Consider the following 106,655-nt stretch of genomic DNA (forward strand, 5'->3'; position numbering starts at 1 on the left):
ATAAACGCACTTGATAAATCCAATGCAAATGAGGGTCAGCAGTTCCTCATCAGACTAAACAATAATCACACTTAAACCAGTGGCGGATCCATAAATTGTTATAAGTGGGGGCCTACTGACTGACTAAGAGGGGGCCGGCTCCACTCATGCTTCAGGAATTCCCTAAATAACCAACCAAATTTTTCCCACAAAAGAAGGGGTCCCCCTGCCCCTAGATCCGACTCTGTGCACCTTCCTTAAATGCTCACAATTTTCACAAAATTAAATATATATATTTATCTTACCTCCTATACATTTCTAGGAATGTGATTGGTTAAAAGCGCCCTCGTGGTGACCGTGTATATTTCATATTAGGTTAGTAGGGAGGCGGGGCTTATCTCATACACGGTTAGTAGTGGTGTTACGTCCCTTTATATTCCTTATAAGGTAGTTAGGTTGCGGGGCTTATTTCATACACGGTTAGTAGTGGTGTTACGTCCCTTTATAAAAACAAAACGGTACTGAGAAAAAATCGTAAAGGTTTCAACAGACGAAGAAAGTGATGATTAAGATTGAAATTAATTCATAAAACACATTTAAACCAAACAAGTTGTTATTGTTGGTATCTGTTTTTGTAGGATCAATGGAAGCAGTTTCTTAATGCTAACAGTATTGAAGACTTGCTCATTTTATAGGTCACTAGTCTAAATTTCACACGTTGACCTAATACGGTATATATGGGGTCAGTAAATTCCATATGGGGATTCGAGCTTCGCTCTCACCCCATATGGAATTTACTGACCCATATATACTGTATTAGGTCACTAGCACACTATGTAACTAATAATATTTGCCCAAAATACAAGACATGACAGACTATTGGTTTCTTTGAAGCGTAAAATCTCATTTGGTGTCTTCAATGCTTCCGGTTGATAGATTTGAATTCTAGTTTTTTTCCAATGTTTACAACAAGATCAATCTGCGGTAAACGAATGCTATGCTTCAAGTGAAACTGGGTTTTGTCGATGCCTGTTCAAAATATCCTTTTATATAAAAAAAAAACCATTTGGATAATCTGATTTAAATTTGCATCAAAAGAAAATGATCATCCAATGAGCGAACATCACATCATAATACATCTCTTGTTATTTACAGTTTTTTACTGATTTATGATTCAGGTTTACAGAATTGAAAAAAAAATGGCAAAATAAATAAAAAGAGAAAAAATGGGTGCTAAAATATGAAAAAAAACATAGAGAAATGTGGGAAAACAATATCAAAAAGAGAAAATGCTATAAACAATTAAATAATATGGAGATGAAGACGCAGGGATTTCATGTGTGCGTTGTTTCTTAATTTTAGCGGAAAATCAGAATAAATGAAACTCTTCCATGATTCTTTGCCATGGTGATAATTGTGAAGATGTTAGCATTTATTTTTTCCTTCAGAGAATAGAATAATGATGGTGCGTTTTCTAGTATGTTGAGTATATTTTTAAATGTCATCATAGTAGAGATGACATGGATACTCGTCCTTTTTTATTGATATTTTTAAACCTTATCTTGTTAGATGGAGTACAAATTGAACCACATTGACAAAAACGGCAGAATGAGGTTCGTATTTAACGTTTCAACTTAAAGGTTGTGTTTTTCTTAAAGTTTCTCTTATGATTTAGTCAATATAAACAGTAACATATCAAAACACATGTTAATTCCAATTTACAACCGAAAGTATTCAAAGGAAATATTTTTACATAAACGTGCGCATAATTAAATGTTTTTCGCAAATTGAATAAAAATTTGACATTTTCTTATCTTGCATTGACATAATACTGACGTTAATGCTGTTGAAATCCGAAGTTTAGAACTTTGAAGGATTATAAGTAACTGCATTTTTCGTGCATCAAACATAAATAACTTGAGGCCATTGGAAATAAACAATCCTGTCACGAGGAAGCATGTTATATTTACCACTGGACGTTAAACATAATTCCTTGATTAGGATATTGTCCAACAATCACGACCAGATGGTGTGCGTTTTTGAAATAATACCAATAATTCCTAAGATTCTGAAAGGATAAATTATTAGTACACATTTTCGGAATTTTCGGTTTTAATGCTCTTCAGATTCGTATTTGATTCAGTTTACCAACTGTTTTGAATCTGGCGCCACTGGTGAGTGTTATGGAAACGAAACGCGCATCTGACGTACTTAATTATTGACCTTGTATCTTTATTGCGTTTTTTAAGTGCACTGTACGAACATTTTTATATTTTGCTTCATTTAAAGTAGCACATCATATCATTGGTCTTAAATATTTATAAATGTTATTTGTTCATTGTGTTAGACTTGTAATGATCTTCCCCTTTATACTTAACCGCGGTGCATTTCTGTGCCTGTCTCAAGTCAGGAGCCTCTGGCCTTTGTTAGTCTTGTAATACAAGTTTTTTTAATTTTAGTTCATTTATATGTTTTGGAGTTTAGTGTGAAGTCCATTTTCACTGAACTAATACACATTTATTCTGCTCTTTGGTCGGGTTGTCGTCTCTTTGACACATTACCCATTTCCATTCTAAATTTTATTGCTATCTTATTGTTTTCAAAAGAAAAGGCAAAAACGTACCCATTGGTAAACATCCTCAATTAAGGGCAATAACATCCTATAATTAGTCTTCTCTTTCAATGTTGATACATATGTCGATCGTGTCTTGCTGAGGATTTTTGCTGTATACAGTTTCTACCTATCTATTATAGGTTTCAAAACAATTGGCAAAAATTCAAGAAATTAGTAAAAACTGTGTTTAAGGACAATTACTCATACAAGAGTAGTCTGACGATTTCTGCCATTTGACTTTTTGTAGACCCTGCCTTACTGATCATGTTTATATTTTTTCTCTATCTATTATAGCTCTATAAGAAAATAGGCAAACATGACAAAATGAGTGGGAAAATAAGGGAAATAACTCATATATGACGATTTAGGCAATGTTGACTTTATTGCAGATCTAGTCTTGTTGATATTTTTTTATATTAAAAGTTTCTCTTCATCTATAATAGTTTTCAAGATAAGAAGCAAATTGAAAACAGGACATTAAACTTTGAGATATTTTACTTTGAGGTCTATTAAAATAACTGTATAGCTATGTGATACATAACAATGCAGAACGTTACCGAGTCACATAAAAATGTGTGTGATTAAAAAAAAATTGTTAGTAATTTGGGTCAGATCAATGTGTTTACATCCGTCTTTACGAAATATATATACTTAGTATATATTTTAAGGTTTACCGACCGTGTATGGGAATTGTCAAACCTTTGCACTTGCGTCTTAATATTTGGTGAGGGGAGGGATTGCCTGTTATTAGAATTTCATTATCACATGATTAGAGTTAATAACTTATGAATTTTACGGTATTATAGTGAGTAAATGACAACAAATTAACGTTATTTCTAATGTCTATTGAGTCTTTTCAAATGTATTATCAGCCCTCAGTCGATATAAGCCCTCGAGGATTCTGCTCGTAGGCTGATATCATAACCGAAGACTAAAGGTACATCTGATTTGAAAAATATCATGTAATAATCCAATTAACTATATGTACGCTAGGAAAATTATCCAAATTCTTTGTAACAAAAATATAGAAGTCAGCCATTTATTACATCTGAAACTTTAAATTCAGGAGATTGAAACATACATGTGTGAAGTATTTATGATTATATGAACGAAGGAGATAGGAATTGTAAGTCACCCCCACTAAATCCATTGATGTATAATGTCTAGATTCCTGATTTAAAACATGTACATTATAAGGTGAATGGGTTAAACAGGGATTATTACTTCTTATTCGGGACACGGGTTTCAACTTTACAAGACTCACTAATAGCGCTCGAATAAAACTAATTAAGAAGGCATAATCAACCTCTACAGTGAGAAGCATAACAAATCCTGCAAATATGTGCCAAATCTGGCCATCTCTGTCTGGGCAGAGAAAAACTTTTAAACCACTCCTGCAAATATGTGCCAAATCTGGCCATCTATCTCTGGGCAGAGAAAAACTTTTAAACAAATCCTGCAAATATGTGCCAAATCTGGCCATCTATGTCTGGGCAGAGAAAAACTTTTAAACAAATCCTGCAAATATGTGCCAAATCTGGCCATCTATGTCTGGGCAGAGAAAACCCTTTAAACAAATCCTGCAAATATGTGCCAAATCTGGCCATCTATGTCTGGGCAGAGAAAAACTTTTAGACAAATCCTGCAAATATGTGCCAAATCTGGCCATCTATGTCTGGGCAGAGAAAAACTTTTAAACAAATTGTGCCAAATCTGGCCATCTATGTCTGGGCAGAGAAAAACTTTTAAACAAATCCTGCAAATATGTGCCAAATCTGGCCATCTATGTCTGGGCAGAGAAAACCCTTTAAACAAATCCTGCAAATATGTGCCAAATCTGGCCATCTATGTCTGGGCAGAGATACTAAAATAGTTCTAAAAAGATTATGTATCCATTTGACACACTGTACTGATTGCTCGAACAATCAAAATTTCCATGTTCTGAGAAACCACTGATATACATATACTGAAACATGTGGTATAATATATTTTTTAAAGTAGAAACACAATGTTCTTTTCAGTGCATCGGTAAACCAAGAAGATCTTTGACATTATATATTATATTATATGTCCTAACTGAAAGTTCTATAATTTGAAATATAATCTCCATTGTAAACGCATCTAGACTTTCATTGTACCATTGGAACGCTGTTGTATAATTCAAATTCAGTTGTTTGACAATGACAAAACATGTATGAAAATAGTCCAATTATACGTCCCATTTATTCCTATAAGATAAATATCGTTTATAGTTACTGAAGGGCCCATGGAGTGCAAAGAACTTTAACACAAAGATTTGTACAATGATTTCATTATGTATTATGTAATATCTGACAAGCTACAATAGTATAGACTAGGTCAACAAAGTCAGTGATATATTTTCAGTTTTATAACATAGCAAAGTTCTCTAGACAAAAGGAATTGATGTATTTGATGTGTCTTAATTGCTATGAATGAATATAATCCATGTTCTTTGTACGGGATTATCCTATTGTGGGCGACATTTTTTTGCGCCAAAAAATAAACTCGATCATTTGCGCCACAACTTATTTGCGACAATGCTACTTTTTCGCCACTCTTATTAAAAAAACATAGGCATCATTTGCGCCAAAAAAAAAAAAAAACCCATCTAATTGCGCCAATTTTATGAATTTATTCATCTTTACACTGCCGTATATATATCAACTAAATAATTGACTTCCCTCCTCCTTCACGGATGTCATTCGGTATGTCGAGAAAAAAGATCGTGAAAGATTACCTAACGGTGGTCAAGTATTGCGATTTGGATCGTGAAAGCTCTGGTATAGGATCGTGAATTAAATCTTACCGAGAAGACATATGCAAGGTCAATTACTAATCTAATTTAATGAATTATATGGACAAATTTACAGAAAATTAAAACTGTCTGTCAAAATGGTTCAACATTATGATCAGTATCTGAATCAATGTTTAAAAGTAAACAGTTTTACAAAACTACAAAAGGCAGATTGCTCCTCGACATTTCAATGACATAAAATATGTAAACAAACAAGATATGTTTCATAATTCGAATAACCAAACAACTTTTCTTTGAAAAATTGCATTCCATTTTAAAGATTCAAATGGTTCTTAAAGTTATCTTGTGTTAGCATAATGAGAAAGTTTGCAAAAAATGAAATATTTACAAAAAAGTGATTTTTTGGATCGTGAAAGATCGCATATACCGCTTTTTGAAGATCGTGAAAAGGATGGTGAAAGATCTGATGCTACGAAAACGTTCAAATCATTATTTAATTATATGATCATTTATATTTTTAATTGGTATAGAAAATATTGGATTTGCATGACTCATTCCGGTTCTCTTTTGGTGTAATACCACCATTGATTTTCCCCTATTAGTCTTTGTTAAATTTGCACTTTTCATCCTGTCCAGTACTATAGAAGAAATTTCACATAACATTTCATTGCATTTAAGAAAACAACCATCACTGTAAGTTAACCAATCGAATTTTCCCCTCTTTTTTTTACCTGTGTACAAGCTTTAGTCACCATCATGGCATGTAACCTCAAGTTTCCAAAATATTCTATAGAAACACCAAATAATAAAGTAATGGTGCTTTGAAACACCCAAGATTATGGCATGGTATTGGTTGCAAAAATTAAATATTTTTCATTTATACGCAATATTTTTAATTTAATTGGCATATTTCTTCATTTAAATGCAATATTTTTTTATTTGAATGGTATATTTTTTCATTTAAATGCAATATTTTTTATTCAAATGGTATAATTTGTCATTCAAATGCAATATTTTTTATTTGAATGGTATATTTTTTTCATTTCAATTCAATATTTCTTATACAAAGATACATATAACAAACAAAATGTTGGTTATCGTTCAATCTCAAATACTTCATGAAAGATGCTGTTTTTGCTATAAGTTTTTGGTTGATGGTTAACTTTTTGGTTTAAACGTTGCATACCAATATTATTGGCTAGATAATGGCGGTCTGCCTGATTTGTGCTAGTCCGATTCTCAGAGCTGAATTTTTTACACTGATTTAGACACGTTTTAAGTTAAATTTTTTTAACATTAGAGGTAAAGTGTTGAATTTAAAAAACAAATGATAGCTTTCATATTCGTTCTTATCAAAAAAGTTACAGGCTTCAACCAGTTGCAGGTATATCAAATGGTAAAAGAAATATTGATTTCTGATTATTAAGTCTGGTCACGCATTATCTTTCACGATCAAAATAATGCGTTGCCTGATCTATCACGATCAAGTTTGATGAAAAAATCAACAAAATTCAAGGTTTTCATAAACAAATGAACGATTTTAAGGGAAGAGCATACTTTTATTTTACTGTACTTTCGGACACAACAAAGATTAAATTTCAAATATATCATGATATATTGAAATATGACCATTATAGGTACAAAAAACGTGTTTTTTAAATTAATCCCATAGACATGCATTGTGCCTTTTGTGTTTTTTCATAAAGTACTGCATATTTTCTTTATCTTATTGCACAGTAATGTTGAGGAAGTTGAATCATTTTGACAGACACATATTTTTTTGTTCGGATTTGTTCCGCATTTTGAAAATTCAGCGATTTTTTCACACATTCTGAAGTAGAATTTACATTTAATTACATTCACGATCCGGTACCAGAGCTTTCACGATCGTCTCGCAATACTTGACCACCGTAAGATATTCTTTCACTATCATTTCTCTCGATAAACCGAATGACACCCGTGGCTAAGAAACAGGAGAAAACCTCTTCGTTCTGTTTCTAAATCTTGTACCAAAATGTTTTATTCTTACAGGTAAATGTAATTACATGTGACAAGATTGTCAAAGCTTTACCTGTTATATTGCTAATATATAACAACTGCCCCCAATAAATGTTCACATAACAGGAAAAAAGTAATAAAAGTTTGTTTAAGACTGTTCAAAACAATATTTTAATTCATGCACGAAAAAGAAATTTTGAAAGATTTATATTCTTATGGTTTCTGTTCAATCTTTTTCCCTTACATTTTATTCTAATAATATCTTTTGACTCGAAAACTAGCATATTTTAACACAAGACATAAAAGCACAATCCAGTGATAAAAAAACTGTCTCTTTGATTATAATTAAGGAAGGATCTTTTTAGACAATCAGTTGGATTTTTGTCGAGCCTGCGACTTTTGTCGCAGAAAGCTCGACATAGGGGGGCGTTAGCTAACTTCTTAAAAGCTTAATATTTTAGAGGGTGGAAGACTTGGATGCTTCAAACTTTGTATATAGATGCCTCATGTTACGAAGTTTCCGTCTGTCACATGTCCATTGTCCTTTACCTCATTTTTATGTTTCAGTGACTACTTGAAAAAAAAGTTAAGATTTTTTGTAATGATAATTTCTCTCTTATTATGAGTAACATGATAACTATGTTTTGTATTTGCGTACCTTGCAAGGTCCTCATGTCCGTCGGACAGTTTTCACTTGACCTCGACCTCATTTCATGGATCAGTGAACAAGATTAAGTTTTGGTGGTAAAGTCTATATCTCAGATACTATAAGCAATAGGTCAAGTATATTCGGTATATGGAAGGACTGTAAGGTGTACATGTCCAACTGGTAGGTGTCATGTGACCTTGGCCTCATTTTCATTGTTCAGTGGTTATAGATAAGTTTTTGTGTTTTGGTCTGTTTTTCTTATACTGTATGCAATATGTCTACTATATTTGGTGTATGGAATGATTGTAAGGTGTACATGTCTAGCTTGCAGGTGTCATCTAACCTTGGCCTCATTTTCATGGTTCAGTTGTCAAAATTAAGTTTCTGAGTTTTGGTCTTTTTTTCTCATACTTTATCTTTATTCTCAATAAACTTTATACATGGGTATAGAGAAGACATTTATGTACAATATTTACAATAAGACAGAACAAACAGAACTATTGCTCAGACAATATATGAAGTACATTTTAGCCAGGAGCACATATACCTGTGTTGATAATCTTTATAAATTTACAAAGTTTAATCAGTTCTGATTTGTGTTTTGAAGACATAATCTGCTTGTATTTAACAGTATTTGCATTTTTAAAATAATAATGTGACATACAATGTCTCCTGTTTTCTTCAAAGTATTTGCATTCTAATATGTAATGAAATTCATCACCAATGTTATTTTTATTACATAGAAGACACAATATATTATTTCTAACTATATTATTCCATCTACCCTGTTCAATAGGGAGCTTGTGATTTGTGGTCCTAAATCTACAAAAATCAATAGACAGTTTGTTCCCAAGAATTTCAAAATAATCTTCTTTTCCAAAAAAATCTTTAAAAAGTTTATAATTAAGTGCTTTTGGTGAGTTTTCAAGCAAAGAATGCCAGACTTGTACAAACTGATCTTTAAGTCTGAGCTTGATGAATGAAACTAACCATTTACAATTCATAAAAGATTGCGTTTCCCACACATTGGGGATACCACATTCATTTAAAATAGCCTTTACTCTGTTTAACCATGAAAAATGCACATTGTCATTAATAGACATGTGATAACACAATTCATATAAAGTATATGATAGTTTTGTCTCTTTACCAGAATTTAATTTCCTCCAAAATGAGATCAATCTAGTTTTTATGTCCAAGTCTATAGGATATCTTCCAAGCTCCCCATAAATCATGTAAGAGGGTGTTGATGTTTTCAGACCTAATAATAATTTACAAAATTTTAGTTGTACCCTTTCAATTAACTCATTATTTCCAATACCCCATAATTCACAACCGTACAGTAATATTGATTTCACCATTTTATCAAATAAGTCCAACTGACTACATGTAGAAAGATTATGTAGACGACCTAGTCTTAACACTTCGTAAAAAGCCTTAGTAGCCTTTTCTACATTTAATTGCTTCGTTTTATTAAAATTACCTGTTCTTGTTAGAATTATGCCCAAATAGTTAAATTCATCAACGATATCCAGTTTTTGTTCATTAAAGAAAAATTGAAAATTACATGATGGTCGTCTCCTTGAAAAAACCACGACCTTTGTTTTATCAACATTTACTTTTAGCCTCCATACATCTGTGTATTAGTAATCTAGAAAACAATCTAATAGTTTTTGGAGTTCAGTTGCGGATTCGGCCATCAACACAGTATCATCAGCATACAGAATAATAAAAAGTTTTAAAAATATGTCAAGTTTTTCTTCAAGCTCTGTTGAGACTGATTTTAGGCCCTCTATATTACAGGTTTGGAAAAATGAATCAAGATCATTCAAAAATAGAGAAAAAAGAAAAGGCGATAAATTTTCGCCTTGTCTAACCCCGTTATTACATTGGAAAAAATCAGACACGGAATTGTTATATGAAATACATACATGACTAAGTACCTTGATACATATTTACAATAACATTATACATACAAAAGCATTGCGTCTCGCCAAATCGTGTCAAACGCTTTTTCAAAGTCGACGAATGCACAAAATAATGTTTTCTTTTTTAATTTTACTAATACTATATGCAATAAGTCTGTTTTTTAGAATTTATCAGCAATAGGTCAACTATATTTAGTGTATTGAATGATAGTATTTGAAACATGACATTTTTAAAATTTCGGTGTAAAAAAATACAGTCTTTAAAAACATATAAACTTTATCAAATACAATAATATTTATTTAATAAACATTTACACAAGCGACGACCAAAGACATCGTTCATCGTTTGTTGATGTAAAAAAGGGAGAAATAGAAACCATTTTGTCAAATTTTTATTAGAAGGTATAAAGTTCAGAGAGTTTTTCATAAATATATTCTTCACGGCCATATATTTCACGGAATGATGATATACTTTTATTACAATTACATATCGAGGTTATCTAGACAGGTATATTATCTGTTTCATCAAACAGCCCAACGAAACATATACCCAAAAGACAGCTGTACAGTCCTTTTTTTATTGCACCTTTTTCTTTATTGCATTTTTTTTTTTTTTATTGCACCATGTGCACTTTTTGTTCCTCACAGCAAATTAAGATTCATAAAGTAAGAACATTTCTGTAGATTCTTTGTTTTTGTCCAAAATAAAATTTGATGAAGCAAAGCATATATTGACATTTCTGAAATACAGATTTAAAAAAATACTATTTCCTTACAAAACAGTGATTATAAGGTCCTTTGTGCTCTTATAAACTCCTTTGTGGTCCTTTCTGCTACATTGTGTTTTTTTGTGCTCAAAGTAGGTCCTTTGTGGTGTTTACGAGACAAAAACAAACATGCTGTCATAGTGTATTGGAATGTCGAAAAATAAGTCTCAGAAAAAATCACTGTGTGGGATTCTTTCATGAATTTGGTTTATAATTTTTAAATATATAAATGATTTGGTCCATTTTAGAGGTCAATGCCTAACTCTATCTCTACCTCTATTATCATGGCCGACAGCCGGTAATAGTTCAGGTGGTCGTTGTGACAAACCAGACACCTTCTACCTTAATGCTTCAAAACGTTTACTGGTCTAGTGCTATGGGTAATTTTAGATACCATGCATACCTCTACTTCTGGTAAACATAACCCACACGGGAAATCAATAGGACATTCATCGAGTACCATCTATGGTTATAGGACATTCAACAAGTACCTGCTATAGCTTTGGGACATTCACCAAGGAACTGCTATAAGTATAGGACATTCAACAAGCTCCTAGTATAACAATAGGAATTCAACACGTACCTGTTATATACTACTATATAGAACATTCAACAAGTACCTACTTTACCAATAGGATATTGAACAAGTACCTGCTTTAGATATATGACATTCAACATGTATTTGCCATCACTATAAGACATTCAACAAGTTCCTAATATAACTATTACTACTCTGTATATCTATCACCACTCTGTATATCTATTTCCACTATATCTATCTCTCGTTTGTATATCTATCAATACTCTGTATATATATCGTCACTCTGTTAATCTACCACCACTCTGTATATCTATCACCACTCTGTATATCTATCACCACTCTGTATATCTATCCTCACTTTGTATATATACCACCACTCTGTATATCTGTCCCCACCCTGTATATCTACCAACATTCTGTATATCTATCACCACTCTGTATATCTATCAACACTTTGCATATCTATCACCACTCTGTATATCTATCACCACTCTGTATATCTATCACCACTCTGCATATCTATCTTCACTCTGTATATCTATCACCACTTTGTATATCTATCACCACTCTGTATATCTACCACCACTCTGTATATCTATCAACACTCTGTATATCTACTACCACTCTGTATATCTATCACCATTCTGTATATCTATCTCCACTTCGTTTATATATCACCATTCTGTATATCCATCACCACTTTGTATATCTATCACCACTCTGTACCTTTATCACCACTCTGTATATCTACCACCACTCTGCATTTCTATCTCCACTCTGTATATCTATCACCACTTTGTATATTTATCACCACTCTGTATATCTACCATCCCTCTTTATATCTACCACCACTCTGTATATCTACCACCACTCTGTATATCTCTCACCACGTTATATATCTCCACTCTGTATATCTATCACCACTCTGTATATCTGTCACTATTCTGTATATATATCACCCCTCTGTATATCTACCACCACTCTGCATATCTATCACCACGTTATATATCTCCACTCTGTATATCTATCACCACTTTGTTTTTCTATCACCACTCTGTATATCTACCACCACTCTGTATATCTATCACCACTCTGTATATCTACCACTACTCTGCATATCTATCACCACTCTGTATATCTATCACTACTCTGTATATATATCACCACTCTGTATATCTTTCAACACTCTGTATATCTACCACCACTCTGTATATCTACCACCACTCTGCATATCTATCACCAATTTATATATCTATCACCATTTTGTATATCTATCACCACTCTGTATATCTACCACCACTCTGTATATCTACCCCCACTCTGTATTTCTATCACCACTCTGTATATGTATCACCACTCTGCATATCTATCACTACTCTGTATATATATCTCCACTCTGTATATCTATCACCACTGTGTATATATATCACAACTCTGTATATCTATCCCCATCCTGTATATCTACCACCACCCTGTATATATATCACCACTCTGTATATCTATCACCATTCTTTATATCTATCACCACTTCGTTTATATATCACCATTTTGTATATCTATCACCACTTTGTATAGATATCACCACTCTGTATATCTATCACCACTCTGTATATCTATCACCATTCTTTATATCTATCACCACTTCGTTTATATATCACCATTTTGTATATCTATCACCACTTTGTATAGATATCACCACTCTGTATATCTATCACCACTCTGTATATCTACCACCTTTCTACACATCTATCTCCACTATGTACATCTACCACCACTCTGCATATCTATCACCACTCTGTATGATCTATCAAAGTTTACTGACTTTGAACATGTTGAACTATGTTATAAAATGCTAGTACTATCAGATCGTTCTTTTGTGTCCTATTTATTGGTATATTTTTTTTTGTCTGAATTGTGTTGATCTGGTCACCGTTTCACAAAGCCTTCTTAACTTACGATCACCGTATCATTTCACGATCCGTTTACGTGTGGTTCTACGTTCCCGTTACGTGTGTTTCACAAAGGCATCGTAAAGGACTACTAAGTTGATCGCAAGTTACGCACTATGTATCATCGTAAGTGTATCGTAAAACGGAACTCTAGCTGTAAACAGGAGGTGTGAATCGTAGTTTATTTACATCGGAATATGGCACACTCTTCTTTCAAAGATCGATGAGTCGAGCATGCCGATGAGAGCGGACGTGAAAATGTTTGCAGAGAGAATCCTTCAACATCATTGAAATTGTCTTGCCAAATTGGTTTCATGGATAAATATTGTTATCCTTACATCTTATATTTTATGTTTTGGATTATATTTTTTTGTTGAGGAAAGTTTCTGCAGATATTTTCAGGTTTGTTTGAGACATGTGGTCAGATGGAATCCATTAGTAGTTTCCATGTGGGAAACTATCAGACCAATCTATTTGATGTCTGAGGGTTTTAGCTGTTGTTCCCCTAATGGATCGGTAGTTTCTTTCCGAGATGCTTTATTGTAGGATTTTCGGCTTTCCTCTACCAGGAATACAGCTGGGCATTTAGCGGTATCGGTTTGGAATCCAAGTATGTCCTTTCCGGTTTCTCGTTCGTTGCCTTGACATTTGTGCGGCATCCGGGGTGACCTTATCCTTTATTTTGTATATAATTGTTTTTATATTTTGAATTTTTATATTTGTGAGGACGAGCGAATCAGGTGAGTGGGTGTGTTCGTATGTTTTTCATTTGTAGACGAAACACAAGCCTTGTATCTTTGATGGGTTACTTCCTTTGATATTCAATAATACTTTTTTTCTTTGTATTGGAAATTTGAAATAATAGGAGAGTGGCGAGACGTGTTTATATCTGATCAAAGAATTAAACGAATTTTTTAACAATTATTTGATAATGTCTAAAGTTATTATAGTACTGCAATTTTAGAGGAGATATGATTGATTGATTGCTGTTTTCTGAACGTACAGTGGCAAATATTTCATGCAGATTTATGACCAAGAGAAGAATTTTCAAACAAGAAATAAGAAGTTACATGCGTTGTCGTTGAAAAAGAATTAAAAGAAAGTCCAATAAAAATAAACAAAACAAGTGTATATAATGTGCGAATCCTGAAATACCATTTTCACTGTATCCGTTATGAATTTCTAATGTAAAATGATAAATAAACAGACGACAAATTCATGATTTTTTAATAGAATAAGAAATAAGATATAATGTGTACCGTTTTTATAAATTCATGATATAGGTATGAGATGCGGACGGGTTTTCATCACGCCTACAGCCATCCAGGTGTAAAACTGGTACACAAATAGATAAATATTAAGAATAGTTCACGAACAGAGCGTGCAAGAGATTTAAAAGCAGCAGTTAAGTTTCATTTGCAGAAAAATGTACCTTTTAACATAATTATTAATGTTGTATAACTTAAAACAGGTTTTGTTATTCAGCTTGTTGATATTGAATTAAATTCCACTATGCTGTTTTCGTTATGCGATTCATGTTTACTGTCGAATAATGATACTAGACTTTAATTTTCACTGTAGGGGCGATTCATTTCTATTGTACATGCGATGCATTTTCACGGAAGGAAATTAATTAATTTTCATCATATAACGTCTTAATTCAGCCGACTCTCTAACAAAATTTATGAAGTCAGAAGGATTGATTATATGTGACCCGCCACGACATTTCCAGGCTTATGGAGGTAGAACATCATTGTGAGAAAAACGCTGTTAACTATATGTGACTAGCCACTTCCAGGCTAATGAGGGTACATTATCTAAACTTTGCTTTTTGTATATTTATCTAGAACATTCTGAAGCAAAAAAAAAAACTCTGTCATGTTATTATGACCTATTATTTGTAATAACAATGAAACGAGTCATTTCGAATACCGACATGATAATGAGACTGATCGATGACGAATTTTTCATTATCGAAGACACTAATTTATAAAATACAAAATTATTGTATTCTATTGGCGCTTAGTAATCTTCAACAGCGTATTTGAATAAAAATTTCAAACGAATTATATTTACAACATTACAAACAGTTCTTAGCTCTATTTTAGAAAATGTAATTTAAACTTGTTAAAATGAAGTTAGTATAAAATTTGTCAAAGAAAGCTTTTAGAATTCCTTTTTTTTTTAATTTGTCTTTTAACTTAGATTTATGATGCACGTCTCTATACATAGTATGCGACGCGTAGCAGTTTATAAGTAGTTGTTCTCATGTATGCATGTGATACAGTGCATTTATTATGGATATATTTTAGACTCCATTTATGAAAATCTATAGATCAGAGAATTTTGATTTTTTGTATCAATTTAAAATGTAGATTCAAATATTTATATGTCGTTGATACAGACAAAAAGATCTTATCATGTCAAAATCATGATACAACAGGAAATTTTCATATGCACGGTCTGAACACAAGAATTTACAGAATAAAAGAGAAAAATGGCCAAAAGAAATACAGAATACAGAAATGTAAAACCCACCCCCCTTTCCCCCCCTAATCCAGACCCTCATATATCATTGTGACGGATAGTTTTGTTTGTTCTATTTAACTGTTTTTATTTTCAAAAAGAATATTTGTACAAGGTGTTGTTAATAAATGTAACGGACAATATATACCATGCCTCTCAGCCGACGTCATAATTTCATTTTTAATGAAAGAAAGTATTTAAAAGCTTCTCCCTGTGCAATATGATTTATTAAACTCATTAGGCAGAGCAATTTTTATGACTACTTGCATAATTGTTTAATCGTATTAAATTCTGTATCAAATTTATACTAATAATAAAAGTTTCAGATCTTTAATATTGAAAACGGGTTTAAATTATTTACTTGCATTAATATTGATATAAAAACATCCAGTTCGGTTTTTTTTGTGTTTTTTTATAGATCTAAGAAAAAAAGCAACTCTGTTACACTAAAACAATTGACTAATTAAAATTGTCACATGGTGTCTTCTTATGTCGTCTAAATTACAATGTAAGTTATTGATATGTAATTATATATTCGCCATCCGTAATTATTATCTAAAATGTTTATTTGGCATGCCATACTCGATAGAAGTGCGGACGTGAAAGAGTGCTTGCACTCTTCACAAAAACGGAGATTACATTTCGATGATTTCGTCATTTATAAAACATAATACGCGAATCTGAAGATCTGTATTAAAATTGAATGTTGACACCGATATCGATCTGTTGGATGTAGAATTTACAGGAGGTGTCATGGAATCCCGAGGTCCCGAATTTAAAAAAATTTAAATCCCGACATCCCGAAATTCGGAAAAAGACTTCCCGGATCCCGAAAGGAACAATCCCGAAATCCCGAGCTTAAAAACACCCGATCCCGGAGTCCCGATAAAGGTCCTACCCCCCCCCCCCCCCCTTACAAATCAGCGTCATAAAATGGGCGCTTTGCCGGAGAACCAGTGAGTAGCGCAAAGCTAACAAAACCTGCGTTTCAGGAGTAAGTGCATGGGACCTATTTGTATCATGTTTTATATCTGGTTCTATTGCCAATGTTATTTCATTGATACTGTGTCTTTCCAGTCTGTATCTGGATATAATATCCATTTCATTTTCAAAATGATCAAACGAAGAAAGTGTGGTTCTAATATTGAAGATTCTTCTTCGTCTTCTAACATTTGCGGCATCTTGATCGAGAATAAAGCCATCTTAGATATGGTTTAATTCATATTCGCGGAAAAACTACGATCGAGATACGACTGGGTATAGCTGTAGTAAGTTAAGCCAGGATTTACGTATTATTTACGCTCATCTTAACTTACGACGGCTTTGTGAAACGGCTGTAAAACCTACGATTTATTTACGATGAACGTACGATGACACGTAGACTTACGAAGGCTTTGTGAAACGGTACCCAGGGCCGTAACTACATTGAGGCAAATGATGCAAATGCCTCATGTTTGAAATTTCTAAAAAAAAAACAAAAAAAACTATAAGTTGAAACAAAAGCTTGTCTTCATATCAAATTATTTTCACGGTGATTGTCTTGCAAGAAGCAAGTTCTGTTCACCCTCTGACACTCATTTATTTTTAGTTTTCAGTGTTGATTGTCTATTGTTTGTCGTTTATATGTCTGTGTCTTACCGGTATCTGTTCCCGGGTTTGTCTATTGTTCATTGATTACCCTTCTTTATGACTATTGTCTTAGCGTTGAATTTCATTTGTAAATCTAATTTTGTTTTAAACTTGAGTTTCATTATATTTAAGGCCCTTAAATAGGAAATAAAGGGATATGGAGTACATGTGCAAGGGACAAAATCGCACACAATACATAGAAAAAAATACAAATTATCAATGAACAGGGCTTTTATTCCTGTTCTTCATCATGACAGTCGCTTTAGGGTTTTCAACAATGAACGAATCATTCATACCCTACAAAGAGGTCAAGACGGCCCCTAGCGTCGATTTTAGCGGTACTTAAAGTATTAATTTTTGTACTGTTATTAAATTTCAAAGTCACAAAAAAATTACACAAAAGTCTAAACAATACAAGACCAGAACAGACAGATCCGACATTAATCAGCCGGTATACATATCAAAATAGCACATAATGTAGCAATGAGGTCTAAGAACAGTTTTCCCGAGTCAACCTTTTTATCCCAGTAAGGAACTACATCAAGTTGTAATTGAAATGTTTTTTTTTTTAAACTGAATTAACGTAGTTCTATCAATGATAATCACCTCCTCTTAACTTAATTTGAAAAACAAATAATTGACAGGTTAAATACGTTTTCCTGCAAGCCGGAACTCACTAACAGCAACCACACACTTAACTATTTGAACTACAATTTATGTGTTATCCTACATATCGGTCTTTTGATGTTATCCCTAATAACTAACAGTCTTACACTGAATCTATATGTTTTGCTTCGAGACCAGTATATTGTCGAAAAAATAATTAAAATAAAACTTGTGTTTCAGATTAAGAAAGGGTCCGGGAAACGCTCAGAATTCACGATTTTGCGTCATTTTTTCCAGAGCTTCTGGGGGTCTTGCGCGGCTCCCAGACCCTTCTCCGAAATTTTTTGATCGATACAATTTATGGGGAAAATTAACTGCTTTGTATTTTCTTAACACGATAAAATCATCAGAAAACAGAAAACTTTCCCCTCAAATTGCACGGATTATGTGTTTGATTTTTCTTCTATTGGTTGCTCTTACTTGACCGAATACTAGGATGTCTAACCACAGAAAAGGTAACCTGTCGAAAAATTATATAATCCGGAGTCAAAAGTTGGTAATATGAAAATAGTCTATTGCAGAGGGTTTTTGAGATGCTTATTCTTATTTTTTGGTCATTTGCTATATTCCTTTATTTGCCAATTACTATCTTTTCTTTATATTATAGCTAATAATCTTTATCATTTTTGTTTACATTTTTCTCTATTGCTATCGGTCGTGTTAAAATTGTAAGCATACCGAGCAAACCCGTGGTAAAATTAATATGAATTCAAGTTCCCTTTAATTATTTCTTTAATGCCCATATCGAATTGAGCTAAACACGTTTTAGCTCTGTTTACTATACATATCAACACATAGAGGGAAAAAGTAAAATAACAAAAATACCGAACTCCGAGGAAAGCTTGTTACAGTTTAGATTGGGGAATATTAAAGTTTCATTACATCTGCCAACGAGAGAGCGATTTAGAGCAAATTTTATGGAATATTAGAAAATTTTGTAAAAAATCTCCCCTTTAGTAAATTTAAATTAGTTTTGGCAAATTATATAGAATATAAGAAGATGTGGTATGAGTGCCAATGAGACAACTCTCTATCCAAGTCACAATTTGTAAAAGTAAACCATTATAGGTCAAAGTACGGCCTTCAACACAGAGCCTTGGCTCACACCGAACAGCAAGCTATAAAGGGCCCCAAAAATGTAAAACCTATCAAACAGGTAAACCAACGGTCGAATCTATATAAAAAATGAGAAACACGTATGAACCACATCAACAAACGATGCTAGCTAAACCGTATTTTGATGTTTATAGTTATGTACGAACATGGACATTATCTGCTACTGATAACTGATCATTATCCTCTCTAGTCCCTCCGAAAAAAAAAATCTGCAACAAATATAAAAAAGATGAGTGCAACGTAAGTGTTTCTGGAATATTTTTGCAACTGGTCCGCTCGAAACCAAACGTTTGAAAAAAATATAAACCATCGGAAAGTACAAGTATACGGTCTAGATATTAGATATATTAAAGTCAAGGACAACTGTAATTTCAGCATGCACTTTCTTCAAATCTTATTAAAAGTAATTTGAAGTAAAATTGTAATGCTTAGACTGTTTGCTGTAATATTAATCAACCAAACTCAACAAGTAGGCAATTGATTAAAAAGTAAAGAATTTATATGATTTGCAACTATAACGCATACTCTTGTAATATTAACCAAACGCCTGTTATTATTTATTTTTTTCAGTCATATTTCACAGAGTCGCATGGTCCTAGTTTCAACCTTTCTGATCTGTTCACTGATAATAGCCCTTGGTGTTGTACTGGGACTTAAGATATATAAAGATGACAATCAAAATAAGAACCCTATATGTGGTGAGGCAGGATCTGAAGGTAGTGAATCTGTGACAACAACACCGACGCCGACGATCAGACCTCCTTCAACTACCGGAACACCTCAGTTTGTATCCGACTCTATAGAAGGACATTATAGATACGCTGCTGTGGCATCAGATGCAGGCCCTCCCTGTGCATCAATCGGAACGTAAGTGTTGGAATGTTAAGATTGTTATTAAATGTAAGTAGTATACTGCTACTACTAGTTTAAACATCTGTGATGAGTTCCTGTAGAGCAGTCGTAAGACCTATCAATGTAACGTTAACATATATCTCTCGTGAATATAATTTTATTAAACAAAATAACACAGACATCAGTACAGAGATTATTTTACCACAAAAAGGACAAAGTTGACCCAACGTAACAACAGAGAATTTAAATTCCTTCCACTGGAATTGCTCGAAAATTTTACTACTAGTACGTTAAAAGCTCACTAAATGTATATTTTTTTAATATTCCGCCATAATATAGCACCCTCCTGGAAAACTGTAGCATATTCGAGTTGGATAAGACTGCTTGTTAATGATGTATGCGGTATCCATACTACAACCATATGTGTTAAATTATCAGGTCTTTTACCTCGTTTTCTTATAAATCAAGGGGAAAGGCCTGGTAGTGTTTTGAAGGGATTTTACAACTTGACCCCTGCTGGTAATCAAGGAAGTGGCTGCTGCCCGTATGCATTGTAAATGAATACTTCACTGTTTTTACCAATGGTGTTGTATGTGTGAGCTTTAGTAATATTGAACATTTGAATATGAACAATGAAGCAACGTAATGTATCGATCGCATATCCGTGGTGAATCATACCAAAAAATACTTTATGTGTAACATATAAGCAACGTAGAGCTAATGTTTATCAAAATCTTTGAAAAGCCCAAAAAATATATATCAATTAATCGACACTTTTTTACAGAGACATGATGGCGAGACGTGGTGCCTCTGTTGTAGATGCGTCTATTGCCACCCTTCTCTGTCAATGTATTCACAATTTTCATAGCTGTGGTATTGGAGGTGGTTTCTTTATGACAGTTTACGAAAGGTTTGTACTTTATTCCCGATTTTCTTGCTGCAAACTACTTTTGTAATATGTTGTCAGATTTTTCTCTCTCTCATTGACGTATTAGGTATACGAAAAAGGGTCGAAAAAAAATATTACCTTGAATTTGACAGTTGTGGGAAATTAATCGTACATTTCATTGCAATAAACAATTTCCGAGTCATAAACACATATCTTGGGTGTTTCAAAGCACCATTATTTTGTTATTTGGTGTTTCTTTAGAATATTTTGGAAACTTGAGGTTACATGGTTACTAAAGCTTGTATACAGGATTAAAAAGTGTGATAATTTGATTGGTTAACTTCCAGTGATGGTTATTTTCATATATGCAATGAAATGTTATGTGAAATTTTGTCCATAGTACTGGACAGAATAAAACTTTACTCATGCCAAGTATTTCTTTATTTGAAACAAATATAAATTCTGCACAATTTTTGAAAAGTGCAAATTTAACAAAGACTAATAGGGGAAAATCTATTATAGATCTTAAAATATCTGGTTAAAATATTAGTCAGCAAAATGAAACTAAAATTATTAACTTATTTTTGGTCAAAAGTTCTCATTTGTAACATATTGTTTGCTACACAACATTATTTGTTTCTTATTGTAGGTCTAAAAAAGCGGCATATACTATTTTAGCGCGTGAGATGGCTCCCGGCGAAGCTAATGAAACAATGTATGTTGGTAGATCATCCACAGAAGGTTGGTTTGCACAATGTACTTTATCGGCGACTTATCATTTCATTGAACTTATAAATAAGAAATAAAAAGATATTTGCTCCGATTTTTCAGTGAGAAAAGTCTCATAGTATTCTGATTTGTAGCTAGAAATTCATCAAATTTCTTGACTTATAATTCATTTCGGCCAGAGAAAGAATGGCCAACGAAACAATGACCAACGTAGACACAAGTATCTTGTCATAGGGAGGGATAAATCGTACTTTGTAAACATTCATTCTGATTCAAACAAAAAATTCTCTAAACTGCCATCAGATGCTTGAATTCTCCGTCTGACAACATATTTGTAACGTTTGGAGGACATGTTTTCAACAAACTATTGACATTCCTATGGGAACTTACTGTGCTCCTCTTCTAGTCGATTTATTCCTTTATTCATATGAGGCTGAATTCATAAATATAGGAAGAATGAAAAGAAGCTATCATTATCGTATAACTTCACGTTCCGCTATAAAGATGATGTCCTCTCAGTGTATAATTCTAGGTTTGGTTACTATGTTGACCGCATCTATCCCAACGAACTTGACATAAAAGATACAACATATACATTTAAGTCTGCCTCATATCTTGAATTACATCATGAAATTGACCATAAGGGTCGGTGGGAAAGACAAAAGTGATGATTTCACTTCCCACTTTTTTGAAATTTCCATTTCTATGTAGCTAAATTCCAGCAGCGTCTTTATATGAAGTAAATGTCTCCCAGTTGAAACAATTTTCCAGGGCTTGCGTTTCCTATCATGATTTCCATGATAGAGGGTTGCTACTCACAAGCACGCTTTTCAACCAAGAGTTCATCATCATTTCGGAAACTTCATGGAGGCCATCACGAGTTGGTTGATCGTTATGGAATATCTGTTCAAATCGTCGTAACCATAATCATATCCTCCTTTGTCCCTGAGGTGACCTACCAAATTAGACTTGTTACTGGGTTTGTACTTACATTAGGAACACAACGGATGCCACATGTGGAGAAGGACCTTCTGTAAGCACATGAGATAACTACCTGTTCTTGGTGGGATTCGTGTTGCTCAGTCTTAGTTTTCTATGTTGTGTTTTATATACTGTTGTTTTCTATTTGGTCATTTTCTTTTTTAGCCATGGCGTTGTTTGTTTATTTTCGACTATATGAGTTTGAATGTTCCTTCGATATTTTTCGCATCTCTTTGACTTATAATTCAGCTTGCAAATTCATAGGCGGATCCAGGGGGGGGAGGGGGGTCTGGGGGCCCGGCCTCCCTTATGTGAGAAAAATTTGGTTGATTATATAGGGAATCACTGAAGCATGACTGGAGCGGGCCCCCCTTAGGTCAGTCAGTGGGCCCCCCTTATGAAAAGTTCTGGATCCGCCACTGAAATTGAATGTTTCGTTCACGTTAGACGTAGAAACAGTGCTCAAATTTAAGTTGTTATAAATGGTAAGCCCTATTTTTTCATTTCCTCGTTTTTGGCCAATCGAAATATGGACAAATGAAAAAAAAAAACCATGACACGAATGTTGATGGTAGCTGTACATTTTTCTTTATAGCAATCGTATCTTCCATGTTGAAAGAGATATATCATAATTATCTTTCTCTCAGGTGGGTTAGCCGTAGGTATACCTGGAGAAATTCGTGGTCTTTGGGAAGCTCATCAGATCGGCGGTAAACTTCCATGGAAAGACTTGCTGCAGCCGACAATCAAACTTTTGAAAGAAGGATATACTGTAGGCATACCAGTTGCAATAGCTATGGCAGGCCAAACTGAAGTTATAAAAAGACAACAGGGATTAAAGTAAGTAAATCATCATAGATTTAACCAGAAAAAAATGCAGAAATTGACTGCATTAAAGCAATGCCTCATTCAAAATATTATTAAACATGGATTTATTATAAATGAGCTAAGATTAGACTAACACAGTTGATTGTAGATTGATTGATTGTTGGTGTTTTAACGCCACTTTTAAGCGCCACTTTTGGGCTATTTCGTGGCAGCCAGTTTGTATTGGTGGAGGAAGCCGGTGTGCCCGGAGAAACCTACAGACCTTCGATAGGAAAACTGACAATCCTAGTCAATTAAGATTGGAGTCGAGTGCACCCGAACGGGTGGGATTCGAACTCACAACCTCAGTGTTGACTGGCTAGTGATTACAGTAGTAGAACTACTTAGACCACTTGGCCACCGAGGCCCCTAGTTGATTGTAGAGGGTTTTGCTTGTAAACTCATCATATATACCAGGATTAAAACTGTGTACGCCAGACGCGCGTTTCGTCTTCAAAAGACTCATCAGTGATACTAGAATAAAAAAAAAGTTATAAAGACCAAATGAAACACGGAGTTGAAGAGCATTGATGACCCAAAGTTCCGTAACGTTTTGCCAAATAAGCATACCATCAGGAATTAACCCTCCACCAGCAGTATCATCTTCCCAATGGTTGTTGATAAACTCATGATAGATACCAGGATTAAAATTTTCTACGCCAGACGCAATTTGAATATGCCACATTTGATTTTATTAAGTAAAATGTTTTATATACTTGTCTAGTATTTAGATTTTCAAAATTTCTGTCTTAAATGGAAAAAAAAACCGTTATTATTATTTTTATTTGTGTGGAAGCACTTTTCAGAATTTACTTTTATGCTAGAACCCAACAATTTGAAAGACAAGGATGTATAAAACATAAACATATGCAGAGCTGTAGGAGCAAAAGGGATATAAAACATACAACAACTTTACCTAAAAGAGTTGGAACCGTAAGTCTCTCAAACGTTGACTGTGTCTTGTTAACTGAGATATGTTTAATACTCTTACAGAGATTTAATTACTAATCCACAAACCGGAAGTTTTTATGAAGCTGGGGACATTATCAAAATGCCAAAATTAGCCAGAACACTGGAAATCATAGCAGATGAAGGTGTTGATGCTTTTTATAATGGGACCTTAACAAAAGACATTGTGGCGGATATTCGCGATGCTGGTAAGTAACAAATGCTAGAAGGTATTTACATTTCGGTATTTAAAGACAAATTTACCGTTTTTACGAATGAAGAAAAAAATGAATTATAATAGAATGCCTTTTAAAGTACATGTTTTCGCCTTTCAAAGTTCAAATAAGACAAGAAGTCAGATATCCAAAATGTAAACAAAGAAAGATAGATCGAGTGATTGTTGGTTGCCTATCTGTCGACGAAAAATACTTCAGCCTCAGATTTATGTGTAAACAAATAACATGTACACAAATACGAAAATTCTGCATAATGGTCAACCGTAGTGAAGAACAGGAATTTTGATCTGATGCAATTAAAAGAGGGTATGCTTTGAAAAAGCATACATTTTGTTTTGCAATAGGAAACAGTTGTATATGAATGTGGGTTCAAGCGTACAGAGTGTATTACAGTCTTCAAATAAGAGGCAAAGACAAATACTGATGCTGAATGAAGATCAATGATCAAGCAAACAAGAAGTGGGTGAACAAGTTAAAATTCTTAAGCTTGTTGAACACTTCTGAATTTAATTATTTTGTTATCTTATTGATCTCACTTTGACATTACATGTTTTATTGTTTCTACATGAAAAAAGTAAAATCACAAAAATACTGAACTCCGAGGAAAATTCAAAACGAAAAGTCCCTAATCAAATGGCATAATCAGAAGCTAAAACATATCAAACGAATGGATAACAACTGTCATATTCCTGACTTGGTACAGGCATTTTCTTATGTAGAAAATGGGGGATTAAATCTGGTTTTATTGCTAGCTAACTGTATTCATTGTTACAGATCGCATGTTTCATTAAACATGAAGACAACTCAGTTCAATTTAACCTTTTTTAGTTGAATCTTACAGGTGGAATAATTACCGATGAAGATCTTTCAGGATACACAGCACTAAAGAAAGATCCTTTAGTGATAAAACTGAACCAAAACGAAACTATTTACTCATCAGTACTACCCTCTAGTGGTGTAGTGTACCAGTTTATATTAAATATATTAGACGGTGAGTAACACTGTTGTAATATAAGAGACCAAGTGTTATTATATGGCTAAATGCCTTATGTAAACGCCGAAACTATTTAAGGTATTGGTATATATTTCCTCAGAAAGAACTTTCTTATACTTAGTTAAAATGAAGATTTTACTACACTTTTTTCAAAAATATAATGAAAAGTATGGGTCACCCTGCTATTTTTCAAGTTACAAATCAAGCAAAATTGCCCAAATTGGCATAGATAGTTCATGAAAAAAAACTCATATTTGTGAATAAAAATAAATCTGTAAGTTAGAATTTTGAAATGAAATATGAGAAGATAGGTTTTATAATATGCTTTAAGAAAATAAAAAGAAAAAATGATGTCCCCGAACTTGTTTTCTTGCTACAAGTAAAAAAATGAAAATTTCATTATCATTCCAGTATAAAAAAAAATCACTATAAGAGTTATCTCCCCTTAAAAGCTTAGTTGAAAAATTGATTCTAAAAACACTAGTATTTTGTATTTGTTTAAACATTTTTGATAATGCAATCAATCACTTATTTTTCTTTATATAAATGAACGGTTTTACACATAAATTGCGAATCTGTCTCAAAGTTTGCAGATTTAGGCAAAGAACTAGTATGATTGTGTACTGCTGCTATTGAACAATCCAAGATGGCGGTATCCAGTGAATCTACCTTAACGCATGTTTTGGAAAGGCCTATTATTATTAAGTTGATACGGAATATCAGCAAGGTCTTGGTATCTTTCGATGAACTTTTTTAGAAAAAGGACGAGACGTTCTTTGACATAACCTTGGTTCATCAACTTTCTGCTCAGACACTGGTGACGTTTATAAAGTCTGAATAACGAATGTGTTGGGAAATGTATATCCCTTATGCAGGAGAAGTTGGTATATTGCTCTAAGGTGCGGGAAATTGATAATTTCAAAATTAAAATCGTCTCGTTTTGTCATAGATTCTGGTACTGAGATGACCGCTTATGTCAATTTCGAGGTATAAGTAAAAAAATGAGGCAGAGGAAGCCGTACCTGTTAATTCTTTAATTTATAGTTCTAGAGGATATATTAATGGAACCCAATCAGAAAAGTTTAGATTGATAATGGAAAGAATACATCAATATATCTGAATGTGAAGTTAAATGCTATGGCTTCTTTGATCTTCTTTTTTATGACAAGTGCTCGAAGGAACTCCGACTCATATGAAAATAAGAAGAGTTCGGCAAGGAGAGGTGCACAGTTCGTTCTCAGCACCAATATTATTTGTTTGTCACACGCTTTACAGCGTTCCAAACGTTATATACAGCCTTGTTTTTTTTCATTGAGAAGTTGCAACAGGGAATTATCTTTCATTGATGATTAAAGGGATATTTTATTTACATTTGGGCATACTTTAAAAAACTTTCATGCATTTGACTTAGTAAATGCTCTTACATAAATAGTCTATTGTTGGTGACCTTCTGCTGTTGTCTGTTCTATGGTCGGGTTGTTGTCTCTTTGACACATTCCCCATTTCCATTCTCAATTTTATGAAAGGGAAAGTCATATCCAATTAAATTTGGACGCTACCATTATGCCAAAAGTAAAGTTATCAGAAAAGAATAACTATCAATATTCTCACAAAATGTTCTTCAAACGACGGATTTTTTTTCAGGATATAAACTAAGTAAAGACAGTCTGTCCTCGAAAGAAAAAGAAATATTAACATGGCACAGAATTATTGAAGCATTCAAGTTTGCCTATGCTAAACGAACGAGCCTTGGTGATGGAGACGCCGAAGATGATGCTTTTAGACAAGAATTGAATGAAGTTAGTATACAAGTATATAATCAAACATAAGAACTCATACTTACTTAGATTCCGGGTCGAATCCGATACCGATACCAATAGTATATGTCATATGTAATTTTCGGATGTAGAAAAACCAAAACGGTTTCAAATAAAAGCGATTTTAAAACAGAGAAATCTGTGCACCTTATAAACACCTTATGAGCAGCATGACTTCATCAGATGATAATATGAATACTAAAATTCCAGGCTTAAAAAAAGGCGTAGGTACTTTAATTCACTCACGGACCCACAATGTTGTTCTAGTTAAAATTTTAAAAATACGGTGCAAAAAATGAGAAAATTAGCGTGGAAAATGTTTTCGGTGTTTTTAACAACAACTAAGTTAAATACTTTAATGTAATTATTTCATTGTGCTTAAGTCGGTAATATACTACTAGTAACTTAAATTGACAATTCTGTTTATTCTATTTTTGGTGATATTCATTTGACGTGGCTCTGTACTTATACACCCCGTCATTGTTATGGTACATTTATGTGCTTCGTCTATATGCCTTTTTGTGTTTCTTTGTTACATATTTGTTTGTTTTTATAGCGATTAAGATTATAACACAATGTTGAGTGTTGTACCCCTATTTTGACATTTTTACCTCTTATGTCTGTTTGTTTTGTTCACACATTGTTGTCAATATAATGGAACTTTATGCGACTATCATACAAGTGAGAGGTTTAGCTAGCTATAAAACCAGGTTTAATCCACCATTTTCTACACAAGAAAATGCCTGTACCAAGGCAGGAATATGACAGTTGTTATCCATTTGCTTGATGCGTTTGAGCTTTTCATTTTGTCATTTGATTAGGAACTATCAGTTTGAAATTTCCTCGGAGTTCGGTATTTTTGTGATTTTACTTTCTATCACTAAAATGAAGAAGAAAAAAATAGCAACAATACCGGGTATTGAAAGTCCTATTCCTCGGCTCATAGAATTTTATCATTCAAATATTTGTCTGACGTCTGACGACTCAAGTAGATGAACCGTAATAAAAAAAGCCTGTTGAAAACCAACATTATACTTTGGTTTGACTAAAATGGCAATGAACATTGGGAGCCGATATCATAACTTTATCTTATACAGCACCCAAAGTCCGCTTTTTACAAAAAAAGTTCTGAACGCCATGATCAGATGTCAACATGATACGTACGCGAAATTTTGATTGATAATTCTCCTAGTCTGTTTTAAAGAAAAAACTACAGTGTAATGTTTCAAATCCTCGAAATAAAGAAAACAATTTATAACTCGTCAATCGTGACATTTATTTTAGCTTGTGCACAATATGACGTCAGAGACCTATGCTGAAAATATACGTTCACAGATCTCTGATAGTCAGACGTTTGGAACAAATTATTATGGTCCGACATTTTACGACGACGTAACAACAGGGACGGCACATCTGTCAGTATTGGCACCAAACGGAGATGCGGTATCTGTGACAAGCACAATCAATCTTTAGTAAGTATTTTTAGGGGAATTTAGAGACACATACGTCTGATTAGTAATGATGATGTGCTCTTGGTTTGGTCAAGTTTTATAAAACCTGTCCAAGACCCAATAAAACAAATTGAAGGACAGTATTCTTATATATGATAAAGCATAACAATTTGTAAGTTTATTTCACTTTAGAATAAATCCTTGATACTAAATATATATATATTTATATATAAATTGCCTAACAATGTAATTTCAACACACAATTGGGTATGTAAATATTATAATGTTTAAAATATTTACAACGCGATAAAAAATAAACGCAATATTTCGCTAGACAAACTAGCTTCATCAAGCGCGCATCTATTCAGGTGAAATCGGATGTAGATAAGAAACTTTTGCAGCTCATTTTACATAAATTTAGCTGTCTTGTAAAGAATTCAAAATTTCGATGAAGTTCAAGATTATTAACAAAATTGGTGGTTGAAGTTTGCAACGTCCGTTGGCCAATATCACAGGATAAAAAGGACGATGCTGTGTACTAAATTATTCTTTATCTTTCTTGTATCTTTTCTCGTCTTTTTCATTAAGACCATCAGGTTCTAAAGTGTGAAGCTGGTGGTTCCAAAAGTTTTCTCTTCTCCTTCTTGCCGTGGTGTCCCACTCGGTGTTGACTTCTATGATTTGGAAAGTAACTTTATCAAAAGGATGTTTCTTTGAGCGAAGATGTCTTGTGAGAGGACAGTTTTTGTTGGTTTTATACCATGAACGATGGTTATTAAGCCGAATATTAAATTTATCCATTGTTTCTCCCACATACTGAATGCCACAAGTGTTACATGTAAGTACATAAATTGAGTTCTCCGTTTTACAGTTGGAATTTGAGTAGATGGCATAACTTTGTTTTGTAAGGGAGCTGATGAAAGAACTGCTTGTATTGGCAGCTTTACAACATAAGCAATTCCTTCTGCCACATTGTTTGTAGCAACCTGGAGTTGGAGAAGGTTGCTTTGTTAATACAGCTCTCACTAATTTATCACGGATGTTTTTGGGTCTTCTGAAGGTCATGACTGGTGGTGAGGAAAATACTTTTTTTAAATTGGGGTTATTTTCTACAATTTTCCAATGCTTTTGAACAATGGATGACACATTTTTAAAATCAGGATGGTAAGTGAGTACAAGAGGTGTTCTGTTGACTACTTTATTTTTATCCTTGTACTCCAGAAGTTCATGGCGACTAGAGTTTTTGCTCTTTCGAAAGCTGTATCAATGATGTTTTTATTGTATTCTCGAACAACTAGATGTTTACGTAGTTGTCCAAGTTTATCATTTTGCTTATTTTCGGTTGAGCATATTCTCTTGATTCGCAATGCCTGGCTGAATGGGATACCCCGGGAGCAGATGTTGCAAACTTCAACCACCAATTTTGTTAATAATCTTGAACTTCATCGAAATTTTGAATTCTTTACAAGACAGCTAAATTTATGTAAAATGAGCTGCAAAAGTTTCTTATCTACATCCGATTTCACCTGGATAGATGCACGCTTGATGAAGCTAGTTTGTCTAGCGAAATATTGCGTTTATTTTTAATCGCGTTGTAAATATTTTAAACATTGTAATATTTACATACGCAATAGTGTGTTAAAATTGTTAGGCAATTTATAATTTCATTTGTGTAATTAAATTAAACTTTGTACTGATTAATCCACACTCAAATAGATTTGTATGTTATGTGTTGTTATTTATAGGCACTTATATATATATATATATATATATATATATACAAGTGTAAATTGAAAACAACGTTCAAACCTATGATTGCGTTGGATAAAAACCGCAATTTTTTATACGTGTTCATGCAAAACAAATTTCTTGGTAGAGGGGTCTAAATACAGCACAAACAACATTTTCCAAAAGACCAAAAAAGTGAAAAGTTTATCTTAACAAATCGCATTTGACTAACAGGTCGAACAACTGATGTTCTTAAACCCTGCTGACTGCCATTGACGATTGCCAAATAAATTGATCACGAGATGTAACATGGATCTTAATTATTAATTTAATACCAAACAGAAAACAATAAACTCGCGGAGAAGATGGTATACCGCAAACATTAGGTGCAAAAATTTGGACACCATATCCGGATTTCGACAATTAATGTCTCTTCAGTGATGTTAGGGATCGAAACGGTATTTGGAAGGCCATATAATATACCTCAATTTAGGATAGACTCTTTAATTTTAAAGAGTCGATAAACTCATCAGAGATACCAGGTTTTAAATTTTGTACGACAAACACGCGTTTCGTCTACTAAATAATCATCAGTGACGCTCGAATCAGAAAATTAAAAAGGTCAAATAAAGTACGATGTTCAATAGCATTGCTAACCCAGATTACCGAAGGATTTTGCCAAATACAGCTAAGGTAACCTATTCCCGGGGTAGGAAATCCTAAGTAGCATTTCGAAAAATTTTATAAACAGCTACATGTAATTTATACCTATGATCATATCAATGATAACGCATTTCATATTTAAATGGATTGCTCTGTTTGATATCCCTATAGAAATAAGAAGATGTGGTATGAGTGCCAATGAGACAACTCTCCATCCAAGTCACACTTTGTAAAAGTAAACCATTATAGGTCAAAGTACGGTCTTCAACACGGAGCTTTGTCTCATACAGAACAGCAAGTTATAAAGGGCCCTAAACTGATTAGTGTAAAACAATTAAAACAGGAAAACCAACGGTCTAATTTATATAGAAAACGAGAAACGAAAAACACTTATGAATTACACTATCAAACAAAAACCACTGAACAACAGGCTCCCGACTTAGGATTGGTGCATTGATTTGCTTAGCGCCACCTGCTATAAAGCCATAACTCGCCACTGAACACATTTTTTTTTAATAAAGCTTGCAATTCCATTTTACCGTTTGACGCTTAATAACGTCACAAAAGCAATGCTTAATTCGCACCGTACGTTAAATCGTAACAAAAATACATGTCTTCAAATAGAACTTTTTAATGATAGAATAGTAACACAAGTTGATATAACTACTTGTGTTGCATTTCCCAAGGCAGTCGACATTTCTATAATTAGAGCCCCGCCGAATGGCGGAAGCCCTATAGTGATTAGTCTGTCCGTCCGTTCGTAACAAATTGTGTCCGCTCTATAACTAGAGATCCGTTATAATTGCAAACTTTATACTTGGAAAGTATATTAACCAACACCAGAGGGTGTGTCGTAATGTTTGTACAATTTCCTAAGTTGAAGGTCAAGGTCAAAAACTTTGGTTTCAATTGTCAACCCCATGTCCTATTGTAAAGATCGTGTCCGCTCTATATCTTGAGAACCGTTATGATTTCAAAGTTTATATTTGACATGTATATTAACCGACACCAGAGGGTGTGTCATAATGTATGTACAACTTCCTAGGTCTAGGTCAAGGTAAAAAACTTTGGTTTCAGTTCACAGCCCCATGTCCTATGGTAAAGATCGTGTCCGCTCTATATATTGAGAACCGTTATAATTTCAAAGTTTATACTTGTCATGTATATAAACCAACACCAGAGGGTGTGTCATAATGTTTGTACAACTTCCTAGGTCGAAGGTCATTGTCAAAAACTGTGGTTTCAGTTGAACACCCCATGTCCTGTGGTAAAGATCGTGTCCGCTCTATATCTTGAAAACCGTTATGATTTCAAAGTTTATACTTGACCTGTATATTAACAAACACCAGAGGGTGTGTCATAATATATGTACAGGTCGAAGGTCAAAGTAAACAACTTTGGTTTCAGTTGAGAACCCCTATGGTAAAGATACAATTTTTTTACCACACGTTATTCACAGCGGGGCCCACAGAGATGGCTCCCATCTCAATGATGTCTAGTTAACTTAACTACTCTTCTTGTGAACTTTTCCCGCCGTATCCGTATCAGAGGATTTGCATTTCTCAGGATAACATTTCCAGTGCTACAATGTACCGAGTGTACCCTGTGGTTTTCCGAGAAGTGGTTATCAATATTTTCTTTTTCTTTGTCATGTTTTGCGGACTGTTTTTTTTTTTCTTTTCCTCTTTATTTTCTTGCTCTGTGATGTTATTTTATTTTCCTTCCTCGTATATTTCCTGACAGCCCTTATAGTTTACCACTCTTTTAGATGTTGATTAAATCATTTCGATGTACTGTGAGTCTTTAATCCAGCTTTTGTTTTGCTTAGAAGTAGACATACCTTAGTTTTTCGAATGTGTTTTACAGTTTATGAACATAAAAGTTAGGAAAAAAATTACATATCAAAGATAGTTCATGTCAGCTACTAGACTGGTAGATACTCCATTTGGAAATAACTGAATATTTGCCGGATCCCAAATATTGCAAACACTTTATACTAGGATGTGTCTATGTAGTGAACAGTTAGATACATTATATTTAAAAATTGAAATTCCCTTATAACTGGTTACTGCAGGTATTTTCAATAACTATATTCAATAGTTCTCATGTAAAAGTGACCATAGATTTCTTTTTTTATCATATAGCTCGTAAAGTATTCAAGTCATTTTGCATTGTTCGATTCAAAATGAATTGGTGTGAGGGTTCTAATAAAGTTAAATTCGGACGCATCAAATTTATAAAGTGTTATGCATTGTCATCAATAAGGTTATATTAGACTATGGTTATAGTTTGATATACAGACAAATTAAGTCCTAGTAAGCACCGCAGGGAAATGATGTGCATTTTAAAAACTGCACATGGAGTGTTGTTTTTGTAATAGATATTTCAAATATAAACGCGCATCCAATGGTGTTCTATTTTGCTTTTCAGTCGAACATGAAGTATTTAAAAACTTTTACGTCGACTTTATGACTGTGCAAAAATACCATATTTTGATTGAATCAGCTCACAGGGTATCCAACTACTACTACTAGTAACTATATCAAATCTAATAATTGTTTCATAAAAATCATCAGAAAAAGAAGAGTGTGTCAGCCAAATGAAGTGGATTGAATTCTAATATTAGGTGAAATCAAAGTACTTTATACCAGATTTTGCATTTGAATACCATGTCCTAAGCTTTTCTTGAATGTCAAAGTCATCGCTCGTGACGTGCACTATCCATGCTTGCATAATTAATGAGCGTTGGTCTTACTGACAGTTGTGTTTCTGCTTAAATTACGGTGATTAGAGAGCTTGAAATGACAAGAAACACATTTTTCATTCATATCTATATCATTACCGCCTTTAATAACGTTGCATTTTACTTGTTGATATATAATATTTTTCTAAATATAATGTTCAATTGAAGACAGAACGCCCGTCTTGTGTAACAATCTATAAGCCTGGTATCGTTGTTGATTGTTTGCACCTCATAAAACGATGTTTGACGATACTGCCTCACAAAAGTCCAATTTGAACCAGTTGTAATTTTATTTCAAAAGAATAATAAAATACAAGAAAATAAGTTTAGAGGCATGTGTATTACATTTCAGTTATACTAGTAGAGAGGCGAAAGATACCAGAGGGACATTCAAACTCATAGATCGAAAATAAACTGACAACGCCATGGCTAAAAAAGAAAAAGACAAACAGACAAATAATAGTACACAAGACACAACATAGAAAACTAAAGACTAAGCAACACGAACCCCACCAAAAACTGATATCTTTCACAACCTTACATAATCTTTAACGAATAATTTCGATTTTTTTCCCACGAAGATTCCATGATTTTCACTTGAAAGACTGGAGTTTTATTGTGTTCTTTTATGCTAGCCTTGATTGCTTTACCTGAAAGTTTAAACTATTTGATGTTTGTCTATTTCATACACATGTGTAATACTATACTTTTCAATTTTGCAGTTTTGGGTCTAAAGTAGTTGGAAGTCGTACCGGTATTATATTCAACAATGAAATGGATGATTTTTCTACACCTAATACAGTTAATTCTTTTGGCATACCTGCGTCTCCAGCAAATTTTATAAAGCCTGGTAAACGTCCGCTGTCCTCAATGTGTCCAAGTATAGTTGTTAATTCTGATGGAATGGTTAATATAGTAGTTGGAGCTTCAGGTGGTTCAAAGATTACAACATCTACTGCTTTGGTGAGTTGTACAATTAAAATGTCGTCTGTGTTGAAGAGGAATATACAATTACAAAGTCTTCAGTGTTGATGAGTATACACATTAAATGTGTATTGCTGTTGAGTAGTACACTTTTGACTTCTTGTTTGAATTTGGTTCGCAGTACAATTACGCAAGCTTTAGTGTGGGTCAGCTGTAAAATTAACCGCTGTGTTTAGGTGAATTAAAGTTAAAAAGCCGTCCTTTGTGATTCGAACTAGTACACCATTGTATCATTGCCAGATTTTATAATGACCAGTTGAGTAGCACGAAATATATCATATGATAGATCAGAAACATATTATGATGGATCAGAAACATATTATTTTGCCTTAATTTCCGTACAATTGCAATGCAACTATTAAAAACAGCACTATTCAATTGTCTGCAAGAGTCTTATCTAATTTATATTGATAATAATAATACTTTATCTTGGTTTACCTCTTTTTTTCCGATTTGCTGCTCCGTTGATGTCATTTGATTGTAAATATAAAAAAGAAGATGTGGTATGGTTGCAAATGAGACAACTTTCCACAAGAGACCAAATAACACATAAAATTAACAGCTATAGGTCACCGTACGGCCCTCAATCAGCAAAGCCCATATCGCATAGTCAGCTATAAAAGGCCCCGAAATCACAAATGTAACACAATTCAAACGAGAAAAAGCCCTTTTGTTTGCAAGCGTTAATTCACTCAAGTAATAAATTTCATGCTCTACGAATTTTCGAGGGAAAATCGACATTTGATTGGAAAACGGGGTGCTGGTATGTCATATGTTATTTTGTCACTATTTGAAGAACGTATATCACATAATACTTGAACAAAACATTAGCATTTAGTATTTGTCAGTTACAAGAACTGTTTACCCTTTATCATCAGGTGACAGCTTTAACACAATGGCTAGGCATGGATATTAAAGAAGCTATTGATCACAGAAGATTACACCATCAGTTACTTCCAGCACAAATAGACGTAGAAAAAGGATTTCCGCAAGTATGCGCTATTAATATTGTTTAAAAAAAAAGTAAAATAGCAAAAAAATGTAACTCAAAGGAAAATTCAAACGAAAAGACCCTTATCAAATGGCAAAATTAAAAGCTCAAACACATCAAACAAATAGAAAAATAATGCAATGACAGTCTAAGGATAAATTTAGGACCAAAACACTAACTAGTACATGTATAATATTAAAGTGAGACTGCTGAAAAAAAATCGTCTAATTGTTGTATTTCATTGTCTTTTCAACTCTTAGAATTATAAGTTGACACTTTTTGTCTATAAACAAAACATCTTTGAAAAATATGCCCGAAATCTAAGCATAACAAGACTGCTTATTTACAGATATCTTTTTAATGAAATGTTTTTCTTCAAATGCCAGTTCTTAATTTTGTAGAAGCTTGTGTCTTAGTTTTATAATATTCGATGTAGGTTTTATAAAATCAATGACGTCTAAAAATGTCGTAGACTGAATGTAAATGTAACTTTTGTTTATAAAATACTGAAAACAAATCACGTTTTCAGACATTGAGATTTGGATACGTTCGTTCGATAATAAAACAAGTTCTTCTGTCAAGGTATCGTCAATTTCTTTGAAGGTGTGACAAAGTTATCGATGTCCAAAAGCGTTAACCATATACTGAACTTAAACGTTGACAACACTAAACCACGCCGAAGGAATGTAGGGTCAATATGTCTTGCTTCCGCGACAAAATGTCATAAACTCTACAAAGTCAAAAAAAGCACTTCGGACGCACAAATATAAAAATTAAACCTTAAATTATCACATGTATACCCTATCCTACACCCAAACATGCGTCAACCAACGCTCATATTTTCTAATGTGATAAGTTTCTGCTTTTCGTATTATAGTACATTTTGGATGGATTGATTAGACTAGGGCATAATATCACATTGAAAGACAGTGCCGGATGTGTTGTTCAAGGCATTCTTCAACAACAAGAAGGTGAAGTAACAGCTAACTCTGACTTCAGGAAACATGGCCACCCTGATGGATATTAAATACGACTAATAACCCAGGATGGAGACTATTTAATAAATAACAGGTTTCTCCCTCATCCAGAATCATAGCTGTAATATTTTATATTAATCAAACCCGATGGGTATAAGTTATGTCATAATTATGCCTTGCATTTCTGAGGGTAGCATCTTCACTACTTGATTTGATTTAACTTCGGCGTAGCGCTTTATAATATCTCCACATTTTTTTCCGATGTTCCGTTACCTATATGTAATCCTGAATCAGATAAAGGGATACTAAAGGTAGTTTTAAAAAGCAATAATGTAATTTGAGTTGGAGCTATTTCCCATTAGCTGCCATGTTGCAGGTATTAGTTGATATCTTATTTGACTTCCCAAATTAAGTAACATGTTAACAGCAAGTATGAGAAGAGATCCTTACTAATGTTTTTGTTCTAAAATCTAGAGGTCAGTATAACAAGCTGAATTAGGTTCATTAATGAAGGGATTTGTGCTCGAAGACCTTTTACCGGGCGGCAAATGGAAATAACTCTCAGGGAATCATCAGCCTAGTAGTAGCCTTGTAGCAAGTACTTCAGTACTGGGTTAAAAAAACTGCAATAGTTCTATTGAAATTTACTGTTACAACAGTTTTGAAACTATTTCAAATTTAGGAATACACCTCCCTCGTGCAAAGATCTGATTCGTTGTCCCGATTTGGCTACTAGCATACTTTTTGTGTCGCTTGGTTTTGTGGCCTCGAGAATAACTGAAGAGACAATTGTGTTAAAAAACACATCTGGTGCAGTAAAAATGGTACTGTTATAAATATTATTACTCAATTTACGTGCACCGATTACTATCTATTTTCTTTCAAAAACTATAATTTTCATTTAAATTTCTGAAGACCAGTTTGGTTTTTGATACAGGACTTTTGTTAGTCAAATTGATAACTTCTTTTTTTATGTTTATTCATGAAATATAATGGATGACAGTATTAAAAGGATTTTTATATTATTAACATATTTTGAATGTATTAAAGTCATAAACTGTCATACTGGTTATAATAGATTACACTAAATATACATAATATAGTTTTGTTTATAAATTTATACATTTACAAATATAAAATAAAAATTGCCAAAATAAAGTTCTACTTAATGATGTAGGATATGATATTTCTGGATAAAAGAATTGGTGTCAGTTTCTTGTGATTGAACTGAAATAATTAATAGTGTTGGTATTTTTTCAAGTTTATTCATATCTTTTCATAGGAACTGATTCGAACCATTTTTTTGCACAGCAGGCCATCAGGAATAGTGCTCACACATTCAAAACATGTTTATAGCTGGTCAATACATTCAATTCAAATACTTTAAAATATTCACTGCACAGGTGTAGAAATAAACATACATTACAAAGATTTTCATGCAAACATGATGTATTATTGAAAAAAAAAATTCATTAGGTTATGAAACGTTTGCACTTAATCAATTAAGAGCACAGCACCAAAAAAGGCACGAAAATAAGAGCAAATGATCACCAACCTTCAGATTTCTTGAGGGAGTTGCAACCGCAGTAAATTTACTAAATTATAATATTCATATAAGGTTACCAAAAACACTTTTCCAAATGCATTTGATAACTTCAGTTTAAAATCTAATAAAGGAATGTGTCCATGTCGCATAGATGCCCCCACGTGTGAATATACGGCAAATTCAGCAATTTCCCACCCATTTTAAAAATAAATAACCTGGCCTGTGAAAAGTTTATCATAAATTACCTTGCATAAGACTGGATGAAAATGAACATGCAACTCAAAATGCAGGAATCGATCGTGCTCAAAAGCTAAAAAATGCATGCGTTGCAACGAATGAAAATGAATAGTCAATCCGAAAAAAAAATCCTACTGATTCCCTCTCAGAATACCAAATGGTCGTCCCGTAATACGCAGTGTGTTCAAGTTTTATAACATTTGGTTGAGGCAAACTAAAGTTAGAGAACGAAGTGGACTACCGACGTACAAGGGTAAACCTTAATGTCCCTTTCTTCTAGCTGCTGTGGGGAGGGGGAAGGATTACAAAAATCCATGAAAAGGTATCGCTATCACTGGTCTTCCATCATCTATTGTCGTAAAGGTTTAAGGTAATTGGTCAAAGTACACAAAAAATGAGTGAAAACTTTTTATAAAAGATCCATATCTCCTAAAGGAGTCATCCAATGATTATTTTGCTGATTAAAGTTTCTATCTATCTATTTGCGTGTAAGACTACAAGTCAAAAACAAGAAAAGTGGTCAATAATCGTCTTATAAGCACAATAACTCCAATAAGAATTTTATTGGTCATTTCGCATTTTGTTAAGTAGATCTTGAAATGCTGATCCTTTTTACTTTTAACAGTTTCTACCTGTCTATTAAAGTTTGTTGTATTATTACTATATTAGCCACACACATGAAAATTAGAGAATAAAGAACATCATTTAAGGGCAATAACTCCTGCAGGAGTTATCAAATGGCTTCGGTCATGATTTTTCCATTTTTGTAGATCTTGTATTTTCTGCATATTATGCAAAAACACGAACATTGTTCTAAAATCGTCATTTATGGGCAATAACTCCTTACAGACTTATCCAATATTTGGTCGAGACGTAGATACTCTTTCCGAATGGATTAAGTCTGTGAGGTCGTTAATCACTGTATTGGATACATACGCTACATAAGTGTCCTTACAAACAACGGTATAAAGCTTGGTCTTCCAAGTGCTCTACGAAACCTTTTTCCGCAATTTTATCAACAATCAAAGCCAGGCTTCAAAGTTATTTATTAAACTACCTATTCTAGAGGTGCCGTGATTCATGTGTGGATACTAAAACAAATAAAAAGATCTTTTAGAGTACATACAATATAAGACTCTTTCATCTTGCTATAGTATTAAAACATTTGACTTCTCTACACTTTACGCAAGTATTCCCCATTCCAAACTTAAAGACAAATTGATAGAGTTGGTCTTGCTTTGTTTCGTAAAAAAGATGGCACTGGCTACGGTTACATTGAAATGTAACATAATAAAAAAGTTATTGTTACATTGGAGACTAATTGCCGGAATGTAGGGTTGGGTAAGGAACTGATAAATTAAGAATGTAACAATAATATTCGTGTCTACGGTTAAGTTGTGTTATTGTTACGTTAGATTTATTAAACTTTAATCTTCTATAGTTTTGTTGGTTAATTCTTCGATATGTACTTGATAATAATAACAAATAGTATTTAAATAGTTTTGAGTATTAATTGTTTTAATGTTCTTCAAGATACTACTACAGTTTAGCAGTGCCAAAGGTGAAAAATAAAGTTCAAGGGGATGGTTCTATGTAAAGAAGAAAAGTGTACCCTTATTACTGTCATTATACTTTGAACAATGGATGAAGTGATACCTATTACCAAAACTGTCATTGTTAATAAAAATTTAAATAAACAGCTGCGCCATGAGCGCATGATACGCCCGTGGTCTTGTGTGTGAATTTTTATGCAATAATCATAGATAATTTCTGACATACTGCGCAACATGTGAAAAAAAACTTTTTTTTTACAAAAAACTCAATATCTCAAAAATAAAATTTTGAATCAAAACCAGAAAGTATACAGATCTTTAGATTAATATAACTAAGAAGTGTGTAAAATTTTAAGCAATAATCATAAATCATTTTTGAGATACGGCGCGATATATGAAAACCCCCCTTTTTTTTACAAAAAACTCAATATCTCTAAAATAAAATTTTGAATCAAAACCAAAAAGTATACAGATCTTTAGATTAATATAACTAAGAAGTGTGTAAAATTTTAAGCAATAATCATAAATCGTTTTTGAGATACGGCGCGACATGTGAAAAACCCCTCCCCCTTTTTTTACAAATACTCAATAACTCAAAAATAAAATTTTGGTTCATCACCAAAAAGTATACAGATCTTAAGATTAATATAACTAAGAAGTGTGTAAAGTTTTAAGCAATAATCATAAATTGTTTTTGAGATACGGCGCGACATGTGAAAAAAACATACACCGGTTTTAGTTACTAAGTCCCGTAACTCAAAAAGTTTTAATCTTATTTTCACCAAAAAGTATACAGATCGTTTGACCATCATAAGAAACACCTATGTTAAGTTTCATGAAATTTGGATAAGTCGTTCTCAAGTTACGGTGCGACATGTTTACGCCGGACAGACAGACGGACAGACGGACAGACGGACGGACGGACAGACGGACAGACGGACAGACGACATTTGTATACCATAATACGTCCCGTCAAAATTTTGACGGGCGTATAAAAATTGCATGTAATACTGTAAAATTCAAATAAAAGTTTTCAAGTTTTATTTTAATATATATATTACTAGTCACAGCCTACATTGAAGTGCATTAATGTGACAATAACACAAAGTAACCGTAGACACAAATATTATTGTTACATTAGTTATTAAACGGTTCCTTACCCGACCCTGCATTCTGGTAATTAGTCTCCAATGTAACAATAACTTTTTTTTATTATTGTTACATTTCAATGTAACCGTAGCCAGTGTCGTCAAGCTTGTGATAAAGGATACAACAGATAGAGTTAATACATTTTTTAAGTTTGCCTCATATCTTGACTTACATCTAGAAATTGACAATGAGGGTCGGTTGAAAACCAAACTTTACCACAAAAGAGATGATTTCAGTTTCAGAATTGTGAACTTTCCATTTCTATGTAGCAACATTCCAGCAGCGCCTGCATACGGAGTATATATTTCCCAGTTGATACGATATTCAAGGGCTTGTATTTCCTATCATGATTTCCTTGATACAAGGTTGCTGCTCACAAGGAAGCTATTAAACCAAGAAGTGGTGAAGTTGAAATCACCCCTTCGCAAGTTTTACGGACGCCATCACGAGTTGGTTGACCATTATGGAATATCCGTTTCACAGACGATATGTTACTAATGTCTAACTACAATCCCGTCCCCTTTTCTTCAATGTTACCTACCGAATTAGACGTATTACCGGGTTTGTACTAACATGAGCAACACGACGGGTGCCACATGTGGAGAAGGATCTGCTTACACTTCCGTAGCACCGGAGATCACTCTCAGTTTTTGGTGGGGTTCGTGTTGCTAAGTCTTTACTGTTTTATGTTGTGTGTTGTGTACTATTTTTTGTTGGTCTTTTTATTTTTCTCCATGGCGTTGTCAGTTTAACTTCGACTTATGAGTTTGAATGTCCCTCTGGTATCTTTCGCTTCTAGTTAAGCATTTTTGTAGATCTTGTATTATTCATTTTTTTTATGTTTATATATTCACCTACCCATTATAGTGTTTGAGATACTAGGCAAAAAAAAAAAGGATTTTGTTTTGGAAGTTGTCAACAAGGATATGTTTGAGTATTTTTTATGTTTGTTTTTAGCAATAACCTTTAGCACGTACTAGCTGTATAGATATATAGAAAGTAGGAACTATAAATAAAACAAGACCATGTGTTCATATAACACCAAGCCCAGCTCCTACATCTAGTGATCTACACAATTTGGATCAAAACCCTAATAAAGCATAAATTGTTAAAAAGTATAATTGTAAGATCATAATGAACATGTGTACTTAGCTTTAATTTGATGAGACAACTTCACAAACTACCTTTAACCAAATGTTTTACATTGCCGAACAAACTATCTAAGGACACAAAGAACATAAAACATAATGCTCCCCTCTTTCGAAGCAGGACATAACAAGAGCATCTCTCACCTGCAAAATATATTGCATTTGAAATCTTTTTGTATATTTCACAACAAAAAAAGTTTTTTTTTTAAACAATAACTTATTTTTAAGTATACAGCCTTTTTATAATGTTTTTGAATATTTTGTATGCCTGGTCATTTTTGCTTTTTATAGTTCCTATCTATCGATTATGGCTTTCGAGACAATAGGCAAAAACACAAAAATTAACCAAAAATAGTCATGTAAGAGTTTGTTGGAAATGGAAACTAAAGGCTCTACAGAGCCTGTGTCGCTCACCTTGATCTATATGCATATTCAACAATGGACACTCTCCAACATTGTAGACGAGAATAGAATTAATGACAAAAATCTCTTGTTTTTTTTTTATCTTATATTGCTGATCATTTTGACTGTTTAGTTTCTCTTTATCTTATTTATTTTTTGCTCAAAACACAAAAGAGGGTAAAAATATCCTAACTTAAGGGCAATCACTCCTATAGGTTGCACTTTGTAAATACAGCTGTTTCTCAAACCACGCCTCTTTTGGGGAGATATAGAATATTCATAGATAATTAATTTTGTTTACATACTTCTTCTTCTTTCCTCTATATCTTCCTCCAATAGTTGGAGTACTCCAACCTTACTGAATTAAGGTTGGTTAATCCTTATAAAAATTATTAAGTGAATACCTAACTATTTAAAAATAACATTATGTACAGTTAAATCCCTGCAAAGATAATAATAATAACTTCTATGAACATTAAAAATGGGTCACAGTTTAAAAGTTATAAATAAAATTTAAAAAAAAGTTTTGAATATTATTTACAGGGCATGCATTATAGTAAACAATCTTTACATTCACTAAACAATGTTACTTAAAGGTAAAAAATAACGAGTTTTCAGCTTCCTGCCTGCTACATGCTGGAGCTACTACATCTGTCTATGAGCACTACTAGGCGATATAAAATCAATAAAATCATGCATATAAGCTTATATGTCCTAAGCGATCTAATTATGCATAGCCATTATCTATCTGTTATATATATATGTGTGAAGCTACTGGGTATTAAAGCTAACGGTAAACATGTACATTTATTCCAACTATAGGTATAGCGCGGCACAACCACACTGACCAGCTATTCTAATATTTCATGGATTTTCTCAGCATTTAATTTTACGTAAAGGATTGATAGGTTTAGCGCGGAACACCCACACTGACCTAGTTGTTCTGTCCAAAAACCTTTATGATGACTTTAGATTAAAGATAAACGTTGTTTCAGTTGTTTCATTTTACGGAGTTAAAGAAATTGAAGGTATAGCGCGGAACAGCCGTATTAACCTTCTGAAGATTTAAACATTTAGATTTTCGCAGCATTTAATTCTGTGTAAAAGATTGATGTTAGGTTTAGCGCGGAACACCCACACTGACCTAGTTGTACTGTCGAAAAAGCATTAATGATTATTCCTTAGATTGGAGAAAAAAAGCCATATTTTATTTTATGAAATTGAAGATAGTTGTTTAAGGTATAGCGCGGTACAACCACACTGACTTTATGAAAACTAGACATTAAGAGAAGACACTCTTTTTAGATGGAGTCTATAACATAAGTTCCTGCTTAATTCTTCTATTGAATTAAGAAAAAGGTCATCATGAGGGAGAATATTGTTTAGAGCCAGTTACTGACAATCCAAAATTAGTTGGGCAATACAAGTTCTCTCGTGAAAGTTGGAATTCCAGTTTCCTAGCCCAATTTTACTAATGGTAATTCTTTTGATAACACTTAGAGATTCTCTGCGTATGCCTTCCAGAACGGGACAGCGAGTGAGAAAATGGATGATATCTTCTTCTTCCAGTTGACAAATTGGGCAAGTTGCATCAAGGTTAATATTTGAGAAACGAGCTTTCTGTGATTGAAATATATATGTCCCTGTGCATAGCCTTGCTTTTATTGTTGCTTTCCTGAGTTCGCCAATATTTGGTGGTAGCCTATTCCAGATAGTATGAGGTTTTCCAATGTCTAAATAAGGGATACAGAGAATTTCTAGTGTTGTTTTGCTATTGGCGTCCCTTTGAAGATTCACTTTCCAGTAGTTGTTTATTGCTTCTCTTGCCTTGCATTTCCATGATAACTTTGATGGCAATTGATCTTTCAGATAAGTCCATGGAGGAAGATTTTACATGTATAAAAGATCTGCTACTCTGTTAAGGAAAGTTAGTTCATGTGTTTGCAGGACATATTGCCTCTCTAGAGCCTTTTCTAGATTCTCTGCTGAAAATGCTGTCCGTGAGGGAAGAGCTTGTATTTATCTCAAAAAATTCACGTGGAAATCTCTTAGCAACTTAATGTCCCCATTATTTAGTGGCAGAACTTCCAGGCTGTAAAGTAGCCTTGGTAGAACGTATACTCTGTATATCATATAAGAAGTTTTAGGGTTTAATCCGTTTGTACCATGTACTCCAACGTTCATAAGAGAATAGGCTGTCCTTTTGGCTAAGCTAATTCTGTCCTGGATGTTTGTTTTATTTTGGTCCTTAATTGCTCTTATGATACCCAGATGTGTACCTTGATTAGCTGATGGCATGTTTTTATCATCGAGTTTGAATTGAACTTCACTCTTCGTTGTTTTTGAGTTACTATATTTATTAATGTAACGCTTTTGGTTGGATGGATATTGTATCTATGTTTGTCTGAGTATCTTTTAGATGTATCTAGCATAGATTGCATTTCTTCTTCAGTTGATGACAATAGTATAATATCATCTGCACAGGTTGGACATCCCGTAAAATTTGTGCCGATGTACTGGCCCATACCATTCTCTTCAAGTTCTGTAAGTAGATCGTAAATGTTTCATCTCATAGAGACATAACTTGGAAATGTTACCAGTAAATATACATATGCATATTGTTTATATTTAAATCTGTGGTAATCCTACAGTTAAGGTAGGGGTAGTTAAGAAATTTAGTGTTAGTTTGAACTCTTAGAAGTTCGGGGCATATACACGTTGAAAATATGCCGCACAGCCCTATATTTTGACCTTTAAAAAAAATAGTAGCGCATATGAACTTTCCTTTCTAGGATATGATTTTTTTCAAAACTTCATAGTAAAAGTGGTACAGTTTTAGCCGTAAAAGGAGTTCCTATGGGAACTCGCATTGTGACGTCAATATTTACAGAAATGCAACCTATATTGGGTGAAAAAAGACAACATACAGATATTTTGAAAATAGTGGAATTAATTACTTTTGAAGTGTCAAAACTCGTTGGAAGTACTTGATAAATTGCATGCATATATTGGTGATTTTGAATCTGTTCAAAGTTTTGATTTTTCTACCCTATATACCACTTTGCCTCATATTCTTATTAAGAAAAAATTCACACACCTAATTAAATGGGCATTTAAAAAGTCGGAATGCGAATACATATGTTCAAACTCTTTAAGGTCATTTTTTAGTAGCAACAAACAAAAGAACTATGTCAATTGGACATGCTTTGATACTATATCTGCCCTTGAATTTTTACTTCATAACATTTTTGTTCGCTTTGGAGATTCCGTATATCGTCAAGTTATCGGAATTCCAACGGGGACTAACTGTGCACCACTTATTGCGGACCTGTTTTGTATTGTTATGAGTTACAATTTATGACTAAAATCAGCAAAGACCCATCGAAACAACATCTGATACAAAAATTTAACAATGCTTTTAGATATTTGGATGATATATTGGCTCTCAATAATGACGACTTCAGTATGTATACTAAAGAAATTTATCCTGTTGAACTTACTTTAAATAAAGCTAATACTAACAATGACCACTGTCCTTTCCTCGATCTTGATATCTATATCATTAACGGGTGCCTTAATACAAAAATTTATGATAAAAGAGATGATTTTTCATTTCCTATCGTTAATTATCCATTTTTAGATGGTGACGTTCCTTTGTCACCATCTTATGGTGTTTATATATCTCAACTTGTACGATTCGCTCGTGTATGTAAAAACGTATTAGATTTTAGCGAGAGAAATTTATGTATTACTGAAAAATTATTACACCAGGGTTTTCGATATCATAAACTAGTCAAAACATTTACTAAATTTTATCATCGGTATAAGGACATCATTCGTAAATATAACTCAACATGCAGACATCTTATACGTTCTGGTATTTCACATCCAATCTTTTATGGTAATATTCTTTACAAAGCACAAAAATGTCAGTATTCACCTCAAAAGCTAACAAAACCTTTAAACAGACTTATTAAGAAGGGATATAGTTACGATACTGTTGTCAGGTCATTAAAGATTACATATTTTGGCTTTAATATTGATTCACTTTATTGTCTTTGCATCGGAATTAAACACATTTATTCTAAAACCAGTTGTTCGCATGACACGGGTTATGTTCTTCTCATAATTATATTTTATGACGGTATAATACTAAACCCCTAACAGGAGGGATTGTGCCTGATATTCATATGATGAAGACATACTCTTTCAATCAGTTTAATTGAGGTCTGGAGCTGGCATGTCAGTAACTGCTAGTAGTCTGTTGTTATTTATGTATTATTGTCATTTTGTTTATTTTCTTTTGTTTCCTATTCTGACATCAGACTCGGACTTCTCTTATACTGAGTTTTACTGTGCGTACTGTTGTGCGTTTGTTTTTTCTACATTGGCTAGAGGTATAAGGGAGGGTTGAGATCTCAAAAAACATGTTTAACCCCGCCGCATTTTTGCGCCTGTCCCAAGTCAGGAGCCTCTGGCCTTTGTTAGTCTTGTATCATTTTTAATTTTAGTTTCCTGTGTATAATTTGGAGTTATGTATGACGTCCATTATCACTGAACTGGTGTACATGTTTGTTTGGGGGCCAGCTGAAGGACGCCTCCGGGTGCGGGAGTTTCTGGCTGCATTGAAGACCCATTGGTGGCCTTCGGTTGTTGTCTGCTCTGTGGTCGGGTTGTTGTCTCTTTGACACATTCCCCATTTCCATTCTCAATTTTAGAATTTAACCAAATTTGGTTTATCTCACAGATTTTAATGAAATCAACTCAAATATGAAGTTTAATAAATATTTAATGAAGATTGAGAAAATCCTGGGCCTTAACTATGATGATTCAGCATAAATTCACAGTTTACAGTATGCATAGTTTACTTAAAGCCCTGAATGCAAAATAAATTCATAATATATGCATATTTGTAAATTAAATTGTTTAGAAGTTTTTATATTTACTCTTTGCAGTCATTGAAACTCATAGATCCTTCCTGAATATTATTGGTGGGATGTTTTTGTCCTGTTGATAACCAAAAAATAAGCCATAACACCTAAATCTGCTTTTTTGTTACCGCACAATAAAAAATACAAGCTAGAAATACAAAAATATCTCAACAAAACTTACAATAGTGTGTGCAATCCTGAATATGTACTAAATATTCCATATTGCTAGAAACAGCAGAATAATTTAGGAAATTTGAGGCCCCAGGGGCAAAAAACAGAGAAAATTGCCTACCCCCTGGTTCATAAAACAAATAATATAACTAGTAAATGCTATGATTTTATGATTTTAAAGGTCTTTATATAGAAAACAATAACTGTGCTTGGAAGTTATGCAAAAATCAGATGTTAGCAGTTATTTCTATAAAATTTTAAGTGAATTTGTACATCAGACTGGTATCTGCATACATACAACTATTGCAAATATGGCTTTGTTTTAACACTTCTAGTTCATATATTAGCTAAATTATGTCAGATATATGGTTGGAGATGATACTGTTGTGATAAAAATTCTAAACTGACCATTTGAGCAAGAAATTGTGAACTTTCATTGACAAATAGGCATACAGTAAGATGTGGACTGGAGACAGAGGCAGGATTGGATACTTTATATAATCTTGAATGTTGGAATGATTGACTGCTAAACATTACATTTACAGTATTCTGAAATGCTTTCAGTTTGTTATCAGAACAGTTTTAAACAGGTTCTAGGCATTTCATGTCAGAAAACATGCAAATAGGGTAAGCTGGCAATAAATAAAGTATTGTTTTCAAATTCTTTAAAAAACTGAAACAGGGGAGGGGGTATAAAATGAACAGTAAAAGAAAACTGAGAGTATATGCAGTGATTTCTTTAAGGCTATAATTCTGATAAATAAGTATTAATGTGAGAAAAAGTGTTTTTAGAGAGTTTTCTATTTGAATAAATGTCTGTATACGTTGCACTTTGTAAATACATCTGTTTCTCAAACCACGCCTCTTTTGGGGAGATATAGAATATTCATAGATAATTAATTTGTTTACATACTGGTTCCCAGTTATGATCTCTATGTTTCATCTCATAGAGACATAACTTGGGAATGTTACCAGTAAATATACATATGCATATTATTTATATTGAAATCTGTGGTAATCCTACAATTAAGGTAGGGGTAGTTAAGAAATTTAGTGTTAGTTTAAACTCTTAGAAGTTCGGGGCATATAAACGTTGAAAATATGCCACACAGCCCTATATTTTGACCTTTAAAAAAAACAGTAGTGCATATGAACTTTCCATTTTAGGATATGATTTTTTTCAAAACTTCAAAGTAAAAGTGGTACAGTTTTAGCCGTAAAAGGAGTTCCTATGGGAAATTGCATTGTCAATATTTACAGAAATGCAACCTATAAAGAGTGACAGTCTTCTAACTATATCGTCAAAATTTGACTTGTTTGTAGATCTTGTTTTGTTTATCATTTTTTTTTATTTTAGTTTCTATCTATCTATTATAATTTTTATCCTATAAGGAAAAATGCAAAAACATGGTAAAAATGGTCATTAAAGGGCTATAACTCCAATAAGGAGAAGTCAGACAATTCCACATATTGTCTTAACAGTAGATCTTGTCTTGCTGATCATTTTTGCTTATTTAAGTTTCTTTCTATCTATTATAATTTTTAAGATATAAGGCAAAAACGCAAAAAATTGTACAAATCGTCATCAAAGGGCAATAACTCTAATAAGGAGTCAAGTGACGATTTCGACCATTAGACTTATATGTAGAACTTGATAATAGGCAAAAATGAAAAAAAATGGTAAAATTTGTCATTTAGTGGCAATAACTCCTATAGGAAATCGTCTGAGAGTTTGACGTATAAGGACAATTAATTGGTAGAGCTTGACATTCTGAACATTTTTACGCCAGTCAGATTTCCTCCATTAATAACGGTTTTCAGAATAATAGACAAAACTTGCATTTTATCCCTATGTTCTATTTTTAGCCACGTCAGCCATCTTATTTGGCAAGGGGGGGAGGGGGGCGGGTCATCGGACACATTTTTAAAACTAGATACCCCAATGATGATTGTGGCCAAGTTTGGTTAAATTTGGCCCATTAGTTTCAGAGGAGAAGATTTTTGTAAAAGTTAACAGATGACGACGGACGGAGACGACAATGATGGAAGACAGACCCCAAGTGATGAGAAAAGCTCACTTGACCCTTTGGACCAGGTGAGCTAAAAAGGTAGATCTTGATACTGGACATTTTTGACCCTGTCCAATTTTCTATATTTATCATAGTTTTCAAGAAATTAGACAACTAACAAAAATTTTATCATAGATTCTATTTTTAGTCATGGCCGCAATGGTGGATGATTAGCAGGAATAAAAATCACAAACTTTATACAAGGTATGCTAAAGATCAATAAGGCAAAGTTTGGTTGAAATTGCTACAGTGGTTTCAGAGAAGATTTTCAAAACAGTTAATGGCAATGGACGCAAAGGACAGACAACTAACAACGGTGGCCAAGAGATGGCAAAAGATCACATGGTCAACAGGGATCAAGAAGACAAAGATATTTAACCTAATCAGTGAGCTATAAAATTAAGGTCAAAATCTCAATTTGGCATATGTTTTAATTAAAGTTCACATCATAACGAACATGTGTACAATGTTTAAATTTGTATTATTACATTATCAGCTTAAACTACCGTAAACCAAAACTTAAACCTGCTACAGGATAGACTGATAAACTGACAGACTCTGGGAAGAAAGATGGGTGGCATCATCCATAATTCTTAAACAGATTATAAATGTATTTTTTTAATATAAAGGTTTTGTTATTTACTTTTATAATCAGTGGATTTAATTGACATGTTCAGCAGTCATCGGTTTAAAAATACTGAAACAAAACAAACTAAGATCATAATTATCTTGTAACATTGAAAACTGGCCTAGTAGTTATGAAAGAGAAAACACTGAGAAGAATTACTGAATGGACACAGGATTAACAATGGGTGGTAGTGATAGCAGTCAGATAGGCTCTTTGCACCAGAGAAACTGAGATCTCATAGTATGTAAAGTAGGTAATGCCAAAACACATGATTAATAGTGCCTGGTGAAAAATCATAGCTCAACCAGTTTTGGTCCACTGTTGAGCTTCTTCAGAGGCAGAATAATGACTAAATAGTGGCACACTATCTATATAGTTCATGGAAGTTATCCTCTTTATGTCAGTTTTCTCTCTTTTTTACTCATAAAATCATTGATACTTTAGTATATATGTTTGTAATTTTGTTCTGTTGTATCATTTTTTTTTCAAACCTATTGTAAAAGAGGGACGAAAGACACCAGAGGGACAGTCAAACTCACAGATCGAAAACAAACTGACATCGCCATGGCCAAAACAAAAAGACAAACAGACAAACAACAGCACAGACGACACAACACAGAAAACTAAAGACTTAGCAACACGAACCCCACTAAAAACTGGGGGTGATCTCAGGTGCTCCGGAAGGGTAAGCAGATCCTGCTCCACATGTGGCACCCGACATGTTGCTTATGTTATTACAAATCCGGTAAATAGTCTAATTCGGTAGGTCACATTCGTGAAAAGGGAAAGGTATTGTAGTTACGACATATGGAACATATCCGATATCATCTGTCAAACAGTTATTCCAACTCGTGATGGCATCCATAAAATTTACGAAGGGATGAATATTTTTTTAAATTTCTCTGAAAACAGTTTTTGAAACAAATTATTATGTGTCAAATAAAAGTAGCTTGATTCTCTTGATCACAGTACAATGTTTAAAACAAAGTTTTCACAAGAAACTGTGATAGTTTAACAATAATTTGCATTTTGTTAGAAATAGTTTTTGAAAGCATTTTTTCATGCATAGCAGATAGTTTAGAGAAGAAAGATTTCACATGTGGTGTTTTGTTTTCATCATAAAAAAAAAACTCATTAAAGAAACCAGGCATACAATTTAGTATGTAAGTTACGTGATTTGTCTACATAAGACTTGTCAGTGTCAAAACAGTTGGGAGGCCAAATCCAATACTAAGCTGATGAGCATTGACATGATTTGGTCTTTACATAAATATATATAAAAATCTAATCAACTCATGCCTGAGTACAGTAATTCTAAAAAAATATCTACAACAATGAACAATAGGCTAGATCATAAATAGATAGAAAAGGTATTTGAGAAACTAAGCATTTATTTTGTGTTGTCATGACATTTCAGATATACATATATTCATTTCACCTGTATTTAATAATTGCATTTCAATATTTGCCGACATTAATTGGATTCAACAAGGTACAATAAACAACTTTTTGGCAACATAATACCCAGACATTTAAAATTAAGATATTTAAAATCATCAATAAATATCCTTACCAAACCTAAACTTTGACCATTATTTAGAAGGTTTGACCTTAACATACTTTTTATAACTAGCATTTTGCCAGAAAATCCTAAATTTTGACACTTACTTTCCACAAACAAACAGAAAATCGTCAAATTAATTTCTATATTAATGCGCCAATGATTTTTAATACCAGAATATTCATTAGTATATATTTCCAAAGTCTTTGACTAAAGAAATTTGATGTAAATTATAAATTTCCTTTTCCAAATTGTTTACATTTTATTTAACTAGTCGTGAAAATGTATTAAAGTCCATTTTCAATTTCACAGAATTTACAAGGTATTTTCAAATAGCACCATGGGATTAGGAACAACACTTTTTCCCTTAAATTAAAGCATAACAATTATAATGCTTTTCTTAATCAAATCTATTTTGACACCATCATTTACACATACATGTAATATCAACATAAGTTCACTATCTACAGATATTAAAATATGAAACAAATGAGTTGCCTTGCTTATAGAAGTGCTTCCTTTTTACTGCTGATGTGGATGATATGCTGGAAATCAGACATTTCTTTAAGCATTTATTATTGCAATTGGTAAACAGGGGAAAAAACATGAGATAATCAATAATAATTTCAGGTAATGTTGCAAAACAAATAATGCTTTCAAAATTTAAAATGTGACCTTTTTTTTTAGCGAAATCTACCCCAACTATTATTGCAATAATTAAAACATGTAAGAATTTCTGAATTTACAATTATAATACATATAAATATGATATACATGTTATATAAATATAAAATGTCAGTTCTTAAATTCATTATTTAAATTCATTCAATTCATTCAGACATAAAATTCATGAAAATTTTTGATTCCTTTAGAAGGATATGATTTCTTTTACCGGTACAACAACCATATTTAATTTTAATACACTCTATAGATATTTGATACATATATTTGACAATGACCGTTCTATTGTAAATGTTGTTATTTAAAATCATACCAAGAGATTATTTCATTCCATACAAAAAATATACATTTCAATTAGCAAAACAGTATTCGTGTGCTTGAATAAAATTGAGAATGGAAATGGGGAATGTGTCAAAGAGACAACAACCCGACCATAGAGCAGACAACAGCCGAAGGCCACCAATGGGTCTTCAATGCAGAGAGAAACTCCCGCACCCGGAGGCGTCCTTCAGCTGGCCCCTAAACAAATATGTATACTAGTTCAGTGATAATGGACGAATGTATTTAACTGAAATAGTGAAGATAATTTAAATAGTCAACCAAGAAAGTCCATGGTTGCATGCATGTCAATGGAACCCCAAATATCTGTTTTGGTAGTATTAAAACCATTATTTTTTTTCGTGAAAGAGAATATATTCAAATTTTTTTGAAATTGTTTTGGTATCAGTAATTGCTTACTTAGTAAACATGAATATGTGTCCATATGACATGGTGCCCTGCTAACAGTTATACATTTCAATGTTCATTGAAGCAGGAAATCTAGGTCAAAACTAATTTGGCATATATTTAGAAAAGTTCTCGTCATAATGAACATGTGCATCTTTTTCCAGTAGATGTAGCCATGACTTCATGGTAAACAACCTTATACTAAACTTGATCCTGATACATGACGGATGCACAGACAATAAAACAATATTTGGCTGAAACATTTGATCCTTCATTGTTTTAAAAATTATATTTAGGTCAACTTGACTATAATTTTAACATACATTCCTTCAAGCACATTTTAAGAATCAAAGCTTTTGACATGTTACAGCTTCATAAAATATTACAAATCTGAAGATTTCTTGCATTCATATATCGAACTTAATAAGATCTTTATTTCCTTTCATAAACAAAGTCACTTACAAAAGTATAATTTGCTTTTAACCATTTTAATACTGAAAATTCAGAAATTATTGCATACATTTGTTATTGTGATTTTTGAAGAATGGACAAAATGAAAGATTAATTATTGCGATTTTGGAAATATCTGCATACAGATATATATATATCAGATATCAGAATGCACTTCCTTATTACTGCAATACTCCCCAATTCACATTATTTTCTGAATTTACAGTAACAAAATGGTATTCAGGGGAGTGGTATTTTGACCAAGTTTAATATCCTGATTATAGGAAATCTTATATTGAAATATTATATGAAACTAAAGCCAGAAACTGCTTGTTTAAATTAATGTACATAAAAATGTCTGGTGTTACGAAGATATAACTAATGCCCGTAATAATCCAAAGAACAATGTACAGGCAAGTAACAATAATAAATACTGTCCTGGTCCAACACCTAACCACACATTTAAAAACACAAACAATATAGCTAAATATAACATTGTTGAATAACTTGCTAAAAATCTTAATCTGAGTTTTGGTCTTTGTAATTCTTCTAAATTTTTGCCAGATATTGGAGAACTTGGTTTTTTATCTCTTGGTAAGGCAGGTGCAAAATACACTTGAGCTAATCTGCCAATCAAATCTCTTCTTTCATACACTGTTTGGATCTCATTTGAAAACTGGAAAAAAAAAAGATTATACTTTCATTTTCTTTAAATCGAGATAATAAATTATAATAACTTAATTGAAAGCTAACATTTAGAAATGATGTTTGTCAAAATAAACAAAACATGCAATAAAACCTACAAATCACTATAATTTGTATCTAAGTAGTAAATTTCAAGGCTGCAGAAGTTATTATAAAACAATTGAATCTAGTTGGAAATGCTCTAGTTACTGTCTTTTTTATGTTTTGTTTTTGTTTACACAGAAATTTAACAGTATGTCAGAAATTTGGTTGCCTATTTTGAATTCATTCACAATGTGACTTGACAAGCTCTTTTTTAGCTGGCCCTTGTCTAAGACTCTTCTTCTGTTTAGAGCTTGTCCTATAGTTTGGGCATTTGTCTAATGTTGAAGACTATGAGGTGAACACCTGGTGTCTATTTTTTATAATCTTGTATTTGTGAATTCTGTCTCAATGAGATTTCTCCAAGCTTTTATTTTCATTCAAAGTAATCAGCTTTTCATCAAGTTGAACTTAAAATTATGACAATTGGATAAATGCAATAAGTTTCTTTTTAAAACTCAACCTTATGAAAATTCTTAAAAACAACATACCATATTCATTGTTGTATAAGTCTCCTTAAGAATTGATTATAAGTAACAGGGCTTTTTTTTAAAGAGAAACAACATATTTTGTGGACTTGTTGTCTTTTTTGCCTTGGCATTGTCAGTTTCTTTTCAACTTATGTGTTTTGAATGTCCCCTTAGCATCATACGCCATTTTTAAAAAAACCTGAGTATTATAATATGTGAAGCATTATTACCTGTGTATTTATATAAGAACAAAACTGATGAAGCAGTCTAACTGTAGTAGCATTTTCAAAGCTTCTGATTGGCTGAAGATCAGGGTCACCAGAGTACATCACTTCAAATCTTTTCATTTTGTTTATAACCTATAGATAAAATGATAACATATACATTATAGTTAAATTTTTCTCCATTGCGATCCCTGTGTATATATATAACAAAATTCAAAAATTATTGCACACAATTATTGTTGCTATTTTTGAAAAACAAACAAAACCCGCGATTAATTTTCATACAGATATATAATAATGCGATACTCCCCCAGTCTCATTATTTGCATTACCAAAAACTTTGCAATAATATCTAAATTTACATGTACAGTACACTGAAATATGCATCAAAGCAATTAAAACAAGAGTGCACATGCTGAAATGTCTCGCTGTTTTACTTATCATAGAATTCATGTTGAAAGTCTGTAATATGAAAGTTTTACTACAAGTATCAAATAAACTTAACATTATCAATGACCTATGAAAATGAGGTCAAGGTCATATCAACCCTGCTAGACAGACATGTGCACCTTGCAATCATCCATACACTAAATATAATTTACCTAACACTTATAATTTCTGAGAAATAGACCAAGATCACAAAAACTTAACTCTTAATACGAAAATGAGGTCAAGGCTCAGATGACACCTGCCTGTTGGACATGTGCACCTTACAATCATTTCATTTACCAAATATAGTAGAGCTATTGCTTATAGTATCTGAGATATGGACTTGACCACAAAAACTTAACCTTGTTCACTGATCCATGAAATGTGGTTGAGGTCAAGTGAAAACTCTCTGACAGGCATGAGGACCTTGCAAGGTACACACATACCAAATATATTTATCATTTTACTCATAATAACAGAGAAATTGACATTACCAAAAATCTTAACTTTTCAAGTAGTCACTGAACCATGAAAATGAGTTCAAGGGCAATGGACATATGACAGACAGAAACTTCATAGCACAAGGCTTCTATATATATACAAAGTATGAAGCGTCCAGGTCTTCTACCATTTGAAATATTATGCTTTTAAGTAATTAGATAATGCTGCCGCCACTGCCAGATCATATCTTAATTTTATTTTGGTTATTTGGTGTTGAAGGCAGATTTCTTTTTTTGACGCGTGAAAAACATTGACTACCTAATTGCAAGTGGACATATCATTGGAAACATTGATTACTTGGTTACTCAACATGCGCTGACAGACTAGCAACTCCAGAAATAGATTCTGTGTTTGAAAACTAAAAAAAAAAAAAATTTTATTACTTGTTATATTTGTTACTCGCTTTTAAATTCTGTCAAAACCCCTACGACAAAATGAAACTTTCCATATATTTACATGTACTAAAATTGAATCATTGTATACCAGACAACAGTAATATTCACTTGTTATTGCTGTCAGTGTAAAAGTTTAATGTTTGACTGCCAAAAACTAAGTCCATTTTATCAGCAAAATATGGAAATTTAAAAAGAAAATCAAACTTTTTTCTTCTGATACTATTTCCGTTTTTCAAAAAACTTCTGTCCAAGTTTTAAAAGAACATACACACATTACAACTCAAAACTGTTGAGCTGCTGATCAAATATGAAGTCTTTCTGTTCAATAGTATTGGAGAAATGAGTGACGAAATTTTAAATTCATTCAAAATATTGAAATGGTCAAAGTATCAGCAAACAGGAAGCACATATTTGACAGATCAGAAAAGTGCTCATACCTTACAACTCATCACTCGCAAGCTACTGACCAAATAAGAAGTCATTCTTTTTGGTAGTTTCTGAGAGAAAAGTGTGACAAAGTTAATTGTTGGACTGATGGATGGACAGACTAACAAGGTGTGATAGTCCATGTGAAATTCACAAAATGTTCATACTTAATTCAAATGAACAAAAGTTATCTGTGTAAAAGCTGCAGCTTTGCCAGTGTAGATCAAAGTAACAAACTGTTAATACAGTGATATGTCTCGCCTGTGTGACATAATAAAAAAATGTTGACTTTGTGATTGCGTAAAATAACGCACCAACCTTATTAACACTCGAAACAGCACACCCACCTAATTACAAACTTAAAAGAATTGTTGACATCATTAAGACCTAAGTGTGTGGCAGGGGAGACAAATATGAACAATAATTACCTGATATCTTCCAATATCTGTTAAGGATACTCCATTACATGTTTCTGTCATATCTGGACATGTGTTATCTAAATCTGTATTGTATGATATGTTTCCATAGTAACTACTATCTTGTACAGTGTTTGTGGTTATATATTTTGTCTCTGGTAACTAAAATTGCAGAAGTAGTATAAATATATAGAAAATAATGACTTTCATTTGGTTTCTACCATCATGACCATGTCTGTTCAATAAACTGTCTAATTCTCAACTTCTGTCTGAGATTTCTGATCATAGAATTCAACTGTTATATACAATGAAATACTTCAAAATGACTCTATGCAGATGCACACAAATTTGCTTATAGCCAATAATAACTTCTGAAAAAAGCATATTGAACATAATTCAATATTTTATTTATTTTCTTTGCTATTTTCAGATTGTGCACGTAAATTTACTTAGATTATCTTAAGGATGTATTCTTCTGACGTTTCAGTCTTGTTGAAATCTCATTTGGGAATTATTTTCAAAACATGTGATACAAGTGGAAAATATCAATGAATTTAAAAAATATTACAGTCAAACTAAACTTGGTAAAAAAATTGTGTACTTACATTAAGTAGTTTTTGAGTATTAAAATTTTCGAATTTTATAACCAATCAGGTCAGTCTCATCAGTCAAATTGTTGAGAAAATGGATGAGAGTACAAAGAAATAATTTTACCAAAAATATGTACATCCCATATCAATTTTTCTTTTCAAAATTCTTAGATTTGTATTTTTTCAATCAATTATAACAAAGAAGTTGAAATAATATGCTTTTTGTTCTAAAAAAAAGGAAAAATCCCAAATTTCCAAAATTGACAGCATGGTCAATTTGACACCAAAAAGCAACAAAATTTTATAAAACTTTCTAATATTAATAATATTAATATGTGATAAGGTTAAAATGTCAACCATGAAAAAATTAGACACACATGAAATTTCCCAATAACTATATATAAAAGTGTATTTACGTCATAAATAAAGCAAAGATTCTTAATACAGTCATCCAGGAATTTATGTAGTTTCTTGACATCATTTGGAGTGAGATCGCCAACGGCGACAGAATTATCATCAAACAAACCAGAAAAAAATCCTGCAAGACCAGATCTGACTGGTTTACTGCCCTGCTGATACTGGATCTGTGTTTTAACTTGTTGTAACTGTTGTAATACTTGTTTTACCTAAAAAAAAAAAAAACAGGTATATAGTGACTTAGACAATAATACCCCTCCCCATGCATGTTCAGATTAAACTTGACTAATGTCTTCATCTAATGCAATATCTGTTGATTTTAAAAATGACAATGTATAATGTATAATGGTGCAAGAATATAACATTCGTTTCCTTTTCCTGTTCTGGTATTTCAAGATATGATTTGGCTGAAATGTACTAAAAATTAACAATTGAGGTTAGCTTACTCCATAATTTAAAATCATCTAACCATAAGTTATCAAGAGATTTCTCGAATTACCAGACACGCAGAAATGAAAGACCTACCATTTCTAACTCAGGATGAGGGTACTTCAAAATAGGATGGTTATGTCGGTGGTTTTTTTTCAGTCATAATTAGAAATTCGAATTAATTGCATGATTCTTACAAAAATCACAAAACTAACAATCAACGAAGTTAGTCAGCACTTCTTCATTGACATCAATTATCATAAATATGCTCATATAATTATATATCAAATGTTTACAGAACTTAGATTTTTTAGAAATACTAAGGCTTTTCTACCCCAGGAATAGATTACCGGTACCTTAGCTGTATTTTGGTCCTGGATGCTCTTCACCTTTATACTTTATTTGACCTTTTTAACTTTTTTTATTCAACTGTCACTGATGAGACTTGTGTAGATGAAACACACGTCTGGCATATAACATTTTAATCCTGGTATCAAAGATGAGTTTATCCACATATACAGTCATAAAAAAAACCTTGACCTCAGATTAATACAGAATATGATCTAAGTTTGAAAATGATGACAAGTAAGCTCTACATTAGTCTAAAATATTAAAGTTAGCGTTCTATATAATACATACTGAATAAAGAGTCTTCTCTCCAAACATGAGAGTATACTGAAATCCTGGCTTTTCTAAGTCTGATATCTGTGAATGGAACATCAGACTGGACTCAGGTGACAGATAACTCCCTCCCAAGTCACGTGTCATGTGACCAGATGATCTGTATATAGATGTACACATTTCCTGTTCAGCTGTAAATTAGAACAATAATATATGTGTTGTCGTGCCAATCATTACCTAAAGCGTAATTTTTAAGTATCAGGAAACATGAAATAGGTGTCTGACAGATCGCTACAGCGCATAGGTAAACAAGAATGTGTCCATAGTACACTGATGCCCACTCACACTATCATTTTCTATGTTTAGTGGACCGTGAAATTGGGGTCAAAACTCTAATTTGGCATTACAATTAGAAACATGTGTACTAAGTTCCAAGTTGATTGGACTTCAAATTCATCAAAAACTACCTTGACCAAAAAATTTAACCTGAAGCGGGACAGACGGACGAACGAACGAACGGACGCACAGACCTTAAAACATAATGCCCCTCTACTATCGTAGGTGGGGCATAAAAATATTTCTGTCAAGCTACTGACCAAATAAGGAGTCTTTTACAAATATTTTGTCAGCACTGGCTATCCAACTGCTTTATTGATCTTGGAAATACAAATGTATGTAAATGGCAGGCCAGTCTTGGACATTTCAATGTCTTTTTTTTACTATCAAATAATTCACAACAGACAGGCACTGTTTGAATTGTCAACTAAAATTTTGATTTCTTTCTGTGCATATCTTACCTTGTCTTAACATGCTGTCTAAATTTTCTAACCTGAAAACCTAAAAAAAAAAAATTCTCTTTAATTTATAAGTCATTTATAGCATAAAACTACCGTAAATGCCACAAAGTTATAGTAATGTGCAGGATGTAGTATAAAAATAAATAACATAAAGCAATTGAAGAATATGAATATGATTATAAATTTCAAATTCAGATTTTTTTGGATTATCTTACTATTGTTATTGTTGAACACTAGACAAACATGTAAAAACTCATTGTGATTTCAGGAAAAGTGGCATACAAATAATGCTTTCAAAATCTAAAATGGGAGTTTTAATTTTTGAAAAACATTTTGTATCACAATTTTTCGCATCAATAAATCATCGCAAAAATCTCAGATAAAATAAAAATGTATCTGATATTTCAGGTTATCCTTAATATACATAAAACATTTACTCCCTAATCTAACTATCATCATCCCTCCTCCTCCTCGTCTATTGGTGTCACTGTTGTCCTCAGATTTAATACTAAACTTTAGGATCACTTTGCTGTTAAAAAAAATGTGTTGCTTAGAATCTTAGATATGAAAGGATTGATTAATTAATTGTAGGTGTTTGATGCCACTTTCAGCACTCTTTGCTCTTTACCAGTTAATGTTGGAGGAAACCAGAATGAAAGGAGAGAATCATTAACCTTTGGCAGAAAATCTGGCAATCCTAGACAATTAAGAGTTAAACGCAAACACACACTAGTGATCACTGTACCACTTATCCACCTAGGCCCCCATCATAAAAGAAAACACTATACTTACTTTGGCCACTCTATACAACATGTGACTGTTTGCTAGGTTCATCAGATCCATTCTCTTTACTCTGTTGAAGAATTCTTGTAGGAGAACAGAATAAAACAAAAGGTTGTCTTCTATGAATGTAAACCTGGAATTACAGTAAATATTATCTATACCTTTCTAGTGCGTTCAAAATACAACTACTTTGTGTCCCGAAGTCCTTCATAGTCTATTTCATCTTACTATCTTGAAGTTTTTTTTATATTTACATAAAATATATGTATTAATAAACAAATGATGTAAGAACAATCATAAATTATGTTACAGCACATTTGGAAGCTGTTACTCAAACAATTTCAATGTGTGCTCCTCTTTTTAATTGCAAATACAATTTTCAAACTTAAAATGCAGCCGCACTTAATGCCTTTTAATTAAAAAACTGGTAAATATTTGTACACTAAGGTATGACTTTTAAATATTTTTTAAATCATACCATTTTTCTTCCACCAGTTTGGTATCTCCTTCGCTGTCTCTACGTGTTGATGGTAATTTACTTGTGTATCTCCATGGCTGTATGTAGGTTAGCCAGGTCTCTAGAACCTATTGAATGATATGGTACACATGGATGAAGTGGATAACATTCCAGAAACTAATGTAATGGTTTCTTTTTGTCTATGTTTAACACATTTGCTTGTATTTTAGTTTGTGTTGGGAAACCAAATTAACTATTTCCTAGCAATAATGCATATTTTAAGTACCGTTGACTAGTTGATACATTTTACTTTGTTTTATTACAACATTTACAAAACAATCCCCAAAAACAAATATCTGCAGGCTGGAATAAGGAACTTGTAACAATCAATGCTGGCTTTCTGAGTATGTGTTAAATCTTACCATTCTAAATGAATTGTCTAAGGGCCATCTGTCAAAACTGTGTCTGAGGAAGGCATACATACTCTTCTGTAACATATTTGGTATAATTGACCTGGGAAAATAATACACACAACAAGTTCAAACAAAAATAATATTAAAAAAATTCTGTTAAATTTGAAATTATCTTATGTGAAACAAGAATATATGTCCATATGACACCATGTCCTTAAGGATGTACTTAGGTGACGTTTAGGAATTTTTGTCAAATGTTCTGACTCCTTGGTTTTTTTTGTACAATACAGGGTAAAATATTTTGCCCCATAACACCCATTTTTCTTCCCATATAAGACTTCAATAGCTCATAAAAGGTCAAAATTTAAGCAGATTCTAGATTTCCTTTATTTCGATTTGAGACCCAAATAATACTAATGCAAATACAAGGTAAAAGTCCGAGTCAGCCTTTTCCCACCATTTTTTAAAATTAAATATCTCGAAAAGGAACTCCATAACCTATCAATATTTTTAGTTTATTTTGTGCCTTAACTAATGCTCTTCTGACTTATAGTATCAATTTTAAATTCTAGATTTTTTTAATGTCACCTAAGTACATCCTTAAGAGCCTAAAATAGAATCATCAAAATGGTACAAGGTTAACTTTGCCTGGTGGAATATCAACCGAATGTTTTAAGACAATTATAACAGACCATACTTAAATTTTATGGACAGTACAATTTCTGTTATGTGCCATTCATACATATTTGTAAGTGAACATTTTTCACTGTTTATTATACAAATTAATAATTTATGCTTTATAAAAGTAAATGGAAATACAAAAATTGTGCTCAAGTTATTTAAGATCAAGGTTTTAATATCACAATTTTTATAAGAAAGATTTTAATTTGACTAAAAATCAGTTTAAAACAAAGCTTGTTGAACATTTCCATAATGTTCAATATATCAGCTTTCAAATTTGTTTTGGGCACTAGTACTGTAATATTTAGTACCTTTTGAACTCATCCAGTGGAGACATGGGGTGTGTCTGGTACGGTGAAGGGATGATATCCTGTGATGCTGTGTTCACAAAATGGTGTACATGTTTTATCATCATCCTAACAAGTCTGACATGCTCCAAACTTGGCATGAAGTGTTCCTGAAATTTTAAGTATACAGTCACATAACCAGTTTCACAAAACTTCCCCCCCCCCCATCTGACATCCTTAGTAAGTACTAGCTGGGGACAGCCTCATCTAGTCCTAACAAAGGCCAACAGAGCAATCTTGGACTATGCATCAATCTGACATTATAAAACATGCCATTTGTTTTAAATTCATACATAGCACAAATTGCAGGTAAGAATATTATTATCATGTACACCACTCGCATATGTTATGAATTTGACAGAAATGACATACTCCTAAAATCGAGAAGCATTCTGTTAGCTTATTGTTTATAAATAATCTGTAACAGGCATTGAGGCTAAGTGAATACTGAAAGGAAAATCTTTTAAAAACATTTTGTATATATTTACTTCATTACATTTTTTATTTTCAAAAAAATATGATTTATATAATTGTTTGTACATGCACAAGATACTTTCTTCATAAATTGATTTTAAAGAAATTAGTATGTATATAATATCATCACTTTATTTTAAAAAACAATAAAAATCATTGAATATAAAAGCATTTCATTAATTTACAAAGCATGACATTATCCTAAGTAAATAATCTTAAATCAGGAATCACATATTTATTCATGAAAGCATCCTCATGGGAGAGTTCTGTTTATTGGGGGACACTGCATTCCTATTGTGGAAGGGGTGAGCAGCTGAGACATGCAGTACCCCACCCTTTTCATAGACATTTTGAATATTAAAAAATTTCACAATCTGATCATATATTATGTGTATTACAAAGCTTGAAAAGAGTACAATTCAAGCAAGTCATTCCTACCAATCGTTACATAGTAAGTGGCCTCCAATTTTGAAATGATTGGACAAAACTTTCACAGAGGATACCAGGAGCATGCTTGAGGTTTGCTATCATGAATGGATATGTATGATCTCAAAATCAAAATAAAATATTTTGTATATTACCACTATTTATGTGCATATCTTCTAATTACCTTAATCACCAAATATATTTGATTTAAACATGCAAAGTGCAATAATTGCTTATAAAAATATATAAAGTGTGTTATAAGCTATCAGTTGGTGATCCCCACTACAACACGGTATGGGAAATTTCAGTTTTTTTTTGTGGAGGGGTATCCTATTTTCCCTGAAATTATTTTAAGTACAGAAAAAATCTGTTTAAAGTAATGAAAGTAGCTGAAATTTGGAGTTTCTTGAGTCCAATATATTCAAAAATAATTAGCAAATGTCATGGATCTTAATGTTTGTCAAAAAAGGAAGAAAGATAAGTGGAAAATAATGAGCAGATGACAAACATAATTATAAAATATGAAAACAAGCTTTCTTTATAACTATCCCCCCCCCCCCAAAAAAAAAAAATGTAAGACATTTATCAATTAAAAATTTAAAATTCAATTTAAATTCAACCTTAGAACTAAATTTCCACCTTAAAAAAAACCAACAACAATCTATAAAACATAAATATCTCACATATATATTCAAGCATTTCACATCTAACAATCTTCTTGATCAACATAATCAATAATAATAAATAAGCAACGACAATGGTAAATAACTGTGCTAAGAAAAGCTGTATATATACATGCTTTACTTACAGTTAAATGACTAAATATATACTGATGGCTCATATACTGAAATACATGTACCTGATTAAATACATAATGAACAAGTGGACGAAGTTTCAAGATTATGTGACCATGGGAAACTAATGTAAAACATAATTTTAACCCAATAAAGGAAGGCTCACAGACTGATGGACTGACAACAGACAAAATTATAGATGGACAGATACTTAGATCAGGAAACATGATACCTTCTGGCTATCATAGGTGAGGCATAAAAAAACATCACAAGTTAATTTGTTAAACATATTTTGTATTCAATTTTTACTGCAGTAGACCTAAAAATCTCTAAAAAAAAAAAGTAAAATAACAAAAAAATTGAACTCCAGGGAAAGTCCTTTATCAAATGGCAAAATCAAAAGCTCATACACATCAAACGAATGGAAAACAACTGTCATATTCCTGACTTGGTACAGTCATTTCCTTATGCAGAAAATGGTGGATTTAACCTGACATACCTTAAAAGTAAAAATAGATACTCAAATTAACTATTCCTACACATTCTTAAAGGAGGGGAAATTCTTCGTAATGGGAGGACCCAGCCTCTAACAGAAAATTTCTACTGTTTGATGAAATTTACAGGTCAATCATGGTTAACCATGACTAGACAATAACTAGGATTGATTTTCACCAAAAACAATAAAAATTTGTAAGGGGTTCTGTAGAACCTTGTGTCTCGTATACGATAGCTTTTGTCAGTGTAAAAGTGTAATGATGACTTAAAAAGTGAGTCCATTTGTCAATAAAATACAGAATTTAAAAAAAAAATCAAACTTTTTCTTTAGATGCCATTTCTCAGTCTTGAAGATTAGCTTCTGTCCAAGTTTCATAACAATCCATGAAGGTTTACAAACTTATCATGTCAAAAAAATTTAATCCCAGACTGTCTGTAAATGTAAACTGAAAAACTATGTCCATCTATCAGAAAAATACGGAAAATAAAAATACATTTTCAAAACATTACATCAGACATTATCTCTTATTCATAAATAAATGGGGAATGTGTCCATGGGACACAGATGATGCCCCCGCTTGCATACCATATAAAGTTATAAAGGGACATAACCGAAGAATGGTAAAAGTGACATTACCCAAATTTGTTATTGATCTGAGTTTTGTAGTAATAAGTGTTGTGTATATGTTTCATAACATTTGGTTGAGGCAAACTGGTTAGAGAACGGAAATGAAAAATTCAGCAATTCTTCCTTTTGCAAAGGGCATAACTCTAGAATGGTTAAAGTGACACCACCAAAATTCAAACTTGATCTGTATTTTGTGGTAATAAGCATTGTGTATTAGTTTCACAACATTTGGTTGAGGCTAACTTAAGTTAGAGAATGGAAACAAAAAATTCAGCAATTTTTCCTTTTGTAATGGGGCATAACTCTAGAACAGTTGAAGTGAGACCACCAAAATTCAAACTTGATCTGTGTTTTGTAGTAATAAGCATTGTGTATAAGTTTCATAACATTTGGTTGAGACAAACTAAAGTAAGAGAACGGAAACAAAAAATTCAGCAACTTTTCCATTTGTAAAGGGGCATAACTCTAGAATGGTTAAAGTGAAGCCACCAAAATTCAATCTTGATCTGTGTTTTGTGGTAATAAGCATTGTGTTAAAGTTTCATAACATTTGGTTGAGGCAAACTAAAGTGAAAGAACAGAAACGAAAAATTCAGCAATTTTTCCATTTGTAAAGGGGCATAACTCTAGAACAGTTAAAGTGACGCCACCAAAATTCAATCTTGATCTGTGTTTTGATCTGTGTTTGGTAGTAATAAGCATTTTGTATAAGTTTCATAACATTTGGTTGAGGCAAACTAAAGTTAAAAATGGTAACCAACTTGCAGACGTACGGACGGACGTACAGACGGACAAGGGTAAAACTTAATGTCCCCTCCGCTACGGCGGGGGCATTAAAAGCTTCTGCCAAAGTTTCATAAAATTCTATGAAGGTTTGACAAAGTCTTTGATGTGTAACAAACTTTAACCCCAGACTGCATCTACTTAGTAACTGTAAAAAAAAACTAAGTCCATTTATCATTAAATTATGGAAAAATAAAAATAAATATTTTCAGAATTTTGCTCTGGATACTGTATTTTAGTCATTAACAAGCTTCTGTCCAAATTTCATAAAATTCCATGAAGGTTTGACAAAGTTATTGAAGACAGAAAAACTTTAACCTCAGACTGAATCTGAATGATAACTGTAAAAAAAAACTAAAAATTAAGTCCATTTATCAGTAAAATACGGAAAAATGAAAATAAATATTTTTCAAAATTTTGCTCTGGATATTGTATTTTGGTCATAAACAAGCTTCTGTCCAAATTTCATAATATCCATGAAGGTTTGACAAAGTTATTGATCTCAAAAAAAACTTTAACCACAGACTGAACCTAAATGTTGATGCTACCGACAGAATCTAGGATCGCTATGTCTCACTTTCGCAAAATTTATTTCGCAGGATTGACAATAAAAGCAGAAATTTTCTGATATATTAATGATTAATTTCAACCGAGGTATATCAGCTCAATATAATAGCTAGTAGTAAACATATTTTAGGTGTTAGCTGCTATAAATCTTGAGAGATTGTTAAGGGAAAAGTTTTATTAACTTACACCTTTCTTCTTATAAACCTTGGAAGAAAAATCAATATAACAACCTAGCCCTTGAACTTGACATTAAACAAATTAAAGCTAGAAATCTTTGATAAAATGTATTATTCTTACAATCATGTGGTCTCTAGAATACATCTTAAAAAACTAGTTTTCCCACTTGATATCTTTCATCTTGTAGGTAGGTAGCTGTCTCATTGAGGTATACCCTATCTTTATTCCTCTTCATTTTCAAAGCAATCAAAAAGGGTCAATTAAAAAGTGCCTTTTGACTCAACAAACATTTCCCTCTGAAACAGCCCTCATATATTTTGAACAACCAAAATAAAAAGAAAAAAAAAACATTCATCCCACTTTTTTACAATCAACATGATCAAAGGTAGATAACTTTCCAATACCAAAATATGAAATAACAAGAATGTGTCCATAGTACATGGATGCCCCACTCGCACTATCATGTTCAGTGGACTATGAAAGTGGGGGTCAAAACTCTGATTTGGCATTAAAATTAGAAAGATCATATCATAGGGAAGATGTGTACTAAGTTTCAAGTTGATTGGACTTCAACTTCATCAAAAACTACCTTGACGAAAAACTTTAACCTGAAGAGGGACAGACGGACGAACGAACGGACGTACAGACCGAAAAATATAATGCCCCTCTACTATCGTAAGTGGGGCATAAAAATTATAAGGTAGATAATTCCTTCTATCAGAATATCAAAAGTATACAAATTATCATATAAAACTATTAAAGGTAGATAACTCTTCCTTCCATCCTACCTACCATGTGTGTAGGACTAATCATACTTCTGTCACTGTCTATGGCATTCTGATTCAACCAAAATTCTATAAATATCTGAAATATTTAACACAAACATGCTCATTACTAAAGTTAGAAATAACAATAAAATAATTGTATTAAAAGAGGAAAATTTCTACAACCTTGTTTAAATAAATCATTATAGATTTTTTCATCATCATTCTAACTAGCTCATAGTCAATCAAGTCCCATAAATTGTTGCATAATGTAAATTCATACATTAAATGCATGCACTCAGGATCCTGTAATTCAGTAGTACACAATAGCTGATGTCATCATATGTCTTGCTTTTTGTTTTTAGCATGCCATCAGTTTTCTGTTTTGATTTGTTTCACATTGTGTCAACCAGCTGGGGCTATTTTATAGTTTATTGTATGGTATGAATTTGCTCATTGTTAAAGTAGTTGTCTAATTGGTATTGTCTGTTACTGGTACATGTGGTACTAGTAATTAGAATAACAAGTTTACTGGAAATACTGACAGACATGTAATTTGAATACGTTCATTTTTGTAAAATCAAAGCTGATCATTTTGTGCTTTGAATATGTTGAAGGGAAGAAGGATGAAAATTATTACATTTAAGATTGATTGATTGTTGGTTGCTTAACGTCCAGTGGCAAATATTTCATGCATATTCAGGACGAGATTACATTTAAGAGTAGACCAGAACTCTATTTAAAGCAAACAGAGACATAGCATTTTATAAACCGGTACTACTTTTTTCACAGATGCTATGGCAGTGGATTTGATTAAACATAAAGCTCATGAATATTGTATTCTTTAAGTAAAATGACTTCTATGACTCTTTGTTTCTATATAGCTTGTAATATAGCTTTTACAATTACCTTCTGAACATTTTATAAATTTACCTGTAGCAATGTTTCTGACCTCCATACTTCAGCCTCACTCTGACCTAAAACTGATGAATTCTGGGAATGCTGTTTCTGTGATGCAATAAAACTAGCTTTTAATAATCCAAATGTTCTTGGACTTGTATTGGTTTTTCCTCCAGGACTGAAATATAACATACAGCATAAACATCTAAATATCATTTGATTGATTGATTGATGGCTGTTTAGCACCCAGCAGCATCTTATGTTTAATGCAGCACATTTACTATTTATGTTCTTTTCTGTCTTCAAATAAACAGTACATGTAGCTTTGCATGTGTAACCAAGGTGTCTTTAGCAAAATAAAAATACAATATGTTAATATGAAATAAAACAGGGAATTAAAGTAAAATGACCCTACTTAAATTTGTATTTGATCTGAGTTTTGTGGTAATAAGCATTGTGTATAAGTTTCATAACAATTGGTAGTGGCAAACTAAAGTAAGAGAACTGAAACGAAAAATTCAGCAATTTTTCCATTTGTAGAGGGGCATAACTCTAGAACAGCATAAGTGACGCCACCAAAATTCGAACTTGATCTGTGTTTTGTGGTTATAAGAATTGTGTACAAGTTTCATAACATTTGGTTGAGGCAAACTAAAGTTAGAGAATGGAAATGAAAAATTCAGCAATTTTTCCATTTGTAGAGGGGCATAACTCTAGAACGGTAAAAGTGACACCACCAAAATTAAAATTTTGATCTGTGTCTTGTGGTAATAAGCATTGTGTGTAAGTTTCATAACATTTGTTTGAGTCAAACTAAAGTTAGAGAACGGAAACCAATTTTGGGACGTTCTGAGGTACGTACGGACAAGGGTCAAACTTAATGCCCCCTCCACTACGGCGGGGGCATAAAAAAGAATTGTATTCTATGTGAAAGTTAAATTGAGTTCTTTTTGAAATACAAAGTACATTCTTTGAGAAATTATACACACCTGAGTGTGTATGGTTTTCTTTGTGACTGTGTGGGTAGAATGGGGTGGAGGACACATCAGTGGCAATGGGGGAAAGAAGGTGGTCAAGAATGGCAGTGTGGCTTTTGCTTTATTGCATGTATTTCAGTTTCAGGCTAAATAAGCATTGACAGAAGTTTGCACCTGTAATCAACATACTTTCTGTGATCCTGTTGATAATGTAACCTTTTTGAGGGGTCAGTGATGTAATACCATGATAAAAGTGAAAATGTGCCTTTTCTCAAAGTCCGCTCACTGTGGAAATAATAACATTGTGGCTTAAATGATGAATCAGTAATGGCTTATTTTGTCAATGTGCCTTATAGATAAGTCAGTGGTGTCTTACAATGGTAAAATGCTAATGAATCTTTATCAATGTTGAAGCAGTCTTGCAGTTGTAAAAGTAGCACTATGATATTTTAGAGGTCAGTGGCTATTACATGTGGAAAAAAGGGTCTTAGAGGTAAACTGTGCATAGATCTTCAGATGTTTTATTTACTTGTGCTGTTGGATTTCTGTAGGATTGATATCCACACAATCTTTTTATCTATATTTACGTCAGTTTAAGATTATCATAGCAGTATAGTGGTGTCAATGTGACTTAAGTGATGAGCCAATAGTAACATCTCTTACCTGTACATCTTTGAATGTATCACAGGGCTTCTGATTGGTGACTGTTGATGTGGAACAGGTGGTAGCGTGGATTTATTGAGTGGCAAGAAGTAATTGAGATAATCATCTAGTAAACATGGAAACAAGTTGTCTGTCAGGTTGTTCCAGGCTAAATTCTGCCAGTTTAACAAACAATGGGCAAAATGGAACATGTAATATTCAAATGCTGCTGTTAATATGTTAAGGCATACCTATGTACATGTTCGTTCAAATATTCCTTTCTTAAGGACTGTAAAAACATTTGTTTAAATCTCTTAACCATATGCAATGACAATAAGACCTGCAAAACTCCAATTGTGTTTTAACATTTTCAAAGGAAATTTACCTGAATAGAGCCAGTAGATTTTTTTTCAAAGTTGGCCTTTTAGAGAAGGGGCGGAAAAAAAAAGAGGAGATTATATATTAAACAATCGTAGTTTATTCCCAGTAGCCAGTAACCATCAGAAATTCACAGATGAGATCTTTCTTAAATATTTATTAACAGACACAGGGTTATTATAAAGACCAAGACTTCCAACACTCATTTTAACCATGTTTGTAAACTAATGAAAAGATGGCACTTGTCAACTCACTATTGCCATATTATTTGAAGATAGAAAAGATCTGTTACAATCAAACCTTTTCCCCATACTACATTCTATGGATTCATTTATTTTCGTGGATACCAATTTTTGTGGATTAAAGAAAATATTGTAGTTTCGTGTATATTTAATTTCATGGTTTTTGCCAAAGTCTGCATACAAAGCTAGTAAATTAGTAATTCGTTCAACATTTTAATTTCGTAGATCACCTTTACCCACAAAATCCACGAAAATTGGTATCTAACGTATAATATTAGTTACATAGTGTGCTAGTGACCTAATACGATATATATGGGGTGAAACCATATATATCGTATTAGGTCACTAGCACATTATGTAACTAATTTATCTTACCAACTATCTTAACTATTAACTATTAACTAGTATTTAGACTAGTGGCCTATCAAAGTGATCAAGTCTTCATTGCCATTATTATCAAGAACCTACTTCCATTGGTCTATACAAAAACAAATGCCAACAATAACAACTGTGTTTTATGAATTTATTTCAATCGTTCATCATCAATTTCTTCGTCTGTTGAAACCTTTAAGATTTTTCCTCAACACCATGTTATTTTTATAAAGGGACGTAACCCAGTCTACTAACCTAATATGGAATACACACGGTCTCCACATGGTTGCTTTTAACCAATCATATTCCTAGAAATGTATAGGAGGTAAGATAATAATGAATCCACAGTATCTGTATGTTATGAAATAATTAGTTAAAAGTAAAGGACATACACTACACAGAAAACAAGCATTCTGAGAGTATTGCATGGCAATACATAGTCCCCTACCGGGTAAAAATTCATTTTACTGGAACAAAATGCTAACTTGTTCTATAACTTGTCATGGTGTAAACACAAGAGTGCACACGCTGAAATGTCTCGCCTTCTTTACTAATCATTGATATTATGTTGATAGTCCTAAATATAAAGCTTTATTACAACTGTCACATAAACTTAACATTAACCAAGTAAACTAAACATTGACCAATGAACCATGAAAATGAGGTCAAGGTCAGATGAACCATGCTAGGCAGGCATGTACAGCTAACAATTCTTCCATACAACAAATATAGTTGACCTATTGCTTATAGTTTAAGAAAAACAGACGAAAACACAAAAACTTAACACTGAGCAAGGAACCTTGAAAATGAGGTCAAGGTCAAATAAAACCTGCGTAACTGACATATAGATCATAAAATATTTCCATACACCAAATATAGTTGAACTATTGCATATAGTATTAGAAAAAAAGACCAAAACTCAAAAACTTAACTTTGACCACTGAACCATGAAAATGAGGTCAAGGTAAGATGACACCTGCCAGCTAGACATGTACACCTTACAATCATTCCATACACCAAATATAGCTGACCTATTGCATGCAGTATTAGAAAGAAAGACCAAAGCTCAAAAACTTAACTTTGACCACTGAACCATGAAAATGAGGTCAAGGTCAGATGACACCTGCCAGCTAGACATGTACACCTTACAATCATTCCATACACCAAATATAGTAGACCTATTGCATACAGTATAAGAAAAACAGACCAAAACACAAAAACTTAACTATAACCACTGAACCATGAAAATGAGGTCAAGGTCAGATGATACCTGCCAGTTGGACATGTACACCTTACAGTCCTTCCATACACCGAATATACTAGACCTATTGCTTATAGTATCTGAGATATGGACTTGACCACGAAAACTTAACCTTGTTCACTGATCCATGAAATGAGGTCGAGGTCAAGTGAAAACTGTCTGACGGGCATGAGGACCTCGCAAGGTACGCACATACCAAATATAGTTATCCTATTACTTATAACAAGAGAGAATTTAACATTACAAAAAATCTGAACTTTTTTTTCAAGTAGTCACTGAACCATGAAAATGAGGTCAAGGACATTGGACATGTGACTGACGGAAACTTCGTAACATGAGGCATCCATATACAAAGTATGAAGCATCCAGGTCTTCCATCTTCTAAAATATAAAGCTTTTAAGAAGTTAGCTAACGCCGCCGCCGCCGTAGCCGCCGCCGGATCGCTATCCCTATGTCGAGCTTTCTGCGACAAAAGTCGCAGGCTCGACAAAAAAGTAAATATCATGTCAATATCTTCAAGCATGACTAAAAACAGTGTGGAAAACTGATTATATGAGTAAAAAAAACATTAGATATGATTAATAGTTCTCTAAAATTAGATATATGATGTAATACAGTGTATATCTATTTTCAAATTATAATCAAATATAATTAATAGTTACAAATATTTTTTCTTTCATTTGTCACAAACTAATATAGATTTGTAACTTATCTATAAAATGTCAACAACTTTCATCTACACAATGTAATGTATTGAAATATATATACATTAATAAAAATAGATTATTATCTAATTAAAGGATTTCTCTTCATAATTTTTTTTTTATATCTATAGCATTCAGAAAATTAGTTTATACTAAATAACAAACAAACCTGCCAAAAAATTCTTCAAATAATTTAACAAAGAATGTCTTTTAAAAAATGAGTTATATCCCTTTGTACAGAAATATGGTTTAACATAGTACTCTAACATTAGATATGGTTCAGAGTTATGATGGTCCATAACTCTGGACTAAATCATCAGACTGGAACAAAATTCGAACTTGATCTATAACTTGTCATGATAAAACTATATACCAAATATCAAATCAATATCTTCAAGAACGACGAAAGCTGATTTGCCGGACTGACGGATGGACAGACGGACGGAGTGCAAACCTAAAGTCCCCTTCGACTTCGTCGGTAGGGGACTAAAAAAAGATAAGACAAGAATGTATGATAAGAATTAGATTTGCACAGAAAGGTCAAGTACAGAAGAAGGGTTAAGTATAGAATGAATTGTATACATGTATATTTGTAGATTAAAATTCCAAATTCTTAGCTTAAGTTTGCAGTTAAATTACAGAACTTAAACAAAGAAAGAATAAAATTAGAATATCCACATCTAAATTATATAAAATGCATTTTTTAGTTCATCAACTTTACACTAGCTCTTATTTCTTTTTTGAATAAACAGCTAAAGGCATGCGACAAATAAAAAAATCCTATCAAATTACTGTAAGATGAAACATAATCTCTACTCCAAAGCATTTTAGACACAATACTGCTGATTAAGGATATTCGCTCCTCTTCTTTTTGAATTTTTGCCAGATATTCGGAATGCTCTAGTTTTATCCATGTAGTGCCATTAAAAAATTTTGCCCACTAACCCCTACTTTTTTCCCATAATTTGATTACATATAGTTTAAAATGCCATCTTTGAAAATCTTATAAAATCCTTGTTACTTTTTCATCGTTTTTGAAAGAAATCAGGTGCTAATGTGTAAATGTATGAAAAATCTAGAGAGAATTATTTCCCGCCAAATTTTCAGTGGCTTATATCTGGAAAACAAGCACACGGACCCTTAATTTTTTTCTGCTTTTTTAGTTCCTTTATTTATATACTACCATTTTATAAAAGTCTTTTAAAAAGCTTGTTATTTTGAAACAGAGAAGTGAACATCCTTAAAACAGTGCCTTTACTACATGTACTACCAATATACAGATCACTTTATATAAAGGATACACAGGAGTATAAGATGTGACCCATATCCCTGTGTCTGTAATTTATTTATGTAGAAATATGGTATGTTTCCTTCTTCTATAATCTGTCTTGATGGTCCCTGAAATCAGGAAATATTGAAATGAGATAGAACATAAACTGTTTATTTGCAATTTCAGTTCAATATTAAATTCACAGGAGATTCTCTTAGTAAAAACAAGTTGCAAGATTCCAAGAGGCAATCAATATCAAGAAGGGAAAAAAAGCAGATGACACAGTAATCAAATCAAAATAGACGAAAAAACAAACAACAGTACATAAAAGATTCAGCAACACCTACACTACCAAGAAATGCTGGTGAACTTGAAAACATAATGTTTCAACAAACCCATTTTACTACATGATGTTTATTAAATGCAGTGGTATCAACCCAGCATTAGTAAGTCAAATTCAAACTTTGTCATTTTGATGAATTTTAAGAGCTTTCTGGCTTTTCTGGATTAATGTTAATATGAGTGTCAATAACCAATGCAAGGTAACAGTCTCTTGTGATAAATAAACCTTCTGCCCTACTATAAAACTAACTGGTATATACGTAGAACGGTGAAAATTCATGCACACATCTGCCCTACTTACCGGTATATGATGAAGAGGAAATTCATACAACAGACTGACATCTGTCTGAAGATTATATACGAGAGTCAGCAATGGACCTTCTGAACCAAGGAATCTTCTGGCACATTCAAATTCTTGTAGGTTGTATCCCCGACTAATTGAGTGAAGCTGCCATCCCACTTCTGATCCATAACCAAATATATTGGATAATATTGATGGCAAGGCATTCTTTAATTCCTGAAATCAAAACCAAATCATAAAAAATCCAATGATCATGAAATCAACAACAAGGACAATACTGTAAACCAACTAATTTTTTTGAGCAATTTTCTTTTGCCACTTTTGTCAATAGATTTAAATTTTGAATATAAATCGTCACAAATATTTCAAACAAGTGAATTCTCTTATAAGAATACATTGATCAACAAAAGGTTTAAATTGCGAAAAATAAATTAAATTTTCTTGTCCTGAATATGCATGATATACATTTGATATATTGGCAACTAGATTTTTTATGTTTTTTATCAATTTTGTACTTACATTGTGTCATAGATCAAATTTATTCATTCAGTGTATGTTTACTTGTTTTTGTTAATATGTCTTTTGATTGAGTTAAGCCATTTCAATTGATATTTTATAGTGTGTCTTCCTATGTTGTGATGTTACACTATTATTTCAGGTTAGGGTGAAGGTTGGCACCTGTTAAAACGTTTAAACCCGCTGCATTTGTTTGCACCTGTCCTAAGTCAGGAACCTGTTGTTCAGTGGTTGATGTGGTTCATAAGTGTTTCTCATTTTCTATATAGATTAGACTGTTGGTTTTCCTGTTTGAATGGTTTTACACGTCATTTTTGGGGAACTTTATAGCTTGCTGTTTGGTGTGAGCCAAGGTTCCGTGTTGAAGGCTGTACTTTCACCTATAATAGTTTACTTTTACAAATTGTGACTTGGATGGAGAGTTGTCTCATTGGCACTCACACCACATCTTCTTATATCTATTGATGTTTTAAGCAAATAATAATCAATCAGTTCTTTTTACATAAATATATGTATACATATGTATATCAATGTATATATATATATCTAAAATGTGTGTACATCTTTTAGAGGCAAGGTTCTAACTATGAATTTTTGAAGGTGAGTCCAGGGACTCATTATTTTTGGCAATGGCACGTTCGAAAGTGAGAATTTTTTTTTATTGCTATACAATTTATTATCTAACTCTCCATTAGAAAACAGAGCAAGGAAATGGCTTCAAATCTAGATTATATTTTAATTTTTGCTATATAATGATAAAAGGTGTGCTCAGTCGATCAAATATTTAACGCATATTTGGTATGTTTGGTAGCCCAGCCAATATTTTTGATGGCCAGTGTTCATGGTGTAATATGATCAAGCAAAAAATGGGTAGAAATCGGTAGCCCAGTTCATGGGCTACTGTGCCCCAGAGAATTTCCATTCTGCATTAAAACATATAGCATATATAGTATACATGTACATTTTGCTTATCTTTTGACACAAATTAATACCTGTGTTCCTGCTGAATGTATAATGTTCTCTATCTCATTGCATCTCTGGAGTAAGGGTCTGGAATAGGCTAACTGTAGTCTAGACTATAACAGAAAATAATTTAGATTACACATTTATATGTGGATCAGTAATTAGCTAAAAGATTTGGAATACTGGGTAAGTGTTTTCTTGTACTTTGAGATCTGTTGTTATATCTATGTTTTTAAAATTTGTTCACTAGTCTAGTACATGTACATGTATGTAGACTTTGTGGGAATTTGAGTTTTATAACTTTGACTATGACATAATTTGTCTATTCTTTAGTGTTCTTCCCATGGCTTATAGTACCATTGACAGATCCATTGTACATGTTACCATAGTCATGATAGTGCTATATCTTTTTCATTGTTTTTACTGGCATGCTATATATCCTAGAAGATTTCATAATACAATGTAATATAATGCCATGAAGGTATTATAAATGTGGAAATCCAGCTATTTCAAATCCATGGTGCTGTTTGAAAATACCGGGAATAATACTGTTGTCGTGGTTGTTGAAGGTCATATCTTGAGCTTCAGATGTGAATTGTGGTACACATGGTACATGTAGATGTATTTTATTTTTGGGTTTCTTTCTTCATTTTCTTATTGATGACTTTTTTTCAGATTTTCAGATAAAAATTCAAATCAAAGATTCATCATGTTCTTGCTTTGCATTTAAAAAAACTTACATGTATGTGTAAATTTCCAATATTGTTTTATAAAAAACGATGGTTTACCTATTTCAACAATAACAATTTACCATGTTTACTGTATTAATTTATCGGCTGTCCCTTTAAAAAAAAAAAGGGGTCTATTTTATTCTTATAAAGGCACAGACACCTGCATTTCTATCAATAAATTAATTGAAAATAAGCAAAAAATTAATGCACTACATTGTACATTGTAGACGACTTTCGAATTTATGTACAATGATGTATGTTCCTGAACATTTCCTATTTCATAATGCTTATGTTATTATGTCACAGTAAGAACTGATTTTCAATGATGTCATGAGGTCAATTGGTGTCACACAGTCATAAAAAACAAATTATAATTGGTCTTTATACAATATTTATGTTGCTGGAAATTCAGGTGACTCAGTCAGTCAGGGGTGCTACTTAAACAAGTGATTTCATCATTACTTATTTCAGTGATTTGATAAATTCAGTTATCACTTATTTAAGTGATTTAAGTGTTTTCTTTGATCTTCAAATGCTAATTTCATTGATTTTCCATATTTTCACAATCTTTTCTATAATTTTCCTACATAAATCAATTATCCCTTTTTCTTTGTATATTAATATCACCAGTGCGCTTGGGCAGTAAGTTAGTGCGCTAAAGCTTTTAAAAGTACCCTTGGGAATTTTTCTGTAATCAAAAATTCATTAACTACTCTTACTATCAGACAAAGATCAACAATATTAGGTAACCTGGTTGGTTTTCTTTAGAGTTAGAATGATCTACTTCAAGGTTATGACCTGATCTACAAACTATTCCAGTTTTTGCATATTTTAAAAAAAACTGTAAAAGTGTCGGGCTTATCAAGCAAAAGACAATTTCTGCATATACATAGTTGTTTTTTCAATGGAATTGTTGTCTTTTTACCAATAAAAAAATCAAGCTTGTGGGAAAAATATCAAGAAAATGTTATAAACACTTATTAAAGTGATTACATTTTAACTTCTAAAATTACTTGTTTCAATGATTTTAAAAAGTCTGTGTGAAAATTTTTAATATTTCAAAGCCAAAATCACTCGATGGAGTGATTCTGAAATCACTTGTTTAAGTAGTACCCCTGACTGTCAGTGGTCACGAAAGGGGGGATTAAAAATTCTAAAGACATTTTATACAGGGATTCATTATTTTATAAAGACTGCATTTTCTAAATGGCCAACCCCCTCCTCATGTTTAAAATGATGTGAGTGGTCTGACTCATAGTCATATTAATTTAAATAAAGAGAACCCTATGTAAAATATCATCAAAACACAGAAAATAGAGATATGCAGGCCGAACAAAACAGACTGGGTCTCCTTTCAAAATTTCCCTTTAAAACTAACCAAGACAGAGTTGCCAGTAGTTGTCATTTCCATCAATTTTCAATTTTATGTTTTCTGTCTAGGTCAAGGGAGGTAATCAAAGGAAAATGCTAATTTAAGGACATTAATAATTTTCTCTGGTTTATTCTAATGCTGATTGGATTAGTTAAAAGCCTTTAATTTTTGTATATTATTTCTTACGTGAGAATGTGAAAAAAAGGATATAGTATCCGAAATAAACCTTGAAAAGTTCACATGATAATTAAACAAAATATTTTCGTCCGGGACATGACTCTTGGGTTTTAGCACATACTTAATTCAATGGCTAACAGAGACGAACAGTTGCCAAATTTAAAAATTTGTATTGACAACACAGAGTCAGATAAAGAACAAGAAGATGTGGTTTCCATTCACGGTGCAGACGAACTTCAAAGTAGCCCTAACGAATCTGAGGAAGACAATGAGAGGAACGTAGAATTCAACGTGCGAATAGGGAAGATTGACCGAACAAGAAGCGAAAATAGGACTTTTAGACAGGTTCATAATTTCACTTTCGAGACGTTTCGGCCACACAACCAGTTCGGCCACAGGTTGTTTCGACCCAGTACCGGTTCGGCCACAGTAGTTTCGGTCGTTGTCGGCCACACTTATGTATTTATCATTTTGACAGAAGTTTTGTTTTGAAAATATTACTTAAAAAAGTCGTTTTGTCATGAAGTGTGCATCTGTCTGAAAGAAGAGGTCACAAGACTTTCTTATGTCACACATTTAAGGCATCAACTTAACGTTTCCATTTGACACTGGTGCTTGAATGATTATTTTAATAACAGAGAATAGAAAATAATATGTCATTTATGAATGTAAGAAATAATACTAATTCCAGTGAAATATTGAATCAATTATCAAGAAACATAGACACCAACTAAAATAAAAAAAAAACATCACTAGTGCGAGCTTACTCTTTGGATATGATAAAAATTTTTTTTATTGAATCAAGCATTTTGGGTTCCATTTATGCCGCATTAGGTCGAAACTTCAAAGGGCTTCTCAAGCATCATGTATTGTTAACAGAATATTTATTCACCAATAGTAAGTTTGTATCAGCTTGAAGCTACATTTGTAGCTTGGAAAAAATACTTGGGGCTTGGTTTTTGTCGAGCCTTCGACGTCGTCGGCGTCGTCGTCGTCGGCGGCGTCCACAAATATTCACTCTGTGGTTAAAGTTTTTGAAATTTTAATAACTTTCTTAAACTATCCTGGATTTCTACCAAACTTGGACAGAAGCTTGTTTATGATCATAAGATAGTATCCAGAAGTAAATTTTGTAAAAATAAAATTCCATTTTTTCTGTATTTTACTTATAAATGGACTTAGTTTTTCTGCCGGGAAATATTACATTCACTCTGTGGTTAAAGTTTTTTAAATTTTAACAACTTTCTTAAACTATCCTGGGTTTGTACCAAACTTTGACAGAAGCTTGTTTATGATCATAAGATAGTATCCAGAAGTAAATTTGGTAAAAAATAAATCTATTTTTTCCTTATTTTACTTTTAAATGGACTTAGATTTTCTGCCAGGAAACAACACATTCACTCTGTGGTTAAAGTTTTTAAAATTTTAATAACTTTCTTATACTATTTTGGATTTGTACCAACCTTGGACAGAAGCTTGTTTATGATCAAAAGCTAGTATCTAGAAGGAAATTTTGTAAAAAAATAAATCCATTTTTTCCGTATTTTACTTTTAAATGAACTTAGATTTTCCACCAGGAAACAACACATTCACTCTGTGGTTAAAGTTTTAAAATTTTAATAACTTTCTTATACTATTTTGGATTTTTACCAAACTTGGACAGAAGCTTCTTACAATCAAAAGATAGTATCAAGAGGAATATTTATATTGATTTACTTCCTCATTTTTGTTGAGCCTGCGATTAACAGAAAAAGTAGGCGAGACACTGGGTTCCGCGGAACCCTTACAAATTTTTTTTTTATTGTTATCTTGTTTGGTATTTTCTAAACAATTACTTGACAAACCCATAAATAATACTGTAGATATGGCCAATTAAAATTAGTTGATAGATTTTAATCCCTGTCCGCCCCTCTGAAATCGTCCTGCCCCGATTTTTTGTTTGTAAAATTTACGATTTCCAGATTTTGTTCATTTCTGTTACCGGTAAGTACAGATAATTTCGTTTTATTCAAAACTTCCTGTTGCAAATTTATGTTTTTTTCGTTTTTCTCAAGTAATTTAACCAAACTAATTAAGTATACATTATTATGTAACATATTCTGATGCTCTTTGATGACAACATTATCTTCCGAGAATAGAGATTGATTATGGGACAGGTATCAAATAGTAGGTAAGGAGTAATAAGCGGTGTCCAAGAACACAAATCTCGGTATGCCACAAATTTCAGTGAAACATGGATTTTTTTATTTTATACAATGACTTTAACTTGTGTCAGGAAATTTGGACTGTGAATGATATTCAAAGTGCCAGAATCGTGGAACACAGTAGTTTGAAAAAACATGACTGGAATAAAGAAATTGACACGAAATGTATTATAGAAAGCCCTTAGATTTACCCCAAGGCTTCCGTTTTTTGTTGACAAACAGCAAACACCCTCTGTCCCCAGCCTTCAATAAAGTCATTAAACAATTTCTTCTGTTTGGTTAAGTTCATGTTTTACATTGTAATTATATTTGGGGTACAAGTCAAATCAGGATATTGTCAAATCAGCACCTATTTAAAGACATTTCGGCACCTAATATTATGTTTACTGTTCCATATCTTTTTTTGCAAAACGTACAATTTCAGAGGTTATTGAATTAGGTACATTTTCTATAACGTTAAAATTTCAGCACATGTAATTAAGCAGTTAGAATACACAAAGAATAATAAATTTGTTTGTTGTTTTAAGTTTTCTCAATATTCTATAAATAATGTTTTGATTGGTTTATATTTTAAAAAGTTAAGTATATACTTAGGTCAGGTTTAGGAATTTTTGTCAGATGTTCGGACTCCTTGGTTTTTTACACACGATACAGGGTAAAATATTTTGCCCCATAAACATGATAAACACCCATCTTTCTGTTCATATAAGATTTTAATAGCCCATAAAAGATCATTTACCAAAATTTAAGCAGATTTGAGACCCAAATGATACCAATGCAAATATAAGATAATAGTCAGTCAGCCTTTTCCCGCCATTTTAAAAGAAATAAATACCTTGTCCTTTTTTGGCAGTGAAATATATCAGCTATGCCTTTGCACCTACACTTAAACATGTTAAATGCATTATTATCTTTTGTGGTCATCAGAAATTCAAATTGTAAAAAATCTATTATTTATTGACAATTTTGTCGGTCTCTAGCAGTGATCGGGAAGGACATGCGCCTTGCGCCAATTGCGCTTATCGACCAGAAATGGCGCATAGAGTGACAAATGTAAGCGCCCGCGTGGCGCATGATATTTTTCACTTCGTTTTGAAACGTTGAGATATCGTCAAATGGATTTCCGATTGTATTTCGTGCCGCCATGTGTGAGTACACAACTGTGTAGTGTTTACTCCAATGATAGGAGCACCTATATATTTTTGGGACGTCTCTGGTGTTTTCCTATGGTAATAATAGCAACATGCGATATGACTGATTACCCAAAAAACGTAATTAACCATCATTCATAATATATTTTTTTATAAACAACTTTAAATTTGTGAAAATTGGCTAGTACTGGCGAGAATTCTTCTCTAATTATAATCTTTTAAGTAAGCTTGCTATTATTTCGATTGAAAAACCCAAAAGCCTTTTTATGAATAGCATAGTATTTGTCTCCATAAAAGGGCTTAACTGTCCTTGTCAATTTTTTTGGTCTTTGGCTCGTTTTGACATTTTGTAAACATGCCTTCAGCGAATTGTTGTTGTGTCTTATTAATTAACGTTGCTCTCTACTGTTATTCTTGTTATCGTGATGAAGTAATAATAATACAAGTGCAGAGGAAATGCCAGAAACGCCCTCTTATACGGAACATTTGGAATAAGTATGGTATCGACGAAGACCCAAATTTAATGTAAAAAACCATGAACATGAACAAGGGAACAGTACCAGTTTTAACATTGTAAATAAAGGTTATCGTAAATATTGCCCGGTTTGGAAGAAATTATTGTATAGTCATTGAAATTGAAATTACAAAATCACAGGAACAATATCCATGATATTAATTAGAATCATACTTGTAAGCTAAGTACAGTGAAATATACACTTTTTTTATATTTATTTTTATTGTAAACGAATGGCCCACTCATTTGACAACATGGCCCATTAATTCTAAAAATGGCCCATTGAATTTATTTTTGGGGGGCCCTGGGCCCATAGAGAAAAAATCCTTCCAGATCACTGTCTAGTGCCATGGTTCTTATCCTTTTGATTTTAAGTGCTAGTTTGTGTAAATAGAATAAGAAGATATGGTTGCATGTGCGACAACTATCATCATGATCTTTATGTCTGAGAGACCAAATGACTTAGATGTAAGCAACTATAGGTCAACATGTATACTGCCTTCAACAATGAGGAAATCCCATACTGTATAGTTAGCTATAAAAGGCCCATATCAATAATAATAATTTGGGGAAAAAAACAAATATGACAATCAGCAACCAACAACAACTGCTGAATAACAAGCCATGAATGCTGTAACAAATATATTTAGCTACATTTTTTAAAATCTCAGAAATTTCTATATATTTGAAACTGAGTTTGTTTGGCCACAATCAACATTACCTTTATTCTTGTTTGCGATTATACACCAGTTCATGTGTCAATATTGACCTTTATTTATTCTTTTTATTTTCAGCCTTCAAAAGTATATGAGAACAGATCAGGAGAGTTCGTAACAGGAATAGACATTACAGAAAAGGTATGATTAATCCTAAAATGAAGGACCTTTTTATTTATGTATATACTGTAAATTCAGAAATTATTGTGTGCTTTTATCGTGATAATTATTGAGATTTTTGGAGGATGGACAAAAATGCGAGATTAATGATTGTGATTTCAAGAAAATCTGCATACACATGGCATACAGATATATATATATATCAGATATCAGAATGCTAGTTCTTATTATTGCGACACTCACTCAGTCCCATTATTTGCAATAATAAAAACCTCACAATAATTTATTTACAGTAGTGATGTGATTTAGAGCTCTTTGTGCTCTCATGTATAAGCATTATTGTGGAAGTTTGTCAGATATATGATCTCTGTTAACTGTTTTATTTTGGCAAATTTTCTTTATCTATATAATTATTTACTAACTATGTCTGACAAAATTGCTTGATTTATATACGTGAAACATGTGAAAGGCAAAAAACCGAACATACATGTACATTAATTTTCAAATTAAATGATATGAGAAAGACAGTATACATAACCAAGGGGAAAAATTTGTCAAAAAAATGGTAATGGAACTCATCTAAAAGATATTGATAATAGTACTAACAGAAACTTCTATGAATAATGTTCACTTTTAGGATGAGATAAAAAAGAAATCAGAAAGAGCAAAAAGATTTGGGATAGAATCCAAGAAAACAAAGCATTCTGTTGACCTAGATGGACTTTATAAAAGGTAAACCAAATACCTCGCATCAAGGATCCGGAAATTTTCCCAAGTCATTTCGGTCATTTTTTTTTTGTGATGTAATAATATCGTGATGCACAATAATGCATTTTTCTAAGGGTGACAAGTCTTGCACATGGACAAGTAAAGTCCTTTTTTGTGAAGTATTGGGTCAAACAAGTGTAACTGTACCTTGATCTAACAGTAACAGTGATGTCTCCGAGTTAGAAACTACACGAGGAGACGTTTTGTTGTTTTGTATTGCATCACTGAGGTCGTATGCATAACCCTTTAAATTTGCATGAATTAAAAGAGGAATAAAATACGGCATGTTTCATCATTTTGAAATAAAGTTATGTAAACCAATTAATAAACTGTGTTGAGCTTCTTATTGCATGTACAAGATATCGTTTGTATTGTTCAAATTGCTGCTGTTTGGATGAGTGTAAGTGATTACCTAATACACAACAAGATAATGTGTATTCACCTGGTTTACGATATGAGGATCAAAAAGGGGAAACCATGAATTCTGTTGGTCTTTACAGAGAGAATGTATGGCTTCACTTGGGTAAAAATCAGAAGTTTAGCCAGGAAAACAAAAGAAAGGATAACGCCCATTACATTCTGTGAGTAAGATGGTTTCAAAAAATCGGAAGTGCAAAAAAAACAAAAAAAAATCGAGATTGTTCATTCGCTGAGTATATTTCTTAAATAGGCTGTATGGCTTCAAATCTAAATTACTTTATTTAGTTTTAATTCCTTTTTTAAACATTTTTTTTTAATTCTGCATTCCTATAAATTATACGCTTTACCACTTTTGCAAATCTATTAATATCTTTATCTGCCATTTCCTACCGAAAAGTTAACAGTAAAATCAATCTTTCAAATAAGATTATCAATTAACCCATGTTGATCCCAATTTTCCATGCGCAAACTCAGTAAACATAAATCTATATTTAACAAACGTTGACAAAATCAGCTGATCGATTATAAATGGATTATATGTTTTATTTGGATAAAAATAGACAGATTCTCGGGTCAACAGTGTTATTTGTCTTCTTTAATGAATAAAATAATATCTGTTTGGGAAAATCTAGGTCAGAATGGTTAAAACGTTAAATTTGATGCACAGCAAATCGCCATATTGTTTTTATTGCTTAACAGGTGTTTACAGGTGAGATTTGTGTACATGGCCTTTATGGCTTTAATCAAGACAATAACGACACCCAAGCCGAATTCAAACTTCCTGGTCCAATCCTGGAAATTGATTACTATCCTCAAGTGGTGATAATTACTATGTAAACAAACCTAGTGGCTTGAACCCAGACTTACCCCACGCTGTGACTCGACAGAGTCCTGTACATTGTTTTTACTTACATTATAGAATAAACAACAGACTAATGATAAATATTATTAAATCACTAACACAAATCAATAAAATTTTTATTTTGTCTCAAACAAATCTATTTTTCTTGATGACCTGAAAACAAAAATAAGTTCAAAATGGCGACCGATAAAACCCTGATCTCAATGAAATGACCGAAATTATTTCTGTAAAAAAAAAAAAAGACCTAAATCCCAATAAATCATTTCGGTCTTTTCAGTTTCCAAATCGGTCATGTCTGGCATATATGACCGTTTCCGGACCCTTGCCTCGCATACACTTTCTCCTTTGTCTATATCTAGACCATAAACACGATATATTCAAAGTAAAACAACCCCAAAAACATGCAAAGATCAGCTACCATTAGGATAACTACTAACCTGAACCAGAAATAAAAGATGACACACAGTACTGTGGATTCATTTAATTTCATAGGTATCAATTATTGTGGATGAGGAAAACTTGCATTTCGTGGATATTTGATATGGTGGTTTTGCCAATCTCTGCATTCAAAGCCTATAGAAAATTTGTAATTCCTTGACGTTTGAATTCGTGGTTCACCTGTACCCACGAAAATTGGTATCAACGAATAAAAATTCGTAAGGGTTCCGCGGAACCTAGTGTCTCGCCTACTTTTGCTGTTAATCGAAGGCTAAAAATAAATGAGGAAAAAAATTAATAAAAATATTCATCTCTATACTATCTTTTGATTGTAAGTAGCTTCTGTCTAAGTTTGGTAAAAATCCAGGATAATTTATGAATCTAATAAATGTTTTAAAATCTTAAACTGCAGACTGTATGTAATGTTGACTGGAAGAAAAACTAAGTCCATTTATAAGTAAAATACGGAAAAAATGGAACAAAATTTTATCAAAATTTCCTTTTAGATACTAGCTTTTGATCATAAACAAGCTTCTGTCCAAGTGTGGTACAAATTCAGGATAGTTTAAGAAAGTTGTTAAAATTTTAAAAACTTTAACCACAGAGTGAATGTAATGTTAACTGGCAGAAAAACTAAGTCCATTTAAGTAAAATACAGAAAAAATGGATTTTTTTTTTTACAAAATTTACTTCTGGAAACTATCTTATGATCATAAACAAGCTTCTGTCCTAGTTTGGTAGAAATCCAGGATAGTTTAAGAAAGTTATTAAAATTTCAAAAACTTTAACCACTGAGTGAATATTTGTGGACGCCGACGCCGACGGAATGTAGGATCGCTATGTCTCGCTTTTTCGACAAAAGTCGAAGGCTCGACAAAAATGAATCCACAGTATATACAGCAGATAGACTCAACCAAAATTTCCAATGACAAAACTCATCAAAGATGCCAGACTTTATATTTGGTACACCAGACGTGTGTGTTTTCTACATTAGACTCATCAGTGGCACTCCAATCAAAATAGTTGGAAAGCAAAATCAATTACAAATCAATTACAAAGTTGAATATCAAATAATTCATGGATTTCTCGGCTCTCTTTTAATATAAAATGTAATTTTCAATAATTCTGAATCTAAATATAAAACCTTAGGAAAACTTCCTATAACTGATAAGGTGTAACAATTATTGAAGCTGTTTTTTCTCTCTCTCTTTTTAATTAAGATGTTTTAACTGAGATCAGTTTTCTCCCCACAAACTTCATATAGCATCCTGGTAATCAGGGAATTTAAAAATACCATCTTATATCTAGAAATGATAGCATCACATCCATAATACAATCTATAACATAATAATCTCAGAAAGCATCACATTCAAGCAATATAGCATCACGTTACCATGATGGTAAAAGGCCCTGGAGAGAACACTGGAGACTTATAAATTTAGCTATTGGTCCCTGGTTTAAATGAGTTGGAAACAGGGCCTCCAAAATTATTTTTAGCCAGCCGGACATTTTATATATTATCCCAATTTTAATCCCTTAAGACTAAATAAACAAAAGGCAATTATGGTAATCAGTTGCGAAGTTGGCCATCCCAATGATTGACATTAAAAAAAAAAACGATATTAAACTTTCTTTGATTCAAATTCGAAGTTCTGACGTAAACTGTTAAATTGGCAGTGCATCATTCGAAGTGTGCAACATCAGTGTACTTATATCTGCCTTAGAATCTTTATTTGTGCAAGATAACGTTGTCAAAAACTTTACTTTCGTTTTTAAATCTAATACCGGATGTTGTCTTGACAATGGTAAAACATGGACCAGAGACGGATACGTAAATTCCGTGTACGTTTGCAAAGCATGAATGAGTGTAAGTAGCTCTTTCTACGTTATTTCTTCAAGAAAATATTCGAAATAAACGTGAGATAAAGGTATCAATGACAATTTAAGCATTTTTTGAAGAAATTATCATGCATAATTAAATTTCACACCTGCGCACATGCGCACACATGTACTAGTTCAAACAGAGACATGTCTCTGGTTCAAACAACGTGGTTATGACGATTTTTCATTTTCACCTTTTTAATTTTTTTATCAAAAATATTTGTAAACGTATTTCTGATAATTTAAATCTTTTTGACTAAATTAATTAGATGTAAACCGTTGAAATGTAAGAAAATAACTTTGAATAGACAGATCAATGTCCGGGTCAAAACAGTTAACCTGTCACCTGAACAGGTAAATTTCAGCTGTTTGACAACTAATTAGCCTTGATTAAAATGAGAAGGTATTAAAGTAGGGGTTGTATTGATAGTACTTAATGATCATGTCACTTCTATGACCGGAAATGTGTGGTTGTTAAAGGCAAACGGTTGGGTCAAAAAGATCGCGAATTATGTTAAAATGACCGTCTCTTAAGAAAGCCTTGAAAAACTAAAAAGTAGATGACCGTTACATGCTTTGCCCAGCCAGACTTTTACCGGACATTATACAAATGTCCGAAATATATGACCATTTTGGAAGCCTTGGTTTGAAATTGTGTATTACTAAGATTGTTGATGTGATATGTTGGATAAATGTACAAAAGGATGTATATTAATTTTGTAACTTCAAGTACAAAAATGGCAACTAACAAGTGTAGAATATTTTATGTCAGTTTAGATTCTATTGAGATGAAAATTAGCATATAAAAAGTACAGGTCTTTCTGACTTATAGCTATTCCTGCTTTTGCAATTAAAAACATTATTCAAAAAGGAAAAGGTAAAAAAAAAAACACTTTTTAGATTTACAATTAATTAAAAAGTAAAATATTTTATAAAGGTATGTGTGGACAAAAATAAGGAATTATAGAACTTTACAAGTGCTTTCTTATTTAATATGTGGTCACAAAAAGCTTGTTTTTACCTTTACAAAAGAGTGTTGATCATGTAATAGAATTGTATGTACTGTAAATTTTTTCTATTGATAGCTTTGGTTTCCGAGCAGAAGATATCAGCCGTGACCACCGTGGAATCAGACTAGAAGCTGTACATTTTCGTGGGGTAAACGACCTTCACACAAAGGATATATTTAAATATTTCGGAGAGTTTGGACCAGGTGGAGTAGAATGGATAGATGATGCCTCATGTAAGTTAGTTATTTATCAGGATTTCAAATTTGTATAGAATGCATGATCCTTCTGAAAAAATACCACAAATCAGGTTATTTCAGAAATACACATTTTCTAAAGGCTTGTGTACAGACTTTGGGAAAACCATGAAATCAAATATACACGAAAATACAAGTTTTTCTCATTCCACGAAAAAATTGGTATCCACGAAAATAAATGAATACACAGTTTTTATGGATGACCAGTTAATATGTGAAGTGATTATTTTACCCCACTCTAGGAGTAAGGGCTATATTGCATTCACTTTGTCCATCTGTCTGTTTGTCCAACAAATATTTCCATCACACTTTTCTCAGGTACTGCTGAACAGAATGACTTCATATTTGGTCATTTACAGTAATGCAAATAAATTTTGACCTACTGACCTACTGATGAATGGATCAAATTCCAGTTAGTAGTGAATGACTGCTCTCACAATACCTATTGTACTATTTAAATGGACAAATTGTATTGACAATTTATCAACTGGTCAGACAATAGGTGTTACAATAGGTCAGAGGTTACTGGATAAGGACAGTAAGTACAAGAACTTTTTTGCTAGATTTACTAGAACCTGTAGAATGGTTGCCAAAAAAGTGGGTGACAATAAAACATTTGTAACTAGATCATTATTACGTGAGGCTAAGTTTAGTAAATTAAAATATACATGATTTTACTGGCAATTAAATATTTTTTGAAGTGGCGGTTCATAATTCATAATCATAATTAAGGTTACACATTGCAGGTAATGTTATATGGATGGATGCTTTAACAGCAGCCAGAGCCTTGCTGAAACTAACTAAAAGTTATGATGAAGTCATGAGACCATATGAAGCTGATGAGAGTGATGATATGGAAGATCAAGTGAAAGGTCAGTTAAGGTCATATGAAACATTTGAATTTTTCAAGAAAAACATCTGTTCTGCAGTTAATCTTATAATTTGGATGTCATTACAGCTTTTCTATAAAAGCATGCAAAGCAAACCTTTGATCGACTTGCTTGCTCTGTTTGCTGGGATTTTTGTAAACAAAAGGGTAGGTGGAGTTTCGGTCTGTTTAATATATACTGGTATTTGATTGGACAATAAAAATTGACATACAATGTGAAACTTTTTGGCTAAATGATTTTTTTTTTGCTTCAAACAACAATGGCCACATATGAGGACCACCATGATTTTTTGTTAAGATGTGTTTCTGATCTATGTATAACAAATTTATTTTGGTCAATTGATTTGACCAATGTTTTTTCAGAAGGAAATATACATTGCAAACACATAAAAACAGATAATCTAGCTAAAATCAGAAAAATCCTGTAAAATATCATACATTTGAAGCTCTCAAAAGTTATAAAAGGAACATCTGACTGAAAAAGGGTCTAGTTTATCTGAATTTGCATACATTTAAAATCATAATTTAATAGGTTTATCAACATGATATATAACAAAGTTAATATTTTAGGGCTAAATTAAGGCCTTTGTGGCCCTGCTCCATAACATGCAAGGTCAGAAGTGATTCACTTGTCTTTTATATGCAGAAGGTCAACTAAAGAAGGAAATCTTGTAGGCACACAGATACACTAATAATATTTAGTGTATTCATTACTGTCAAGGAAAAGTTTATAACATGAATTTTATATATATCAATATTCAAATTGGATTCAGAAAAAGTAGTGTTCTGATATTAGTTACCCTCCACCTTTCAGACAGATATTCATGCAACACATTAAAATATTACCAACAATATCAAATTACAAACTTTAAATAGCTTTTAGTTAACTGTGGTACAGTTTATTTTAATGACTATCTGCATGAGACTTACTCAGTGGAGAATACTTAAGGAATGACTGTAATATTTTTGTTTCTACATATGTTTGTGTCAAACATGTGGTGCACACAGAGTAACTTGCGTAGTGGGTTTTAATTAGTGTGTACCACATTTTTGAGGTTATTTTGAATAGAAAAAATATTACAGTCATTCCTTATAATTTAATTCTAAATTCCATTTTTAAGGAGTAAATCATGAAAAAACGTTGATGACGTCATGGTCACATAACAAAATTATGTCTGTGAGCTGATAGACAAAAAACTTTCAGCCAATCAGAAGACGTGTTACATCCAAAATTAAATTATAAGTAAATATCATAAATACTATACTTGTAATGATAATCATGATAATATTAAAAATTGTAAAACATGTAAAATCTGTTTTAGAAGTTAAGAAAGACAAGGAAAAAAGAAACAAAGTAAAGAAAAAAAAGAGAAAGAAGTCTTCATCCTCATCTTTATCATCCTCCTCATCAGATGAGGATGATGATAGTCAGAAGATCAAAGACCATGAAAATCAGAAGAATAAAGAAAATGAAAAACGGAAGAATAATGACCATGAAAATCAGAAGAATAATGATGATGATGATATTTTAGATCTTTTAGATGATACAGATACAATCAAGCTTACAGGTCAAGTCAACGGTAAGACTCACAGGTCAAGTCAATGGTAAAACTTAAGGTCAAGTCAACGGTAAGACTTACAGGTCAAGTCAATGGTAAGACTTACAGGTCAAGTCAATGGTAAGAGTGGTCTTATTGTATTCTTAGGATGATTTCCAAACCAAAATTAGCTGAAAAATAGATAAAAACTTTTCTACAATATTTTTTTAAATGTAGATAGTTGTCTCATTATATATACAAGTTCAAAGAGAAAAATTGGAGTCCAGGACTCTTTTTCTTGATACAAAACAAAATAGGTAAATTTACAACACATTCCATTATAAAAGTTAGATTATCAGAGTTATTTCCCCTTATATGGATCAGTTGAAAAAATTTGAATCAAACAACAAATATTCTGCATTTTTTAAATTAGTCAAAATAATATAAAAACACGACATAATTCTTTATTTAGATTGAAAGTCTTGCAAATGAATTACATTCAATTACATTCTACTCTCATGATTTGCATATTTGATTAAAAATTGTTTTCTGCTATTTTACAATTCAAGATGGTAGAAGACATCCGATCTTCCTTGAAGAATTAGTGATTTTACTGGTACAGTAAATAACCTCTGATTAAATTGAAAGTAGAAATTCACTTGTTTACATGGTCTAGATATATATAACAAGACCGTATTTGTTTTATTTTCTTAAGCCAGTCAAGGTATTCCATAAAAGCTACATACCGTAATCGGGCTTGTATAGTTCGCACTGGTACATAGTCCGCACCCCTTTCTCGCCACGAAATTTCAGGTAAAAAAACTTTTTGTAACTGTTAGAAAATGTCATATGAAACTCAGGTAATTTCAAATCGTGTGCGGTTGTTTGCTGTATTTTCATGGAAAAAGCCGTTTTCCATCATCAAAAAGAAGTTGAAACTGCTTGTAAATGATTCTAGAACACTTCACGATTGTTAAGATAAGTAAAAATCACACAAAAAACAGTTTAGAAACTTGTGTATGTTCAAACCGGAAGTTTGAGTAGCACGTGTAAAAGAAAATAAAAACGGTGAGAGTATACGGAAAATCCGTACTTAATAGATATCATTAGAATACAACTTTGAAAGTAAAACAGTTCCATCCTAGTGTTAAACTATGTTTAATATATCTATCCCATTAATGTTTGAAGGGTCTTGAGCTAATACAAAACACAAGCGTAGGTATGAAACACCAAAACGGAACAAATAACCGATTACGTTTTGTAGTTTAAACATTGTCAACTGGTTTACGGTCGACTTTTATACTTTTTTCATTGCATTGGATTCAAGCAGATTCCAGTTTATTTTAAGCAATGCAGTGAAAAGTAACGAGAAATTTGTAATGAAGCATTTAATTTCTAAATTTATCAGTATTAATTTGGTATTGAATAAAAATAACATATTAATATGGATTAGGTAAAATTATTAGTTTTGAAAATGATAAGAGCGCCCTCTACAATATCAATAACAAACATGGCAGAACGTAAACAAACCACCTCGCGAAATCGAGTTTTTTCTCTTATTTCTTACTTATTGTACTCTATAGTCCGCACCCCTGTCTGGCAGGTCCAATTTTTGAGAATAAGACCGCGGACTATACAAGCCTTTATTTGGTATACAAATTTGTACTGCTAGTTTGTTTCTTTAATTACATATATTTCAAATACATAAAGATTGCCATTTGGCTTATGCGCCCATGGTGCCTCTGGAATTTTCAATAGTCATTTCCCCAAAACAGGGAATAAGAATCTTGAACAGTTCTAGCTTGTACTGAAATGTTTTTCCATTGTGATTATTAGGTGATACCAGTGATAAAACCAAGGATGAGCAATCTGATAAAAAGAAGGATGAAATACCCAAACCACCGGCACGTAAATCATCTAAACAGAAATCACAAGTAAAAAAAAAGACAAAGTCAAAGTCACAATCTTCTAGTTCGTCATCTTCATCCAGCTCATCGTCTTCATCAGGGTCGTCGTCATCTTCAGGGTCATCATCATCATCTGATGGATCTTCATCGTCATCCTCTTCGTCATCTGGAAGTTCATCCAGTTCTTCATCTGAAGAGGTAAGATATATCAGATCTATAGGTGAACCTCAGATTTACCTCAGATCTATAGGTGAACCTCAGATTTACCTCAGATCTATATGTGAACCTCAGATTTACCTTGGTCTATAGGTGAACCTCAGATTTACCTCAGATAGTTTTTCCCTTTCAGTGACCAAAATTTATGTCTTGAGCATAAGTGATGAAGGTTATTCAACAAAAGCATCCCCATTTGATATATTGTCACACATAATGAGAGGAAGATCCCTTTTGATTTTGAGCTCAATTCTGCAAAGATCAAGGTCAAAGTTACTAAAAACTAAAACACGATTTGCTCAGGAAAGTGGTCTCTGGATGCTTAATCAAAGACTTGTACAGGAATGGAAACTTAGATATATGGTCTCGCTTAATGAATAGGCGATCTGATTGACTTAAAGGTCAAGGCGGTAGTTACAAAAAATGAAGCAAAAAAGAGGTTTATAGAAAACATGCTAAATCAAATACAATGTATGGGATTGAAACCTTACTACGATGTATGGTTAAAAAAATTGTGAGCTTTCTTACTATAGGTTCTTTATTTGTCCAAGTAGAAAATAAACCTTTGCAATAGATTTATAAAATGACTGTAACCTTTTTGATTTGAACAGGAAATGGATACATCATCTAAAGACAAAACAGAAAGCAAAAAAGAAACAACAAAGTCAAAGAAAGCAGCGAAAAAAACAGAACGGAGTAAAACAGATTCCACAAATAAGGAAGAAAAAATGGAAGTGGACAAAAAAGAGACAAAGTCCAAAAAAGTTAGAAAACCTCTGACTGGTCACAAACCGCCAGATATACCATGGCCCCCTGGGAAATGGAGATTAGGGGAGCCGTACAAGCAAAATAAATTTCTATTTTTACGATACGCTACAAAAGGTATAAAAAATGTATTTTTGGTAGTTTGAGTAGAAAAAATACTGTTTCAAGGGTATTAAATTTGTGCTTAAAACAATTGCTCCCTTTTATAAAATGGTTTAAAAATATGTATAAATTTCATTGTGTACTTATTTTCTAGTATTCATAAGAAATGAACTTTCTTGGTAGAAAGTTTATTAAAGGTTTAATATTTGGTTTTATATTAAATTTTGCTTTTTAAGTTGGTGATTTGTGTCAGACAACTTTGTAATGATATTATTATTTTAAAATTGGGAAAATGTCACATTGTGTACAAAGCAATATCAAATACTTCTGTTTAATTTTTCCTACTAGTACTCTACTGTAAAATATGAAGAAATTGACTAATCTCTCTCTGTTGTTGGTTGTCAAAGATTCACAATGATAAACACACACATTACTGACTATTTTTCCTTTTGCGATTCATGCAGTTTTTGTATTTCTTTAATGAAAGAGTTGCTTTAAAAATGATAAAATCTGTGACAAAAGGTCATCCAGATTCTAAGTACTGTAAATTCAGAAATTATTGCGTCTATATATTATCGCTAATTTTGAAGAATAAACAAAAAAGTTAGATTAATTATTGCAATCTGAGAATAAGCTGCATACAGATATATGTATCAGATATCAGAAGGGGAGTTCTTCTTATTGCGGTACTCATCCAGTTGCATTATTTGTATTGATAAAAACCTCGAAATAATTTCTGAATTTACTGTATCAAGGCATTAAGAAGATTTATAAAATGTTGAACAAATGTTATAGAATGAGAACAGTGACAATAATGGGAAGTAACTCTTATTAAACTGACTGAATGGTTCTAGGGAATAAAAGTAGGAAAAGATGTACAGTTGTTAAATGTTTTTCTTTTCTCAGCTGATAAAAAACTTCCTGGTGCAGAGAAGAGGAGTAAATATTATGTGAAATATGGGAATCCTAATTATAGTGGTAAGTGGTACATTACAAGGTTTAAAATACTGATTTTATTTTCATGTCTTGTCTCTTCACCCTGGAGTTTGTAATTATCTATTTGAAGAAAAAAAATTATGAGTGGACTTGGTTGCTTAAAAATAAAATCAGTGATTGACTTTTATCCACAGATTAATCCATTTCATTTTTAAAATGAAAACAACAAGTTAAATAATTTCATTCGTCCTTAGCACTTTTCTGGATTTACCTTCATCAGGAACGCTCAAAACCAAATATTTAAAAGAGAGGATGTATAAGTACCGAAACAGTTTAAGAGTTATATGACAAAAAATACCCCAAAAAATAGCAAAATCCATCTAAGGTCAACTTTGCCTTTAAATTGGTTAAGTTTTTATCAACTTAGTAATGATGTGTTTGTACTTGGATGTTTTATCATCTACACTTACAATATAAAAAAAAATCTTGTGTCCCTTTTTAGCTCACCGGCTTCGGGCCCCATGTGAGCTTATGCCTTCACTTGGCGTCCTTCGTCTGTCGTCGTAAACTATTTCAAAAATCTTCTCCTCTGAAACTACTGGGCCAAATACCTTCAAACTTTGACTAAATGTTCCTTAGGGTATCTAGTTTATAAATTGTATCTGAAGTTTTGATCCATCGACAAACATGGCCACATGGCTAAAAATAGAACATAGGGGTCAAATGCAGTTTTTGGCTTATATCTTAAAAACTAAAGCATTTAGAGCAAATCTGACATGGGGTAAAATTGTTCAATTGGTCAAGATCTATCAGCCCTGAAATTCAGACGAATCGAACAACCCATTGTTGGGTTGCTGCCACTAAATTGGAAGTTTTAAGGAAATTTTGCAGTTTTTTGTTATCTTGAATATTATTATAGATAGATATAAACTGTAAACAGCAATAATGTTCAGCAAAGTAAGATCTACAAAAAAGTTAATAAGACCAAAATTGTCAATTGACCCCTTAAGGAGTTATTGCCCTTTAAAGACAATTTTACACAATTTGTTCATCAAGTTTGCTAACATTTAAAAATCTTCTCATCTAAAATACAGGTGAGCGATTCAGGCTCTTGAGAGCCTCTTGTTCTTTAAATATCTACCCTGATAATAACACAATGTCTTGTTTCCTTTTAACATAATGAATTATTTTCCACTACAGACCAGTAGGGAAAATGTAAAACTGCATTTGCTACCTTCAATTCCCCAACTGATGATCCCAATTGTGCAAACACAAAACTGGTATTTCTTTTCTACTGTAACACTTGAAAGAATGTTCAAAATAAACATTTTAATATAAACCTAGAAACTATGACTGACTTTCAACTCAGGGATTAAAATTTATTTCAAACTCTTATTGTTTACCTTAACATTAATTGAAATGTCTGTAAATAATGGTGTTAATATAAAAATAAGGAGATGTGGTATGATTGACAATGAGACAACTATCCACCTGAGTTCAAATGAAGTGGATGTAAGTAATTATAGGTAACTGTATAAAAAGTCTTGTTAAGCTTTTTTCAAACATTACATTTTTGTCTCACTTACATATTGCTCAGTCTTTAATGATCATCTCAGATCAAAATAGGTATTTGAGTTTTACATCAATTTATACATGTTAAATAGACAAAAAAAAATGTACTGAATTAAGGTAAAACTGACAAATTGATAATAATCTGTATACATTATTTCCTAACAGGTATGAAAGGAATCATTAGTAGTTCAAAGTAAGTTACTATTTTCTTACCATTAATATTTACAAGTTATAGAGCTGCAGGGCTTTCGTTTGACTATATTTAAATTATACACACTGTGCATTAAAGTAATTTTTTCTTCAATGTAAAATACTGTAAATTCAGAAATTTTTGCAATATCTCTATTAATGCGAAATGCAGAATCTGAGTGTATCATTTGTTTGCAGTATTCCCTGAAATTGCAATAATTAATCTCCTGTTTGTGTCCATTGCTCAATAACAGCAGTTTTGAATATAATGTATGCAAACATTTCTGAATTTACATTTACCATTTGAGGTATACTTCGAATGACATTGTGTACAACGTCTAATTCTTTTTGCTATAACATTTATTATGCAATTGAGCAACACAAGCCCCATCAAATCCCAATGTGATCATGAGCCTCCACTAGAGACACCCTTCATGTTTTTGTGTAAAGTAAAGATCTTTGATAATTCATGAACATTTAAGTCAAGATAACAAAACAGAATACGAACTGAACATGAAGACAACAACAACCACTGGACAACAGGCATCCTTTCTTTGTGAACGGCCTTGGTGATATCATAGCTTAGTCCCCTCTGTGAAAGTCATGGGTCTATACTATCACTATGTCAAACCAAAGACTGGAAAATGGTATAAGCTACTTCTCTGCTCAGCATGAAGTATTTATGCAGCATTTAGAAATGCAATTTCTTGTCAGCTTGGAGTCAAAATATTGTGTCAGGTTGGTTTACATGTCTTCCTGTGGACTGTTACCTTGTGAACTACCACATTATAAATTTGGCACAGCTTGTCGGTCTAGTATAAAGCATATCAAATAAACACCTTCCGGAACAGACATGAAATATTCGCCATTGGATTTCAAACAACAAACCATTCATCCTTTGTGTATTATTATATATGGCAGCTGTTTCTAATAATGAAAAGTACATGTATATTATATTTACAGAAAACGTAGGTTAAAGGCCACACAGTATAAAGAGGAAATCAAAGAGGCCAGAGAAGCTGTGAGGGCCAAGAGAGATGCAATCACTTATGATGATGTTGATATATTTGGAGATGATCTGAAACTAGACACTGCAGAAACTGATTTTGGTAATTATGGGAAATTTTTTAGTAAACTAGGTTTTAAGATATTTGGTCTAAATACACACGGGTTGTTATCTGATATGTAAATTTGCTAATCCTATAAATTTGATTTGAATTTTCGGGAATATTAGTGAACATGTGGTTAAACTATTTGAAGTTCTCTTGCTGTGATAAAACCTTTTTGCACTGATGCTGTGTAAATCAAACACTATTCAATCAAAGTCCTCCTTTGACTAAAAAGATATGAAATTAACTTGTCTTGCTCTAGTTAAGCAATCATCATTGCATCTGACAGAAAAGTTACTTTGCCAAATTATGTCTTAAAGAAAGAACACAAGTGGTTGAAGTAGTTCATTTACAGTATTACTAGCCTGTCAACACTGAGGTTGTGAGGTTGTGAGGTTGTGGATTAGGCAGATAAGTTCCATCCTCATCTAATTGACTAGGATTGGAAGTTTTCCTGTTGAAGTTCAGTAGTTATCTCCTCCAGCAGTAAAAACTTGCTGCCACGATATAGCCAAGTGTGCTAAAAGTAGTGTTAAACAATATCAATCCATCTGTAAACAGTGGGAGTTAGAACAAATGAGCAATACTTGCTGCCACGATATAACCAAGAGTGCAAAAAGTAGTGTTAAACAATATCAATCCATCTGGAAACAGTGGGAGTAAGAACAAAGGAGCAAAACTTGCTGCCATGATATAGCCAAGTGTGCTAAAAGTAGTGTTAAACAATATCAATCCATCTGTAAACAGTGGGAGTTAGAACAAAGGAGCAAAACTTGAATAGAGTCCACTATGGCAACCTTTAAAAGTACAAATACCATTTCTTTTCTTTAATGATCAACATGGTTAAATTGGTTGTACTAGTAATTGAGATTTCTTTTAAATTGGCTGTACTGTACACACCCCCACTCCTGTTGCATCTGGATGTTTGGCCTATCACACTTTTATCAACACAGTCAAACAGACTAAGTACTCTTACATCATACACATAAAAAAAATGCAATAAAAAAGACAAATAACATCATTGGACAGGCATTGCAAGAATCTTTCATTATAATTTATCTTTTCCTTCCTTGGACCTTCAAAAATATTTTTTTAGCTCCCATGTTTGAATATTAAGTTAAAAATGAGGCATGGTAGCAACCTTTTTTAATACTAATACAATTGTATTTTATGATGCATATCGAGAAAAGGAATAAGTTGTTGATATTCTTGTGGAAAACTTATATATATATCATGTATTATAAGTGCTATTTTTGCATTTTTGCATTTTATAAATATTCCTGACTAACAACAGGTATATCTGTGACTGATCAGAAGACAGTGGAGGAAAGGCTAGGGAATATCAAACCACTACAGGACATGGAGGAAGGAGAATTAGGTGCAAGTTCTGAGGAGGATGTTGATGATAATGATTATCATGATTCCATGAGATCTGATAAACGATTATTTGAGGACAAACCTGTTGATCAGGAAGCAATAGAAATGGAGAAAGAATTAGAAGTTTTATTGAAATCTCCTCCTAAAAAGAGACCAGCGATGAAAATGTATGCTGATGAATTAGAGGAAGAAATTCAAGCTAAAAAGTAAGTTTGTAAAGGGTTGTTTAGGCTACATTGATGGTTTAGGCTACATGGGTTGTTTAGGCTACATTGATGGTTTAGGCTACATGGGTTGTTTAGGCTACATTGATGGTTTAGGCTACATGGGTTGTTAAGCCTACATTGATGGTTTGGGCTACATGGGTTGTTTAGGCTACATGGATTATTAATGCTACATGGGTTGTTTAGGCTACATTGATGGTTTAGGCTACATGGGTTGTTTAGGCTACATGGGTTGTTAAGGTTACATTGATGGTTTAGGCTACACGGGTTGTTTAGGAATTAGGGACCAAAAAAGGGCAAAAAACAAGCATTTTTCAAGTTTCAGGACAATAACTTGTGTGTAAGTGTATGGATCTTTCTGAAATTGTACTACAAGGTTCCATTTCACAAAGGGAAAGCTGGGTTTGAGTTTGGGGGTAATTGCCCTAAACGTTTAGGAATTTGGGGCCAAAAAGGGGCCCAAAAACAAGCATTTTTCAAGTTTCCAGACAATAGCTTTTGTTCAAGTGTATGGATCTCTCTGAAATTGTACTGCTAGGTACCATACCACAAAGGGAAGGCTGGGATTGAGTTTGGGGGTGATGAATCATAAGGGGGTTCAAAAAATTTGAGGGAGGGATTTTTTTTTTCCTTTTTTTTTCTTTCAAATTTTCCTTTTTAAATTGGTTATTTCTGATTTATATATAAAAGCAAATAATAATGATATGGTTTGAAAAAGGTAAATCGAAAATTTTTAAGTTCTTAGACCACATTCATTCTGTGTCAGAAACTTATGCTGTGTCAAATATTTAATCACAATCCAAATTCAGTGCTATATCAAGCTTGAATGTTGTGTCCATACTTGCCCCAACTGTTCAGGGTTCGACCTCTGCGGTCGTATCAAGCTGCACCCAGCGGAGCTTTTTATTTAGGCTACATTGATGGTTTAGGCTACATGGGTTTTTTAGGCTACGTTGATGGTTTAGGCTACATGGGTTGTTTAGGTTACATTGATGATTTAGGCTACTTGGGTTTTTTAGGCAACATTGGTGGTTTAGGCTACATGGGTTGTTTAGGCTACATTGATGGTTTAGGCTACATGGGTTGTTTAGGCTACATGGATTATTAAGGCTACATGGGTTGTTTAGCATGTTTAGGCTACATTGATGGTTTAGGCTACATGGGTTGTTTAGGCTACATTGATGGTTTAGGCTACATTGATGGTTTGGGCTACATGGGTTGTTTAGGCTACATTGATGGTTTAGGATACATTGATGGTTTAGGCTACATTGATGGTTCAGGCTACATGGGTTGTTTAGGCTACATTGATGGTTTAGGCTACATTGATGGTTTAGGCTACATGGTTTGTTTAGACTACATGGGTTGTTTAGGCTACATTGATGGTTTAGGCTACATTGATGGTTTAGGCTACATGGGTTGTTTAGGCTACATTGATGGTTTAGGCTACATGGGTTGTTTAGGCTACATTGATGGTTTAGGCTACATTGATGGTTTAGGCTACATGGGTTGTTTAGGCTACATTGATGGTTTAGGCTACATGGGTTGTTTAGGCTACATGGGTTGTTTAGGCTACATTGATGGTTAAGATTGAAGTAATCCTTTGACATTGCATGTTGATTGCTTTTAAAACAAAAAAAGAAATTTTAGAAACTATGCTATGAGATCTTGGCTTGATCAAAAGGAGTGTTATTGAAAACTGTTCCAAATAAAAAAAAAAAGATTTGAAGAAAATGTGCACTGATGGACTAGAAGGAAAAATTCACACTTAAAATATGTACATCAGGGGTTGGTTGGAAAGCTAAGAAAAATTATGGTTGAAAAATATTTACATTCACACAAAGAAACTATTAAAACTTTTTAAAGTTAAGGATCATTTGAACATTCATTAGAGTTTTCCCAGACTTCCTAAGAAATGGATCCTACAGGATTTGTCATTAACACATGAATAGCTAGAGGGACTGCTCTTTCAAATCATATTAATGTGTATTAAAATGCTTACGGTCTGTTCCATAATTCAATGTGTCGTGTCAAGTAGCATTTTTTTTTTAGAAACTCCTGAACAGTGACAGTATATATTTTTCAAATCCTATGAAAACATACATGGTACCCAGGGAGGGCAATTAAAAAATCTCAAATTTGTCATTGTATGTTAAACAAAACAATCAAAATCTAAGCTATGGATGAGTGTTTTTGTTCAGTTAAAGTGTAAAGATAGATTCAAAAATTGCCTGTATAGATGGTAACTACATTTTCAAAGTACCTTTCCTGGGTACCATGATTATTTTAATGGGACAGCCCTAAAGATTTCTTCACAACCATCTAACCTTCCATATCCCCTATTAATTTCTGGAGCACCAGTAATGCTTCTAATAATAAGAACCAAAAAAACTCTGTTTAAATAGTTTCTATAGATTTAATAATCATATTAGAATGCATACTGTGTGTTTAGATGTTTATTTGGAACAGTCCTAAAATATAAACAGTGTATTTGATCTAAAGTATGTATATATTCAAGGTTAAAAAGACATGGTGGCCTAACTATAGTAGCAGACAACAGATCTCAAGAGGATGCAAGAAGTTTAATAATTGGAAAAGCACCCTCTTCTGGGTTAGACCTACGTAGTAAACTAAAGAGACGTAGGACACCATCTTGGGATATTTGATGAACAATTATTGTTTTAAATTAATAAATGCTATACTAATGAATTTTAAGAGTGATTTCAGTAATGAGTGATCAGTAATTTGACTACAAATTATTTAAGGGAACACAGTAAGTGTTATAAAATACAATATGTACAAAGGAAAAGGTCCGGTAAGGGCTAATTTCAGCCTAAAATTCGAAGTACATATGATAAAAGATTTGTGACATTTTTTAACACTCAAGTGTCTACTCCAGTCGATTCAATTAGTTAATGTTCATGATTTTAACTGATTTGGTCATTACAGACGCTCAAATTCAAGCTTAAATATGAAAAATCTATCAAATATGCCAAAGAACGTCACTTTTCAGATGGGTTTGTCCAAAATGGAAGAGGCCACATTCGTATTCAGTGTCAACATTTATATATGTTGTGTATTATCACTAAATTAATACAACATATATTTAAATATTAAGACTGAACACAAGTGCTGCCACTTCCATTTAAGACAAAAACCATCTTAAGATTAGCACAAATGCTGAAATCGTGAAGATTTCAGTATTTTTGCATGAAAAATGATATTACCTGATCCATGTGCATTGCATTGTCACAAATGGCCTATATTCGTGTAACAAAAGTATTCTACTTTCCTATAAATAGCTAAAAGCGACATTTTTAACTACTTTGTATAACGCTATATTTTGGGGCCAAAAATGGGTCTTACCAGGCTTACTCCTTTAGTGTCGTCTTTAGACAAATTAGTATACCAGGTTCAGAAGTTACCATGTGACAACTATATCTAAGATGAATATTGCCTATCACAGTGGCCAAGTTCGAATGGAACTCTAGAGTAGATAGGATTGACATGGTCATATATAACACCTGTTATGATTGGATATAACTTTCCCGCCATTAGAACCCGAGGAGTCCTGGGTGTGGGCAGGCTTCTTCGAGGTCGACTCCATATCCCGGATGTTATGACGTCAATCCAATCAAATTTGAATGTCAACATATCCAGAGTAGGGGCCTTGCACTTCCGGTAATCTAGAGACCTTACTCTTCAAAATTATTTACCATTCATGTTGAACTCTAGTCAGAACTTGGGTTCCATTCGAACTTGGCCAGTGTGACTAAAGATACTTTGGAGGGGGAACACAATTTTTTTGACAAGCTGGAAAATTTGAAAAATTATTCCTGCTGTTTCATTGTGATATGCCCCACATCTCTTTCTATTCATACCAACTCTTCTTTTCAGCAAACAAAGGAAGAGATGGAGACAGGCCTTTCACACAAATCTTTGCCACACACAATATGTTTTTTTTTTAATGGATTGTACCTTTTTTGCATGGTTTTCATACTCATTTCACATCAACTTGTATACATGTGCATGTAGGAAATCATGGTTGCATTTTTCTCATGAACTGTGTATAAATTCTTCCCGAAATTTAGTTTCAAGCTACACATTAGCATTCTATGCTATGTGATGCATTTTTACATTCATTGCTATCAACTTCCTGTTATCGAATAATTATAGCTTATAATGGACTAACTATGTTCACTATTTAAATAAAGCTATTGAGCCTATCCCAAGTCAAGAGCCTGTAATTCAGGGGTTGTCTTTAGATGTTATCTATCATATTTGTTTTTTTTTGTTTATTGTTTTTAAACGCCCGTTTACGGGATGTATTATGGTATACCGTTGTCCGTCTGTCCGTCCGTTCGTCTGTCCGTCCGTCGTCAACATGTCGGACATTAACTCAGAAATGCTTTAACCAATTTCCATAAAACTTTGGTGAATTGTTTATATCTATTGACGTGAGCTCCCTTTCGTTTTTTATAAGTTATAGATATTACATTTCCGAGTTATGGGGTTTTATTCATTAAAAAAAGGGGGATTTTCCAGTTTTCGGACAATAACTCAAGAACGCTTTCACTAACTTGCAAGAAATTGTGGTGAATTGTTTATATCTATTGACATGAGCTCCCTTTCGATTTTTATATATTTTAGATTTTACGTTTCCGAGTTGTAGTGTTTTATTCATAAAAAAAGGGGGATTTTCCAGTTTTCTGACAAAAAATCAAAAATGCTTCCAGCAGTTCTTATGAAACTTTGGTGAATTGTTTATATCTATTGATGTAAGCTCCGTTTAGAATTTTATAACCTTTACATTTTACATTTCTGAGTTATGGGGTTTTATTCATTAAAAAAGGGGGGATTTTCCAGTTTTCGGACAATAACTCAAAATTGCTGTCACCATTCTCATGAAACTTGGGTGAATTGTTTATATCTATTGACGTAAGCTTCATTTACAATTTCATAAATTTCTAATATGACATTGAGAATTAATTGAACTTTAATTGTTTATAGTCTGACAACAGATTTACTAAGTATTGCGCAACAGCACAGTGTATTGCACAACAGCAAGAAATCTTTAATTGAATATAAATTCAATTCATATAACCAATTTCAAGTTCTTTGACTACATTTATTCAGAAACCTATAATATGTCAAATATTTGATACAATCCAAATTCAGGACTGTATCAAGCTTGAATATTGTGTCCATTTTTGCCCCAACTGTTCAGGGTTGGACCTAAACGGGCGTATCCAGCTGCGCTCAGCGAAGCAGTTTATTTAACTTGTGCAGGACTTTGGTTTTTCTCCTGAATCTAGTCTTTCTTGGGACTCTTATAGCATTCTTTATATGTGTTTTTCTCATTGTAGAAGGTTGTATGATAACCTATAGTTCTTAACATCCTCTTCATTTAATCTCTGGTGGATAATTGTCTAATTGATAACCATACCATATAACCAAACTTTCATATTTTCTGCATTTATAAGAAAAGGGTAAAAAATCCAGGCTAATTGTAGAATTTGATTGGTTATTGATCAGGGATACGAGACAATATACCCTGTGAACAAAAACAGAGATCAATATGGCCATTTATGTAGAAATTAGGGTACTTCAGTATAATAAAAATGGTTCTTTTTACATTTGTATGCTCATACCCAGAATATTTGTTTATAGCTACCTAAACATATGAAGAGCTATAAAAAAAACAAATCAATTTAAAATCAAATTAGTCTGATGGAGTTGGAACCTTAGTTTTTGTTTTGCCTTTGACAAGAGTCGCAGAATGCAAGACATAGGGATGACAATCCGGCGGCGGTTGCTGTG

At 32.7% G+C, this 106,655-nt stretch overlaps 3 protein-coding genes across 5 annotated transcripts; 2 read left to right on the top strand and 1 right to left on the bottom strand.

The window, feature by feature from the left end:
- The first annotated feature begins 1,484 nt into the window (after positions 1-1,484).
- On the top strand, positions 1,485-38,160 carry LOC127710635 (glutathione hydrolase 1 proenzyme-like). The gene is made up of 12 exons (XM_052216575.1): positions 1,485-1,592; positions 19,709-20,005; positions 20,775-20,900; positions 21,529-21,620; positions 23,237-23,429; positions 24,450-24,613; positions 25,482-25,631; positions 27,279-27,433; positions 28,736-28,923; positions 34,759-34,999; positions 35,899-36,012; positions 36,889-38,160. Exons 1-12 carry the CDS (start codon positions 1,549-1,551, stop codon positions 37,036-37,038), a joined length of 1,914 nt encoding a protein of 637 aa, XP_052072535.1. The 5' UTR covers positions 1,485-1,548; the 3' UTR covers positions 37,039-38,160.
- A 14,035-nt stretch (positions 38,161-52,195) lies between these two features.
- On the bottom strand, positions 52,196-79,579 carry LOC127712119 (sphingomyelin phosphodiesterase 4-like). Of its 2 annotated transcripts, XM_052218378.1 has the most exons (18): positions 79,509-79,579; positions 77,429-77,512; positions 75,921-76,136; positions 75,309-75,405; positions 71,071-71,278; positions 69,464-69,608; positions 68,559-68,630; positions 65,131-65,166; positions 63,387-63,532; positions 62,404-62,494; positions 62,003-62,109; positions 61,534-61,657; positions 60,742-60,781; positions 59,963-60,135; positions 58,894-59,103; positions 57,900-58,049; positions 55,727-55,855; positions 52,196-54,916 (listed from the first exon to the last, which is right to left on the bottom strand). In XM_052218378.1, the coding sequence occupies exons 1-18, from the start codon at positions 79,539-79,541 to the stop codon at positions 54,605-54,607; spliced, it is 2,373 nt and encodes a 790-aa protein (XP_052074338.1). In that variant the 5' UTR covers positions 79,542-79,579; the 3' UTR covers positions 52,196-54,604. The 2 variants fall into 2 exon arrangements, with proteins under 2 accessions (XP_052074338.1, XP_052074339.1); XM_052218379.1 differs by lacking the exon at positions 65,131-65,166.
- A 218-nt stretch (positions 79,580-79,797) lies between these two features.
- LOC127712120 (nuclear cap-binding protein subunit 3-like) lies at positions 79,798-103,544 on the top strand. 2 transcript variants are annotated; one of them, XM_052218380.1, is made up of 13 exons: positions 79,798-80,024; positions 84,343-84,405; positions 85,022-85,116; positions 89,839-89,996; positions 90,764-90,889; positions 92,229-92,486; positions 94,281-94,549; positions 95,176-95,446; positions 96,338-96,409; positions 98,105-98,132; positions 99,092-99,237; positions 100,532-100,820; positions 103,354-103,544. In XM_052218380.1, the coding sequence occupies exons 1-13, from the start codon at positions 79,809-79,811 to the stop codon at positions 103,499-103,501; spliced, it is 2,139 nt and encodes a 712-aa protein (XP_052074340.1). In that variant the 5' UTR covers positions 79,798-79,808; the 3' UTR covers positions 103,502-103,544. The 2 variants fall into 2 exon arrangements, with proteins under 2 accessions (XP_052074340.1, XP_052074341.1); XM_052218381.1 differs by having other exon boundaries at positions 92,232-92,486.
- The last annotated feature ends 3,111 nt before the right edge of the window (positions 103,545-106,655 follow it).

The sequence above is a fragment of the Mytilus californianus genome, unplaced genomic scaffold (genome assembly GCF_021869535.1).
Source record: "Mytilus californianus isolate M0D057914Y unplaced genomic scaffold, xbMytCali1.0.p SCAF_8, whole genome shotgun sequence".
NCBI classification, from domain to species: domain Eukaryota; kingdom Metazoa; phylum Mollusca; class Bivalvia; order Mytilida; family Mytilidae; genus Mytilus; species Mytilus californianus.

Excerpts from the sequence above, each read along its gene's own strand:
- LOC127710635 (XM_052216575.1), top strand. The coding sequence starts at position 1,549 with ATGGAGTACAAATTGAACCACATTGACAAAAACGGCAGAATGAG. Across the intron at positions 25,632-27,278 it reads TATATTAAATATATTAGACG|GATATAAACTAAGTAAAGAC; the intron begins GTGAGTAACACT and ends ATTTTTTTTCAG. Across the intron at positions 35,000-35,898 it reads TTACAACATCTACTGCTTTG|GTGACAGCTTTAACACAATG; the intron begins GTGAGTTGTACA and ends CTTTATCATCAG.
- LOC127712119 (XM_052218378.1), bottom strand. The coding sequence starts at position 79,541 with ATGGAAATGACAACTACTGGCAACTCTGTCTTG. Across the intron at positions 63,533-65,130 it reads ATATATTTAGTCATTTAACT|GAACACTTCATGCCAAGTTT; the intron begins GTAAGTAAAGCA and ends TTAAAATTTCAG. Across the intron at positions 59,104-59,962 it reads GAGAGAAGACTCTTTATTCA|GTAAAACAAGTATTACAACA; the intron begins GTATGTATTATA and ends TTTTTTTTTTAG.
- LOC127712120 (XM_052218380.1), top strand. The coding sequence starts at position 79,809 with ATGGCTAACAGAGACGAACAGTTGCCAAATTTAAAAATTTGTATTGAC. Across the intron at positions 84,406-85,021 it reads GAATAGACATTACAGAAAAG|GATGAGATAAAAAAGAAATC; the intron begins GTATGATTAATC and ends GTTCACTTTTAG. Across the intron at positions 96,410-98,104 it reads TGGGAATCCTAATTATAGTG|GTATGAAAGGAATCATTAGT; the intron begins GTAAGTGGTACA and ends ATTTCCTAACAG.